General features: G+C 38.6%; 3 protein-coding genes and 1 non-coding gene across 5 annotated transcripts; 2 read left to right on the top strand and 2 right to left on the bottom strand.

Moving 5' to 3' along the window:
* Positions 1 to 1,741: 1,741 nt before the first annotated feature.
* On the bottom strand, positions 1,742 to 20,203 carry LOC106926369 (cadherin-related family member 1a). The gene is made up of 17 exons (XM_088000868.1): positions 19,707 to 20,203; positions 18,626 to 18,721; positions 17,879 to 18,024; positions 17,743 to 17,793; positions 17,073 to 17,162; positions 16,911 to 16,997; positions 15,521 to 15,637; positions 11,204 to 11,347; positions 11,041 to 11,119; positions 10,841 to 10,941; positions 9,992 to 10,195; positions 9,591 to 9,743; positions 8,635 to 8,799; positions 6,767 to 6,834; positions 5,433 to 5,661; positions 4,951 to 5,205; positions 1,742 to 3,355 (listed from the first exon to the last, which is right to left on the bottom strand). The coding sequence occupies exons 1-17, from the start codon at positions 19,765 to 19,767 to the stop codon at positions 2,813 to 2,815; spliced, it is 2,589 nt and encodes an 862-aa protein (XP_087856994.1). The 5' UTR covers positions 19,768 to 20,203; the 3' UTR covers positions 1,742 to 2,812.
* Positions 13,856 to 13,928, top strand: trnav-uac (transfer RNA valine (anticodon UAC)). The gene has a single exon. It is a non-coding gene; the product is annotated as a tRNA-Val (tRNA).
* A 2,686-nt stretch (positions 20,204 to 22,889) lies between the features above and the next one.
* ghitm (growth hormone inducible transmembrane protein) lies at positions 22,890 to 28,321 on the bottom strand. Its single transcript, XM_015001244.2, has 9 exons — positions 28,227 to 28,321; positions 27,028 to 27,189; positions 26,301 to 26,403; positions 26,090 to 26,201; positions 25,846 to 25,987; positions 25,630 to 25,738; positions 24,368 to 24,556; positions 23,630 to 23,801; positions 22,890 to 23,517 (listed from the first exon to the last, which is right to left on the bottom strand). The coding sequence occupies exons 2-9, from the start codon at positions 27,157 to 27,159 to the stop codon at positions 23,430 to 23,432; spliced, it is 1,047 nt and encodes a 348-aa protein (XP_014856730.1). The 5' UTR covers positions 27,160 to 27,189; positions 28,227 to 28,321; the 3' UTR covers positions 22,890 to 23,429.
* Positions 28,322 to 29,396: 1,075 nt separating this feature from the next.
* On the top strand, positions 29,397 to 46,146 carry LOC106926377 (carbohydrate sulfotransferase 3). 2 transcript variants are annotated; one of them, XM_015001255.2, is made up of 3 exons: positions 29,397 to 29,676; positions 42,084 to 42,310; positions 42,881 to 46,146. In XM_015001255.2, exons 2-3 carry the CDS (start codon positions 42,231 to 42,233, stop codon positions 44,094 to 44,096), a joined length of 1,296 nt encoding a protein of 431 aa, XP_014856741.2. In that variant the 5' UTR covers positions 29,397 to 29,676; positions 42,084 to 42,230; the 3' UTR covers positions 44,097 to 46,146. The 2 variants fall into 2 exon arrangements, with proteins under 2 accessions (XP_014856741.2, XP_087872711.1); XM_088016585.1 differs by lacking the exon at positions 29,397 to 29,676 and having other exon boundaries at positions 41,043 to 42,310.
* Positions 46,147 to 123,402: the final 77,256 nt, after the last annotated feature.

Below are 123,402 nucleotides of genomic sequence, written 5' to 3'. Positions count from 1 at the left end.
ACTCAGAGGATTTGTTATGTAAGCAGTATTTTCATGAATTTATACATACGCCAGTAAGCAGATTAAATGAATTTCCATCCGAATCCCAGTCAGGAAGATATGATATTTCTATTTAACAGCATCTCTTGAGTGCACCGAATTTAATTAAGACAAAATATCTGGCTTTTAATCTAAAATAAGGAGCATCTAGAAACATTTTGAAATACTTATGAATTTATGTCTTGAAGGTGGGTTGTTCATCATTCCAAGCCGGAAAAAGAACAATTGAAATGTATAGTTGACAGATAAAATAAACAAAATAATCTAAGAATCCAGGGGATGATGAGAGTGAGCAAGCAAGAGGGCTGGTGTATGAAGGTTTTAATTCTTTCATTTTCCCTTTTAGGATTCTGAGACTCCAGCAAAAATTAAATGTTATAAAAATAGGAGTCTGCAGTGACAAAGAGTCTATATTACTGGAAATGTTGGGGAGTGTTTTGTATTATACATCTCTGGTTGAAATCTGTAAAAACATTATAGAATGTTAAGTAAAAAGAGTAAATAAATAAATCTCAGCTGAACAATACACACACACGCACACACACAGTCATGTTTTCATCACTTGTGGGGACTTCACATTGACTTCCCTTAATTTCTACAGCCTAACCCTTACCATAATCCTAACCATCATATCCCTTACCTTAACCTTTACCCTAAATCTACCCATCACAGACCTAACCACTTACCCAAAAATAACAATTTCCCTCATGGGGACCAAGAAAATCTCCCCACAAGCAGCAATGGTCCCCATAACCCCACATTATATCCTTATAGGTTCCTGTAAGGATATAAAAACCTGGTACATGCACACGCACACACGCGCGCACACACCCACACCCACACACACACACGTTTGTTTTGCTATCTTTGTGGGGACTTTCCATTGACTTCCATTCATTTCTAAAGCCTAAACCTTACCTTTACCCTTTTCCTAACCCTAACCATCACATACCTAACCCTAACCCTAACCCTAACCAAAACTCAATTCATACCTTAGCCCTAACTCTGACCCCTGACCCATAAACAGGGTTTCCCCTTGTGGGGATCAGGCTCCGATCCCCACAAGGAGCAATTGGTCCCCACAACGTAGGATATGTCAGGAAAATCGTCCCCGCAAGGTATTGCAAACAAACGCACACACACACCCCCACACACACACCCACCCACCCCCACACACACACACACACACACACACATCAGATTTGACCATTCACCTACAGAATGTGGTCTTAAATTATTGTTTCACTTGCTTGATAGAAGAAAAGAATGAAGAACCCCTAAAGCCTAAAATTGAATTACTATTTTTTTTTATCACACCTATAGTGACCATAAGGTATTAAAGGATTTATACCCTGCTGGCCAAGAAGGTGATCCAGAGGGGAAGAAGTAGATGATGGGAAGATCCACCTGGAGGTGCCAGAGGCTTAACAAAATGGCAGATTCCTCTCAGGTGCACCTAATGTCCATTTAAGATTCAATCACATGTGATCAAACTTGATGCGGTAATGATAGTGTCCACTTTTTTCATTTAAGATTTTTGGGGATATTATAACACCTCTTTAAAGTAAAACTTCAGGCTCAGTATTCTGCTTTTTAAATAGGTTTCAATCATTTACAGTCTTTCATTTTATGAACATTAATATAACTTAATATCACAGAGCAGTCAGCCAGCCTCTACACAAGAACACAACATGGATCAAAATATGTTCAAATATTTATTTAAAATCAAGACAGTACAAAGACAATATAAATTTTTTCAACGGACCAGGCAAGTTAAATTCATATTTATTGTATATAGTTTATCTCAACTTATTTGAAATAAGTATAAGTTAAGAACTACTCAGATACAAGTTATGGTTACAGCAATGATATTTCCTTTGCCTACATTGAAAGGCATTTGAGAATGAGATGGAAAGTATCCATGCACAGCTTCTACATGTTTGACAAAGACGCTCCAGATAAACATTTATTTAAATAAAAATCTCTCAGCAATGCGACATCAGCTTGGAAATTTCAAGCATGACTAGCTCTCATCAACAATTCCCCACTAATAGAGTTAGATTTCTTGTAGTCATATAGTTAAAAATAATACAGTGCTGTACACTTAAAACGGATGCATGTTCATTTATATAAAAGCATTTTCTTTCCTAGAATTACTTAGGCAGGCTCATGTTACTACAGTGGCACATTGTCTTCATACAAAGGAGCAACTTCTCGGCTTTTGAAGCGGCTGATGTAACACAGTAAAAATATCAACACACAGGTCCTTCAGCACTTCATTGTAAAACGTTGCCATGTGGTTATAGCTGCATGCTCCACTGAGCGAAAACACACCTTTCAGTAATGGGAATTTACGGGGTAAAACGTTTTTTTTTTTGTCCTGAAAACACTGCACATTTGTGAGCATTACACTTTTCGGGATGTTATGCAACTGATGTACAGACACTAAATCTTAGTAATCCTCTCCCAGGACAATTTACAGTAGTGCTTCTTACTGTTAAGATCACATAATCCTCCTCAAGATGTCAGTGTGGTGAATTATCTGCGACTGCACCACTGACTCTCCACACTTCTCTAAGTCTAATACAGTGGAGAATGAAGTGCAGCCTACTTCTTTGATGTCTGTTAAGACTTAAACATATGACAAGAAAAAAAAAAATCCAAAGTTAGATCCTTCTACCAATCATCATGATGGCTGCATGTAAGATAAGAGCACAGAGCCATTGACAAATGGACTGAGCGACCCTTAAACCAGATGTATTTGCAGTTCTGTTTAATAATACCCTTGGTTATTCTCATTAATCTTCTGCTCCAGCTTCATTTTAAGTTCAGACACCAACGCAGAACTGATGTTTCCCTCTTTGCGGCGGCCAGGCTTTGCCTTCTTTGAACCTTTGTAGGCCAGTGCACCAGATATGGTTGGGACCGCCCGGGGCCGCTCAATAGCCCGAGAGCTAGAGGGAGGCGGAGGGGGCAGACAAGGAGCAATAGGAGGTGAAGGCTTCAGCCTGGGGCTGCTGGTTTCCTGCGGTGGGTTGCTTTCTGGGTCACTGATCAGAAACTTCTCTGCTGGGCTGGACAGCTTGATGACAGGAATCTTGAATTTCCACGTCTGCTGGTCCCTGGGTCGCTTCTTAATGATGCGTCGGACTGGCATGATTCTGTTTGACTTTGAGTTGCGCATGTACATGACCGTGGAGATCATCACAGTCACTCCTACCAGTACGAGAATGATAAAAGTGACAATGCCTAAAGCTCTCAGAGGATTGTCCCTACTTTTCATTAAAAATGCTGCCATAGGCCCCTTGAGAGGAGTCTGTAAAAGAGCACAAATACAATCAAGTTGAACCTGAATCAAAGGTTTGGTAAAGCATTCTTACAGGGCAAGCATGAAGGATGAATGCTGCAAAGCACTGACAGAGGAGGCCCAGGCAACATGTCTACCAGTCAAGCAAACAGTTTCCCACTCGCTCTCATTTTCATTCTGCTCTAATAAATACAACTGCTGACACAAAACCTAAAACTATTGTTACTAGATGTTGGGAATACGTCTGGCAGTGCGCTGCAATGGGGATTTTCTCTGACTGTTTGGGAGTTGCAAGAACAATTTCTTTTGACCAGAAATGTGGTGCTTATGTCAGAAATTAGACACAGAGCACTTGTTGGCACTCCTGGTAAAGATGTATAACAAACGTAATGAAAAATTTAATTATTCTTGAAGCTGCATAATCTCCCACTGAAAATTTTACAAAAACGCAACATTTAAATTGAGCACAGTTACACTTGGAAGACTGTGACAGCCCTAAAATATACAGTTTCTGTTTTGATTTTGCACGTTTTGGATCATGATCCATTTGGAAAAACCCAATGATGACCCAGTTATATGGGTCCTCAAAAGAACGAGGCCACACCATATATGCAACCCAGGAAAAGAAAAAGTCTGTTGAGGCCTCAATAATTCTGTCAAAACAAATTTAAAGATTTTAACATGATTTTTTTCTCTCTCTCAACTGATTAAATTATCTTAAATTGTAAATTTGATTTTTTGTGAAATTTGCAGTATGAAATTATACAACTGTGGTAAAAGGTGATATTGTTTTGAGACTTCATCTTTACCAGGGGTGCACACCTTTAAAATAAATTTATTTTAAAAATCACTTAGTCAAGTCATGCTCTATTGAGATCATAGTTTTTTTTTAAATATATATTTTGTAATAATATATTTTTCAGTTTTTTGTTATAAATATACCAAATATAAAAACACGTAAAAAAAAAAGAAAAGCATTTTCAAATTGTTACAGTACTCTTTCACAGACAACAACCAGCTAACCAATGCTTGGAGCTGGGCTTCGAAGTACCGGCTGAGTCTCACTTCATTCTGCGGATCACTTTGATATAGTTACTCTCGGGGTTGATTCTGGACTTTTTCACTGCGTTACAGTACAGGATTGTGGAAATGCAGATGGTCAGTAAAATGAGCGATGTGATAATGCTGGAACAAATTCCAAAAACCGTCAGCGGACGCTTGCTAAGGCCCATGAAGTATGAAACCATTCGACCTTTGATCTGGAAAAAGCACGACCACAACACAGAAACAAGAGCCAAGAACATGATGAACGGCGACAAAGTGAATGTACTGTGAAAACATGGTGGGTTAGGAAAACACAAATTTGTGTTTAATGGCTATGAACTTTAACAAATATATCATTTTTATATTTTACACAAACAAGCAAGACAAAAAGAAAAACTCAGGTTGCAAAAAGGATGGAGCTTGTGGAGATGAAGATAAAACAAAGTAGCATTAGCATGGTAAGGATGCTCTCTGCTTCATGCTAAACTGCCTCCAGCTACAGCTCAGGCATGCAAAATGAGGAAGAGGAAGGATGCTGTGAGTTAGAACAAAAGCCTTACCGCCTCTGTGATATCGATGTTGACCACAGCTGTGGTGCTAAAGGATGGGGATCCCCGGTCCCTGGCCTGGACCACCAGAGACCACTTGCAATCCTTTTGTTTGGTGATATTGTGCACAATCTCCATAGTCTTGATGAAAGGCTTCAGCTGGATCTCCCCTGTGTTTGCATTGATGTCAAACGCGTTGTCGGGATCGGCTGTCATGATGGAGTACTCGATGACGTTGTTAGGAGACTCTGCGTCCTCGTCCATGGCCTGCATGAAGGAAGAGTTGCGGTGAACATGTTAGTTTTAAGGTCTTCCCACAGAGTCTCAGTTCAGTTTAGTCCACGCCTTGGAACCCTTGAAATACCGGAACATTTTAGGGCACTATTGCAAAAAAATATTTAGACAAATGAACATAGAAGTAAGTAAATTCAGCTTTCTTCCACAACCGACTCATAGAGTTTACGTTTGTATATAATGATTTGAAAAAAACGTACCTGAACTTTGACAGGTGTCCCAATGATCATGGTCTTCTCTTGAAATTCCTCATCAAACTCGGGAGGATGGTCGTTCATGTCAAGGACGCTGACAAAGACTTCAGCGATGCTGTACTTGCCTTCTGAATCTTCCGCCTTAACGTAGAAGTTGTATTTTGACCTCATCTCTGCGTCCAGACTGGTCCAGGGTTGTGTGATGATAAGGCCTGTTGATGGGTGGATGGCAAATCTGCAGACAAGACAAGATCAGCTACTGCATGAGTCATCGTCAGAGGTGTTTTATTGTGTGTCACCATCTTAAACCACTGGATAGAACTTGGAACACCTTGCAAGGTATCTTTAACATTTTGACAAACAGCCACCACCATGTTTTTTTTCAAGCTTATACAGTATATCTACTAATAAATAACGCAGATGTGGACTGTATTTAGTAATTAGATAACTTCTAAAATCATTGGTGTTGAAAAATCTCTGACTTTGGCTTTAAATTTTAAGTTTCCAATGTTTTTATGGTTATATTGATATCGCCCCATGAAAAGAGTGTACCATTTGGTTTTACAGTATGTATGATAACATAAACCAGGTGATAGTCTGTCACTGACAGATTTAAAACCGTTAATTACTCTGTACTCGTTTTATTGATTTTCATAAAAAGAGAATGAAAAAGATGTGAAACTGTATGAGTCTTGGCTTTATTCTAGTTGCTGCCCCCTCATCAGGATTTTTTGTTTTTAACCAAAATTATTTTCCTTGAATACAAACTGTGCTTAAAATAATAATACAAAATCACATAAATATTTAATTTTAACAAATGTAAATTTGATTTTTTATTTTATTTAGTTGAGCTCTCTGCCATTTTATCTGGTTGACTTTTCTACATTTTCTTCTCAGTGAAAATTCACGAGTTGCTTTGAAACTGATAACTTTCGCACAATTAATGTTGATGTCTGCAGACCAGCATAAATTCTCACTTTTGCTGTGCTGCGCGTTGCCTGGCTTTTCAAAGCTACCGTTTTCTGTAGCTCCAGCTGTCACATCGCATGTTAATTGGCTCTGCCTACGTGAGATGGGGCCAGGATGGCTATTTTTAACCCTCCGATCCAATTAGAAGATTAGCATCTTGCAGCCATTTTGGAGTAAGCTGTTTGAACAGTACAGTAAAGAGAGGCTTCCCCGGTTTAGTCTTTGACAAAACGTTGAATTCAAACATTCAGTATTGCTGTTGTCGAGCTTACCAAAATCTCCTTACTTTAATCTTTTGTGGAAGTGAGGAAATTTTATATCTGATCGGTGATGTAATAATAAACTGGCAGGAGTGAAAGGTTTTAACTTACAAATCTGATCCTGATCCATAAATCGTGTATTTGACTTCACCCCAGGAACCAGAGTCTGGATCATTCGCCTGGAAGAAAAACAAAATAGTACAGCGTGTTAATCTGTTATGCTTTGTAAAAGTTGTTTATCCAGTAATGTGCATGTTATATTGTCACATTTGATCACCATGTCATGATATATGCTGTGATTTGGAATTCATCGTGGTCTTTTTAAACATTTCATATGACTTTCACTTATAAAACAGACATTTTGTTCTAGGTTTTTACTTTGTTTCTTAATTTTTTTTTTTTAACTGCTGAACACAGTTAGGAAGTAAACGAATGTGCAGTGCTGTGAAAAGGTATTTGTTCTGATTTTACCTTTTCGCACTTAAATGTTTCAGATCATCAAACAAATTATATTATCAGACAATGACAACATGAGTAAATAACAATAATAAAAACAACAACAGTAAATTATGTTTTCATTTATTAAAGGGAAAAGTTACCCAAGCCAACCTGGTGATGACTGAAAAATAAATTGACAAAGATGCATATATCATCTTGACAAAAAGAAACAAAGTATAAAAAACAGCTGGGATGCAAATACTCAATGAGTTCTGGTTATAAAATCTTAGAACTGCTTGGGAGAAGGATCTGCGGTAATGCTCCCCCTTTGTGTAACTAGAATGCAGCAGTCTGTCACTGAAATAAATATCCATTTAAGCAACAGTTTTATGCATGGAGCGGGAGACACTGTCCAACAGTGATGCTAATTTAGCCACAGTTCTTGTGTTTTCCACTAACTGCACTCGGGGAAGGGGACATCCTAGGACAGAGCTGGCCTTCCTGATGAGCTTATCAAACTGTTTACTCTCAACCGTGGATAAGCTGCTGCTTCAACAAACTACACCGCAGGAGACGGTCGGAGCCGCCAGAGTTAAAAGGGGGTGTTCAGGAGCTTCTGCTCTCCAGAAGACTTCTGTTTCCTCAGCAGGTAGAGTTTGCTCTGACCCTTCCTGTAAAGTCCAATTTATTGTTCAGGTGAACCACCAGGTGCTTTTAAGTGCCCACTATCTCAATGTCAATGTCCAGCTTTTAGCCATTCAGAGGTGGTATGTTTTGGATCATGGTCACAAACTGCTGGTCAAACATGCTTCTGCAGAATTTATTGCCTTTCTTATTGCTGGATATTAAACACTGATGTTAAGTAATTTTAACCCCTTCATGCATAGTGGTCACTACAGTGGACAGCTATCTAAAAGTCATTTTCTTGTGCTTTTTGTGGATTTTTATGTTATAAATGCACACAGACCACTGAAGTGGAGACTAATACATCATAAAATACACTATCAACTACTGGCCATCAGCTGCAAATGCAAGAAATAATTTTTTGTTAAATCCAATATGGCCGACAGACAAAAAAAACTATGCCAGGCGACCCGGTCCCTCCTTCGACTGTAGACGACTCTAACAGGTAAAAAAAAAAAAAAAGTGACATCAGATAACCCCTAAAGAACAATACCACTGATGCATTTTTCAAATAACAATTTTGTATGTGGAGAAAATTACAATTGATCACCTAAAAAAAAAATAAAAAAAATAAAAAAAAATAAAGATTTTTCTCCCTGCCTATTTTGTATGCCTTAAGAAAAAATTTGGAAACAAAATCCTGACACAAAGGATCATAATTCATGCATGAAAAGGTTAAGTATTTTTTGATGATGTGAAAAATTTAAGTAAGGGTAAAAAACTATTTTCCACATTATGCAGAATATCAAAAATTTATTTCGATAATAATAAATTTTGTATATTTATTACGCAAAAATGTATGCAAGTTTGTGTGCATAAGTGTGACCAGAGCAGAGCTTAACCAACAATGGACTCACTGTGACAGACAGGACACTGGAGCCGCCGGGGGAGTTCTCAGGCACTCTGGCGATGTAGTACTCGGACGTGAAAACGGGGACGTTGTCATTTGAGTCCAGCAGGTTGATCACTATGTCGGCTGTCGCACTGAAACGCTCAGGAGTGTCAATCTCTACCGCCAGCAGCTGGGGAGAGAAACGGACAGAGCGACGGGTCAGTTTATTTTACGGTTCAATTGTTTACAAGAGGAGAGAATTTAAATTAGCTCTGAGTCGTATACACTTTATATCCTGGGGGTTTTACACATTTCTCATGAAACATTTGGTAACGGAGGAATATATATATAAAAAGAGGACTAAATTTTTGTTTTGAATTGCTTCTAAAATGTTTGATGTGAGACTTGCTACTGATTTAAAAAAAATATTTGGAGATGAATTTGTTGCTTGAAAAACTATTAAAATAAGAGTCACATTCAACCCAGTTTACATAATCTCACACTGAAACATGATTCTTTGGGGAATCGTGACTCATAATTCGCCCATTTCTTTCAGCCTTTGACCCCTGCACGTTTTATTAGAATTAAAAACATTCAGAAGGATGTGACAGGAAGTGAAGAAAAATGTTAAAAACTGAAGCACAGTGGCATCTTTTGGTCACTGAATCTTCTATCTAGTTAAACTTTTTCTGTCATGCTTCCATAATAACAAAAATATTATGGAAAAGTGTTTCATGGCAGTGTCTTAAAAACATTAGGAAAGTCTGGACTACAAAAAAGGCTTTTCAAAAAGGTAAGGCTTCTTTAAACCAGAATTAACCTGGTCCAAAATAGTTTTTGCTTTGTTATTCTTTTGCACGCACAAAGCATTATATAACTCATCGAAACTAGTTTAAAACATAAAACATAGTCTTTGTCAGCACAAGTACAGTTTCTATGACACTCCTACTAAAATTCAATTGCACACTGACCAGAGTTTACCTTAAAAGATAGGGTTGGTCCCTTTTCAAAGTCTATACCAGATGCGTCCTCCACAATGATGGTCACCTGCGCTTCATTCAGGACCGTCTGGGGAACAACTCGTAGAACTCTACTGGGTCCCACCAGTCTCAGTTTAAACTTAGCGTTTGCCCCCTGAAACGGTCAGAAATGTCTAGTGAATATAGATGTTTTAGAAATAACACCCATATAAAAGGGTAATTATGACGCCAGATGGAGAGAATAAACATAACGGTTGACAGATTTCCTGAATATCTTTTGTTGCGTAATCAGATGTACTTGAAATGTTGGATAGATATTTACGTAATGCTGAAAGATGGAAAAAAAAAACATCTATATTTAGGAATATAGCTCAGTTGATGAAATGTTGGGGGTGAACTCACCTGGTCAGAGTCGTTCACTGTGATCTTGAAGCCTCTGAGGATCTCTCCAGCAGGAGGATGCTCATACATGGTGACCTCAAACTTGCTCTGGGGTCCATTTTCTCCATAAAACGTGGGAGGATGGTTATTAAGATCCACCACCCGCACAGTCACTGTGGTGACGTCGTAGTCCAACAGCTGGTTGTTGGATCCGACCTCAGATGCCTGGAGATCAACATGTGTGAGAGATTCACTATATTTACAGTGTGTTGCAAAATGTTTTCGTATTTTTGTCATATTTCAATTAAAGTCCCTTATGCCTTTTTTGAGATTTTGTGTGAGAGGAAAGCAAAAGGTAATATAATTTTGTATTTGTGGACTGGAAGGAAAATGAAACTCAATTTCAATCACATAGATGGATAGATTTTCTTTAGGCGTATCAGAGTAAATGGTGCTGGATTCAGATGTTTTCTGATTTATATATTCTTTTTTTTTTTCAAAATGTTGAAAACCATGTGGCTCCACTTGGCAACTGTGGACTACTTTGTGTTGGTCACTCAGACTGAAATCCGGTAAAAACATATTGAAGTCTGTTGTTGCATGTTGGAAAATGTGAAAAGAAATTTAAGGTGTAAGGAGACATTGACACCACACTTTTCAGATTTTTCGTCAGAAGAAAATTGTACCCATCTGTTATTTTACTTCTACGTCTTTTAATCACATAAAATCAAGTCTGTGATTTACAAAATGAGGAAAAAGTGAAATTTAGTTTATTTCATTTTTGTTCACTTCTGGTTACTTTTGCAAGGCTGAAAGGTGGCTACACCCGAAAAAAGTGATTGTGAGAGGAATAGAAAAAAAGGAAGTCACCTTCACTTTTATTTCATAGAGTTCATTTTTCAGCAGAGATGGAGGAGTTGTTAGAGAAATGCATCCACTGGTGCTGTTTATCTCAAAAACACCATCACTTCCTGGAAAACGGGGATGAAAACATGTCAGATCAAGTAACGTGGTATTATTAACAACAAGAAGCTCAACAGGAGATATTTTTTGTGGATTTTCATCCTTACCATTCACAATGGAATAATGGATAGGGTTGGGATTGCCTTGATCCCCGTCTTTAGCAGACACTGTGTATATTTCAGACCCCTGAAATGACAAAAAAAATGTAATGGGTGAAGAAAGAAACAATATTGTAAAATTTATGTTGCATGTGGAGGGCAAAGGTCTTACAGGAACCGAGACTTCGTAGATGTACCCAAAGTATGGGGTTCCCACAAAGGATGGGGGCATGTCTTGGGCATCAAGGACATTGATTGTTACAGTAGCCGTGGAGGTCAGCACCTGGTGCTTCCCTTTGTACTTCCCACCTCCATCCTGTGAAAACAAAGGCACTTCGCTGCACTCAAATTATTCTGTTTAATACAAAACAAAAATACACAAAAAAAGGCTTAACTCTCAGTGGACATCATTTTCAAAGTGAGGTCATTCAGAGAGAACTGGCACTACTGCTGACAAGTTACTGACTGCTGTCATGACTATAAAGTTACGACAGGAGGTACTAAAAAAAAACTTTTTTGGCAAGACACAGTGCAAAAAATGTCAAAAAAAGCTTTTAAAATATTCCTTCAGTAGGTTATAAGAAACACAAAATGACTTTCATGCTTCTAAACCACATGTCAAACTCAAGGCCCGCGGGCCACATGTGGCCCGCCATGTCATTTTATGTGGCCCCCGCAGCATTTTATAGGCCGACATTGACTTACAATAGGTTTTGAGCACGAATTGACTACAAACTACATCTCCCACAATGCATTCCGATTGTTACCAGCTAACATTACGGCTTCTCGCCACTAGAGAGCAGCAGAGTCACCTCAAGCTGCTTATTGATTTTCCCAGCGAATAAAACTGAGACATCAACAAGCTAACATCAAAACGTCCAAGAAAAGAAAAATCGATTTACAAGTAAGACTGTGAATGAAGATGTGTGAGTTGGTGTCAGGGCGGCAGGTCGCGCTAGATGTTATCTTGACCGACAACATAAAACAAAATCGGTCCTGTACTATTTTTATCCGTGAAATTACAATCATATTAACATCGGCTATTTAGTCGCATTTTATGCGGTTTAGTTAATATTCACCGTGAATCCATATCCCATCACAAATTAAGCAGATAAATGCATCTACATTTTTCTCGTAGTGACTAAAACCGCCCCAATAACTTTTAATAGATTAAATTAAGCGACTTCACTTAAATTAGCATCACTTCACCTGCTGGGGTCTGAACGCACTTCCTCCTGGTTCCCATCTGCAGAAAAATCTGCGCTAATTCATCAGTCAGTTGGATCTACCTGATCCAAACAGATCAACTGAACTCTGTGAGTGTTTTACCCTGTGCGATCCGGTGTGCGCTTTTACCAGGATTATTTATTTATTTATTTATTTATTTATTTATTTATTTATTTATTTATTTAGCGTGGCTTCGCTTCTCCGAAACGGACAGATGTTACGTCTGCAGCTCCTCCAGACCGCCGCTCTCCTGGGTAACGTGAACCCAGAAGGCTCCATGTGTTAAATCCGCTGGATGAGTTACTTCCAGCGGTTTCTAATTCTACGCAGCAGCGGAGCCTCGTCCGCAGTGCTTGAGCAGCGCTCTGCGCATGTTACAGTCTAATTAACTTTTGCATAATTTATTTCCTCCAGATAAACTACCGGCTCCTCAAATGGATTAACACAACGTTGCATTCTCTTTAGTTTCCTCTGGTCTGTAATGGAGACTTGAATTTAACACGCCATTTCAACCAAAGGTTTGTAATGCGCTTCCTAACCATTTTTTACTTGTAAGTATTGATTTTATTTTTTAGCCAAGCCTCTGTCTCTGCTAATGACATCTTCAATACATTTTTTGATCCCAGGCTTAGTTTATGGACTGAACAGACAGAAACAGTTACCATTATACATTTTGAACTGTTGATTTTATTTTTGAACCATTTTTTTATTGTAAAATGTTAATTTTATTTTTGAACCATTTTTTTTATTGTAAAATGTTAATTTTATTTTTGAACCATTTTTTAATTGTAAAGTGTTGATGTTATTTTTGAACCATTTTTAATTGTAAAGTGTTGATTTTATTTTTGAACATTTTTTAATTTTGGAAGTGTTGATTTTATTTTTGAACCATTTTTTTTAATTGTAAAGTATTGATGTTATTTTTGAAACCTTAATTATTTAAGTGTTGATTTTATTTTTGAACCCTTATTTATTTTGAAGTGTTGATTGTCTGAAAGACCTTACACATGAGTTGCCCCTCGTGGGGTTTGAACTGATGACCTCAGCATTACCAGCATGGTGCTCTAACCTGCTGAGCTAACTCACCTACCTTACAAACTGTTGAGTTTCCATGGATTTAAGAAGAACTTACATGATCTTACCACAATGGAGATTTGATAAAAGTGCTTATATTCCAATGTTTTTCAAAACAACATACATAATATTTTATTTTCCAGAGATTTTGTATTTTGAAGTGTTGATATTATTTTTGAACCATTTTTAATTTTCAAGTGATTGTATTTCAGAGATTTTTTTTTATTTAATGTCTTGATTTTATTTTTGAACCATTTTTTATTTGTAAGTATTGATTTTATTTTTTAGCCATTTAACCAATTCTCTGTAGAACCATTTGTCTCTGCTAATGACATCTTTAATACATTTTTTGATCCCAGGCTTAGTTTATAGACTGCAATGTCAAATTAGGCACAGGTATAAGTCTGACAGTTTGTGCTCTCTGAGAGGATCTGTAAGTATTTGACATTGTTCCATGCCCATCGTTGACATTAGTCTCTAAAAAAATGTGGATCATCTACCAGGAACACTCCAAAGAGCATAAGTTTCTGTAGTGTAGTGGTTATCATGTTTGCTTTACATGCAAAAGGTCTCTGGTTCGAAACCAGACAGAAACAGAGTTTGCATGTTCTCTTCATCACAGGTGTTTACTAAAGGTCAACAAGGGCTCTGTGGTGTCATGGTCTGTACTCAGAATCCAGGCATCTGAGTGCAAACCTCAGTTGAAATTTTCATGCATTGCATCTCACATCATCAACTTTAGAACCTCAAACTGAAACAGAGCACAGAAGTTCAGTTCCTGTAGTGTAGTGGTTATCATGTTGGCTTTACATGCAAAAGGTCTCTGGTTCAAAACCAGACAGAAACAGTTTTTGTAGGTTATGCATCTCTTGGGGTGCAGTGAGACAAGAGCCTTCCTCTTTTGTGATGGTTCATTTTCCAATCGACTTCAATGTAGGCTTCTTTGAAATCGAAGCTACTCTACTTCAATTACCAATTGGCAGTTCTAAGGCGTAATGCACATGTGTCAAACTCAAGGCCCGCTGGCCACATGTAGCCCCCCAGCATTTTATAGGCCAATGATTGACTTAAAATAGATTTTGAGCATGAATTCACTACAAACTACATTTCAACCAAAGGTTTGTAATGTGCTTCCTAACCAGACGCTCCAAAGCGTCCGGTCCATAACTCTTCAACACGCTGTCAGCTCCAGGTCAGAAAGACGCATTTAGTTCAGAGACCATGAGATGATATTCAGAAAGAATGTTTTAAATTAATTGATTTCAGTTGCCTCTGAGACTAAATCTTTGCATAAAGTCTATAATGTCTGCCCATGTGACTTGTTTTTATTATTTGTTTGCTTACCTTTAAACACTGATTTAAATATTGTAATTTTTAAACTGAGTAGTAATTTTTACATCCATGGAAACTCAAATGTAATATTTAAAACTTCAATACATAAAATCAGTTATTTAACAATATGAGGTGTTTAATTTATTTTTAACATTGTATTTTATACATTTATGCTAGAGGTGCCCAAGTCTAGTTTTCCAGAGCTACCATCTGCAGCTTTAGATGCATTCCTTCTCTAACACACCTGGACCATTGACTCATTATGAGCCTCTACAGAACTGAATGAGGGAAGTCAACCTTTTGTCTGAGGTGTTTTAACAGGGGTGCACTCCTGATTTGTACTGTCAATGTGGCCCGTTGAGGAGGGGCCAATATGCTGAAGTGGCCCTCTGTGAAATTGAGTTCGACACCCCTGATCTAAACTAACTTATTTCACCTAGTGGTTTCATCAGAATCATTTCGAATGGGTAAAAACTCATAAATATATATGGGTATAAATATTATCCTGCTGTATTTTATTTTTTTTTATTAATGTTTATCAATCAGACCTTTATAACACATCGAGTATTCATGACCTGTCATATACACAAAAACCTCACATCAGGAATAAAAATAGACGTCTATAGAAGCTGTCACAGTATTCTTGAAAGTGACAGAATTGTTGGCAGGAACAACTCTCATCACTTTCCAAAGCAGCTAATTAAAGCTTAGCAGCTTTAACACTGATTTAGTCATCAAGACTTTGCTTAGGTATTGCAGTATAATGCACTTCAAAAAAGACATGACTTAAATGTGCAATGTTTCTATTACTAATGACTTTCTAATGACTGCTGGTTCAGTGAAAACAGCTGCTCACCTTTGCGACCACGGTGACAAAATGTGTTGGTGTGGTCTCGTAGTCCAAAGTCTCGCCAGGCTTCACTCTGAGGATCCCGCTGTGTCCATCTATAGTGAACTTGGCAAATGGGGAACTCTAAAGATTTAAGAAATCAAACCGTTACTGGGACAGAAACAACGAGAAGCAGTCAAGCTAAGGCTGACGCATCATTTGCTCCCAGCAGTTTCAGCCATGGACAGTTTGATTTGACATTTAACACATGAATTATAGCAAACACAGCACTGCCGGTATTTGGGCCTACACCATATCTGAGCTCCCATTAAGCTCTCAGTGCTTTGCTGAAATGTAATTGAAATTTAATCCACTAAAGTAACGCTATTTCCAGACTGCTCTCTTTGGTATCAGATTAATCTTTCTCTTTGTCGCTGTCCCATCGCTCGGTTCCTCCGATCCACATGGCAGCACAGCTAACATGATGACAGCTTGACCCCTCTTCCTAACCCTGAATGTTGGACCAGCTGCTAGCGTCACCGTATGCGAAAAGACGATGCGTGCTGTTAAACTAAGTAAAAAAACAACAACAACAACAAAACAATAACAAACATAAAACTAAAATGTAAAATAAAAACATAAAAACAAAAACGTTATAATGTACTCCAAACAAGGTTTTGGAAACAGAGATGTCAGGACAACTTTAACTGTTTGAGAATTTGGAGGTCGAAAGCCACGAAGAGCTCAGTTGTCGTCGATCAACATTAAATTCAGCTGGATTCCTAAGATGAGGTGCTGAGAGAGGTGTGACGAGGTTGTCTTCTTGGGTTACTTCCTGCTGCAGTTTAAATATGAGAGCTTTTTCTAATTGATATGGGAGTGAAGATAATAGATTCAATGCTTTTAAAATAAAAAGGCTTGAAATCCTTTGGGAAACATTTGTTTGTACTTTACAAACAGCAATCACTGTTTTCGCTATAGAAAGTACTCCTGGCTCAGTTCCTCTGTGTGTAGCTGTGTTTCAGGACAGAGTCAAGCCTTCCATTTAGTTTGTGTACTTTTTGTCTTTCCATCCATAAATGTACTTCTGGGTCAGTTCTCCTATATGCAGTTATTCCTCTTTTCTAATGAAGCTCCTGACAAGAGCAAGTGTTGCTACTATTTGTTTTTCCTACTCATACAAAACATTTCTGGCTTAGTGATTCTGTATTATTTGTGTCTCTTAGCCTCCCAACACACAACTGGTCAATTCAATCGGCTGCTCATGCAGAGGCAGGTTTTTCAAGCGGTTCTCTCCGTTAAAACAGAGTGGTGTCTTCCCACTATTGCCATGTGCTTGATCAAGACGAGGGAGTTACATATAGAACCAAAGTAAAAACATAAATACAATTGAACAAACAGCATTCTGAAAATTTACCTGTAGATAATATGAAACGCTGCCTCCTGAACCCAAGTCCTTGTCTATAGCATGGACTCTGTAGATGCTGCTTCCCGGAGCAGTGTCCTGGTAAAGAGACTCAACTTTATTGTCAGGTTTCAGACACAACAGTACAAACTGTGTATTAATTTAGCACGTTACCTCTGGAACATCAGTGATAAAAGGCAGACTTTGAAATTCTGGCGGCTCATCGTTGGCGTCTGTCACAAACACTCTCACAGTCTCAACAACCTGTGGGCAATAAAAATAACAAATGCTTGTCTGTGACTAAAAAGAACTTTATCTCTTATTGTAAGTCTGAAAATCATTAAAAGAAAAATACTTTTATGTTTTCAAACTTCAGTCGTTGCAGATAGGATTCAGTTATGTATTATTTTCTAATCAGATTGGTTTCAATTTACATAAACAGCCAAAGTTATAGAGGGATAAACTTCAGAAAGCAAGAAAAACATAATTTAACCTTGCAGGGTTAAACTATTAGGCCAAATAGTCACAATCCAAACTACAACTATACTGGAGGGAAATTAAGTTGCTGACAGTCACTCACTTTGCATCAGAATTACACAAAAATATGAAGGAGTGAGCATAAATAAATAAAAGCATTCAGAAAATTAGTTTAAAAATTATGTTCTCCAATTAGATTTAAGAGGAAACAACACGTTACATAAATAAAACTCTCTGTTTTCTATTTTAAGTCGCCAATATTGTGCATAATATAAGAACACATGTACCTCTTCTAATTAATGCACGACATGTAAGTTGTTCAGCAACAATAATAATCGAGCCAACAAAATCTACACAGCAAACTTACTTTGTTGCGTCCATCTGTTATGCTGACAATCACTGAGATTTCATCTTGTTTCTGGAGAAAGAAGAGGATTACTGTGAAGTTCAGGTGAAAGATTCCAGCTTGCTTTAAAATCTAACGTGTTCATCAGCAGGCTCACCTCTCTGTCCAGCTCCTGAATTAGAGTCACGTTTCCTGACTTAGGCTCCACCCTGAAATATTCAGTGGAGCCTTTTTCAAATGTGAGGCCGTATCGTACAGGATCCCCCTCTGGATCTGTCCCGTTCAGGATGTATATCTGTGTTCCTGTCAACCACCAAACGCGGGTGCAAATTTAAGGCTACATGCAGGAAAAGCATGACTTGAAGTTCATAGTTAGTTTATGAGTAGTTAAGTCAGATCAGCTACTGGATGAATAATTTTTATTTAGCTGCTTTCTGTTCCAATTAGCCCTGTCCCTGCAGAAGGAATAAATTCCCACAGCTTGATGCTACCACTGCCATGTTTCATGGCAGGGATGCATGTACATCTTGTATGTAGGCCAAAGATTTCAATACAAGCGCTTGCCAGATGCATTTTTTTGCATTTTTATTTGCAGGATTGAAAATTGTGGCTTAGCTTCCTCAGCTCCATAATTATGCATTACTTTGTATTGGGGGTATGAATACTTTTGCAAGGCACTGTGTTGTTTTCTTCCTGCGATGCTTCGACATGCGTCACAATCCTAAAGGCATTATAACTGTGATAAGCCGCAGCGTCGGTACATATTCGAGAAATTTCAGGCTTAACAACCAAACAATGTGCAATGAATTGTTTTTCTCTGCCACACGTCATTATAAAATGTGTCACAAATTATTCAGATCTTAACATAAAAAGGTGGAAACATTCAAAAACACAGTGGACGTACCAACAGGTGTATCCTCAGAGATGCTGAACAAGGCCATGTTCCCACTTATGCTGCTAGGACCGTTGTCATAGAAATATGGAGCATAGTCTGATTGCCCTGCATGACAAGACAGATAAATGAGATGAATAAAATCGTCTGAGAAGGAAAAAATAAGCAAAGAAAGGCATTCCATGCACTCCACAAGTAAGATAAATAACACAAATCATATAGATGTTATTCAAGATTATGTTCAAAACATCGATGAGTATTCTATATGAATAACTGCTATGTGTGTACGGACTAAGAACAGCTGCAGTCATTCGCTAAAAACAGCAGAAATCCTAGACAAGAGTGGGAATAATGGAGTCATATCCTGTGTGTGTTATGCTCTCTGTATAAATATACAGCTCTGGAAAAAAAATTAAGACACGACGAAATGATCAGTTTCTCTGATTTTACTTTTTATAGGTGTATATTTGATTAAAATGGACATAGTTCTTTTATTCTATGAACTACTGACAACATGTCTCTGAAATTCCAAGCAAATATTTTGTATTCATTTGCACAAAATGAGAAATGGTCACAACAACCAAAAACATGCAGTGCTTTCAGATCTCAAATAATGCAGAGAAAACACGTTCATGTTCATTTAGAAACAACAATACTAATGTTTTAACTCAGGGAAAGTTCAGAAATCAATACTTGGTGGAATAACCATCAGGTTTTCATTGGGGTGCTCTTCATAGTGAGCTCTTCATTTTTCCCAGAGCTGAATATATATCCATATATATAAAGTTTTATTGGAGAGCCTATGTGCCAGAATCATAGTGCAACAGAATCAAAGAGCATTTTACCAGAATCAACATAAGAAATAATTTATCCATGCACAAATTCAAGTTTAATTGTTGAAATTCAAATGTATATATCAAAATACGGTGAAGTAAATAACACACAAGCAGCCTGAACAGTTTACTGTAAGATGGACATGCCCTCTTTGTGCTAGAGGATTAAGCAGATAAGAGCAAGACAAGAAGTCTTAACCACACACACACACACACACACACACGCACACACGCAAGCAAAAGAAAAACAACAGTCTCACCCAAACTGTAGTGAAGTAGCAGGAGGAACATGAACGCATGCGTTTTCTTGTATTTCTTCATCCTGGCGCGGAGCTAAGGCTTGGCTGGCTCATGTGGAAGGCTTGGTGGAGGGAAAGCGAGCGGTGAGTGTCGTGCCCTTCTGGAGATGTCTCAGCAGGCTCAGAGAGGAGAGGCTGGGGCAGATTCTCAGGCACTAATCCAGTGACGCATCCCTTCTCTTTACAGGCATCTTCTGCCTCGCTGCTTGTGCTCCAACCTACCCGGGGAGGCAACAGATGCAGAGCTGGGAGTTGGGGTTTCACACGTTGCGGTGTGAAAATTACACTTCTGCACACACGTGACAATCTGTACATGGGCTGCCTGCATCAGTGATTACTGCTAACTCAGTTTCTAGGGTGCTGTTCAGTTTTGCGACAGGGAGTCGCATCATCAGGTGCACTGGGTTTCACGTGTTGCGAGCCAGAGCCAAGAAACTCAAGTGACCTGTGTGTTTACTGAGGTTAAACATGTCACATTTATGCTTTTTGTCTTGCCACACCATACCACTCTCATGAATGAAGGACTCCAATAACAACAGAAAAACTAACCACAGGGCCGTCTGATAAAAACAGGACTAAAAAACAAACATATATATTCATTCAAGTTAATTTTATTTCATAACTTTATAAGTAATGACATCTCTAAAGTAGTGACTGTACATTTCCACATCTACAGCAAAAGTTAAAAGTAGAAGAAGCTGAAAGTGTGACAAATAAGACTGTGAAAATCCATGTTTCTTTACACAGTTAAGACGGTGTTGCATTTTGCTGTCTGATTTTTTTTTGTTATTTTTTATCTTGAATGGCACTTGTGTTTTATAGACAATAAGTCAAATGCATTTGTGTAAATGACCCAATTTCCATTTGTTCAATTAACAATGAAAAAAAAGTGGAATTGCTCAGTCATAATCTTAAGACATACTAAGAAAAAAAAAAATTGTTGCATGCTGAAAATGATGCTTTTCATTATGCATGGTTGATGACAGTTGTTAAACGTCACACTTTTTATTTTTGAACACTGTTTTTCACCTTGGCCGGAAAGGAGAGAGAGAGAGAGACAGACAAAGAGAGAGAGAGAGAGAGAGACAGAGAGAGCTTTTGCACCTTGTCTGAAAGAAGGTGTCGAGCGAGTGAACAGTTGTGTGACGTCTCAGAGAAGTGTGTGAACTGCACTGACTCATGCTGAGGTGCAGAGTGTGTACCTCCTGCATTCACAGCTATAAAAATAGTCTCCAGCTGAATATTAGTCAGTAAGTAGAGAAAGCAGAAGAGGTGGAGAAACACGGTGAGGATAATAGGAAATATATCAGAAAAAAAAATACCCATTTTCTTTGAGAGTCCATGCATGCACCATCGCAGGAGATTATTACATGTTACACAGTTTTGTTAAATCTTTGTTTCATGCAAGAAACCATTAAACTCTTGATCCAAAAGTATTTAACATTTAGATTTTTCTTGATCAAATACAAGATCATTTAAGGCCTGGTGTTTCAAAGAGGAACGCACATTAAAGAGTTCAGTTTCGCGCAAGTCAACAAGAACGTAAGATGTGAAAAAGTAACTTAGTAAGACGAATCATTCCTCCTTCTCAGAACCTTCAAGAATCAAGTCTGCCTAAATGTTCCCGTTAAAGTTCATCAGTCCACTGCTTGTACGACATTCAACACCTTTGTTCTGTTTTTCAAAATAAAATTTGTTTGCACAAATGAACAAATATGTGTGTAATAAATCACTTTGTCAGTGCTGTGGGGAATTATCAGTGTACTTTAGCGACTTATCTAAATATGTAAACAAGAAAATGTCTTGGCTTTGCTCTGTTTTTTAAACTTGCTTTACTTCAAATAGACACACAATAATCCTGAAGCCTCTAAGCTGTAAAAAAAAACAAAAAAAACAACAACCTTGGAACCACACCAAACATTATTCATCAATTTAAAAATTGACTGGCAGATGGACGCTTCCATCCCAGTTGATGTCACATCACCTCACACCAAAAGCCTGCTCCAATCTCATCCATCACGCCCCTCTTCATCCCTCCCATTAGGGTCGTTTTCCTGCCTGGTATTTGTACCAAATCGTTCACATGATCTGAGCAGGTTTAAAGCAAAGAGCTTGGCAGCTGCTCGCTCCACGTGCCCGCGCCTCTTCCCAACACCTGTATATTTACAGATGTTAGCATCTGCTGCAAGTGCCCTGGTTTGATGGTTTAATTTTAGAGGAGCAGCCAGATGGTGGACAAGAGGATTACTAGGCTAAGCCTGCTTCACACCGACTTGTTTATGGGGGAAACGGGCTACAGGGTGGACCCCTGATGGTCCATCAGTCTGGCACAAACAAGCGAAGAGCGTGGATGACAAAACGGTAAAACCAGCAAGTATTTATCTGTCAGATTACTCAGCAGGAGGTTAAAGAAGGAAGCCGCAGGAGATCAGAGATTTATTGTTTGGAAACCGGAAGTTAGCAGGTTGCTGGATGTCATCAGTGGCTTCAGACTTTAAAAATGTCCTACAACACTTTTAAGAACGTGAACACGTTACTGTAAATGCATCTCTTTCCAAACAGGGATTTTTAGAATGACTGCAAGAAGAAAGTCAACTGTGTTTTTAAAATATAAAGTACAAAAACCCTTTTAACTTTCAGAATTTTGCAGGTAAATTGTGTATAAATTGATATGTTCTCATTTATTTGTATTACTTTAATTAGTAGGAAATGGAAAATTGATCAACATTTGATGTGTATTCATGACTTTGATGATAGCATTTGATAAAATGTAATGTTTATTGGTTGCTCACAATTGGTGACTATGATGTCTTAACGATGAAGCAGTTTACTTTACAGTAAAGCAAACTGTTAAAATGTGACCAATTTCATTGTGTGATCTCGATTAAATAACTCATTGAGATTGAAATGTCGCTTTAGCAGAAAAGAAATGCAAGTGTTCACATGACTGAAATGTTAATTATAATAATACATTTTTATCATTCTATTACTATTTAATTAGATCAAGTAGAATCTGGTAGAATAAGGCAAGAGAACAAGGGTAATGTGCCCTGGATATGCAAAATGTTAACTTATAAATTATAAATATGAAATAAAATCACCCCAGAAAGAAAAGAATCAGACAGAAACATCTCACAGAAGAGCTACTTTAAACTGTTTTAATTGGTGTTGAAGTAGTTTTGTGTTATTTATAAACATATGAACTAATGTCACGTATTCACCATGAAACTGAAGTGACATAACAGTGAATGCTTAATCAGAAGCATACGCCGTTGTTCTAATGTGGAACAGCTTTGGTCGACATGCAATACTTCTGCTTAAGTCTGTCAGCAAAAATAAATAGAAAACAAAGTATAATACAAAAACAGCTCCTCTATGTTAGACTGAGTGGTTTACCAGATCCCTGCACTCACAGAATAAACAATCCTTCAACATTCAATTAAGAGCTCCATCTCAGGGTGTAATCAAAACACATAAATTTGTCTTCTTGATTTGTAGTATCAACATGCAGCTCAGAATCTCATCCCCTTCTTCAACATTTTTCCAGAGCCTTTGTTATCATCTACCAGCCACATAAGATTTGTATTTAAAGGATAACACTTGTATGCTGACTTGAAACTTTGTTTAGTTCTGTGGAGGAAAAAAAAAAAAAAAAAAAAAAAAAAGTAGAACTCCAGTGGATGTCTACTTCCGTTTGCCGCCACCGCCGCTGGCCAGAATCATCACCAGCCTCATGAAAATGTTGAGCGTGTCCATGTAGATCCCCATACACCTGTGGGGTTAATCCACTCATGAGATGCACATACAACACATTACAAACTGAAATTGCAGAAAAATTAAACAAAACAAAAACAAAACAAAAAAACAAAACAGAAATTACTCACGCATTTATGGGGTCATATTTCTGTGCGGCATACAGTGGGTGTGTCTCCGCTCTCTTAATGACCTTCTGTGTGTCGTAGAGGAGGAACATGCTGAAGAGAACGAGGCCTCCGTAGACAGCGACAGAATACAGGCCTGCTCCAATCGCTGAGGTGGGTGGCAGAAACATCGACCCTGAAAATTAAAAAGAAAAAAAAAAAAAAACACCCGTAAGGGTCGCTTTGCTTTGAACAAGCAGGAGAATCAGGTGCAAGGGTAACCCCAGAAATGAGACTTTTATGAAAGAATGTTTTGATTTTGTCACGACTCATGTGATGGAAGCAGGAGCTCTTGTTAGATCAAACCAAAATTTAACATTCTTGAACAATCAAAGTGCTGTGTGGTGGAAAACTAACATTGGACATAATCCTCAAAACACCATCCCTACAGTCACTCATGGTAGGAGTGGCAGTGTGAAGCTGCAGGAACTGTTTTAATATGTATAGCAACATTTCATTTGAAACTGTATTTTTAATTAGATATCACTTTTTTTTTTCTTTGGGCACATCACTGCTAAATGTTAATGTGTTTGTTTTTCAGTATTATAAGAAGGATCATTAAAGCTACTAGAATTTAAAAAAAAAGGCTAACAAGACTAATCACTACATCACTTTATGTATTGCATAATGAATAGCCTTCAGCCAACTTGTAGTTACCATTCTACTCATTATTACTGAGTGAGACATTTTAACTGTACTAACCAAGAGAGGAGGCGAAAACCACTCCAAAGCCGACAGCAAGCGGACCTCCCATGTTGAGGAACTTCTCACTTGGAGCGCACATAGCCACAGTGGACAGACCTCCCACGATGCCTGCAGTGTACCAGGCAGCCCTCATCATCAGAGGCCCACCCAGCAGAGTTAGCGGAGCGATGACAGCACCCATCACACCTTTTCAACAAATACAGCAACCAAATAAACATTACAAACAGCAGAAACAAAACAAATTCTCATAAAAAAAAAGGTAACTTGGATGTGTCTACCTCAGCAGAGTCTGACTAATTAACCAGCTAAGAGTGGTTTGTTATACGCTTTTAACAAAAAGTGGTTTTCATTTGTGCAGAACAGGACAAAGTGATAATATTCAGCTTAAATACTGGCTAGCATTATATGCTATAATTCTACTTAGAAACATGGTAAGAATAAAAAATATAAGGTAACTGCAACAAATAATATGTTAAGTTTTTACTTCCTGTTTTTTTTTTTCAAATAAAGTAGTACAATGAAACCATAGTACTTTTATTCAAAGTGATTAGAGCTATTAGAACTATTATTTTACCAGCTTATACCTACAACAAACTAAACTTCAAAAGTTTAAAAAAAATCACATTTATTGATTTTCCCTTTCCTTTACTGCCCTCTGGTGCTTAAATAAAGTAACTGCATACCAGAAATTACAACGCATGTGAAAAATCTTGTTTTTCACCAACTTTACTGCTTTTTTCCCCCCCATCGATGGCAATTTTTATTGAGCATAGGTTGCTAGGAAGAATGTTAAAATGAAATAGAAATAAATGCAAAGTTGTTTATCGCGAAAGAAAATATACTTTGTCACAAAAAAAAAAAAGAATATTTGCACCTTGTTTTAAGTCTGCCACAAAAATTGCATACCACCAACATTTTAAAGACAAGGCAGCTAATATTTTAACTCATTCTGAGGGAATTTGAAAATCAGACTACTCCTGTTCAAATAAAACATCAAAACAGACTTAAATTGTGTGGGAAGCACCAGGATTGGACTGCAGGTATTCCCTTAAATGCCTATAGGCTCCCTGGGATGTGTGGAAAAACAACTGTCCAGATTTAAAAAGGTTAGAGCTACCTTGAGTCCTGTGGCCTCTTGTTTGTATTTATGGGTAGGTGTCTAATAACACCAAAGCAATGAAGTTTGTGAAAGTCATTCTGTCATTTCTAAAACTTTTAGTCACAACTTTAAAAAAAACATGTTTTGTCTGCAAGCAAACCTGCATGCAGCATCCAAGCCAGATGCTTGGGCATCGGGCTGTGCTCATAGGAGATGGATCGAACCAGCATCCCCGCTCCAATCATTGCTGCAAAAGTTGCACCGATTGCCTGGTAAATAAAGAACAGGCATTGCATTCAACAAGAAATAACAACTGATACCCAAATTAATTTAATATCCAAACAAAAAGGCTTCAAAGCGCAGCTACAAAACTCACCATCCAGGACCCCCTCATCATCAGACCCATCAGCGCCGGGTTCCTGCTAACAGCTACAGCCGACAGGGCCGTCAGCCCAATGCTGCCTGCAAAGTACATGTAGGTGGAGTGGATTCTGTCCTTCACATGCTGAGGCCAGATCCTAGACGAAGTGGAAAACGAGCCTTAGAAAGTACTGAACAGAACTGAAAATGTGCGATGCAATAAAGTGCAGCGTCTACTCGTAAGCATCCTCGTCACTCACATTGATTTCTCAATGGCGCCGATTTCATTGGACATGCCAAGACCGTAATAGCAAAGTGCTCCCAGGCCCACCACTGCACCTCCGGCAAGAACCATTCTTCCCATGCTGTCAACTGGCAAACAACACAAAAGACGATTTCATGTATAGTTTGTCAAAGCCACAATATCGTGTTGATTAGTAATACTTATGTATATTTGTGTAAAGCAATCACTTTTGATGGCTGTGTCGGTTGCTGGTTCAAAAGCTGCTTCCTTCAGCTGCTCCCTGCTGGTTTTTGCTCGGCGGAATCCAAATCTGGCCTTTGAGGCATAACCCTTTGGATGGAGGAAGAAATTTGACAAAAACTTGTAAATGCTGTTTTCTAACTGAAGTTTCAGGATCAATTTTCAGCTCACATGTAAATCAATACAAGTCAACAGCAAAACATTCCATTTTATCATCTATGAAATCTATTAACCCAATTTTAACCAGTACACATAATCAATGTGTCATAGTCAATAAACTGCACTCAAACATATTGAGTGTCAAAAGAAGTCAAAGAATATCCAAAGATTTAATCACTTAGATCTAACTTACTGTACTTGCTGTACCTATAAAGGTAATAAAGCTTATGTGTGAAGTTTATAGGGCTTTCAAATCCTTTAATATTTTGAGAAAGCTCACCATGACGACAGACTGAGAATGTTTACTACGCATTAGGCTATTGAGTATATTTAAATTGGTCAATTAATGATGAATATTAAACACCAATATTGCAATGATGCTATATTTTCAATACACCGTGCAACCCTACGTAAGATGCACAAAAAATCACAAAGTCAACTGGGAACAGTGTTGTGCCACCTTATGCTTCCTTCAAATCGATAAAACTGAACATAGAGGAACATTAGAGAGATTATGGATGTTTGCTAACCAAGAGTTCAGAACCTATACGGTACCTGCTGCGGCCTGAGGAGGGGTGGGCAGGCCTTCAGGGTGGGCGCTCTCAGGGCCGAGGAGCCCTGTGACAGCACAGGACGGAGCCCGACTAGCGGGAGACTCCTCAGGCATGTCAGCCTCGCCACCAACATGTCTGCAATTTCCTTCTACTCTGTAGTGACCTGAAACAAACACACACACACACACACACACACACACACACACACACACACACACACACACACACACACACACACACAGACATGTACACAAGTGTCATAAATATTTATTTATACTTTATATGTATTTGATTAATTTAGCAATATTAATAAAGCTTTTATTCTTATCTAGCTTTTTCATCTATTTTGCAATGTCTTACATAAAATTTAAATTTTAAATGACTATTGCTTACTATTTATGTTTTGCATTTTTTTTTGGAAACTTATAGTTTCTATATTTAGGATGTTTTTTTTTCCTATAATTGCTTAAATATAATAAAAAATAATAATTACATTTCTACCTTTGTACAACACTTTATGTTACAGATAACCAGATGAAAAGTGCTCTACATATAAGATGCAATCATGACATGTTTGGTGTCAATCCCCAACAAAGGCCTGCTTGTTGTGTTTAAGAACCATTTGCTTTAAAATATAACTCACAACAACAACAACAAAACATATTTAAGGCCTTGCAGTAAGTTATTATTATTTATCAAAATGTTTTATGTTACAACCATTTTTAAAAATAAAGACACGAAAAGCTGCTTTCCGATGATAAATTGTTAACAAAATGAGAATTTAAAAGCTTGGTACATTTTGCAGGGCCAAAGACAAAAGCTAACGTATCTAATCAGTTGATTTGTGGTATATTTAAGCACTTGAAAACACAAAACATTAGAATAGTAAGTTACTTAGAAAGAGTCCAAGGAAGGGAAACGTTTTCTCGAACCCTAAATTGATATAACTGTCACAGCAACATACCTATATAAGGGTATTGCCCGTTAAATAAAAAAACGAAACAAGAAATGCAGAACCAGTAATTTAATTCAGTGAGGTAGCTAACGTTACGTAGCAATGTTTAACTGCGTAGAGGATGCCTGAAACATTTCTGAGATTAACCTGACTTGCAATGATGAAACTAAATAAGTCACTTAGCAAACAGAGGAAGATATTTTGCAAAGACAAAAATTCTTAAACATAAACTGAAGGCTTCTTACCGAGAGAAACAGAAAAACGTCCGAGTTTCACCTTCCTCGTTAGAAATGCGCGAGTCTCTGACGTAACTATTTTGCAACGAGCTGATAGACCTTCCGGAAGATTCTGGATTCTACGTCATCACCGAGCGACGGAATATCAATTGTAGTTCCGAATTGTTAAGCATTTTAATCGTAGGATTATGATATAAAGAAGCATGTAATCACACTAAAACGCTTTAAAAGCACCCAGTCTATATATATATTTACATATATATATATATATATATATATATATATATATATATATATATATATATATATATATATATATATATATATATATATATATATATATATATATATATATATATATATATATATATATATATATATATATATATATATATATGATGTAAAATGTAAATGTAAAATAGTTTATATAATCCAAAGGAACGGAAATCAGATTGTTGCATCATGTAGTCCTGTTTGGTAATATAATTTATATGAAGTACTCAGTGGTTAGTAAGAAATTTTACTCAAGTAGCTGTAACACTGCTACAGCAAATTTTTACTCAAGTAAAAATAAAAAAAGTAGTCATTAAAGAAATTACTCAAGAATGAGTAAAAAGTATCAAAAACTGATCAGCTACTGATCAGAACATCTGATTTACTTAAAAATTCTGTCAACAGATTATGTGCAGATTCGGGTATTTTTTAAGACCAACATGAAAAAATAATATAAATAATTGACATAGTAGAAAAGGGTAAACTACTTCAAGTGGCGGTAAATTGTATTCACTGTATCTTCATAATTTACAAATGTCACAAAAGGCTCAGCAGATAGAAGAACATTAGAACAACAATTGCTGTGTTGTCATATACCCCATAAAGCTCTCAATAGGCAACTAATAAAGCAATATAATGCAGGGTAAACATTTCTCCACTAGATGGAGCCATTCTTCTTTAGCTGAGACAAAAAGATAACCGCTAAACCCTGAATTTTTAATTCCAAAACTACATGTTAAACACGTTATAAGCCACAAACCTACACTTTTTTTTCTCTAGATACTGATAAGAATGTGCGTGTAAAGTTTATTTGACGAGTAATCAATTTGTGAGTTCAATGTATGGGATCGTTGGTGGCGCGCCTCCTGCTTGAAGCTCCGCTCCTCTGTAGCCAAAGTTGATTCAGTGCGAATCAGTGAGTTGCAACTGCTGGAGTTCTCATTCACTTTCAGAGGATGCTCTCCCCACCATCCTGATCAACATGGTTTTATTGAACTCCCGTGATTTGCTTAGCGGAACTCCACCAAACTCTTCTTCGTTTCGAATGGATCGTTTTCTGTCGCAGAATTAAAAGCGCATTTTGAAAGCAATGGAATCAGTTTCCCTGCCGAGCCGCACTTTGAGAAGAGGCTGAACAAGTGGAATGAAAGCGGGACGCCTTCCGACATCATAGCTCATCATAATGGTTGGTTCTTAACAAGTTTGAGTTTGACTTTACTGACAGCAACCTGCTGAAGAACAGGAACAAGTTCAAAGTTTACAATATATCTCAAACAGTAAAGTTACTCCAAATAAGACACTTGTGACTTTGCTCATGCGACTTTTATTAAGGCGACATAGTTTAATTTGTCCTCATGACTTAGGGGGAGGATTCACTCAGATTTATTTATCTTGAGCTTGTTTCTCCTGTAGACTTTAGTTTTCTAAATAGTAATGTTGTTTATGCTTCTATAAATCAGTGCATGCAAGTGCTTTAAGTTTGCTGCGCAGTTTCTGCAACTTTTTCTCATCAAAAACCACACGGTTTAATACACTCATGAAACTGTGGGTGGCATTTGTATTCAACTTTGTTTGCCACTGGATGAAACACTTTTAACACTTGGCTCTAGAAATAAAATTAGGCAAAAACGAAAACCTACTGACACACGAACCCTTTATTAAGCTTACGCAAGTTATGCACGACATCTTTATTCGGAGAAGCTGCCAATAGGTCTAGAAGCTACAGAGATCCACAGAGCAGGTGGAAGAAGATGTTGTAATACTATTTGCCATGCTCTCCATAGAGATGACCTGTATTTTTTTTTTAATGGACAGGGAAGCTGCTCTGAGTTTGTGGAAAGATGGTTGAGCTATAGAGCAATCCCAAAATAAAATCTGCAAAGACAGGGAAATCCTTCCAGCAAGACAGCGACCCCACACACTCAACCAAATCAGCGACAGAAAAGTTTGAATATATCTTAGTCAATTTCAAACAGCTATCCCTAACTGAGAATCTGTGGACATGAAACAAGAACAAGAGTGTTTTCACATTCCCTTTATCCAGTCTGATGTCCAATCTTTTGAAAGCCATATGCAAATATTGTGCCAATCGTTTTAGTTTTGCCAATGCCTTTACCTGTTATCGGTTTTATTTAACAGCTTGGCTCTCCAGTTTTATTTATGTGGGGAAGGATTACATAAAATATGCCCTGTGCATATACAGAGAACTGGTGGTTTATATTGGTGGCTACTGAGCACAAAAATTTAAACATTGTTAATACCAAAAGCTATGGAATATACTCAATATTCATCAAGATACTTAAATGTGGCAAAAAAATAATAACCTTTTTCTAATAGCAGTTTTAAGCTGTAACTTTTCTAATTTTCTATATCAGCTAGCTGTACCACATCTCTAACATTAGCTTACACATAAACATGAATAACATGTTCTCTCATCAATAATAATAATAATAATAAAATAATAATAATAATAATAAAATCTGTTATTAAATTAAGCTACTACGACTTTCCGCCACCAGAAAGTGGAGTTGTGAGTGATGACAATTTGTGTTCCAATACTGAAATTGGAACACAAATTGTTTGTATAGAAAACAGTGAAACTGACAAAACATGTGCATCCAAACAACAACATAAACCCATGTGAAATCCTGATGTTTTAAAGGCTAAAATGTAAAACGATGCATGAAAACACAATAAGAAATTATTTCAGGAGATAATACTCCCCCACATCAAATTTATTTAACATAAATATTTCAAAAGCAATACATAATGAAGCTAATGTGTATTGGAGAGTAAATCTATTGCTCCCATTCACTGTTCACTATATATTCACCTGGTACAGCAGACTCAGTAGACAGTTTAGTGTTTAGTCAAAACATGTTTATTCTTCATTCACTGAAGCAAACAGAGCAACGTAGAATATTCAGAAATCTTACTCAAGTAAGAGAAGCGTTATTTCAAAATATATAGAAAAAACATTAGAAGTATATTTTTTCCCAATAAGCGACTCATTTTTCAATGTTGTTTCAGAATTTAACATGTGAGAAGAAAGTGTAAATAAAAGATCATCCCTATTTATCCTTCAACTCATATGTCCTTTAGTCTTATCTTATCTTAAACAAAATAAAACAATAGCGCATGAAACTATATGTCAGTTTTCATGCATTTGGTGGAGAAGAGAAAAATTCAGACTTTTCTGTATTTGACTTCCAAATCACCAATCAGAAACAATCATGAAAAACATGCTAAAGATTTTTTTATTTTTTTTTTTACATTCTTTGTAAATAGGCCCTATTTGCATGCAAAGCCAAATTCCATAGTTGTAGTACAGTCACATGCAAAACAGGCTTGGGTGACTGCTGCTTAATTTGTCTCCACATAAGATTTACATTAAATAAGAGGCAGCTATTAAAGGCATTTTGTAACAAGATGATAAATGGTGCACAAGCGATTTTGTTATGAGCAGATGATCAAACGTGTCATATGCCTCAGTGGCTTGTGAATATTCACGAATGTCAGCTCAAGTGTCCCCCCCTTTTACACAGCAGATGCAATAAGCTGAGATAATTGGTGTACATCTAATTTACTATATAAATGACAAAACATCTGACTACTTATTTACTTGATGAATTGTGGATGTGAAATATCTTTTTCTTCCTGAAATTATATTATGTGGATAAAAATGCACATTTAGCTCTGCAGAAAGCTGTCAAAAAAGCTTGTAGGGTTTGTCAATAACTGTCTCCTTTGGGTCTTTTTGGTCTGTTACTTAGCTCAGGTGCTGCCATTTAGCACACGAGTGGCCGAGATAAAACTGGAAATTCTCTCAGGTGTAATGCAACTTTGCTCCTGCAGACTGTCGTTTCTCAGTCGAGGCCGATTGCGCACGAGTTACGACATCCGAGATCTAAGCCACTGATGGTGTGACGTGTAAATGACCAAGCAGTTTGTGTTCTGCTGCCTCACCCCAAAAGCAGGGTTCAGAGTCACTCCCGTGTAAAGACCCCTTTGTGGTCGTGGCATGCGGCAGAGTGGTGCAAGACGGCGCAGACTTTTCCTTCCGATGAAAGCGCGTCTCATTGCACGGCTCACCTTTTTTCATTACATACTGTTCCACGTCAACAGTGCTTTCTCTCTGTCTCTACTGGAGCTGCAAAACTTCCTGTTCCCACTCGGAGAATTTCACAGGCACCGTCCAACCATCCCCTGTGTTTAGACTGCAGTCATTTGGACCTGCTTCTGTGCTCGCAACTGGCCGGGGCAGAGGTCGCAGCGGGATGTGAGAAGTGAAACGCTGCTTCTGCTAATACAAGAACCTGAAGGCACTCAGAGTTCAACGCAATTCAGAAAAGAGACTGGAAACGCTTACGTGAAAATGTAGGAGGTGGTTTCAAGTTGCATTGTTTATTAGCAGCAGCAGTTTGCTGGTGCGTCTCAAATTTGCCTCCGTGTTCAGGCTGTTTCGTTAACTGTTTGTGTTGTAGTTGATACACGAAAGCAAGGAAGGTAGGCAAGCATCTGCATCACCGTTGCCATTTTTCAGGGCTGAATGCCTTATTATAAATCTTTAGTGGCCCCCGAATAATTCAAATTTGAACAAAATATTGAGACAAATAAACAGCAACATGCCTGGAAGACCTATTGAAAAACAGCCAAATGTCTTTCAAAATTAAAATGGGCAATAGTTATAGATCATTTTCTTTTACTGAAGAATCCTTAAACTGCATGATCTTCAAGAGAAATATAGTTGCGTTCAAGTGCATATAGCTTTTTCACCTCTTTTGGGGCATTCTGATTTATTATAATTATAAGTTATATGTTTTTTGAGAATTAATAATAAAAAAAAAATCCATAGAAATACAAAGGTAAAAATGACAAATCATGGTACAGATAAAGAGATATCATTTTGTGGACGAAATAAAAATAACTCAATAGAACATACACTGCATGTCACACTGAGCACACACACAGTGAAAAATGGTCAAGGCAGTGTTATGCTTTGGGGCGTCTTTTCTTTCACTGAGACTGGGAAGATGGCAGAGCTGCATAAAGGATTATCCTGAAAGAAAACTTTTTTGTGTTTTTAAAGGCTGCAAATTTTGACAATTTTTTTACATTGGAAAAAAACAAAAACTAAAGCAAAACAAAACTGTATGTTCAGATAAGCTGCCTCAGTATGGCTTCATGTCCCTGTGTGGTGGCCATTTATGTAATGTTTGAAACTTATAATTTCTACTAATTTAGTCTTTCACTTTGGGAAGTTTAGAATTTATTTAAGTTAAGTTTAGATCCACAATCTGTAGATAATTTGTATATTTGAATTGATTATGTTAATTGGTTAGACCCTCCCATTAATTTAAGTAATTAAAACACACCGGGTCCGGGGTGGATGGATGGTTTTGGCAAATGTTTGGTGTGTGAATGGGAGGTTTTGTAAATGATTTTTTGACCACTTTTACCTTCATTTTTGACTAAGTTGTAGGACATTTTTTGGTAATTATTTTGTCGCTATTTTTACAAGAAATAAAGAATATATTTTTTCAAACAAATTAAGTTGGAAGTGCGTTCTAATCAGAAACCACCTGTCAACACCCACGGCCTTTGTTGGAGTATTGTTTTTTGGAAACTAGAAGGCCGCGACATTTAAGTCAAAAAATCATTTTTTTGGACCATCTTTGGAACGTTTGGATATTAGAAAAGACTTGGAAAAGCTTGGAAGATTGGATGATCGCACTTGGGCGACTGAAACTTCATGGAATGGACTTGGAGAAGACGCACAAAGTTCGTGAGTAAATGCGATACTTTGTTGAAGAAAGTAGAGACGCTGAGGTGCAAATTGAAAAGTTTGTTTTGGACAATTATCTTTTGGATTTAGAGAAACGAAATTTGTGTTGAAAATGGATGAACAAGATGAAGGATTTCAAAAGGAAAAGGAACTCTTTAATTTAATTAAAAGGCGCAGAGCCAAACTCGGCGTTCTGACAAGAAAAAGAAATGACATTCATGCTTTAATTGATGCTGGAGAATCAAAACCCTCCATAGATGAGCATATGAAAACTTTTAATAATTATTTAGCAGAATTTATGGACTTGCAATCTTCAGTTCAAAGACTTCTGAACGATGATGAAAAGGAAACCGATCACGGCGATTGGTATGAACCAAAGTTGATCAGTTTTAAAGAGTTCTTGGATGAGATCGAAGTTTGGATGAATGGCGATCCTGATGCACAGAAGAGCGAAGTATGTTCAGCGTTTGATGTTGAATCAAAGGCGGCATCTCATGACCGTGACGTTGAGCCGGATGACAGCGTCTCACAGACTGCGCAACAAACGATCAGCAAAAACTTTGAAAGGCTATCTGGGTCCGCAGCTAAACCAGCCAGCAAGACGGCCAGCACGGCGCCCAGTATAATGAGTAAAGCCTCTAGTGCTCGGAGTTCGAGTTCCCGTGCGGCTTCAATGGCGCTGATGGAAGCCGAGGTGGAAAGAGCAGCTCTGAAAGCGGAGGCGGATGCGCTGCAAGAAAAACATGCGCTCGAGCTGGAAGAACTCCAGTTAAAAGCAAGAAAAGAAGCATTGGCTTTGAGAACCAAGCTGGTGAAGGCGGATGCAAAGATGAAAATCTACAACTCTGCGCAAGAACAGAAAAGTTCCAGCGCTGACGTCGCAAGCCAGGAAACATCAGGTTCCACAGCATCTACTGAGTTCATACCCGCTGCTACAGCTCAAAAGGCTCCAAGAACACAGAAGCGATCGGCAACTCTTGCACCTTTGCCAATGCCCCACGAGACATCTATTAATGAAACATTAGTGAAACCGGAAGGGGAAAGCCCAAGACAAATGTCTCAGGTTGATGTTCATAGTAGTGCTTTAACAGAGATCATGAAGAAGCAGAATGAAATCACTGAGATGCTTGTAAAACAGCAAAGACTGTCATTCCTGCCATCTGTAGAAATCCCTGTTTTTAGTGGCGATCCTTTGCATTTTAGATCCTTTCTTAAGGCTTTTGAGCAAGGAATAGAAACTAAGACAGACAACATGCAGGACAGGCTTTATTACTTGGAACAGTTTACCTCAGGTCAGCCAAAAACTTTAGTGAGAAGTTGTATGCACATGAGTCCAGAAACTGCTTATGTAGAAGCCAAAAAACAGCTTGAGTGGAACTTTGGTAACAGAGCAAAAATAACATCTGCATTTATAGACAAAGCTCTGAATTGGTCAGTTTTAAAGTCTGATGATGCCACTACTTTAAGAGCTTATACATTATTTCTAAGAAGTTGTTTCAACACAATGGATGAAGCTGGGTTTATTGATGAGCTTGAAAACTCTACCAATATGAGAATTCTTGTTTCAAAGTTGCCTTTTAGACTTCGTGACAAATGGCGACTTATTGTGGTTGACATAGCAGAAAAATACGATCGTAGAGCAAAGTTTAAAGATCTTCTTGATTTTTTGGAAAAACAAACAAAAGCTGCATTAGATCCTGTTTTTGGAGAAAGTCAAAATGCAAAAGAAAAGATGGCTTTAAAACCATCAAAGGTTCCTTTTAAAACCAAAAGCAGCAGTTTTGCCACTTCTGTTGCTGTAATTTCTAAACAAAGCAATGACAAACAGGTCCAGTTTAGTCATAAAAATGTAAAGATGACTACAACTCTATGCTTGTTCTGTCATGGAAGTCATTGCATGGAAAAGTGTGACTCCTTTAAGAGGAAAACCAACAAAGAAAAGGTGACATTCATTAAAAGTAAAGGTATATGCTTTGGCTGCTTACAGAAGGGGCATATGAGTAAAAACTGTCCACAGCGTTTAACATGCCTCACCTGTAATAAAAGTCACCCTACGGTTCTGCATATTGCACCAGCAGAGCAGCAGCATCAAACAGTTAAGACTGAGAATGAAGAGTCACCAGTCTCAAGTGCTCTTGTATCTTTGAATGTTGGTAGCTACACTGGGGCCGGGTCTAATGAATGTGCTCTGTCAGTTGTCCCAGTAAAAGTAAAGTTGGAAAAGGGGACAAAGATCGTAGAGACTTATGCCTTTCTAGATCCAGGCAGCTCTGCAACATTTTGTACAGAGGCTTTGATGATGCAGTTAAATGCGTCTGGAAAGAGAGTGGAAATCATACTAAAAACCATGGGTCAGGAAAAGCCTGTAAGTAGCTATAGACTATCTGGTTTGGAAGTAGCTGCTTTAAAAGAAAATGAGTACTTGAAGTTGCCTGATGTATATACTCAACAATCCATTCCTGTCACTAAAGAAAATATCCCTAAAAAGGAAGACTTAAGAAAATGGTCTTATCTAAAAGGTGTTGAGTTGACACCAATAGATGCTGGCATTGGGCTGCTCATTGGTGTAAACGCTCCTAAAGCATTGGAACCTTGGAAAATAGTTAACAGTGAAGGTAGTGGGCCTTATGCTGTGCTAACACGTCTTGGTTGGGTTGTTAATGGTCCGCTCAGTCAGGGTAGTGAAGAAAATGGACATGTTGCTGGTTCTATCCAGGTGAACCGTGTGTCTATAAGTAGTTTGGAAGAAATGCTGGTCAGTCAGTATAACCAGGATTTTGTAGAGCACCAGTTCAATGAGCATGCTGAAATGTCTGTAGAAGACAAACAGTTCATGGACATTATGTCAAAGTCAGCGGTGCTTAAAGACGGTCACTATTACCTGAAGTTACCCTTTCGTAATCCTGAAGTAAAAATGCCCAACAACAAACAGGTGGCCCAGCAGAGGGCGCAATGTCTGTTAAAACGATTTCAGAAGGATAAGCAATTTTTCGAAGAGTACAAAGAATTTATGCATAACATCAGTGTGGAAGAACATTCAGAAATCATTCCACAAGATCAAGTGGAACATGAGGAAGGAAAGGTGTGGTATGTACCTCATCATGGGGTCTACCACCCCCGCAAGAAAACACTGCGGGTTGTCTATGATTGTGCGGCAACGTTTGCTGGAACATCACTGAACAAAGAGCTGTTGCAGGGACCAGATTTGACTAGCACCTTATTAGGTGTGCTCATTCGTTTTCGGCAAGGTCCAATAGCACTTATGACAGACATTAAAGGGATGTTCCACCAAGTCAGAGTTGCTGAAGAACATGTAAATTACCTACGTTTTCTCTGGTGGCCCAACGGTGACATCACAAAAGAGCTTGTTGAGCATAGAATGTTGGTCCATATTTTTGGTGCAGTCTCTTCCCCTAGTTGTGCCACATATGCACTTTTAAAGACTGCTGATGACAACGAACATCTGTACCCAGAAGAGATTATTAATACAATCAGACACAGTTTTTATGTAGATGACTGTCTCAGGTCTGTCCAGACTGTTGAGCAGGCCATTTCTCTTTATCAACAGCTCACTGAGGTGTGTGCCAAGGGGGGATTTAAGCTCAATAAATGGGTGTGTAGTGAGCGCTCTGTCCTCTCTCAGATCCTGGAGGAAAATAGAGCAACAGGTGTAAAGATGCTAGATCTTAGCCGGGACCAGCTTCCCACTGAAAGAACCCTGGGGGTGCAATGGGATGTTGAACAGGATGTTTTCACCTTTAGCATTGTAAACAAACACCAGCCACTAACAAGGCGTGGTATTCTGTCCATTGTCAGCTCTATTTACGACCCTTTGGGTTTCTTAGCTCCAGTTATTCTCCCTGCTAAACAGATTCTTCAACATTTATGTAAACTGAAGTTTGGCTGGGATGAGAAAATTCCACCAGAAAAGGCACAAATTTGGAAAGAATGGGTCGAAGATTTAGTTCTTCTTGACAACTTTAGTGTCAGACGATGCATCACACCCAAAGAATTTGGAGAGATAAAAAGTGCACAGCTGCATCATTTTTGTGATGCCAGTGAAACTGGGTTTGGTGCTGTGTCTTATCTTAGGGTATCTAATGACAAACAGGAAGTGTGTGTTTCCTTTGTTATTGGCAAAGCAAGGGTAGCACCATTAAAACAAGTCACCATACCACGACTTGAACTTGCTGCTGCAGTTTTAGCTGTGCGTCTGGACAAAATGCTGTCAGTTCAACTTGAACTCAACCTGAGCGACTCAGTTTTCTGGTGTGACAGCACAACCGTCCTGCAGTACATTGCAAACACAACAACACGGTTTAAAACATATGTAGCTAATAGAGTGTCCATCATTCGTGATCTTACAAAGGTTACTCAATGGAGATACATTAGCTCAAAGTTAAATCCTGCTGATGCAGCCTCTCGAGGCATGAAGATTAGCCCTTTTTTAAAGTCTTCCACCTGGATCAGTGGACCAGAATTTCTCGTAAAACCTGAGATTCAATGGCCAACAGTGATCAAAGAAAGACCTGTCCATTTGGAACCTGATCCAGAGGTTAAAGATCAGATCCTGACATGCGTAGCTTTGTTGGAAAAGGTGTGTCCCACTACTAAGCTGCTAATGTACTTTTCCAGTTGGACAAAACTAAAAAGAAGTGTAGCATGGATCCTGAAACTAAAAGAAAAGATGCAAACAAAGAAGTTGCTAACTAGACACTGTGGAAATAAAATGTATAATGATCAGGACAACAAAATGGATGTTCAGCTTACAACTGATGATCTCTTCAAGGCCGAGGAAGCCATAGTGAGCTTTGTGCAAAGAAAACATTTTGGTGATGAAATGGCTGCCCTGAGCTCTGGTGCAGTGAAGAAGTCAAGTCATCTGTACAAGCTTGATCCTGTTGTTACCGATGGTGTGTTGAGAGTGGGTGGCAGACTGAGCAAAGCAGCATTACCAGAAGAAACAAAACATCCTGCAATATTGCCTAAAGAAAGCCATGTTTCAAAGCTCATTCTTCAACATATCCATGAAAAGGTTGGACACAGAGGAAGAAATCACATGCTTTCTACTCTTCGACGACAGTACTGGATCCCTCATGCTAATTCAGCAGCTAGAAAGATAATCAGAGACTGTATGATGTGTCAAAGACAACGACGAAAGCCAGGTGAGCAAAAAATGTCAGATCTTCCTACTGACAGACTCTTAACTGATCTTCCACCATTTACTTATGTTGGTGTTGATTACTTTGGACCAATAGCAGTGAAGAGAGGGAGAACTATTGTTAAAAGATATGGAGTTCTCTTCACATGTCTAACATGTCGTGCAGTTCACCTGGAGGTGGCACATTCTCTTGACAGATTCCTGCATAAACGCCATCAGGAGATTCATCTGCCGCAGAGGACAAGTAAAGGAAATGAGGTCGGACAACGGAACCAACTTTGTCAGCTCAAATCGTGAGTTAAAGCAAGCCGTGTTGGAGCTAGAACAAAGCAAAATCCAAAAATGCTTAGCACAAGATGGCATAAAGTGGTCTTTCAACCCTCCTTATTCAAGAAAGAGGACCTGTACATTCGGAGACGTTGGAGGCAAGCCCAGTACATTGTGGACCTGTTCTGGAAACGGTGGGTGAAAGAATATCTTCCTTTGTTGCAAGAGCGACGGAAATGGAACAAGACTCACAGAAACTTTGCCATTGATGATGTGGTGCTTGTTGTCGACGAGGCTGCACCGAGAAATTCTTGGCCTATTGGACGCATCACAGAAACCATGGCAGATGCAAGTGGATTAGTTCGACGTGTTCGAGTCAAGACAAGAACAAATGAGCTGGAGAAGCCTATCAACAAGATATGTCTCCTGCTGGAGGCTGTATAGAGACAACAATAAATGTTTGTCTCCAACTGAGCTAAGTTCTGGAACCTCTGGCTCTACATTTACACTGATGCTCATTTACTGACATGCTGAACATCACATTCTGCTACATACACCTTTTTATACATACACAGACCATGCACATGGACAAGACTAACTTGGAAGTCATGGAACACATTGACTGTTTTGCTTTTTCATTTTTTCTAAAACAAATGGATAAAAAAAAAAAAAAAAAAAAAAAAAACATTGTGGACTACTGCATAAATTGATGTTTAAGTGAATTTTGTCATTGATACAGAAACATTGAAGAGCTAAAAATCTGCTAATGTTAATATTGATCTTGTATTTGGTAATGGCCTCGTATGCAGATATTATAATTCTTGTACATGAATTAGGGGCCGGGATGTGGTGGCCATTTATGTAATGTTTGAAACTTATAATTTCTACTAATTTAGTCTTTCACTTTGGGAAGTTTAGAATTTATTTAAGTTAAGTTTAGATCCACAATCTGTAGATAATTTGTATATTTGAATTGATTATGTTAATTGGTTAGACCCTCCCATTAATTTAAGTAATTAAAACACACCGGGTCCGGGGTGGATGGATGGTTTTGGCAAATGTTTGGTGTGTGAATGGGAGGTTTTGTAAATGATTTTTTGACCACTTTTACCTTCATTTTTGACTAAGTTGTAGGACATTTTTTGGTAATTATTTTGTCGCTATTTTTACAAGAAATAAAGAATATATTTTTTCAAACAAATTAAGTTGGAAGTGCGTTCTAATCAGAAACCACCTGTCAACACCCACGGCCTTTGTTGGAGTATTGTTTTTTGGAAACTAGAAGGCCGCGACACCCTGTTTGTCAGGATTACACTAAACTCTTAAGATTAGTCAGGGATCTAAGACGCGCTGCAATTATCTTTGAGGTAAACCAGTATCATTCTTTCAAAAATGAGCAGTATGTTAGCAAATAGCTGCTATTAAATCCGCCCTTTTCTTCATTTAACTACCAAGCACCTCCAGTCTAACGACTTATAAAAGTCTCCAGCGGCCTCCAGGTGTAGAGCTCTACAGTTTATGGTGCTGTGACAACCAGGCCTCCGCTTTCAGTTTCAGCACAGCACAGTTTTAGTTCTCAGCATCTGGACCTGTGCAGTCTACACAGCTTAGTTGCTCAATGTCATTCAATGAGGACCACTGTTCACAATGTATTCTCCCAGTGTTATCAAAAACGAGAAGCTGTAGCTTTGGACTTCAGGCTGCTCTGCTGCCTACGTCTGCGGGTGGTAGACAGTATCACTTAAAGACCCGACAACCCATGAGTTTTTTTGGCACGCAGCTTCGTAGAAGTGGGATAACAGTTTAATTGGAAAGATTGTGCTTGATTGCAGCCTGTCACTCATATTTTACTCTGCACTCGGTTGTTTGTCTGCTCAGTTTTTTAAAAGAACTTCTAGGCATGACAGACTCATAAATACAGTGTCTCTATGTGCCCCAGCCCTCAGTCTGGCATGGTGGGTGGGCATGTTTCTAAAATGCACTGGTGCACTTAAAGATAACAAGGACTTCCTCATAACAAAGACTGGCTTATATCTGAGACTAACAATGTTTTTTTTTTTTTTTTTTTTACTTTTTACCTTATTATATGAAATATATGTGTTTTAGTAAATGCCTAAAACTCTCTTCTTTTGCAAAGGAGAGATACATGGCTGTGCACACTTATAAAAATTAGGGAAGCAAGAGTCTTTGGAACGTAAAAAGGCTTTGTGTAACGGTTCTTGTGACTCAGCATCACACTGCATTTTTGTGTCCACGCGATAGCATCAACTTCCCCCTACTAAATAAACATATCTAAAACACAGAGGCGTTTTTCACAACTGCCTGTCTTCAAATGTGCAGCATGTGATGCTGAGAGATTGATGTTGATTTCATTTTACAGGATGGGACATTGGCTACATTTGGGAACACAAATAACTGGAAGGCTCCTTAAGAAGGTGGCTGATGACCTGAAAGACTGGCAGAACCCATTTGGAAGCAGAGTGTAAAAAAAAAGCAAAAAAACATCTAGACACAGCCGCGTCCGAGAATGAGAATCAAATACACAATACCCATTGTCTTCTTTGTGGCACTTGTTGTCATTGAGAAGGAAAACAGGATCATCTCGAGGTGAGTCCAATGTTCTCGTTTTGTCTCTTTGCCAATTTGTGCTCGCATCTCGTCCCATCCTACTTCCATTTCATGTCTGCAAACTAAATATTTTGTGTCATTGTGCTTGAAAGCTTTCATAATTACAAAGGCAAATGTTTATAGAAATGCTAAAATCTCATGTCTACTTTAATTCCAGGAAACAATTGATGATATCATGATATTTCTGGAGAATAAAAGTTTAGCCCCATGATCAACATATGGGCCAGTTGACTTTCATGAGATATTAGAGATTAGGGCCTCTGATCAAACAAAAATAACTTTGAGAGACCTCCTTGTAGCAGACATTAATTATTAGAGTCAGGTTTATGACTCCAATAGTTAATATCCACTATAAGGAAGAGATAATCAGTAAGAGAGAATGAGAAAGCTTTATGAAATTACCTTAAAAATTGATTAATGGTAAATATGAAATGCCAACAGGTACGCCTCAGCAAAGGTTATAGCAAATTAGATCTTTAAAACTCCATCACTGCAACTCCACTGCAAACTGTCTTTAAATTTTAAAACTATGCTTTTTCATGTTTTTAGGGTGTCAGATAAGCTCAACCTGAAGCAGACCCCCCAAACTCCTCTACAGCCTGGTGCTTTCTCCCACTTAGCACTGAAGCACAATGTCTCCTTCCCCGCACTCAGCAAAGACTTCAAGGTGATGAAGCGGCGCCTAGAGAACTACAGCGAACACCAGGAGGTACCAAGAAAAGGAAGGAAACATGTTCTCCTGTTGGCCACCACCAGGACTGGATCCTCGTTTGTAGGCGAGTTTTTCAACCAGCAAGGTGACAACATGTTTTACCTATTCGAGCCTCTGTGGCATGTGGAGAAGATGTTGACGTTGGACACTGGAGGTACCAACGCCACTGCATCGGCCAAGGCGTACCGTGACGTTCTCCAGCAGCTTTTTCTGTGCGACTTCTCCCTGCTGGAAAGCTTCATCGACCCGCTCCCTGTGAACCACATAACCACTAACCTCTTTCGCCGGGAGTCCAGCAGCTTTCTGTGTGAGGAGTCCGTCTGCAGCCCTGTTGTCAAAGGTGTTTTTGAGCGGTACCGCTGCAAGACGAGACGCTGTGGGCCCCTGAACCTGACCATGGCATCAGAGTCCTGCCTGAAGAAGGATCACAAGGTCATCAAGTCTGTAAGGGTTCGGCAGCTTGAAAATCTCCGTCCACTTACTGAGGATCCGCGTCTTGACATCAGATTCATCCAGCTGGTTCGGGATCCCCGGGCTGTGCTGGCCTCGCGAATGGTTGCGTTTGCTGCCAAGTATAAGAGCTGGAAGGAGTGGGCCCTGGGTGGGGACGGGCCCCTCAATGAGGATGAGGTGAAGAAGCTCAAAGGCAACTGCGACAATATCCGGATGTCTGCGGAAGTCGGCCTCAGGCAACCCCCGTGGCTGCGTGGTCGGTACATGTTGGTGCGATATGAGGACATTGCTCGTTTTCCCATGAGGAAGGCAACAGAGATGTTCCGATTTTCTGGAATTCCTCTCACTCCACAAGTGAAAGCCTGGATCCTGAAGAACACCCAGGTTTCTAAGGAGACCAGCGGGGTTTATTCTACCCAGAAGAAATCCTCTGAACAAGTAGAGAAATGGAGGTTCAGTCTGCCATTCAAGATAGCCCAGGTTGTGCAGAGAGCTTGTGGGCCAACACTGAAGCTGTTTGGGTACAAATTTGTGAGCAGTGAAAAGATGCTAACAGACAAATCTATAAGTCTTATTGAAGATAAAGTCTTTAGGGTTTAAAATAAAAAAAATATCACAATAGCAGAACAAATAGAGGAAAAAGGACAGTTATTATTTTTTTTACTTTATTTTCTTGAAGTGAGGTTCAATGGAGTTATTATCAGTGATAGTTTCCTTACCTGTAGTAGACTAATGTCATATTAGTAAGTTTGCAGGAAGAGGGATGGGGTAGAGTCATTCAGACAGATCACATTTTAGATCATTTTAACAATATAAAAACTGAAAATGTTTAGATATGTGAATGGGTTAACCATCCCATCTGTGGTCATTGTGCTTCAGAGATTTGTGTTTATTCTAAGTCTTTTATATAATGTATAAGGCTGGAATTATTGTCTTGTTACTGCATTTCTTTTTGTCAACCTTAGTTCCTTTTTTTAAAAAAAAACCTACTCTGACTCATTTGTGCTGTTTCTCTTCCTATTTTCATTATCTCTGTTTCTAAGGTTTCCTTTTTTTTGTGCCAAATTCTAACTTGGTAAATTAAATTATTTTCATTTTTGGTTATGTCCTGCATTTGTCCAGTTTTCTGTTTTTTTTTTTTTTTTTTTTGCATGTTAGCTTCTTTCAAGTGTCCCTCTGTTGTATTATCTCTCAGATTTCTCTCTCAGCTTTTTCCACAGCATATGTCACCAGTCGTCCCATTATTGTACCAATAAGCACTCTGACCTGCAGATGTTCGTCTCCGTTCCCTCCTCTCATTGCAAACGTTGGCAGTTGTTTGTGCTTCTGGTTTCATTTCCGCCTACATTGAGGTTCTGTTCGCACTTTTCCTTGACATTATTCACGGTCAGGAGACTGCTTTTAAAGTTGTAAAGTGTAGATGGTTGATGGTTAATATAAAAGCATCAGATCATAAAAATTAGTAACCCTGGTTAGCAATTAGCTTTCCAATGCTCATGTAGTTCATATAATTTTCTGTTTATTGATGCTGCATATAATTTATGGCAATATGACATCATTACAAGTAAGGGAACTTTGTTCTAGATTTATTTTTATACTTAATTTTTATATTTTTTATTTTGTTTTTATCTAATAACTTTGCAGAACCTCACTTCAAAATTTTTTGAAATATTCCTTTAAAACCTGTTTGCATTGATTATATTTATTGTGATCAGTCCTCGTAAAACAGATGATCTGTTTTCATACCTTTTGTACAATTTAACATAGTTTGAGGTCATTATTTATCCGAACTTTAAACCTCAATAAAATACAGTTTAGCTCTTTTTGCACTCACAACTACTGCAACCCCATTGTCTGTTTTTTGTTCTGAAAGACCAAAATTTTATAGCTGTGGCTTTGTGAACAACAATGAGCAGTTTAACTAAAAAACTTCCAGGGACCTCCACTCATTGTTTTTTGTGAAGTTTTTTTTTTTTTCTGCAGGAACAAGAATTATGATTGCACCAAAGACACACAAAAATGAAATTGTGTTGTATTGCATTGTCTTGCCATGCAATAGTTTATCTTTTGACTTTGGGAAGTAATCTCTCATGAAAATGTGTCTATTTGTTTCTCTGTCTATTCTGTCTGAATCTGCTAATTTTGCACCTTTGCAGAAGTTACTATTTTACAAATCTGTATTTTGACTTTGTTGAGGAAACATTTTGTCACCTCCCTAAAATAATGGCTCATGTCTTTTTTTATTTTTATTTTTTGCCAAATGTAATTTTGGCAAAAACAAAAAATCTCCCCCTTTTTATTGCTAAAAGATGATTTAGGGAAAGACTCACTTTTGGCAAAAAAAAAGAAGAAATTAATTAATTAATTAAATTAAAAATTACTTAAGCCGTAAGTTTAGAAAGGTGACAATATTTTGCCATATGCTGTTCAAAATGTTTGCTAAAGATCACCTGAAGCAGATGTCGCTACTCTACTGTAAGCTAACATTCCAACTGCAGCTGGTTTGCAGGATTGTGCAAGGTTTCTCGACAGGTCTCTGTTGACACAGCTCTTTTGGCAGGTGTTGATAAGAGGGCACAATACCCTGATCTCTATTTATGTGCTGATGCTTGCCTTTTGTCTTTTGCAATAAATCGACTTTTAAATTAAATGCAAATGGTTATTTCTTGTAAATGGGGGGAAAAAAGAGAGAAGGAAAACAAAGAAAAAACCATAACGAACAAAAAAAAAAAAAAAAAAACTGCAAACAGATCCGGAAACAGTCTCCAGTCCTGACCACAGTAAACTGGATGTGTTTCAAACTGGAGATTGTCTCCCAGACTTGCAGCTCCTGCCAACACATAGTAGTATTTAGTGAGAAAAGCTGAGATTTCAGCTTGTTGCATCAGTAATTGATGGACGATTGACTGAGAAAAGCACACATTACCACAGAAGCCCTGCTTTATCAACTAAAGTCTTAATCTGTTTTATAGCACTAAATTAATTCATGATTGTTGGTTGTAAAACAGAACTACCAGCTGGATGGTGTGAACCACTAAACAATGTTTTTAAATTATTTTCAGACTGTGATAAACTAACAAGTGGTGACGATTTGACTGAGATGGATTATTAAACGATATGTTCATAAAGCCTCATCTTTTCAGCAAGCTGCTGTATGTCACTGAATAAGAAAATCATCAGAAAAGTTTAAAAAACATTCATATATTTTTAGCATTGATTGTGTATTTTTTATGATTATGGGGGAAAGCTTACATTCTGTTTTTCAGATATTTTCATAATTACATGAAACTAACAAAAAGGGGTTTTTAATGCAAAGTCAGCCAACTGTAAATTAGATCTCCACACTGCACAGAATAGGTACTGAATACTTGATCAGGGAATCTTTTACATAAATTACTCCATCAGTGTGGAGAAAGCCTGGCATGCTTTCACACTGGACATCAGGAATGGGTTAAAACAAGGACAGAGTTATCCTGAATACAGCCGTCTGTGGTTGTTCTTAAAGCTCCGACTTCAGCTGCAATTTACACCTCATGAAATTCCCTTAAATTCTTCAAAGAACTTCACTTCACAATTTTTTGAGGGTGCAGTTGAAGGTGCACCTTTTTCTACTACTCATTTTTCCTTTCACTCAACCTGAATTGCAGGCTCTTTAGCAATGGCCTCCATTTGGAGGACGTCATTGACTCTCTGGCAAACAGCTCTCAAGTTAGGACTTTTCCCTATGATTGAATTGGTCACAACATTTCTGTATTATTATTAATTTGATGCATTTCTGGGAATCTGAATCTTGGGTTGTCATGTGAAAACTTGTTTGTTTGTCGTCTTTCTCTGGATGGGTTTTTATTGAAATAAAATTTTGTTGCGCTCCTATCTGATAACAATAAAGGCATTTGGATTCTGATATAAACTACAATCATCAAAAATAGCAGAAATAAATGCTTGGAATAAATTGATCTGTGTGTAAGGAATTCATAAATATTAGTTTTACTTTTTGTTATTGAAATGCAGAAATAATTAATTTTTTGATGATCATCATCTGGTCAAAAAAATTATCCAAACACAAATTGTTTGGATAATTTTTTTATCCAAACAAATTACCATAAGGTTTGGCACTAAAAATGTCTGTGCTGTGATGGTGGGTGGCAAAGGTAAAATTATAACCGAAATAGCAAAAGTAAAACAAAAAAGCCAGTGAAAGGCCTGTTTATTGCACCAAATTATTACAATAAATGAGCTGTGAGGAAAGATGTGAACTGTGAAAACTCCCCTCCCTCCTGTCTTTTTTTAGTTTTTGTTCCATGTGTTGCTTTAAAATCTGCTGCCAGTCTAGGTGTGGATGTGTTCTCTGTTGTTTTACTTTACAAATTGAGCCAATAATTTTCTGTTTTTAGTCTGTTTGTCTTGGCATTAGCCACAGAGAAACCACTAAACGCTGCCATCATCTGTACGCATTTATGCATGTTTGGACTTGTAATATGTCCCCTTGTGGACGCCCGCCAAAGTCGGAGGAATTCCTCACCGTGTGACGCCTCCTCCAGTGGATGCTTTGAGGCTCATTCACTGCAAACGGGAGTCGGTTGAGTACGTTTTTAATCAAAAGATTCAAGAGCAAACTACAAGAATCAAGCTACAATCAAATCAGTACGTTTACCTCAGCTAAAACAATGGATTTAAATCATTCTCCCTTTTAATCCTTTACAAAAGCTTTACAAATGTTTGAGCTTTCAGCACCAAACTAGTGGAATAGCTGCAGCGGCAGCTGCCCTCACTGCCAGTGTGTTTACCACTGTAGGCCCGGCTATTTAAATCTCCCAACCCAGTAATTACCCCATCCTTACATATAGTGTGGTCTAAGCCATTTCAGTCCACCTGACCCCACCCGCATACACAACTGCAGCATTTATGCAGTCTTTCTCTAACTCCGATCCAGTTTTTTCTCCTTTTACACCAAAAATGATTTATTTGATTTAACGTCTATCCATTCATTCGCTGCCGAGCTTTATAGCTTGACAGCAATTTCACTCAGAATTACAAATCACTGTCTTGGTCTCAGTGGTTGTGCTATTTTTGAGGAGAAAAAAAAAAAAGTGATCCCGGGTCTTCAGAATCAAGAAAGAAATTGTTGCGAGAAGAGGCTCAGCATTCATAAACTCCACTGCTGTGACTTAATGTGGGATGTGTTGAGGGTGGAGTCGCTGCTTGGTTGGAGCAAATATAGAATAACCACTTTCCGCTGAATTAAAGCCTTCTCAGCCCCCCTCCTCAGCCATCAAATGAGGGCATTTAGGTAAACCACACCCTCCTGCCTTTTTATACGGCTCTCTGCCACATCAACCGTGAGCAGTTTGAAATATGCAAAGCAGCCCAATCTGTGACAAACAGAGAAAACTGAGGTGATTCCAACGCGTCTCAGAGATGCACATAAAACTTGCGCCGCTGCTAAAGATAATGATGGCTGAAGAGAGGAGATAAATCTAAATACACGGCAAATGATCACATACTGAGGAATGCAATTCATAAAGCTCAAGTTGTTGCATGCGATAATGAGTGACTGCGCGAGACGCGGGAAGAGAAATTTACACTCCAGACTCAGCAATAAACTGAGATAAGCAGAGAAAAACTGAGCAGTTCAGTCACCTAAAAGTGGTGTTTTGTTTTATGTAACTCTTCCACGGGAGTATTTTAGCCAAACATAACCTCTGTTCAGACAGTTGGCCAATTATTTGATTTAGTTATCTGAATGACACAATTCTTTTTTTGCCGTCATGCTCTCTACAAGACAAATAAACACAACCTTGTGTTTTAGGAGGCTACGAACAGCTGATGTACCAGACATAAAAAGATGAACTTCTCAATTTTCTTCTATGCAGTGCCTGTCACGATTCTTGGGTGTTTGGCTTGTGGCGCTTACGATGGGTTATTTAGGTTTCAGAGTTCATGTTAGGTCTGTTTTCACAGCTTGTTCTTGTGTTCCTGCTGAATAGTTTCTCTAGGATATTCCTTAGGTTATGTTATTGTCTTTCTGTTTTATTTCAGCCAGTTTTATTACATGTTCCCTTCATTCCTTGCTCGTCAAGTTTGTTTATGCCTAGTTTCATAGTTTATTCTTGAGCCTGGATTGTTTTTATTTTTTCCCCCCTGACCTTACTCCTGTTATGTTCTTTCAAAGTTAGTGTGTCTTGGTTTTGTTTTTACTCTTTGTTCGTTTCTCCGCTGTCTGGGAGGTTTTGCTATGTTTCATTTCTTTTTCCAAATTTGCATTCATTTTCTTAGATTCCTCTCAGGCCGGTTTCACCTTTAGATTCCTATTTTGTCTCAGTTCTGCTCCTGTGTCTCTCCAATTAAACCCAACAAATCCACACGTGGAACCCCATCTCAGATATCAGTTGCCTGTTTCTCCAGCTATTTAAGTTCCTGGCTGGATTCTCTGTTTTGTTTTGTTCTGTTTAATCCCATGGTTGTGCCACGCCTAATCAAGTTTTTGCCTTTTTATAATAAATCATCACCATGTCACACTTCAGCAGTCCTTTGCACACTGACTCGGCAAGAAATCCCGTGACGTTGCATTCACGTCCATTAAACGTTTTCATGTATTGCATTGCCACACCCACAAACTTTCGTACAGTTTATTGGAATCTTATGTGATATACCATCAAAATAAAAAACAAAAATAATACACATGAAAATCGAAAACGTGCACTTGCCTTTTTGTTCATTCTCTTTGCATCAATAGCTTTCGCTCTAACGACAGCTTTGTAGACGTCTCTACAAGCTTTGCACGTCTAGAGACGGAAACTTTGACCTGTTCTCATTTGCAAAATAGTTCAAGCTCACTTCGATTGGATGGCAAGCAACTGTCAACAGCTTTTTTCAACTCTTGCCACAGATTTAGATTATTTTATCTATCCCATTGTTGCTCTGAGTTCATGCTTTGTATTGTTGTCATGTTGGAATGTGAACCTCCATTTGTTATTTTTATACAGAATCCAAGATTACTCTGTATTTAACTCCATCTATCTTCTAATAGCCTCTGACCAGCTTCGAGGTTCATGCATTTTCTCACAATGATGCATCCACCAACATGTGGGAGACACTAACACCTAACCTGTGCGTCTGTGGAGCTCTCAGAGTCGCCATTGGCTGCTTCAAGATAAATGCCTTCCCTGCCTGGGAACAGTTGTGTTTTGACAGGTTTTTAAGTTCTATAATTTTCTTCCCCTATTCAGATGATGGGTTGAAAATGTTTGGATGTTGATTTATAACCTAACGCTGCGTTGAGATTAAAACCTTTCAACAAATTTCCCCCTAACCTGCATGTTGTGTTTTTTCTGTCAACATGACGATATTTGTTCATTCGCTAATGAAAACTTTGAGGCCTTCAAAGAACAGCTCAGTTTAAATTACACACTAGTGGATTTCACTATTAAGGCAGCTTCTGAATGCAGCTGGTTACACTGGATTTAATCCAGGAGGTTGTAGGGGGCAAATGTATGCTACACTTTTCTATTTATGTATATATTTTTAAAATAGGTTAACAAATGAAGGGATATGAATACCTTTGCAAGGCATTACATGAGCAAAACCTAAGAGCAAAAACATTTCAACACATTTTTCATCTCTATCTATATGCTTTCTCATCATCCAGAGAGAAGTTTGCTGTTGTTTCCTTATTCTGGGCAACAGAAAACTTTCAAAATCCCAATTAAGCAAGCTTTGAAATTAACTTATGGGCAGTTTTTTTTAACTGCTCATCTGTTAAATAGCAATTTAAAATGTCAAAGTAATATGCCACATGGCATCATCTGAAGCTGCTCTTTTTTTGGTGGACTTCATTGTGGTTAACCACAGCTTAGTGACTTAGGACAAAACGGAAATGGATGCCTATTTTCTTGGCGTTTAAACTCAACAAAATGTAGGAAGGTGTGGGCAGAGGCTCGAACTGTCTGACCATTATAGCCACTAAAATGTAAAAATGACACAAAATGACAATAATTGCAACCAACTGTGGTAGCAAGAAATGCAAAAAATAAGCTAAGAGAATGTTCTCTTTCTGATTTGCTGGTCAGAAATATTCTCATTAAACATATTTTGGAAATGCCACATCTTGGGTAAAAATGTGACTCTAAGTAAACTCAGTAAAATCCAGTTTGTAGTTATATTTCAGTACTGTGCATTTGTATTGCAATAAGGCTTTATGTGGCGAGGCTTTGTTTGATGATGACCTCTGGACAGTAAATCCTTTCAAAGGGCTAAATATCACCACATTTTGGAGTTTGAAAGAAAATATATGTTTTTGGAGCATATTAAAATGTCCTTTGACTTAAAAAGGAGCCGTGCACGCCTCTCCAGAAACATTATTTTTGCAACGTATGAATGATGACATTGCATTTAAAACAGCAGAGTGTGACTGTTAATTGGGTTGTTTTCTGAATGGAAAAAAGAAGAATGTGTCGAATGGATGCGTGGTGGTAACACAGAAAAGTACGAGACGGGCACTCTTAGTTTCCACCAGACTTGTTTTGCAGGAAAAGTATGTGAGAGTCATGAAAGTATAAACCAACTTTTTGTCCTAAAATTAGGAAACTGTTAGGAAACTATTAGAATTTTATCTTCCAGAGAAGGAACAAATCCAGGCTGAGTGCTGAAGGCACAACCCATTTCAAGCCACGGTGATGAAAGCCACGTTCAGTGGAATCAGTAGCTGCACAGTTGGGTGACAGGTATGAAAGTCTGCGTCCATTTTTTGTTATAAAGGATGTGCTGATGTCCACGGAAAACTTAGAACAGGTGTAAAGTTTTAACCACGAAAAATGAGTGCAGATTGATATTTTCTTCTCTGTATCTGAGCTAAATGAATGAGGACGTCTGAATGCAACTACCAACCAACTGTAATATTTTGGCTCCCATCTAAAAACAATGTGGGACATTTGCTTTAAGCGGCTTCTAAGGTCTAAATAAAATGCTTTTCTGAGAAAACTGGTGACAGGTGGACCTCTAGAGTTTAATAGGACTACTTTTTTTGCCAGCTATGTTTAATTTGGGAATTTAATTTCCCTGTTTGTTTTCAACCATTGCAAGGTTGTGTAATATCAAAGAACAAAGCATCAAAGGAGAAATTTAAGTACTGAGGTTCATGCACATTAGAGTGACAACACCAGTCAGAATCAAAACAGATGTCAGGGTGTGCAACAGACTGATTTCAAATTCCTGGGTAGGGTATATTTCTGTTAGGAGGTCATGCTACTGCACTCAGACTACATTTTCTCTGATTTCCCATTCCTCGCTGGACAAAGTCTGACATAAAAAGACTTTTTTCTCCCCTTTGAGGTACAGTATGTCCTTCAAGGTGTTCCTCAATATACATAAACTTTGGGGATTTACTGTCCAAATATGATAAAGTATTTGACTTATTTGCATAACTTTTAAAACTGTTTTCACAAGCTTTCCCCAGAACAGGCTTATCATTTCTTGACCTCAGCATGTATACAAAAAGCTGCCAAGTCGAGAAAGTACATGCTGAGAAAACATATGCTGAAAGATTTGACTCTAAATTTAGACCAACAATCAAGGTAAAAAAAAAAAAAAGTATTTTCCATCTTGATAAAGCTGGTCAGAAAATGGCATTGTCGATGGGGTAGAGGGGGTTGGCAAAGTAAATCACCGGGGTTAGGTCAGTAGGGTGTGCAAAGACAACAAGATGGCTTTTTGTATTCTTGTAGCTCCTTTTGTTTCCACATCTTTTGGAAAATTTCCCAGGGGATGAACTCGATCCTGCTTTAATATGGAGGCATACATTACAGGGCACTGCATTTAAACTCAGTAAGAACCAACACAACCTGAATATATTCTTCATAGTTTAGATTCAGATACAGATTTAGATATTGAGCAACAAACACAGTAGAGCCTTTCTGCATTTTGAAGCAAAGTTCTCGGGGAAGCCCCTTCACCTTCCCCCCTTCCCCCCACAAAACTTCAGTCTTTTCTTTCATGAATACCTCCTTTTGTGTCAGAACCACTGAGCAAGAGTGAAAAGCCCTTCAGAAATAAATTTAGGGCTACTGAATGGGTCTCTCCATTTGTCCCACTCCACTGGCTTTGCTCCAAACACAGTGTAAGAGTCTTTCCTCTGCCAACACTTGTCACAGTAAAACATGCATTACAGTCTGGGCCTCTGAAGGAGCAGGAGTTTAAGGAGTGGCTAATGAGAAACATCATGCATCAGCACAGAACTTCCTTATTTCCCATAAGATTATCAATTATAGATTAATCTCCAGCCTTAACGGCTTAATGACAGGCGTTTTCCTTGATGACACGTGAGAAATAACCTTGTGACTCTGCAGTGCGACTGCCAGAGACCAGTGACATCAGTAAAGATGGTGAAAAATGTTTGTAGGACAAACCAGAGTGACTAATGAATGTTGATATCAGTCATTCTGGACAAATCTCCATATTCTATATCACTATACAGCCAATTCCACCAAAAAAACCCATCAAAAATATTGTTTTATTGTTAAACTGATTCTTTTACACACATAACATTTCTGTTATATCATTATTGTTTCATGGGTTGCATGCTGGATCAGCTGGTAGCAATGTTTTGTTTACATCTCTGAGCAGTTTGTATTCAAGGGATATAACTGACAAAAAACAAATGTAGATTTTTGATTTTTGCATTGATAAAACTGTCTGCTTAATCAGTCACCGATCGCTTCCTGTTTCAATAGAGTATAAATATGAAGTGACCGAACCTTTGAGCCATCAGCCACTCAACTTGAGCATTCAAGTCTATCTTGCCACCTCGCGTTGTCATATCCTGGGGGGTTTTGGGTAGTTTTAGTTTGCCTGCGTTTGCATTTTTTTTACTTTTCTCACCTGTGATCAGCTTTAGCTTCTGTTCTTTTGATTAATCTTGTCTTTGTAGTTGTTTACTATTTAGGTTAGATCTGATGTTCATTCTTTGTGTTATGTTAGTTGTTCTTTGCTACAGTTCGATGTACATTTTCCCAGCTCCCCTGTTAGTGTTTGCTCCTCGTTGCTCCTTTGTGCCGTCTCCCTCTTCCTCAGCCTGCCTTCTGCTCTTTCCTCACAGCTGCATCCTGTTTGTAATTAATCAGATGTTGCTGTTATCAAGCTCCCAGTATTCAAGCTGCTAGGGAATCTTTGTCACCATGGTTCAGGCGACAAAGATTCACCTGAATCATGGACTCTGTCTCAGATCTCAGTAGCTAACTGTCTATCTTAATCATATAAATGTGTCAATAAATATCTGACTGAAAACAAAGCTATCTGATTGTAGTCAGAGATGGAAGACCTTAACATACATGAGTCTAAACCTCTGCCTTCATAATAAACAAACAGTTTTTAAACTCAACACCATTAAAAAAATAATAAAAAATCCATCCTGACAAACTAAAAATAGGTATGTAAAATAAAAAACTTCTTTGTTTTCTTTCCTCTTTGTCTTTTGTTGTGTTTATCTCTACCACCACTAAATATACCTTGAGTGAAACTGCCAGGATAGTCAAGTCCTCATTCTTCACAGTGGTCACTCCTTCTGATTCCAGCAGTTAGACTGAAACATTTTTATACCTCTTTGGACGTGCCATTCCTCGGACACAAAGCGGCTCTATTTTCAGCACACAGGGCTGTGGTCTTCTGCAGTTTGTGGACTCAGATAAAGTGTGGTTGAAATTCCCTGTTGAGAAAGAAAATGTTGGGAAAAGAGGCCAATCTTTCAGTTGGGCTAACATTTACCTTCTTTCATTGCAAGATTCTTATCAAAAGATTGAGGTCCAGCCTGAAGAAAGAACTCAACAAAACCCGGCTTCTTTGTCAGCATCCTAAGAACCTCCTCTGTCTTTTCTATGAGTAATTCAAGCTGGCTTGTAGTGACACTACAAGCCAGCTGCAACTAACACAGAGGAAAAGGGTTTAATTCTGGAAACAAGGTGGAGTTGTACAAAACACTGTGCGTAATCGGTGTTTCAGAGTGGCATAACTAATTTCAGTGGCAAAATGTAGAAAAGTTCAAAAGGTATAAATGCTTCCAAGGCATTGTGTAGATCAATAGTTCTACTTGGGTCACAAATAAGTAAGCATGGGGTCTTGAGGTTGTCTTTAGAAAATAGCCCATATTCCAAAAATAATAAGTGCATGCATCCCATAAACAGTGTAATAGAAAAAAAATATGCTGCTTATTTTGCAAGTGTACCACTTTTTAACTGTTATCAGAAAAAAAATGCTTGACTGCTGAATAAAGAGTTGGGATTTCATACTTCTTGCATTTTTATGTTGTGGGGCAGAAGGGAACTGCTGGAGTTGATGTGGGTTTTAACATTTTTGCTTGGCCAGATCACAAAGTCAGTGGTTTTTCTTGTTTTTTTTGTTGTTTTTTTTTTTTTTTACAAGCAAAGTGTTGTTCAAAGGTGTCACTTTAGGGTACAAATTGAGCTTTAAACCACTGAGAGGGTCTCTGTGAGCCATTTCTGTATCTGCATTTTAATACAGCAGACTGACACTCCACAGCGGTAAAATATTGCCACTTAACTTTCAATAGAAACATTGTGTGCAAGACATAAGATAACAGGAAGCAAAATGAGCTCACTCACTTTAGAGCTCCCCCCACCATGTTACGGCAAACTTGAAAACTAGCTAGACAGAGTAGATCACAGCAAAAACACTCAACACATCTGAAGACAAATATGCGGTGCAAACAGCAAACAAGATCAGTTTTCTCATATATAAAATATATTAACAGCATAACAATCACAACTTATTTCTCAGGTCTTCAAAAGGGAATGAGAAACAATAGTTTTACTTGGTTTAAGCATTCATTCCTTGTCACATCATCAGAACAGGATTAAAGAAAACTATGGAAATATGGAACGAGAAAATTCAATAACTTCTGTGTAATGAAAAAAAAAAGTTTGAATATTGTATATTTGGCTTAATGAAAACATTGGATTTTTTTTACAGATACTATGGCAACGGTTGTTTCTCTTTGCACGGTTGACGGCAGCGTGGCAAGTATTTGTGGTAGGATGTGGTTGGTGTGCATCATTTCCGAGAGAAAGGAGAGTAAAATCTTGACAGCAGAAGTATTTCTCTTTTAACAGATTAGGGATGTGTGAAAGTTACTCTTTTGAATAGAATTTTAGCAGTTTTAAGAGGAAACAAAACAATTTAAACCATGGTTGGGTGAACCTTTTCATAAGCCTTGAGGAAAGATTCATAGCATTTGGTTTTTTTTGTGTGACAGATCAGTACCGCATTTTGCATAATTGTGAAGAGGAAGAAAAACGATTTTTATGTTTTGTAAAAATAAGAATTTGCTTGACACAACTTTATATGCAGCCTTATTAATTCTAATACCCCTTAATAAAATCCAGACTCACTGCCTTCAAAAGTGCCGTGATTAGTAAAAAACAGTCCACCTCTGAGGGATATAATATTGGTAATGGTTAAGCAGAGACATCATTGAATGCAGAACCTGTCAAGATAGCAAAGGTACCTCAGGAGGAGATGCAGCAATCCACAGCTCAGGTGAAAAAAATCTGTCAACAGGACATCTATTAGTCATGCACTCCAAAATCTGGCCTTCGAGGTTGAAAGAGAACCACACAAAGTGAGATTTGCAGTTTGCCATAAATCATGTAAGGGACACTCAACAGGTGGAAGAAAGGCATCTACTTATAAGATGAAAATTGAACTTGGGAAATACCATGTATGGAGAAAATGCTACATTAACCTGAAAACATCACCTGTACATAAAAAACAAAACAAAAAACATGGTAGTGACAGCACCATGCTGTGGGGATGCTTTTCTTCAGCTTGAAAGAGTTGCTGAAATGGATGGTTTTGAATACAGGACAATTCTGGAGGAAAACCTCTTAGAGGCAACAAAGGATGTAAAACCAGAGCAAACATTCAGCTTCCAGCAGATCATCAAACATACGGCCAGAGTTACAGTAAAACGATCTGAAATGGAGTAAGACTCAGTCAAATCAAATGCTAAACCTAACTGTTTTCATTAGCTGTTGTATTATATTAAGATAGAATAGAGAGACAATGTGCTGCATCAGAGAAAGAAGAGTGTCAGTGATTTAGTAGGTTAGCATTTCTTTAAGAATTCGGATTTCAGATAGACTGGATTGGTAAAGTGAAGACAGATGGAAAGGTTAATTCACCACCCCCGATTGTTGGTTTCAGAGCCTACCAGCATCATTCAAAATACAACAATTATATCTGATCATTTTAGTACATTTTCCCTGAAATGAGCACCATATTTGGGGATTTGGTACAGCTGATATGCGTTTTTGACTGGTTTATTAAAATAAAAATGAATAAAAAAGATTCTGCAGGAAGCAATGTGACATCATGGCAGGTTTGTTATTGTCATGTTTCTGGCCCGTCTGCCTGCTATGTTTGTCCCCGCAGTTCCCACCTCTCATCAAGCTCATCTGGTTCACCTGCATGCTGAGTGCAATCAGGCTCATGTTTCCCACCTGTGCACAGCAGTTATATTCAGCTCTCAGGCAGGCAGACGGTGCCAGATTTTTGAAAGCCTTAGAGTGAGTAGATATCCAGCATTTCTTCCTGACCTGACCCCGTTCTGAACACTTTTCTGCCCCTCGGATTTGCCTGCCTTGCCTAGCCCACGTCGGATTCTCCACTGGCTTCTGTTTTCTGGACACGACCCTGTTTCTGTCCTCTGACCTCTGTCTCCTGCCTCGCCCTTTGGATTTTGTCTGCTAGAAGTTGCCTGAACGTGCTGGACCCTTTTTCTGTACCCTGACCACCGCTCTCTGCCTGACCCTCAGACTAGTTTTACTCTGTCCTGCCTGCTCCTAGCCCCGTCCCTCCCTGGAGCTGCCACTGGTTGCCAGCCTTTGAGCTACCTGGACCACTCATCCTCCACAAACGCTAAGGTTAGTGGTTCTTTTCTGTTCAGCTTTGGCCTCTCCCCCAAGAATACAACCCTCTAACCTTCCTCTCTGTCCTCAGAGGTCCCTGTTCCTTTGCTGGTGGCTGCCTGTCCCTTACCCCGAACTTCAATAAAGAACTTATTATTTTGTACTTTGTGTCTGACTGAAATTTCGGGTCCTCAGTTCTGATCTTTACAGAAAAATCTGGCCAAAAATGGACCCTTCGTCAGCACAAGAGTGGCGCAGCAATGTTGAAAGTGCGATCAGTCGACTTAATACTGGCATGAATGAGATCATTACCACGCTTCGTAACATGTCTTCTCCCCCTGACCAGGCACAATCACAGACACCTAACCAACCAGCCCCTGCAGTTCAGCCTGCTGTGGTCAAGGAGCCTCGTCTGACCCCTCCCGAGCTGTTCAAAGGGGACCCAGACCAGTGCCGTGCTTTCCTCACTCAGTGTGAGATCCACTTTGAGTTGCAGCCCTCCTCTTTCCCTACTGAACGTTCTAAGGTGGCATTTGTGATCTCACTTCTGTCCGGTAAGGCCAAACAGTGGGGCACAGCAGAATGGCAGAATGAATCGGATTCTTGTTTGACCTATTCTGCGTTCTCTAAGGAACTGATCAGGGTTTTTGATCCCATCTTACCTGAGAGAGAGGCAGCTAGGGGGCTACTATCCGTAAAACAGGGTGGTAGGAGTGTAGCTGCTTATATTATTGATTTTCACCTGTTATCTGCAGACAGTAGGTGGAATCAGGAGGCATTAATGGATGTGTTCATGCAAGGCCTTAATGAAAATATCAAGGATGAGTTGGCCACCCGAGATTATCCTAAGTCCCTCAAGGATCTTGAAGATTTGGCGACTAGGATAGATCTGCGTCTCACTGAAAGGAGAAGGGAGAGACATCACAAGGAGGCCTCATCGGCCCCATTTGGCCACTCAGACCCTTGGTCCAAAGCCACAAGCTGCTCTTCCCCCCCAGTGGTGGCACCAGATCCTGAGCCGATGCAGTTGGGGAGAACAAGGATCTCCCTGGAGGAACGGTCTCGTAGAAGGCAGTTTAATTTATGTTTTTACTGTGGAGGCAAGGGTCATATGGCGGCCAAGTGTCCATTAAAAGGGCAGGCTCAGTAGAGGTTAGGGGAGTTCTACTGAGCCATAGCTTGTTGTCCATCTCCTCACCGTGTTCTTTCTCTGCTAACCTTTTGGTCTCCTCCATTCCCCACCAGGTATCAGTTTTCATTGACTCCGGAGCTGATACAGAGTTCATGGATGAATCTTTTGCCAGGGGCCTCAACATCAAACTCCTCCACACTTCATCGGTCCATAACGTTCTAGCTTTGGATGGACATCACATTAGCCGGTCCCACCTCATCACGGAAAAGGTCAGTCTGACGCTCGGTGGCAATCATCAGGAGGAGATCACTTTTGTGATTATCGACTCACCACAGTTGCCCATTGTTTTGGGGGCCTCATGGCTTAACAAGCATAATCCTCATATTGACTGGCAGGCCAAGGAGATATTGGGCTGGTCAAGGTCCTGCTCTGCCACCTGTTTGCTCTCTGCTTGCATCCCTTCCTTTCCAGACAACGCCATTGAGGAGACTTACCCAGATCTGTCCAAGGTGCCACCTGAGTATCATGATCTGAAGGAGGTGTTCAATAAGTCCCGAGCAACAGCCCTTCCCCCTCATAGGCCCTACGATTGTGCCATTGACCTTCTTCCAGGTACGTCACCCCCCAAGGGGCGTTTATATCCACTGTCTGCCCCCGAGAACCAAGCAATGAGGAAATATGTTGATGATTCTCTCAAGGCGGGAATCATTCGCCCATCCTCGTCTCCTGCTGGTGCTGGATTTTTTTTCGTAGGCAAGAAGGATGGGTCTTTAAGGCCCTGTATAGATTACAGGGGTCTTAATGACATTACTGTTAAGAATCGGTATCCCCTTCCCCTCATGAATACTGCCTTTGACCAGATCCAAGGAGCCAAGTTTTTCACTAAATTAGACTTGCGCAACGCATACCATCTTGTTCGCATCAGGGAAGGGGACGAGTGGAAGACCGCGTTCAACACCCCCACTGGTCATTATGAATACCTGGTTATGCCCTTTGGGTTAACCAATGCACCAGCAGTCTTCCAGGCTCTGGTCAATGATGTCTTGAGGGACATGGTTGGGCACTTTGTATTTGTTTACCTTGATGACATTCTCATCTACTCTCAGGACCTGGATTCCCACAAGTACCATGTTCGGCAGGTTCTTCTCCGCCTCCTCCAGAATCATCTTTTTGTTAAGGCAGAGAAATGCGAGTTCCATACCACCACCACCTCTTTTCTTGGCTACATAATCTCCCCTAACAAGGTGATCATGGATCCCGCTAAGATTTCAGCAGTCTCTGAATGGCCCACACCCACAGACCGCAAACAGCTACAGAGATTTCTTGGATTTGCAAACTTTTACCGTCGTTTCATCCGTAGTTATAGCCAAGTAGCATCTCCTCTTCATGCCATCACCTCATCCAAGGTCCGGTTCTCCTGGAGCAAGCAGGCAGAGGAGGCTTTCTCTAGACTCAAGTCTCTGTTCACCTCCGCTCCAGTTCTCCGGTCCCCTGACCCTGCAAGACAGTTCATTGTAGAGGTTGACGCTTCTAGCACTGGGGTAGGTGCTGTCCTCAGTCAGAGAACCACTGATGGTCGTATTCATCCGTGTGCCTTCTTTTCCAGGACTCTATCCAGTGCTGAACGGAACTATGATGTGGGGGACAGGGAGCTTTTGGCTGTTAAGCTGGCCCTAGAGGAATGGAGGCATTGGCTGGAGGGGGCCAAGGAGCCATTTCTAGTATGGACAGACCACAAGAACCTGGAGTACTTGAAGGCAGCAAAACGACTCAACCCCAGACAAGCAAGGTGGGCTCTGTTTTTTGGACGGTTTAATTTTGCGCTCTCTTACAGACCTGGAACCAAGAACATAAAACCGGATGCCTTATCAAGGATTCATGAATCCTCTGAGGTGGGGGCTGCTGGTGCAGAGGAGTTTATTCTCCCAGACTCGGTGAGACTGACTGTGACCATGTTGGAACTGGAGGAGGAGGTCAGGGATGCCACCCGAGATCTCCGGGCCCCAGCCTCGTGCCCCCCTGACAGGCTGTTTGTCCCAGAACATCTGGTCCCCAAGGTACTCCGGTTCTGCCATAAATCCCGTCTGTTCTGTCATCCAGGCATTAGCAAGACCTTACAAATTGTTCAGTCCCAATTCTGGTGGGGCTCAATGACCAAGGATGTTAAGGAGTTTGTTACAGCCTGTCATCAGTGCTGTCAAGCAAAGTCCTCTCGTCGCCCACCCTCTGGGTTGCTACGGCCCCTTCCCATCCCATCACGCCCTTGGTCGCACATTGCCATGGACTTCGTCACAGGTTTGCCCAGTTCCGATGGTTTTGTTGTCTTGTTAACTATCATTGACAGATTCTCTAAGATGGTCCACCTGGCCCCCCTCAAGAGACTCCCCTCTGCTAAGGAGATGGGGGAGATCATGGCACGGGAGGTTTTCCGCCTCCACGGGCTCCCCACTGACATAGTCTCGGACAGAGGTCCCCAATTCGTCTCTCGGTTCTGGAAGGAGTTCTGCACCATGCTTGGGATATCCGTCAGTTTATCATCTGGGTTCCACCCCCAAACTGATGGGCAGACTGAGAGGGCTAACCAGGAGATTGAGACCAAGCTTCGTATCCTTTGTGACACTGATCCTACCAGGTGGGCACACAACCTACCATGGGTGGAGCATGCCTTGAATGCTCTCCCCTCTAGCTCCACTGGGCTTTCGCCCTTCTACATTGTTCATGGGTTCCAGCCACCGGTGTTCACTATTCAAGAGAGGGAGGCTAAGGTCCCCTCCGCTCACGCTGCAGCCATGAGGTGCCAACGGATCTGGAGGAGAGCTCGGAGGGCCATGACCAAGATGTCGGAGGTGCAATCCAGATCTGCTAATCGCCACAGAGTCCCAGCACCCACCTACCGTGTTGGCCAGAAAGTCTGGTTGTCTTCCAAGGATCTCCCCCTACGGGTGGAGAGTCAGAAATTGGCACCTCGTTTCATTGGTCCCTTCCCCATCTCCAAGGTTGTGAATCCTGTGGCGGTCCGCCTACAGCTGCCCCGTTCAATGAGGATTCACCCAACATTCCATGTGTCTCGGGTCAAGCCCTACACCTCACCTCGTCTTGAGCCTGCCTCCAGACCCCTCCCGCCCACTCGGTTCCTGGATGGGGACCCAATCTACACCGTACGGCGCATCCTCCGGTCCAAGAGAAGGGGACGTGGCGTCCATTACCTGGTCGATTGGGAGGGCTATGGACCGGAGGAGCGGACCTGGATTCCTGGTCGTTTTGTCATTGACAAGACTCTCCTGAGGGACTTTCACCGCCTCCATCCTGATCAGCCGAAGGGTCCGTCAGGAGCCGGACCTTAGGAGGGGGGTACTGTCATGTTTCTGGCCCGTCTGCCTGCTATGTTTGTCCCCGCAGTTCCCACCTCTCATCAAGCTCATCTGGTTCACCTGCATGCTGAGTGCAATCAGGCTCATGTTTCCCACCTGTGCACAGCAGTTATATTCAGCTCTCAGGCAGGCAGACGGTGCCAGATTTTTGAAAGCCTTAGAGTGAGTAGATATCCAGCATTTCTTCCTGACCTGACCCCGTTCTGAACACTTTTCTGCCCCTCGGATTTGCCTGCCTTGCCTAGCCCACGTCGGATTCTCCACTGGCTTCTGTTTTCTGGACACGACCCTGTTTCTGTCCTCTGACCTCTGTCTCCTGCCTCGCCCTTTGGATTTTGTCTGCTAGAAGTTGCCTGAACGTGCTGGACCCTTTTTCTGTACCCTGACCACCGCTCTCTGCCTGACCCTCAGACTAGTTTTACTCTGTCCTGCCTGCTCCTAGCCCCGTCCCTCCCTGGAGCTGCCACTGGTTGCCAGCCTTTGAGCTACCTGGACCACTCATCCTCCACAAACGCTAAGAAGGTTAGTGGTTCTTTTCTGTTCAGCTTTGGCCTCTCCCCCAAGAATACAACCCTCTAACCTTCCTCTCTGTCCTCAGAGGTCCCTGTTCCTTTGCTGGTGGCTGCCTGTCCCTTACCCCGAACTTCAATAAAGAACTTATTATTTTGTACTTTGTGTCTGACTGAAATTTCGGGTCCTCAGTTCTGATCATTACAGTTATGTAATGTTTTAATTCTACCATCAAAAGTTAAATGTCTGTATGTAAAATGGGAAAAGGAGCAATTGAGCAAATGACTAATAAATCTCGATGCGCTCAGTCTGACTCATGTAGTTAATCTCAGGCTAAAAGTAAGATGATGTCATAAGACAAAACCAATATAGCTGATGTCTATTTTCAACACCAAACTGAGTCTATTTCATATTGACCCATGATTATTTTATTTTCTTTTATCAGGATTTGTACATTTGTAAAGCCACATTTGTGGAGTTCAGTAGTAACAATTTACAGTACAAAGTAACTTGCATAATGTGGAACTAAACATAGGCTTCTCTTATAAAATATGTTTATCTTAAGACCAAATTTCATTCATATTATTTAAAGCGTGGTTTGGTTTGTAAGTTCTCAAAAATATGTATCTACAGTGTTTGACTGTAAATTTTTACATTAGCAGGAATATACTTCATAATGTGTTTTTTAAATTAACTTCAGCAAATCATAATTTTCCTTCTGTTAAAACCATAATTTGAAATGTTTGTGTGTGGGGTTGCCTACAGTTTCCTATCAATCAGCATTTCAATGTGTAAATATGTGCACATTTATGCGCTACGGATGGTCACTATGAGTAGAAGAACGCTACATAAAGCGAATCCTTTTACCATTTATATTTAATTGCTTCGTGGCAGAAAATGGAAAACATTAAAATCTATATGTGTCATTGTAGGCAATGCGGACTTACAGTAAAAAATTGTATTGTATTCATAAACCTACCAACTTTTTTTCTTTTTATGTATTTTTGTACAAATATTTTTTTACCTGTAATTTTAATTTGCTCCCAAATGTCAGCAAAGCACTTGTGAGACTGGCACAAACCGATGCGCTAAAACAAAACAAACACCGCCGACCGGTCCTCCACTTTTCACGTCTGTTCCTCACTGGCGATTCTCACAAATTCCCCATTTTCAAAGCGGCCTTACATAACGTAGCTCTGCCAAGTTGGTGACTTTAAAGACAGTGGACTTGGAGGAACCTGTGAGAGCACAGCCATCTCATAAAGGAGATAATTCATATGTTTGTATTTTGGCTCCTTTCAAACCAAACTGTAAACTCCCACTGCGAGCGTCAGAGCACATCTGTGGCTCACAAAAAAAATGAGTCAAAACTCTGGGTTTACGTGCAAACTTTAAATAAAATCCACCTCCAACCCTCCACTTTAGCTACCCCTGGCTTAACCAAATCAGTGATTTAGGAACAAAAATACAGAAAGCAACTCTATGGCAGAACAAACCCCAAGTATACAACACTGCACTGCGGGACTGGAAAACATGCTAACAGTTTACCAGATAGACCACCAAGGGAAACCAGTAAAAAAAAAAAAAAAAAGCTGCTGCTTTTTGTGGCATTTATACATAAATTGTGACTTTCTTTTGGAACTTTTTAAAGCACTTTGATCTTTTAAGTCCCATTTGACAAATATGAAAATATCCTTTAACTCCCAGCAGAGCAATTTGGCATTTGGCCCCCGCTTAGTTTTCCCCACAAGAAGCAAAGTGATTCATATTGCCACCACTCCCACTGACATTATCTGTCCATGTACGTTCTTAACTTCTTTCAGGGTCTCCACATGACATCATAATGATCTCCTTTTGGGCAAGTTTTGAGGTTAATTTACAGCCTTGCGCTCTTTGTAGTACATTTGTGTTGACAGACATATGAGAAATTATGAGACTCACCCTTTACTCTGTTTTAATTGTAGTTTTTTTGAAACTGAGTGGCAGGCATGGACCATTTCCTAAACTTTAATTCCCTCCTGCATTTTCAGATGTTGCTAAGTTTGCACAAATATCTCAGCTATCCCAACCAACAACTGATTTAAAAAAAAAAAGTCACACTCAGTACCATCTGTGTGGTTTTATTTTATGATTTTTCTTTTCCTGGTTGTCTATAGCATAGAAGTGTGAGGAATTACTTCCCCAGCAGCACTAATCCCCCGTTAATGGTCAGCAGAAGCAACAGACCCCAAGGGACTGAGAGCCAAGGATTTCAAAGAGAAATCCTTTTCCAGGTAAAAAAAAAAATGAAAACACGTATGGGAAATTAAATTTGCTCTGTGTTCAGTCATCTGAGATTCTTTAATGCTTAGGAGGAGTAAAAATAAAACAAACAGAAAATGTGAAAGAATTCAATACTGAACGTGGGATGATCATTACTGTCATTTCTTGCAGGACTAAATGACTGAAGCTGCCGGGAAGGTTTGTTTCTCTAAAAGAAACAAGCACAGCTCTCCCTGGTGGCCTACGGCTGAACCAACAGACCATAATTGAAGATTCTTCCAACTTAGATCAGAATTTCTCCTGCCTGCAATTTGGTGATTTTTTTTGCTTTGGATGGATGAGAGAAACTGAGGAGCAAATTCATCAAACCGTATGAGTGTGCTGCATGTATGCACACCTCAGTTTGCTCATCCTTCAATTTTTTAAACCTGAAATGAGCTCCGGCTCCGGGGGCAGTTTGCTCACATTTAAATGACACAATATGCATGCACGTAGAAAAATGTCTATTCATATTTATGCATTTTTGGGTAAATTATAGTTAAAACAAATGGCAGTTTTGTTTGAATTACGCAGCTTATTCTGAAAAAAATATGGCCTGCTAACAGCTGACAGGGAAGGTAGAATTGATCCTCTTTTCAAGTGAGATCTGTGGGATATTTAAAAATATATATTTTCAAGTCTAAATTGTTTTTTTTTTCCCAATACATAATGCAGACTATGAAATATTCCAGTTGACGTGAAGGTTAATAAACACAAGCAAAACATTAATTAACAAAAACAACTGATACACAAAATATGAGTCGATATACACATTTCCATCACAGTTTTATTATGAAATATTTATTGGTATTTTAAGCTATTATTTTGCTGTATGACTGTTTAAATGGTAGTCATTTATTTCAACAATAATTCAATGTTCTACATTTTGCCTCAAGTAGCGTATTCAGAAAAACATCTTTGGACTTCATGAAAAAAATTGCCCTGGAGATGACGCTCTCAGTTATTTTCGACGAGTATCTGATATGACAACAGCAGATTTTCAGAGGAAAGAACCTCAAATGGGTCAAATTGATCCCACAAATTGGACTTTGATGCCTCAGCATTTGTTTTGTGAAATCAGCTTGAAGAAATAAAGCTCACAAATAAGAAGCGGTTCTTCTTATTTTATGAATTTCACAAAATATGAAATAATTCTGGACAAATTCAAGGTCATATTTAAAGAAAGAGTGTTACATATAAAGCTCAAACAGTACTTTTAAAAAGCAACTCCTCAATTTCATAACATATCTGCATGATTCCAAGCTCTCTTACTGTTATTCATTTATTAATGTGCAAAGGTGAAGGATATGCTCCTGATTTTCTTCATGCTATAGCAATATTTCTCTCGGGATTGCCAACATTTTGATTGGTATTCTCCAGATTATTTGTTCTGCTCTTCCAATATTTATGCCCACCGTAATGGGTGACAGGTACTGCAAACATCCATTGGTCAAACCAAAAGAATGTTGAATCTTTAATCGCCCAACCCCTTTAGCTAATTCATAATTCAGGGAACCGGATTGCGGAGCATTCAACTTTTTCCTGACCACGCTCCGCTAAATGAAATGGTGTGGAAAGTGTGAGGTCATTAACCTGTTACTGGTATGTTCCCTCCTAATATTGGGGATAATGCATACCAGCCAAGTGTGACAAAAAAGAGGGAGAGCTCGCTCGCTCCCTGGTAGGTGCCGGCTCTTCGTTTCTGCAGGAAGCTTCACTTAGGACCATTAGGTTATGAAAAGTTAATATCTATTTTAATTAGGAGGAATATCCCTTTAAATCTGGAGGAAATTTCCACTCTCCTGCTTGGGAGCCTGTAGAGTAAGAGAGCAGGCTTCCTGCTATTCTGCAGATCTGCAAATCCAATTTAAATAATAACAATAATAATATATTTTTATTCTTTTTTCTCTCTCTCTCTTTTCATTTCCAAGTGTCCCGGGATTTTCCTTCTGTACATCAGGAAACTTTCAAATCAGTTAAATTAATTTCAGACAAAGATTACAGACTCAAATGGGAAATTAAATGCTTAAAAAAATAAAGTTTAAATTAAATGTTTTTTTTTTTTTAAATCATTTTAAAGTCTAATTAAAATGTTGATGAATTCCTATTCATTTTCACTGGAAATAGATAGTGCTTACTTCCAGGTGTTCTTCTACATCCACAAAATGGAGTAAAGAAAATGGATTTTACCTGTTTGTCTGGTTCTTAAAAGTTTAACAAATCGTGTAAAAACTACTCATAACAACAGTGCAGTGTGTGTGCGTGTCTTTCTCCTTCTGTTTTCTCAAATAACCGAGAGGGAAGAACAAAATAAACATGATTATCAGCTGATCATCAACATATTGCCACGTTTGGGAACAAGCCGGGTCTTTGTGCCATCCTGCTTGTAACAAAATGTCAAAAAAAAAAAAAATAAAAAAAAATAAAAATACAAGGAATTCTGAAGAAGTTATCAAAAGATAAAGTTTGTTTTCTTGAGGGATATGTATGCTTTTAAAACATTGTTTAAATTAAGTAATGTTGAAAATAATTTTTTTTTGTTCAGATCTGGTGATTCAGTATGGTTTTATGTTGTAAATTGAAACTAACCATTAAAGTATAATAACTACCAACTTTCAACAGATAATGCAACAAAACCATGATTTCTATAGTTATTGATGATTTTTTTTATTTTACATACATAAATAATTCATTTTTTCTGTACATGTTGCTGATCATGAATGACTTGATATATTTACAAGTCAGAATAGTAACTCTTTTTTTTGTTATTGCAGCCGTTTGTTTACGAGCCTTGCATTCATCTAAATAGACGTGATGTTTTCAGGACCCATCCTTTCACTGGATTCAAATGAGGCCAGAACTCCAGACACCTATTGATCCTTCAGCCTCCGCCGGATTTATTCCTCAGAGTCTATACAAATCTGCTTTTCCTGCGCATCCTCTTCTACCAGAAGGGTTAATGTATTATACAAAGTGTTCGGATTCAGGGATTAGATCCCCCCCCCCCTCTCCAATTCCATCAGTCAATTCCCGGTGCTCTCCGGGGCATTCATCATTTTGACAGTTGCAGATAAGGCAATTATTTTCCTCAAGCAACTACAAAATGTAGACAAGTGCTGCTGTGACAGTGTGTCTGTTTGAGAGGGGGGGGAACACAAATATTATTGCAGCAGTCGATGACAGCACATATCGCTTGCTGCAAAGTGAATATCCTCCGTAACACAAAGGGAAACGGATGTTTGAAGTGTCCCAATTTTACATTTCGCCGTTCCTTTTCGTTTGCATGTGTGAATACTAACTGAGCCGCACTTTGAGGAACGCAGTTAAGCTTTAACAGTTAATGCCATGCAGTTGTATTGATCTCAAGAACTGAAACAGAAAAACCTCAACTCTCCCCCCCCCCCCCCAAGTGTTGGTAGAATGGAGTAATTGAGTTTTGCTTTCCGATTTTTATTTCTGTGCCTGATTTGCTTCATTTCTGAACCTACTTTTTAGAGATATGTTTCTTGAGTCTTTGTTGAAGTCTGGTAAAAATCATTTAATGGACTCTCTCTTCAGCTTCTTCTCTCAGAGCCCCTGGGGGGCAGCAGAGGACCTTAGTTTTTACAGCTGGAGCTGCTTACCGCTGACTTACACCACTGTCACTTTACTGCAAGACTCAAGTCAGGGAGCGTTTCAGGCTGCTGGTAAATCTTTCCCGGTGACACAGTAAAGTTTCTCTAACAAACAAACAGGCACAGACTTCAGAGGAGCTCGAACAGAGTTCAAATGTGCACAGAAAAGCCAGAGCTGACAGAAAAATGTTTGTTTAGATCCAGGTTTGGTGGTAGGCTGTCTTCAGTGGAAGGCAGAAAAAGTTTTGGTATCAGTTATTTGCTCTGAAATCACAAAGGGATTACCTGTGATGTAGAGTTAATAAAGAAGAGGAAAAAAAATGAATTATTAAAAAGATGCACGTCTGTCCTTCATCGTCTCAAAACTGTGTAGCGAGGGAGAGGATTTTGGAGAAATGTCCATTTAAATATTAGCAGAAGATCAATAAAGAAAAATAGTTGATATGCTCAGGAAACTGGATAGCATCTATGATTAATAGTTCAACCATTTACCAATGTATTGCTTTGCATCATGTCATTTAAAAAGCGTACTAACATGCTCACTAAATACAGTTAAATTGCCAAATGTCTGTGAAACAATCAAGAAAAATAATATATGTATTCTTTTTTTTCTCTTTTCCTGTGGCTGTAGTTATGTTATCTTGCGAGGTTAGACTTGTTGAAAATAACCAGACTTTCCCATTCAAAATGTTTGCATCTTATGATCTTTTTTTTGTATTTTACAACCTTTATCGCAAAAAATTTTACTTTTGAGGAAAAATGGAACTCATGATTAAACTGTGTTATTTTACCAATCAACTCATTCCACTGGATAACAATGTTTTTATTTTTTTTATTTTGCTTCACAAAAGTCATTTTTTAATTTGTCTTTCAGAAATGAGGTGGTGTGTTTGTTTTAAGAAGTTTGTGAACTACAAATATGCAGAACAAAAGTCTGTCACAAAATCTAGTCAATAATTTTGTAACAAGCACACATTTCCGTTTAAAAATGACAAAAAGCAAAATAAAGGATTTTGTTCTCTGCTTTCATTTGGAAAGCAGAGAACAAAGCTTGACTTCCTGAATCTAAACAACTGCATGACAACAAATAATTACAAACACAGAGTGACATCGATGCATTTAATTTTGTCCTATCAAATTGTCGTCGTTTCCAAGTGTGGGTCAACACTAGTATGCGAGAATAGGCTTGTGTAAAGTGAGCCATTTTTTTTTATATAATAATCTATATAATCTATCCAAATATCCAGCACTCTAACATCCAGGTTTAAGTTTCTGTAAACTCAGTTTGCATTAGGTTGAAAGGTCTAAATCAAAAACAGAGATTTCTGTAGTGTGAAATGCTCATGCTGAAATCTGTTGTGTGCAAAACAAACAAAACTGAAATGTTTTTTTTTTTTTTTTAACAGAAATCCTTTGCGTAAATTCAGGTGCTTTTAAGAGTCGCTTCCTGGCCTGCAACCCGTCCTGATTTAGTCTGCTTGTTCCTGGGACAAGCAGGCTTTGGCCGCTTCCTAAAGGTTTAAACAACTCAGCAAAAAGATTCACTCCTCACTCTCAAATACCTTTTTAAACTTATTCTGAGCGTGTCTGCCAGATTTCGAGACACATTCTGGCTGAACTTCAGTGTGAAGAGAGCAGCGAGACGAGAAGAGGAGGAGGATGACGTAAGGCCGAGCTCAGATCTGTCATCGGATCAAAGAGGGGAACTTGTTCTCCCATCGCTGTCAGCACGTTTTAATGACCAAGGTGTGCCTCCCTAAAAAGAAAACTTTCCCATCCAGAGTGTCTGATATAGACTCAAGGCCTAATCATTAACTTGCATGTAATTTGTGTGGAGAAAAACACTGAGAGCTGACATTATGCAGACATATTTTGGCCAAAGCTGCTCATCTTTGACACCAAGAATAAAACAAAAACCTAATTTATGGTCAAATTTGATTGGTCTAAAGCAACTCTGCTAGCTCATTTCTCGTTACTGCAGAGCGTTGCAGAAAATGAGAATAAACAAAAGTTAAACTGTGAGGAACGAGCGTCAGAAAAAGGCGACGATTTCTGATCGTCAAACATCTTTAAAAACGTTTGACTGCTTTTAAGCTGTTGCTGCTCCCTGTCATCCAAAAGACAGTAAATACATCTTCATTCTGCAAGTAAGTCAAGTGCACAGCACTTGTAAGAATGCACAAGGAGAAATTAAAGCATGACAGGAAAGAAGCTAAACATGTTTCTTCTTCAAACAGTACAAACAGTGATTAGAAGACCTACAAAGGCTTCATGTGACTGAGCTGAGCTACTGCCACAATAAATCACACACGGAAAGAAGGCCAAGGCCTTTATGGGGAGTGCCTCCCATATATTGACTTCACATCATAGCAGTCCTCGTCTTGTAGGCCGCATTATAAATCCTGTTTCTAAAAGATATACGATATGTTTGAAGTGGAAGAGTTGCCTCTACTTTCCTGACTAAATTGTATCAGAATTAAAAAAGAACAAGAAAAAAAAAAAACAAAAAAAACAAAACTTGCAACTAACCAAGCAGTTTGTCCGTAATCCTCGCAACACTTGAAAAATAACTTACCTCTTATTTTGTTTGAGTGTCGTTCCTTCCTGTGTGTGTCTGACAGGATGTGAGATGCGTTTAATGAATTAGGCAGCTTGTGCAGACTTCTGTAGGGTTGAAGAAGTGGTTTCAAAGACACAAAGAGAGAGAGAGAGAGAGGAAAGAAGAGAGAAAAGGGATCAGTTAACAGATGAGAAGCGGAGAATTCAAGCTGAACCAGGGATCGTCCCCCTTAAAACTGTCCCCCCCAAAAACAAGTTCCCCTCCCAGACAAAGCTCTGATCTTTCAGTTAAAAACAAGTCAGGACTCTCAAAATGTATTTATTTTTTTTAAGCTGGAGACAATAATTTAGGTTCATATTCTCTACAAACGAAGGAAACTAATTCAATATAGTTTTTTATTTTTTTTATTTTTATGAAGATCATCTTAGCTGAGCTTTTAGAAATTAAATAAAAGTTAAATCAACAAAAAACAATTATGACACATATTTCCCATGGAGTAATAAAACAGCATGAGAAAGACGCTTTCTGTAGAGAGATTTACTGTTACAGAAACATAAAGAAAAACGTGTGTATAGACAATGCAAGAAAATATCTATAAAAATCTGCAGATTTTTGAAGCAAACTTTAATTTTGGCTCCAACTTTCATTAATAAATCCTTACAAAGTGGCACATGAGTTGGGTAGTGTTGTTTTAAATTCGAATATACTTAGATCCTTAAAAAGATCAGATCGTTTATACAGTTTGAAACAACAGAAGTGTTAAAGGGTCAAGTTCTTTCCAATTTTTCAGTGAAATTATTTGCATGGATCACTTTTAACACAGCCAAAAGTAACACATGGTGCAGCACAAAATGTGGGAAAGAAAAAAGAAATACATTAAAAAAGAATGTGAACTGATTTAGCAAAACACAAAGATGTAACAACCAAAATGTGTTTATTATAAATGAAAAAACCAAAAAAAAAGGCTACCGCAGGTGTGAGGAAACACCAGTGGTCAATATAAACAACAAAAAAAAACTTATTTTTAAAGATAAAATCTATAATTGTGTAAAAAAAAAATATAGATCCAGCACATTAAGATCAAAATAAAAATGCTATAGAACAAAATGGACAGACAAAGAAGTAAAGTAAAAAATATGGATGAAAATAAGACAGGATAAGTAAAATAAAAGTATGAGTCAGGTCGATACTGTGTGCTTTTACTTTTCTTTTAAAAACCCATCAGCCGCCCCGGTCTTCAGAGAAGATGTTCTAAAGGTAAGGCCATAATAATTTAATGAAACCTCACCATGAGCTTTAGGTTTTAGTTTAGGTACCAATAAAAGACCCTCCTCAGAAGACCTGATGGGTCCCAAGTGCTTGTAAAGTAAGGATGTCAGGATAACAGGTTGAGTTAAAAGTGTTAATTGTTAAAAAAAAAAAAAACAATAAAAAAGCACCTTGAACTGGTTTCTAAAATGCACAGGTGTGCAGAAAGTTTTAAGTCGATCTAATGTGGACTTGCTTTCTGGGCCTCGTCAGCGTTCTTGCAGCTAACTTTTATAGCAACTGTAAAGAAACTGTGTTCTTCTCAGAATGATCAAGCAGAGCACTGCAGCAATTAATCTGATGCGTTTTTTTAAAGCCACGGATGACCTTTAGATTTACTGGAGAACATTCACTCTGGAAATATTCTACAGTTGAATTAAGCTATTTTTTTTATGTTATGCTATGTAAAAATTTTTTTTTTGATTTTGATTAAATATAACACACAAGTTAAATTAGATCTCACGGCCATTATCCAAACCAGTTGTGGGAGTTTGTCTCTTTGGGAGTAAAGAGCAAAATTTCAGTTTGGTCTTGACTAACATGAAGCAAAAATTTCTGCCATCTGTGAATAATACCTGAAATCCAATAGTGAAACGCAACCAACTGGTATTTGGTCAATGGTCAATGATGAGACACGAAAGAAAGCAATTATGAAAATGAATTTAATGGAATCCAAAGACTTGATGACACCACCCAGTGGCAGCTTATAAACATGTGGCAATGTGGGACCCAGAAATCAACCTATAAATAATAAAACACTGGCCACACTTTCGCTTATATCTGACTTTTGTCTCAATGGGATCATAAAGTGTCCAGCATTGCCTTATTATGTATGTAACACTGACATATTCACAATTTTGTCTCAAAATAATCCAGACTGCTACTTATCTTTGGCATTATTTTGGAAAAAAAAAAATCCTTCCTCCCAGCAGCTGTTAGACCATCACTATTCCTAACAAAATCAATAAGCGTTTACGTCCCTGCCAGCATTTACACAGTTTTTCTCATTTCAAATAACATTTCTGTTTTTATTTGCACCACTATGTTGTTTGAACAGATTTGTCACTTATTGTAATTTTTTTTTTCTTAATGGATTTAAGTACACCATCTTTAATAACTGCACAGTGCTTTAGTTGTAATTTTGCATTACTGTGAAATGTTATTCTTAATTCTGTATTTATATATTGTCTGTGACTTTGCTGCTGCAGCGGCATCCCTCCCACCCCCCATCTGCTTTTATTCTACTCTACTATTCCAAACCTCATGCAAGCCATTCATATCATACATGTGTGCTAGTGCTACAGCACTGATGCTAACAGTTCCAAAAAATGCATAAAATGATCCATTGCATCACATGGAACACTGCGAAAATGCTGTGTCAGCTTAACTCGCCTGAGAATGCTGAATGCTTGAAAGTGAAACTGGCAGCTTGTTGCACTTCATGAATAGTGTGACAAACCTTTTCTGACCACTTTAAGGCCAGATGGTCAGTTGATCCTTAAATGTTTAGAGGAAAAACCCTTGATCCTAATTTACAGACACTGTTCTGAAGAAGAGTACATTAAAAATGACATACATATTTCAAAGACATGACAGGACTTTGTGTCAAACAAAATGCATTTCATTTCCTTATGCCAACACCTGCGTAGGGTGAGATAGTGCTGTTTCTGTGCTATGATTGGATCTTAAACCTGACTGATGTAGCTCATCAGTTTCCAATATTCAAGTGGTGATTTATCTAATTAAAAACTAAGTTTTTGGGGACAAAAATAATAAACATTGGATTCATCAACGTTACTTCTCAAAATATTAGAAGACCCATCCGAAAAGTTTTTGTTTCACCATGACTGTTGAAGTAAGAGCTTTCCCATTGATATATTTATTAAAAAGAAAACAATCCTGCAGGTTCCTGGTTATTCTTTAAGTCCTCACAGCTCAACTCTGTGTTTCATTTGTCAGACAGAAACACGCTGGCAATTAATGCCTCTAAATTGTCTTTGCATAAGGGAACATATTTACATTTCCATTGCATGAATGGCGCAGAAACTATTATTGTGTCTAGAGTGACTTATTGCAAGTTTACAGCCAGCGATTTGGAACACAAACACACCCATCCAGACAGAGCCACACACTCACACATCAATACACACAGGCACACATACATATATAAATAAATACACACACACACACACACACACACACACACACACACCCCCACACACACACACACACACACATGCATCCTTCAGAACCATTGATTCTGTTTTGAATAGTGTATTTTCTCCTCAGTCTAGATAGTCTTGCCACTGCCCGTGCCGTTAGTGCGCCAGGCATTTTCAAACTCTTTACATCCATTACATTCCACTAGGTAAATACCTAATGCTGGAAACATTTGTCAATGTATGCGCCTGGCTGAACAGAATAGATTATTGAGGTGGGGGGGCTGAGCAAAACACACTGCATTTCCAAGCAGCAGCATGCCTGTGACATATTAAAAACTTTACACCAGAGTCTGAGGAGGTTTTTTTTTCTCTTTTTTCTTGCCCCTGCAACAAAGTTTGAATTTTTTCAGGATAAAGCTTATAAACAAAGAGAGATGTTCACTGGGATAAGCAGGGATGACACCATTTTCACAGCATCAACATGTCATTCCAACATCTTTATTTCCTTTGACTTTAAATGTGAGCGAATGTAAACAATATCACTTAACATTCTATAATAAATATGTTAAAGTAAAACTCCTTAAGAGAGGTTTCAGGCATTCAATATCATAGTTTATCACAAGAATATGCCCGATATTCATTTTCTGTATAATGAATATATGTTGTGTGCAATTGCTTTAAGTGAGGATTTTATTGTGCATTGCTTTTTGTGTCTGTATGATGATAGATGTCATTATCTGTTGATTTAGAACCACTGCAGCATCTGTTTAAGCTCTAAATGAGAGAGACTGAAAAGGGTAGACTTCAGAAGATTGCCTTATTCTCATTATTTTCAGATGTTCACTATCATTTTTGGTAATTGGAAGCTAAACAAATATGCAAATATGGTTATTTAAGGCAGTGTAACTGCTTAATGTTCTAAAACAACATGTTTCCTCTACTGTCTGGTAAAACTCTGGCAGAAATTTTCTCTTTAATTTTGAATTAATTTACTTCTTTCAGCAAGTCTAAAAATTAGCTGTAATGTTATCAAGTTTTTGTTGTCAAAAAAATACAGAAGGTACTGGATAATTATTACCAATACATTACAGTTAGTTTAACTATAAACAGTGAATCTTGGGTCATTATTATTTACTTCCTTCATAATGATAATGAATATGAATTGCATATGCTTTTAATCCTTAATTTTTTCATATAATTTCTCAAATTGCCATTTTCTTGGATACATTTTTCTACTAAAGTACATTAGTTGCCTTAAACTATATCTACATTTTAAAATACTTGTCAGAAAAAATGGTTTCCAATGAAAGTGAGGTTGGCAAAAAAAAAAAAAAAAAAGAAGTGAATTAATCCTTGAACAAGAAATAATTATCAAACAATTCAAAGTGTTTATTGGGTGCTTTTAAAAAAAACATTTTTTTAAATCATATTCAGTATGTTAGGCTGTTGTAGTCTTGTAATCATAACAAAAAAAAAAACATGAGACTTAAATAGCATTTATCACTTTTACCATTTTTAAACTGTTCCATTTTTTTTTTTAATTACATGCATTTGGCATTCATCTGCGTGAATTTTTCCAAAGATATTTACTTGACACTGACAGTTTTTATGGCAAATACTACCTTTGCTAAAGGGTACCCGGAGAAAACCCACACATGCACAGGGAGAACATGCAAAAAGACCGGGGCCGGGAATCAAACCCAGAGCCTTCTTGCTGCAAGGCAACAGCTCTACCAACTGCGCCACTGTGCAGCCTGGAGCTAAACATTTGAAGCTTATTCCATGTGAAAACCAAGTTTATCAGGATTTCAAGCAGGAAAATTCCTGTTGAGTTTTGAAACCCTAATACTTATCAGTTGTAATGGAGAAACAAATGGAACACTAATATCAGCCATAAATATGGATAGAAATCTTAAGTATGTCTAAAATACTGAGCATGAGAGAAGACACTGTCAGCTTAAAGTTTCCAGCAGTTGTTCCAAAAATTATATCATTAGTGCTGTCCGTGAAAGCAATGACATGAGTAAAACCTCGTCTCTTCTTTGGTATTCCAAGTATCTCTCTCCGAAGTGTGTTTGTTGTGGAATATTAAAGAATATTGTATTCTTTAAACCATGCTTTACAAATTTTCTGGACTTTGTCATCTTGTTCTCCGTACTGCCAAATCCATAACAAATTATTATTTTTTCTCTTGCCCTTTGATGAAATAAACAAAGGCTCAGAAATAATAAAAAAAAAGTCATCTTTTCATCCCTCTTGTGTAGCCTTCAGAAGACACCGCTTCAGTCGGAGCGTGGCTCATCTTTGAGAGTTGTAAAACATATTTCCATAGATTTGTTTCAGGTCATTTACATTTTTTTCCCCAACACAACATACTTCTCTGCCCTTCAGTCTTTGATCCTCACTAATTAACAGAGAATAGGAATCTTGTGGCGGGACCGTCTTCAGAAAACATACACAATAAAGAAGTTGTGGCTAAGACCAGACAGGGTGATATCGGGTCCCTTATTTGGGAGGCATTTCCATTCATTCCTTCAATATTCCATTCCTGGTTCTGCTTCAGGGGTTTGTCTTTTGTGGAGCGCTGAATGGGAAAGCGAGGGAGCGTCTCCAGCTTCCGTTAATTAGAGCTTTATGCAAGCTTCCGCTTCTTGAAGAGTCAAAGTTTAAGCAGTGGGAGAAAAAGAAAAACAAACCCTCTGTTGTTGCTTCAAACTCTCTTGTCCACTGCGACTTCAAAGACGCTAAAAGGTAGAGCTGATTGTTGGGTTTGCGTGGCAGGTTGAAATCCTGAAAAGGAGAAATTTTCTATTTTCTTTTTACGGAGTAAGGCAGGTTCAGAAGCCCCCATTTTCAACCAAGATTCTTTGGACATTCTGAAATGATTTTCTAGAGACGTCTCCCCCCGTAGAGACGGACTGAGCCTAAACGGAATGGAATGTTCAGCCCTGACCGACTTACTGGTCGGAAATTCAAAAATCCGATTTCCTTTCTGGTTAGTGAATGCAACAAAGTACTGACAGTTTGCTGAATAACACCACTCTTTGGTGTGGAGTTTGTTACCGCAGGAGGAAGAGAGAGACTTCCAGCAGACAACAGGAAGGCTGATTACAGAAGATGAAAGGTGCTCGGTTTTATCATTTTGAGTGTTAAGCCTCTAACTGTCATGGAACCAACAGGATTGGGAAATGTTGGCTTTTTGGAAATCTCATAGTTAAGCTAAGGTTCTCCATACTCTAGAAATATACAGACATCACATTTGAAGTTATAGACACTAACCTTGCTAATCACCAACATAAGATGCTAAAGACATAGTTAAATCATTTTTTGCAGTGACTCCTTTTACAGATATGCATTAGCTAAACCATTAGCTAAACCTATGGTTCTTGTTAATCTATAAAAATATATTTTTAAATGCTGTTTTTATATCTTTACATGCTATAGTTTTTAAGGAGAGACTGGAATCAATAAACGGGAATCGGCAGGTTAAAGCTTTCCAAAATAAAAATCAGTGCATCTGAATAGTCCTATATTTCAAGTGGAGCTCAAGGAGATGGCTCATTCAAGGAAATATTAGATGATTTTGCAGGAACACATGCAGGTTGTACACATGAAATGACCAACTGTTTGTGCAAGCTTAAATGAAGCACGAGAAAAAAAAAGAGAAGAAAAAGAAGTCCTGGGGTTTGTTATGACATGTTGCTATGGGTGTTCTTTTAAACCTTTAGATTTCCCTTTGCCTCATTAGTTAACACACTTTCTTAGTTTTGAACAATACCTTAGCTTGAGGTCTCCCAGCAGAAATCCCCCCGCTCCGTCGATACTTCCAGGGCCTGCAGCAGAGTTTCAGAGAGAAGGCCTGTCCCCCCCCAACCCCGTCCTAACAGCTTTAATACTTGTAATTATCTCTTGCTGGGGGAGGCTGGAAATTGGATTAGGGTGGTGAGTCTCAGCTGAATGAATTACCTCCATCTCCCCACTTGGTGGGCCACACGCTGATAAACTGCGGAAAAACGGATTTGGATTCAGCCTTAGCATTCATGGCTTCCTTGTGGAAAAATGAAATTTTCCAACAGAAGGGGCCAGCGTGCCAGCAGTATCTGTCCACAGCATGTTTCATCTGCTCCTGCTCTTCTGGAAATGCAATTACCTGCGTTATCGGGGCCTAAATGGTGACAGTTTGGCAGGGGAGCTGTTACACCTGCCAAAGGCATCCTTCCACGCTGTTTTTTGTTGCATTCAGTTTTCTTTCAGTGTGAAATTAGTTCTCCTCATTTCCACCTGTCAGAAGTAAGACAATTTCTGGATTTGCTTACAGGTAGAATACGACAGCTTGAGATTGAAGATGGAGGTACATATACCTAATTTTATTATCAAATTAGATTTTTATCCCCAATTTCCTCAAGATTTTGCTCTTGTCAGAAGAAACCAAAACTCTTCTGACCACCACAGTGATGTATGGTGGTGGCAGCACCATGCTGTAGAAATGCATTTTATCAGCAGACACAGTGAAGCCACTTGTAGTTAATGGGATGATGGATGGAAAGAACTACATGAAGAACAGCGGCTCTAAAACGCCTGACAGTGAGGTTTAGATGCTTCTACGTGGTACTTTAGGTCATCCACAGCGTCTATTTTTCTCTCTTTTCCTCTCCAAGTTGCAAATTTCCCATAAATGTGGAACTTTTTGTTCAGGACATTGTGTTCGTATTCTCTGTAGAAAAAGTTTGATGTTCTGAAAGCTAAAATTAGATGGAAAAAAAAGTGTTTCTTTGATTTTACAAAGACAAAAAAATTCTAATATTATAGTAATTGTCATAGCACTTAATAAGATGTCTTTATCTTCCAACTTTCATGCAGGTTTTATTTTTATTTAAGGAAAAAATATGCCAAATGCCATAAAGATTTTCCAAGGGATTCATACGTATTTATACAAATGTTTGGTGAAAAAAAAAATTGAGAAAAGTGAAATGTTTTTAGGGGAAAATTTTAGGCTGAAAGAAGTGAAAACAAATTAGAGAAAAACAAATCAATCAAGCGGCAACACTGTTTTGTTTCTGTACTGTCAGGATGTCTTTCACATGAATCACTGAACATAAATCAAAGATTGATACTAAATTATTTACCGACATCAACTCAACAACATGTGTCGTTTCTCTCAGAGGAGAAAAAAGGTGGCGGCCTGCCACTGTGCACCTCTGATACGACACAGTGAGTAATTAAACTTCAGGAATTTATTGTATTTTCTCCGACAACAACAACAAAAAAAAAAAGACAAAAAGACATTTCCCAAACTTTTCATGTCTCCGGGTATATTTCCCAGTCAAATCCCTTAAAATGATCAGAAAGCATGAAACACTTCCCCAACATTTTCAGTCCAAATGAAGCCAAAATTACCTCAGACTGAGCTGAACCAAACACATGAAGCTCTGAGAAGTTAAAGACTTTCACTTGAGCTGGAATGAGGCCAACTTTGTTTTCCCGTTGTTCATTAGGCGGAGGTTTAATTTCGGTTTCATATTTAATTTCCCGCTGTGTCATTGTGAGGAAGTCAGATCAAACGGAGGACAAACTGGCCCTACAAAAGCAGCACTCTCAAACAGAAACCCCCCCTTGTCGTTTCCACTTCCCATTCTTTTAACCCCCTACCGAGGACAATCCTGGAAGGTAGATAAAAAGAACAACAAAAGATAATTAAATCTAAAAAAGGAGGAGAAAATCTTTGTTTTCTCACTCAAACAGTTGGGGATAGATTTTAGCACAGTACGAGTTGGGCTAATGTATGCGATAGCCCGATGGGAGTCCTTCAACTTTTACATTCTGTCTCAGACACGCATGTGTAAGCGCAATATTACGCTTCCCTGTAATTGTAATATATTCCTATTTTTACCTCCGTACCTCGTTTGGAAACACAAATAAAGCAATACAGATTTTTTTTTTTTTAAATCAGCAAAAGCCAAATTTACAAAAAAAAAAAAAAAAAAAAAAAAAAATCTACAATTATCAATTTACACGTGGAGTGAAGTCTGCATTCATGTGCATTGTTGTCCCAACTCAGGTCAGTCCCATCAGTGACAAATTTAAAAGTATAATACAGTAATGCTTCACATAGACCGGGCTATTTAGGCGGGAATTTAATATTCATTGCTTTTGCAGCTTGGTTGGCTTTTAGGTGCTATCACCCTCATCCACCCTCCTCCCAGCCCCACCCACTCCCAGCTCCGCCGCCATTTACACCACTACATCCAGCAAACAGGGGCAAACGGCAGTGGCTGGGACAGACATCTGAACGCACATCTAGCCGTCTCTTTGACCCACCCTCCGTCAGTCATCCCCCCCCTATTCTCTGAGCAGGGCTGCCTCTCTCTGTCCCCCATCACTCTCCCTGTCCTTGTTTTTGATCTTCAAACGCTGGTAGGGATAATGACTACAAATCAGGGATGAAGGTGAGTGATCACAATGTGGCCCACCCATCCCAGCTGGCCTTTTTACTCCCCTCGTATGATGCATCTTCCTGACTCTTTCTGAGAACTCGCTGAACTGTACCGTAAGGATTTCGTGTGTGGTTCACGGGAGGCAGAATGTGGCAGGACACATCTTGTGTGGAAGGCCTCCAAAAATAGGCATGAGCACACTGTTTCGACCTGATTTAATTTTGTGCTTGAATGTTGGCTCACGCAAGTTTTATAACAACTTTACTGATATTTTGGGAATGTGAGTAATGCTGTTTTTTTTTGTTTTTTTTTCGTAACGCACAAACATCATAAAGTTAGTCAGTTTTTTTTTTAGCACAAAATAGCGCATTCAGCTAGTGATTTTCAATGATGACCTATTCAAAAAAAGGACAGGTTTTAAAAATGTTTAATACAAACAGCTCTTTGTGCAAAACCCATTCAGATGTTTCCATCTGTCAGGTTTTTTTTAATACATAGATTTCGGTTTGTAAAAAAAAAAAAAAAAATCATAAATACATGACAATAAATGTCTAAATTTCCAACTGCAATAAAAAAAAAGAGAAAAACGTTTCATGAATGGCATTTAATTTAAAAAATTTAGAATTTTTGGAGTTACTAATCAGAAGTTGGTAATTCCTCACCTTGAGGATTGGTGTGTTGCATGTGTTAGATGTTTCTGTGAACGAACACAATTTAATATGTATTAATAGATCAATAGTAGGCTGCCTGTTGAAGCTGGCGACAACACTGAGGAGATAAATCAATTATCTGAATCAGGTGCTGGAACAGGAATATGTCTAAATTGCACATAAACAACAAACTTCCAAATAACAACACCCCATCTTTGTTGGAAAAACTTCCTGTTCTAATGACAACGTTCATGCGACTTTAAGATCTCCTTTCTGTTTGGCCATCAAATCAAAAAGTGTCCTCCTACCAGGAGTCATATCCTTTCACATCATAAGTTTCTAATGGGCAGTTTAGATGATTCATGCCAATCAAACATCTGTTCTCTGTTCCCTTTGTCAAGAGGAGCACCTGTTGACCTCCGAATGACCTCTGCTGGTAAGCATTGTGGTGGGAGAAAGCTATACTATAGTTTCCTGTTTCAGACTGGAGATTGGGAAAAGAAAAAAAAAAAACATGAAGAGGTTTTATGACTACTGTTTACCTTAGTGGAGAACTGCCTCTTCTCACCCTCCCCCTTTTTTGTTCTTAATGTGCTGCCGAAAAAAATGTTTCACTAGGGAGCAGGAGGTGAAATTTTTCTCATCCAAATGGATGGCAATTTCCCACCATTTAGCACCTGAAGGTAATTAGCTTGAAGAGATTGCGGAGTGAGAAACACGTTCATGGAACATTAACTCTCGTACATTCTCCAGTTGCAGAGAATTAATAGGAAAGATTAAAGTTTAAAGAGAGCAAATGCCATTACCACACAAACCACCTCTCTGTGCCACCATCTTGGGCTAACTTTTCCCTCTCTTTATAATAAGTCTGCATTTCACAATGGCACTGGAGTCTGGTGTACAATAGCAGGTAATAAATGGTGGAAATGAGACAGTTCTTTAGGGTTGCTCCATGGTTCTGTATGAGATAATGGGGAGCCTCAATAGCCTGCAGCATTATTTTTCTCCTTAACAGCTTTCTGCTTGCTTCCACTACTCTGATGCAGTATGCTAATAACCATTTCAAACACCCTTGTGCTCATGAGAATGCTAAGCAAATGCAGACTTCAATCTAATGAAGAATTTAACACCTTCAATTGTATAGGCCCCACTTATCTAGCCTTTAAATATCATTTTACACTCACTTTACTAGGTACACCTTTGCTAGTAACAATTTGGACCCCCCAACTGCCTTCAGAACTGCCGTTCTTCTTTGTAGCATACATTTAACAAAGTTGTGGAGACATTCCTCTGAGATGCTGGTCTATATTAACATTATAGCATCACACAGTTGCTACAGACCTGATCAGTTTCATTGGGGAGCAGGAAGTGCCATGGATCTCAGATCCATATTTTAAATTTTCTGTTCCCTCTCATCCCAAAACTGCCCTCCAGCATTGAGATCTTGTGACTGTAGAAGCCTCGTCATTTTTATATCCATGGTTCTTAACCAAAAAAAACAAACAAAAAAAAAAAACATAGACTGCTCCCTCTTGGTTAGGTGTATCAAATGCAGGAGTTAAAATGTCATGTCTTGTAGATGAGTGAGGGTGGGATGGAATCATAGATGGATCGATGGATTGGGGTATCATCTTCTGTAACGGAGGCACTGTTTATGTCTGTTGTCATGAAGAAAGAGCAGAACCAAAAGGCAATCCTCTTGGCTTACTGGAGAGCTATGGTCCAACCTTCACCTACAGCTGTGGGACATGGATTATGACAGAAAGAAAGAGATCCAACATGCAAGTGGGTGAAATGAGTTTTCATTGTAGGTGGCAGGGTTCCCTCGTAGAGAAAGAGTGAATCTCAGTCCCTTGGGAGAGGGTTGGCATGGTGTCACTGCACTTTAGCATTGAGGAGTTTCCTCATGAGATCTTCTGGGTACGTCCTGCTAGAAGGAGACTCTAGGGCAGAATCAAAACTTACTGATTTACTTAAACGTTCTCACTAAAACCAGGAAGATAGAGCAAATAACACCAGTTTTAAAGTCCCTACACTGGCTCCCTGTAGCTCAAAGAATAGACTTTAAAATACTGTTAGTTTATAAATCACTGAACGGTTTAGCACCACAATACCTTAAAGATCTGTTATTGCTGTACCAACCGTCTAGACCCCTCAGATCTTCTGGTTCTGGTCTGCTCTGCATCCCCAGAACCAGAACCAAACGAGGAGAAGCAGCATTCAGTTTATATGCACCACAAATTTGGAACAAACTTCCAGAAAACTGTAAAACAGCTGAAACACTGGGTGCCTTTAAATCTCAACTTAAAACCCACCTGTTTAGAATTGCTTATGGCTAAAATAGGGTTAGAGCCCCAGTTAGACGACATTTAACTGAAGTCCCAAAAGGGGTGCGGGTTTTAATGTTTTTATCTTTTTTAATCTTTTTCAAAATGTCTTTCTCTTTCTCACTGTTTATTCAATGTCACATGCTGCTTTTATTTTAATTATGTAAAGCACTTTGAAATGCCTTGCTGCTGAAATGTGCTATACAAATAAAATTTGATTGATCTGATTGATTGATTGCTAGGTATCATATCTGTGCTGGGGATATTATGGGATCCCCAGAATGATCTGGAGACCATCACTTGGGATTTTTGTTGTGGGATTTTTCCTAGAATTACCTCTCTGACACGCTTATAGAAAAGAAGAAGGATGGATAAATGGTACACGGTGGTCATAAAGGTTTGGCTAATAATACTCAGATTGACAAAGTTCTTAAATGGTCTTAAATGGCCCAGGAAAATAACACCATCTTCTTAACTGTAATTCAGAACAGGATGGATCCACGCCTTTGTGTTTTTAACCCCGAATTCTTACCCTATGGCAGATATTCATTGGCTAAGCCTTTGTGCAAACAGTTAATTTCCATTTCTGGTAAGCCTGTGGTTACTGAAGCCTCAGTTTCCTGTTCTTGGCCAGCAGGAGTGAGATCAGCTTCATGGTGTAAATGCCTAAATGCATCAATGTGCTACCATCCATACCAACAAGAAATTAAACATGTGTTCCTAATAAAGTGGCCAGTGAGTGTATGTGCAAAATGCAGAAAGAAATGCTCTGCTGTGTTTTAGAAGTACACTCATCTTGTAGCTTCTAAGCTTTCTGTGCTGAGGAACAGAGTATTCTAAAGTAGATCAAACCAATGCGATAAATCATACCTTTGTATTTAAAAACTGAAAGAAATTAAATTGAGACATGCTGGAATTTATTGCCCAGAAAATCCCATTCTACTATCTGATTTGAAAAGTCCAGTCCTCCAAGCTCTAGAAAATCTATTTTCCACATTTTAATACCCTGCATAACAGTCCTCATAATTCATTCGAGTGTGTTAAGCACAGTTTTATTAGATCTGAAACAAATTTTGGTGGGGGATCCTATAGGCCATTAACCATGGAGTAATTTTATCCTTGTTTCCTTAATGATGCCATAATGGCGAGTGAATTTCTTAACTAAAGACCAAAGAACATTTTGAAGGTCAGCTTCATCTACAGACTCCTTCATGCGCTTCTGTGAGAGATTGGAAAAGTCTTAGAATTTTGAAGAGTCATTAATAACGCTAAAGCTGAAGGCCTATTTGTGTTATAGCTTTCTACCTAGTAATGTAACAGTTTCTCCCTGTTCCTCTGCCCCTTTTCCTTGCTTCTCTCTGCTTTGCAGCGCCTCTCAAGCAGAAAGAATAGAGTGCTGATTGAGAGGGTGCAAATGGCAGCGCGGTGACAAACAGATCCCAGATGTGGGTGCCTCGATAATTTAAATTTTATGCCTTTGTTATCACTTTAATCATTTTCTTTATTCGTTTTGTCTCAGTGATCGGAGAAACAGTTGATAGGCCGAAATGTCCTGGGAACAATTTTTATTTGGTGTGTGGTGCAAAGTCTAATTAGAATTAGAATTTTGCTGAGCCTTGAAATGGCTGGTGCTTTATCCTGATCGCCTTAGATATTGTTCGAAGTCAGTCATTTGTCATAGCAGAGCATGCTGGGAAGGCTGTTGCTAATCAAGCCCCTATCTCCTTCACTCTTTTTCTGCTGCCATTGCACCTCTGTCCAAATAAATGCTGTTAGGTAAGGATGAATGCAGCCTTGGCTCTGACACTGAATGGTGTGGATGCCCCACAAAGCAGCATTTAAGACAAGTTAAACCAAAGTGGAACTTTAAAAGAAACTTAGAATTTTCATTTTTTTAAGGAACACCGACATTTTTTCTTTGCTCTTTGTAAGCTTATGATGTCTGGAAGTGTCTTAACTTATGAGCTTTTCACTGTGTTCGAGTGTTTTTACTTAATCTTCTTTTATTAAAGGCTTTGTGATTAGTTTATGTTCATATGTTTGAAATTCCATTTTCTGTACTTCGTTTTAGTTAATTCTTCTGTTCAGTTTCTTTGCCAATTCCTGTTTCTAATTGTCAGGTGCCTCATCCTTTAGTTTTCTGGTTATATGGCTTTGTTAAGATGTCTGAGTGTGAGACAGATATTTCTAAACCAGAACTAAACATGGAGAAGCAACATTCGGTTTCTATGCTCCACTAATCTGGAAAAGACCTCCAGAAAACTGCAAATTAACAAAAACACAGAGTTCCTTTAAATTAAGGTTACAAACTCACCTGTGCAAAATCTGCAAAACTGGTAGAGACATATTCCAAAGTACCAACAGCTGTAATTTTTTTGCAAAAATGGTTCTACAAAATATTAAAATAGACTTGCTGAATGCAAATGCACACCACCAATAAACTGCATTGCAATGTGTGCATTTATGAAAAAGTTCAAGCATTTTAAATCAAATACCAGAACTTTGGAAGTTTCACAAACGACATCTTTGGTACTGACTTGGACTCATCTCTAATGAATTATGAATTAAGTCAGACTCATTGTGAGTTATTTGAGTTTCTTGAACAATCCGTATCTGATAAAGAGGCCCAATATATCAAATACTGATTATCCTCGCAGTATCAGTGGGTGCAATATTGCAATAGCAAAGGAGTGCTTGTATACAATACATTGAATATATTTGTTTTAAGATTCATGCTATCAAAATTTGTCCAGTATGAATGCTAAAAGTCATGAAGAGACTTCAGTTCATTGTGAAACAGTGAAAAGAAAATGTGGATTATTTACTCTACTATCTACTAGTATCACCATTATATATATATGCTTACAATTTAAGAAGCTGCATTTCATATTCTTCTCAAAAAATGATTATTGTCAACTCTGAGAAAATATATGTAAACCAGTTTTATTGGGTACATTCAGAAATAAGTTACATTTAGTCGAAATGAATCGTAGATCCAGAGATGAAAGAGCTCCTTCTTTTATGTGAAAGGGAGAGGTGCGGAAAGTGTCAGCGATGGTATTTAAAGAATCTAGGAGTCTGTAGAACTGCCCGAGTCTTTTGTCCACCAGGTGAGCAGGGGTTCATTCAAGAAATTGAAGCTGACAAGCCTTAACATTTAGAAATGTAACAATAAATGGCTTTTATGCAGACATGTCCCGATGCGTTGGTGGCACACACCATCAGGAAGAAAGCCGTCGTTCACAGATGTCACACTCAGTGAATCTATCAGGGTAGGGGAGCCCTCACTAAAATAAGACCCCAAGAGGACTTCAGCCATCAATCAGACCCATCACATCACACCACTACCAGTATCTTAAATGTATATTATGCCCTTTATACTTGTGCGAGGTTTTTATGTTTTATTTTCTATTTCTGTTTCAGTTTTCTTTTTCATTTATAAACACTGTACAACCATTCTGTGACCCGTAAGTACATTCACAGACATCCAAAATCAGCTTTTTGTAAGTTCTTTAGGAATTGCCAGAAAGCCAGCGTCTCCCTGCGACTCCTCTTTTTTCAGATGCTAAGAAATTACCCTCAGTGGGGGAAAAAAAAAAAAAAAAAAAAAACAGCAAAATGTACCTTTAATAGCTCGAGACATTTTTCTTTTTCAGCAACAAGTTTAATTGGAAAGAAGTAGATTTGTCTTTGAATGGGCAGAAAAAGAAATAAATCGGTGTGACAAGATGATCGATTAGCTGTAACTCTACCTGACACAGAAATTAGGGTTTTTTAATGATGGGCTGCCTCTTCTTGGACATGAAATTCAAATGCTCTCCCAAAGTCTACCTTCAGCCATCACTTGTCTCCCTCGCTTGTACGCTCCAAACGCAGGCACTTTGTCTTTGTCACTGAAGAAAGGACATTGTTATTACCGACATGTCTTTGTATCAGCCAATTTCATTCCTTTACAAGTAACATCTCATTGAGTTTACCTATGCCGCTGGCTTATGTTTTATAACCTGCAGAAAAAGCTGGATGATTAGGATTACATTCTTACTTTATCTATCTTTTATTCTCTATCTAATTATTCTGCACTCATACGAAGGATTGTTTTAAATAAATGAAACTATACTGCTGACTGTATGAAATTATCTACAACCTTTCTATCTACGTATTTAATATATTTTGATACTAAAATAACCAACCATGAAGAGGCACTAATTTACAGTTCATAAAATGTGCATATTTCTCATTTACGACCAGAGCGAGGCATAACGTGGCACTTTTTTCAATCAAATTATAGGACAAAGAGCGTGATAAAGAGTCGGAGGACTTTTGAAGCTTAAAGGTAGCTTATGAGGCTCAGCAAGCAGGGGGGGTGGGATGTGGGGTCGGTGCTGGCTGAGAGGGTTAGGTGGTCGCAAGGTGTTCGCCTGTGAGAGTAGTGATGCAGCTCTCAACCGTCTGTCCACATGGCTGGAGGTATTGATCCAGTTATCATTGCTAGATCATCACTATATAGACTCAGGAGCACAGAGCACTGGGATGCCAACTGAGGCTCACTGACTGAGAGACTGCCTGGAGGAGAAAAGCTGCTGCGCTAAGGAACGAAGTGATATTAAAAAAAAAATAATAATAAAAAATTGCAGGGTTCACCACATGGCTGGTTCCAGCATTTTTAAAAGCTCTACAGAGTCTCTGAACGGGAATGCTTTTTCTTACCTAGCAGCCGCGTGAGCTTTAAATATTTGCTCAGATACAAAGTTATCAATCTGAAATGTTCAAGGGCTCAAGGTTGAAACATAAAAAAAGAAAAAGAAACGGTGTTGCTTTTTTTAAACATTCAGAAAAAAAAAATAGCTGTATCAAAGCAAAAACATCCTGGATGTGACGTGTAACCAACAGTAGTACGACAATAGATTCAGTCAGAGCAAGCTCCTACTGACGCCCTGTACTTCAAGACATAAGGAGTTTCTTCTGATTATCTGAATGGTGTAAAGTTGGGACTATCCAAACATTTAATGCTTTGTAGTTAATGTCTTGTGCCATAAGAAACAGCACTGCCTGTCATCCTGGCAGCAACCCTCTGGTCTGATTCTCCCAGTAGAATTGTATCTTCACACAACTGAACAGTGAAAATCGATGTAAGTTTATTTTCAGATATAGGATGGAGCTTTATTATTTGAAAGTAATCTCAGAACAGGGTCCCTGCTCCTCCGCAGTGAAAAACGTGGCTTTCCAGTCATCTGATTAGCATGACTTCTGGATGCCTCCCTTTGAAAATTTTCCCAGGATGCCCCAAGGAGAGCAAACCGTCTGCGCTGCCCCTGGCCTTGAAATGCCTGGACATTCCCTGGAATGAGCTGGAGAGAGGAAGTTCTGGGTTTCCCTTCTGGATTCACATGGAAGACAATGGATGGATGGAAGCCACAAGTGTTAACACTGATTTTGTTGAATGTAAAGCATTAATTTATTAGCATTTAAGTCCAAGTCGTGCACCTAAAAACAAATCCTATTTGCATTTTTACCATCTCCAAGCCTTCAGACAACACCAGCAAGATATAAAATGTTCAATGCTCTCTTAGACAGAACATGCAATAAGAATAGCAAATTGCCCGACGCCTTAAAGGTGAGGGCTTTCTGAGAGCAGAGGCTATAAAGCTCACCTCTCCTCACTACTAAACGTCCAATATTTCATTTGCTTGATCACCTTGCCTTAACAAAATCCCCTCATTACAGATTTATTGCAGCGTAGGTCACAGTGCAGTGGAGGTGCAGCATTCTCCAGATGTTTATGAATCCTAAGAGCTTTCTGCTTGCCCAACTTGCACAGTCTTTGTCTTATTTAGAAAGAAGAAAATGTGATATATGACAGGTGATAGTGCCCTCATTTGTTCTGTACATTGCCTCACGCACACACCCCACCACATGTCAGTGCCAGTCTCGGTCTACCAGCAACTGCCCTCCCCACACCCCTCCCCCCCGACCCGACCATGAGAATCAACCCCCACTCTCCCACAGCTCTCACTTCCACTCCACTACCTCCAACTCTCCAAAATGATTCTGTTGTCCCTGGCGTCCACCGCGAGGAGGTAGGCCCAGAGCTGTGGAGCACAGCCGCCACCACCGCCAGCATTGCCTCTGAAGGATAATGCTGTTTATTGCATTTGTCAGGTGTTTGCAGCAATACTTTGTAAGTCTATTGCCTACTTACTGCCTTGTACTTTAAGCTAGTGCCGATGTGCCTCAATTGTGCATTTCTGGTTGTGCTTTTTTTGGCAAATTGATTCATGACAAAAGGCTTGTAAATAGGAAACAGCTAAAAAAAATTGCCACATTATATTATTCTGTTTTCTATTTCTCTTATTTCAGCTGACAGTGCCTTGCAAAAGGAGTGTTTACCGTTTGAGTTTTGTTTGTTTTACATCCAATCAACTCAACTTGAAAATATTTGGTAATTTTTCCTAGACTCACATGAAGTAATGCTTATTTTTTTAAAGTTCAAGATAAATGATCGTTCTTCTTTGTTCAGTCACCTTGATTTGCGAGCGGCCGTCTTGACTAACTTTTTTATTAATTAGGTGTAATCTATTCCTGTTTGACTCCCAGAGTATCCTTGCATTTTGGTTTTCCATGCTGAGGAGTCGTTTACCCACAGCATGCTACTGCCACCATCATATTTCTTTGTGTGGACGGCGTGTCCATTATTTTTCCATCATTCATATCCTTTTGAATGTAAGGAAATAAGTTACATTTTTGTTTCATCTGACCAAAAACGCACCTTCCACATGCTTGATGTTTTCCCCACACATATTGAAATTGTGGCCTTCAGGTTTTCTTTTAACAACTTACCAAAATATCTTAATTTTTAATAAAGACCAATAATTACAAATTATGGTGACTTCTGATTCATTTTCGCTGAGTTTTCTTTCATTCATGCAATATGATTCAGACTTTTATTTGTCAAAAGACTTGGAAAAGCATTTAAAATACATCTGCATTTCACAATTATGCACTTTTCTGTGTTAGTCCATCTAACAAATTCCCATCCAATAGATTTACATTTGTAGTTGTTATGTGAAAAAAGGTAGACAAGTTTAAGAGGTATTATTTCCCCCCTTATTTTATCAACCTGGTTGTTCTTTACTGGACCAACTATTGTTAAAATAAGTGATTCCATTCAGTGTTTTCTTTTATAAAGTCACAGTAGCCTGGTATGTGAGTGCCACTGTAACATTATTGATGAGATCATTATTATGTATAGGATCCCTCAGTGAATAATAACCCATTATCTTTCATTTTTCCTGTTTTTGTCAGTGGATGTTGGAAAGGTTAGGCAATTTATTTTAATGTTAATACTGTCAGGCACTTACAGAGCCATGTCTTTGTTCCCAATGCATTTTCCACATGGGGCCATGATTGGTTTTAAACTAGACTACATCTTTGAACAAGCTATTCCAACAAATCTCAGTGCAATTCCTTTTCTTTTCATTCAGTTAACTTCAGGTCACATTAACGCAAAAATACAGAAGCCCTAATGGTAAAGCTTATTCAAAATAATCCTGATCTGACCCACAATAAAAACAGAACCACAACAGAGTGCAGCTGAGATCTTCATTTTAAATCCTGCAGTGATACAAAACATAAGGCAGCTTGATAGTGATATAAATATACTTCCACCCATAGACAAAGGGAAGGGAGAGAAAAAAATGCTCTGAACGCTTCAGTGCATTTAAATTTATACAAACTCTCCTTCTGACAGTGATGAATGTTACACTGTATTCTACAATATGTTTAATGCATAGGCCTGTTAAGTTTTCTATTCCTGTGCTGCGGCGTGGAGTCACCTCCTCTGCAGTTTACGAGATACCAGATAATAAAACCAGAGTCAAAACAAGAGTACATCAGTCAATATCCGCATGGATGTTTTCATCATGTACCTCGTGTATTCGATTCCGACGGTAGATTCGTAAGATACAACGTTAGCATGAACTGTAGGAATAAATCTGCAGTTTTAATTTCTCTAGCATTTCGTGATTTATTTTCCTTCAAATGTACTTTTGCACAAAGAAATCCTCTGTTTAAGCACAGCTAACACTTTAAAGGGAAAACTGAGTTTAGGAACTGAATTTACTTTAATTACACACACTTCCCATATTTCAACTACTAGTATCATTGGAAAGCAATAGGAATAGATTGTTACCTCAGTGCCACAGTAAAACCTGTAGAGGATTTGCTTACCTTAACTTCTAGATGATTAAAATACTGCCAACATAAAGAAATCACATAAAGAAGATGGAAGCTTAATAGGTTAAAAAAAGAGCACCTTTTCTGTACTTCATTGGGTCTAGATGTTTGTCTCTCTCTCACACACACACACACACACACACACACACACACACACACACACACACACACACACACACACACACGCACACACACACACACACACACACACACTTTTTTGCAGCCTGAATGAACCATGGACATTTCTTGATATGTTGTAGAAACTATATATATATTTATTTAAATACATTCCATTCTACTCTTTTGAGGGTTGTCCATTCTAAGTTTACTGTAAACACCTTACTGATAGTGGAAAAAAAGATAACTTTGTCTTCCTCACTCAGTAGCAACCTTGACACTGAAGAGTGTTTTTGTCAACATGAACTGGTGTCGCTTTGATAAAAAAAGATCCGTCCATCTGTTTGTCTTTTGCTCATCCAAAATTGATGTAAGCATCAAGTATCCTGCATGGTTTTATTACACTTTACTGAATCAATTGATTAACTTCCCATGGTTATTTTACACATCGTTCACTCTTTTTGTGCTTTTTTTAAATCCATATGAGATTATTTTTGTTGTGATTTTTTTTAATATCACTATTGTACAACACGTTGCTTAATTTATAAAGTGTAGTAGCACCTTTAAGGCAGTCATGTCTAAATACAGGAACGAGAGAAAGTCATGTGTTCAAACAACACATAATGAAGGGTTACATCTTTAGCAGAATAGATTCCATGTCTAAATATAAAACACTTCTCCTGAAACAAACACTCTCTCCACAGAGACAATGTCTCAGACAACCTGTTACTATAATAGAGCATGACAGAGGTCAATTAATTAGATCCTGGGTGATAAACCGGATAAATAGGAGAGCCATGAGCTGCATCTCTGGAAGTTAACAGGCTAGGTTTATGACCTTGATACTGATCCAATATAACTCCACACTGGTAGTGTAAATACAATTAGATATGGATGTGTAATTAAGTAAAACCTTTACAAGTGTTTTCATTTGGGTGTCTTGAAGTGAGCGGTAATATACTGAAAAGTTTAGCGATTGCAAACTTGAAGGTGACAGCAATAAGTGATGTTTTACAAGATTACACAGATGTAATTAATACTGGTATGAAGTAGGGAGGACATTATGGATGCAAGAATTGTACAGTGACCTCTTAATGATCAGCGGGAAATACGAGTGACAAACAAAAGGTTTCTTTCTGTAGTTTCTTTTAACACAAGGGCACTGCTGTAAATTGCACCCCAGTAAACAGCTTTTAAAATGGTACACTGTGGATACAGAGGTTCTTGGAGGTGCAATGTAATTTAAACACGGCAAACTGAGTGCAAAGGTAGGATGTGCTGCAGCTCCAGGTTTCATACAGGCAACCGTAAGAAGCAATTGTAGAATCTTGTTTAATGAGAGGGCTAAGCTAACAGGAGATCAAGAGTTAAATAAAATATTAAATATATATAAATATATACTTTCTTTTTCTTTTTGCAAATCTGCTTTTATCCTATACATGTTTGTGCTGTACTGTCACCACTTACACAAGCAGGGACTGCAGCTCTAACTATATCTCAAACATGCAGTCCTTGAAATGAATATATTAGTTTTATTAAATGAACATAAAGTCTGTAACTCAACCAGTCTCACGGGTTATCAGAAAATTAGATCAACTTTAGCCTAATACTAAAATTAGGTAATTCAGTTGACGATGATTCACTAAAATATTGTTTGGTTTTTAAACTGCACTAAGAAAGAAGAGTGGTGGGTCAAAGGGGCGTCCAAGAGCAGAGCTGACCTTCCTGATGAACTTATCTAACCACTTCCTCTCATCTCTAGATAAACTGTTGATTCAACAGGGAGCATCATAGAACATATATGAGGCCACCACAGAGTCAGAACGTTAAAATTAATAATAAGCTAGACAATAATTTCATAAGATACCCACCGGAAAAAAATAAATAAAATATTAGTTATCCTGTAAACTGTATATGACAAATTCTTAAAGCACTTCACAATAGATATAGAAAAATATTGCTGTCAAATTCAACCAACACTTTAAGATATGTGAACTATTCGGCAAATAATTGGCAATTCGAACAAAACTCCAAAGAAACGTGAAAATGACTGAAATGCTGCTGTTTTTTTAATATGAAGTATATTTATAATATGAATATATTTTTGAAACATATATCTGGACAAGGCAGGCAACTTGAGCACCTGCGGAAAATCAACACAGTTTTTATGATGGTTGCATGAGTACTAGTCTAACAGTGATGCCAAAACATCATGTTAAAGCAACAAACCAGAGCAGGGTTATATTCTTCTTTAGTTTTATGAGCCGTACACAGAGGCAGGGTGATCTAAAGGCAGCTGTACCCTTCAGACAAGAGTAAAGACTGTAATATGTAAACAAAGCTGCTCAAAGCTGCACAGATTTACAGTCCTCCCTCACTATCAGTGAGCACAAGTCTCGCTTCTGGCTCAAATGCCTGCACCACCTCAGTGACGAGCTCTGATACATTTTACTCCTCACCAACCTTTATGGCAAGCTGGCAACTTCTGACTCAAAGGGATTTCGCTGCAAATTATGCCGAATTTTTTTTTTTTTTTTTACCACACACAAACACTGATCTCCCCCCACCCTACTTAACAACAAAATTGCTTCTGTTGTCAGAGATGAAGCATATCCGCAGACTCTGGATATGCCATCTGTATCTTCACCCCTCCTTGAGATTAAGTAAGGTGGGGTAACCAAGGCGCGAAAGGTTTTTAACATCTGCGCTGGGCTGCTGTAAGTGATACTGAGGAGTTATAATTAAAGGTTCCGACTGAGGGAACAGTGTTTAATATGGAGCACCCCTCTGCTATCCATCTAAAGTAATGGGGTGCAGTGCAAGCACCCGACTGCCACTCCCCAGGCCCCATCTCACTGTCTCATCTTTACCCCACCTCTGATGGATGGGACAACCGGGGGCCAACTCCAAAACGACTTCGACAAATAGCGTACCAAGGATCTCTCTCTCTCTCTCTCTCTCTCACTCCCTCTCTCTGTCTCTTGCTTTTGGCTTTTCTCATTTAGCGGGCGTTGTGCTGCTCGTACAGCGGTGTATCCGGTAACCGGAAGGATGACTGATTCCAGATTGGGCCTAATTGAGAGAGTGTTGATGAGGATGATCTAAAGCAGTCCAAGTGACAAATATCAAAGGAGCTGACTCTCAGCAGATTGACCTTTTCGTACGGCGGTGAAAGAAAAATAAACTTGGTACGGCGAGATAAATCAAGCGCAGATCATTTCATTAACAAGAAGACCGCTTTATAGGTTAGACAGCGCTTGGAGACGAAGTCCGTGATAAACCACGAGCTCCTTACATCAGCGTAATGTTCTCCATACACACCTGCAAACAGTTTCAATAAGGTGATTATTGACATTTTAAGAGATGTAGAGGGGGTAGGATTTTACTTGGGTGCATAAAATATATCTGATTTCCTGAATGATACTTTCCTCTCTTTATGCTGTGAAAATGAGCTTCAACTGCTTTAAAGTGCACCGATCATTTTTCATTTATGTGCCTGGAAATCACTGGTGACAGGTAAATTCTGACAGTAAAGAAAATCTACCCTCAGCCATTAGAGTTAACATTATGTTTCTTTGGCAATCCCTCATCATTTTTTGGGCCTCATTGACTATTTTTCTTTATAAGATATTAAGCATTCAAACCTCATTTACATCCTTATTTTTCAATTTGCTGCCGCAGTAGTTTAATTTATTCCATATAATTTCTTTTTCTGAAGGGGACATTAATCATTGCCTGTTCCTTTTAGTGCCTCTGGGATTTTTTTTCCCCTTCAAATCAATAAAATAAGGGGTCTTCCTTTGCTGAATATGATAAAATATTTTGCCAAGGGATATCAGCGTTCCAGCCAGCCGTGCTTCCTCCTTTTTGTTTTATTCATTCTCAGCTTCCCGGGCTTGTTTCTTTATCTGTTGCCCTAATACTTGTACATATACAGTACAGTGGTAGGCTAAACGAAAATAAAAGGGGGTGAAAGTGCAGCCACTCGTTTTATCATTCCCAGTCAGCGGCCTTCCCCTTGATCATCTTCATAAGACACTACGTAGTTTTTTTCCCCCCTCTCTTTTCATTTTTAATAGCTCATGTGAAATAGTCAAGTGTGAAGAAGGGGGAGGTTGTTATAGAAATTTAACTATCCTTTACAAATTGATTCACACTTCACCAGCGCACAAGGTCCAGTAGGTAAATTACCAGGAGGACACAATCTTAATTCTACGCCATCATGGCATTACTGCTCTGTCCGGAGATGATCCCAGCATGAATGGAAGTAGATACTTAAATAAAGGACTGGATCCTGTGATGACTCGCTTGCTTTCAGAAAAGACGGCAGAATCGATGTCACATCATAATAAATAGTCTTGTTTACTGTTAGACGTGATTTATGACTAATCCGACAACATGTTTAACCTTCAGTAAAAAAGGCACAGGGATCATAAAAAACCTTTTTTAGTGTGTACAGCCAAATGAACACTGGGGCCTTTCTTTAAATGGACGCACCCCCTCACAGTCAAAGTGCTCATTACTATGGAGCGTTAATCTATATTAAATTACTATAAAAATGGTCGTCCAAAAGAGTTCAAGTCAGCGTTTTCCAAACATCCAGTCCTAATGACATCATTCTTCTGCTGTCATTAAGGATATTAAAAATTCATTAAGAAGAAAAGTACTGCTGAGTGGTAACAAATCAGTGAGCATTTCCCCTTCAGAGTAAAGAGCACACCAAACTTTGAGGTATATTTTTAGGAGACATCATGTGGCTACATTTTAATGCCATCAAAAGGCCCAGTAAATGGACCACAATTCATTTGTTAAGGCATAAACAAAACTTGACATTATTGAACAACAACATAATTTGCTTCTCGAAGGAGAGAGTACTTCATAGAACAACACTACACTTCTTCATACCTGAAAAATGCAGTGGATCTTAAAAGTGTAGAGATCTGTGTCAGATTTCCAGGCTTATAATCATGAGCCTGGTGTAAAACCTTTTACTCCTTTAGCTGTTATCCTGTACAATTCAACTGCAAATCAAACAAATCTGTAACACAATAATCAGAATCCAACACCAAAAACCTGACTGCATACTGATGCTAACTTCACTAACAAAAATGGCTCTGCCCATTTCTAAACCATCATCAACCTCATGCATGAAATTTGTTTATTAAGTTGACATGGTTATTATGCAATCTAGCCACTAGAGGGCAGTTCTGAGTAAGCTTCCTGATCCAAAGGACAATTGCGTACATCGTGAAGGTCGAGAAAATCTTGATAATGTACATTCCCGGAAGAAGACATGTTAAATATATTATGACTTGTGGGTGGAGAAATTCAGCCATTTTTGTCATCATCAACTTCTTTGCTCCTTTCAGTGGCCATAGCTATTCTGCGGCCCACCAGTTACCACCAGTATTGCAGTTTGTTACATTTGGATATGCATCTGCAAGCTCCCTGATGATAGACTAAAATACGTAAGAGATGGACCCATAAGACAGACAAAAATCTCCATATGTGACTGTATATTTAATGTGGAGCACTGATGGGCCTTTAGACCAATACGTCAATTAAATATTTAATGTAATCTAGTTTTCTTAGGTGCACATCCTGGCATTAAATATAGCGATTTTGATTATGTGTCAACTAAAAGCTCAGTTGACGCATATGGACATTTGGAAATTTGCATCGTAAATCCATGCTTGGCACAGATCATCAAAACTATCTTATAGTAAGGGGAAGGGATCGAAAATTTCCACTCTACGTAAACAGCATGGCCCATTGAAAACAATACCACAAAACCATGTTAAATTTTAGACCTTTGAAAGTATGGAATCACTTAAGTAAAACTGGCGTCTTTTGGCCACATCAACAAAACAATAGCTAGTGGTAATGTTATGGTCTGGGTTTGCTTTCTTCAGATGGAAATGAGGCTTCGACCCAAGTCTTTCACATATAGAGCACTAAAGAGAAAGGAGAACTTATTTTTTCACCATCACAGAACTTAGTCTGACAGAATATCTGCATAGTTACAGAACTCTGTAAACTTCTGAGAGCCAGAATAAGCACCAAGGTTCCAAAATATTTAAACTTTTAATTCATCTCAATCTCAAATGGCATTTCATTAAATTGACAAATTCTTGCTTTCCCCCCCCCCCTGCAAAACAAGCATTTAAAAAAGGTGTGCAAGGATTACTCACATTCTGTTTGGTAGTGTTTTATAAGCTAATACCTGCCCATAATGTGTTTGTACTTTACATCTAGCAGTACTTAACATTTGCACTCCATTTTGTCGGTCAGGGCCCAGTGAGTATGTACAACAATTTCATTTATGCTATAGGGTTCTCTCAGCATTTTAATGGTCTCAACCGAATACACATCTCGTTGGATACGTACTGTATACACAGTACGCTGAATTTTATCGATGTAAGCCTGTGTTCAGTGCCACCACGGCCCATTGCTCTATCAAGTTTTCTATCAAGACGCTGAGGCTTCTGTGCCTGCAGCAGCCTGTCCGATTCAGCCGAGTAAAACAAGTGAAGTCTTCGACCCCTTTCAGTGTCTCCTGCACACATTACAGCTGAAATGCTTTTAGCTTGTACACTGGCATCTCTTCAAAGTCTCATTAAGTAACAAATCACACTGTTGGATTGCATTAGAGTTTTTCTTTTTATTGCTAATAAAATAAGATGTTAAACAGACACTAAGAAATACTGTCGCATTTTTTCATGCCAGACTATCAATACCAAACGTAATTTTCTGTCATGTATGACATCTAAATATCTTTACTTGTGTATCGTGCCTATTATTCTTTGCATCCACACTCTTTGGCAACCCAGGTAAGAAAATGCTCGAAAAATACAATCGTTCTTTTTAAGTTTATTTAATTGAGAACAGCACAGTAAATAATGTTGCATCATAAAAGCAAAGCATCTGTTTTTTTTTATAAAGAAAATGAACTTTCAACAATGTAACAGGTTTTTTTTGTTCTATTTATACTTTACTTAAAGTTTTTTGTCCCACTTTGTGATATTATTTACTTCATAATTCATCACCTTTAAGTTTGACCACTAAATATTTTAGATTCTCCACTAGAAAGGCACAACTGTAATCCAGACTCCTAAAAAAACGTGACTTTTCAGTTAGTCACTATAACACCGAAGCAGATGCCACAGCATTGTCAGCAGCTAACGTCACCCAGTCATGAATATTCTCACAGTGTTCACAAACTGTTTGCATCTTGTTAATCAATCTGTCTATTTCTTACCAGGTCACTGAAATGCGAAGCTAAAAAATAACGAAGCTAAAAAAAAAGAAGAGGGGAAAAGAAGATCCACTTCCTTTCTTGCTTCCAAATAAGAATTTCAAATACGGATCAAAACTAATATTAAATCATAATCCCCTAACATGGCTTGGACTAATGTGTGCATATAAGTGTGTATGTTTTGCTTGTTATAAGATTAGATCTATCATTTGATTTGTCCATGTAACTCTATTGAAACTGAAGACAGATAAACAGATAACGGATGAATGGTTTATTCTGTTGTAAACAAGCCCTTGGATTCACTTGGTGTCATGCTTCTTCTCCCACAGACAGCTAAAAGAAGAACTAGGGAGGGATATTTTAATCTAGCTGCTGTTACTTCATAGTTGTGCTCCGTCTATCTTACGACCACAACTATGAAGCTGAAAAATTCATGTTGTTTGGAGCTCTGTTCCTGAAAAACCCAGTCGGCTGTTTTGTGGTTGTTTTCATGGTTCAAACAAACCAGCAGGATGTGTGTGCTGCACGTGACTGGTGATGGACATTAGACAGCACGTTCCAGAGACGAAGCAGAGACAGGTGTTTCAGCAGTGAGACTGAACAATCAGGCTGTGTTGGATTCTCCATTTCATTGAATAAAGTGATACATGTCATTTCGGTCTCAAAATGTTTATCTGTGTTTGAATTTCTTTTATTTTATGAATATTTTCTACCTTGAAAAAAATATATCTGTGCCAACAACTTTAGCACAACTTGCTAGTTTGAAGAAATGGCTAATTACATAAAATCTGGTGGATATTTTATGTAAAAACAAAAAAAAAACAATAACTGAAAAAACAACATAGTGTACTGGCTTGCTAAAAAAAGCACTGTTTTTCAGTTTTAAAAGTCTGAGAGGAAATGAGTGCACAATAGTCAATAGTCACAGTTCAGTATTTGTGGATTCACCCATTTGAAGTATTTTTCTGTGAAACCTAACTCTAAATTATTAATTGCAGATTGTTTTCTAAAATACATATTAAAAAAGTGTCTAATCTACTTGACATGCTATTGACAGGCATTTGCAAAGCAACCAATCCAAGAGCGACCTCCACTCTCCTTGGTGCTGATTGGCTGTGAAGCTATTAATTCATATTAAGGTACATGGTGTTTGAACTATTAAAATAAACAGTTCTAATTATCTTTGGAGGGGTCTCAAGTATTTGCTGATTTTAGCCTCTGTGTCCCCTACGCCCCTTTTTAGTGTTGCATCTTTTTTGTTTTTCAAACTGGGGACATTGAACAAGTTACAGAGTGAAGTCAAAGAATTACAAACATTTTTAAAATTGGCACAGAAAAAGAGAATCTCACAAAACAGTTACTTCCTGCCCCGCCTACCCAGACTAACTCATCAACAACAGTTTGTGTTTTAAGAAATCAAACAGAGGGGTAATGACTAAGTGTGATGGCCGCAGCCTGCCTCGCACAGTGGGAGAGACATGGACATTGGAAAAGGATGTGGCTGAGAATGAGCGCCATAAAGCTGATGAGATCTTAGCAGGGTGATCCGACTTCAGTGTGAATTAGAGTTAAGGAGACCCTCCTGCTGGGCCCATACTTAGGACAATCTCCCTCACTATTAGACATTCATTGTTAATATGACATTTCCTGTGATCCTGGCTAATAGCAATCGCAGAAGGTGGGGTCTTTATGACAGTTACAGGAAAAACATGCCGCTATTTTGCCTTTTGCTTAATGCTCATCTCTCAGGAATTGCACAGTGGCATGGCAGGCAATGACACAGTCTCTTTTAATTCTCTTTCTGGTCTGTTTACACTCAGAAAAGGAGTTTAGAAATCAAGACGGCTGGGGACTCTTTAGGAGACACATTCAGCCACATCTACCCTAGAGCTGCTAATGTTTCAAAGCCATTATATTCTGATTGGAAATCTAATAAACAAATCATCTATGGTGGTAGGAAACAACTGCAGACATCAGGGGGCCGGAGAGTCACATTTTGTTTTACATCTGAAAGAACTGCATTTACACTTGGTGATCACCTTTACATCTGCTTTCCTAATCAGGGTATTGGTTTTGGATTTCTTCTAGTTTTTTCCCCATTTATTTTGCTTTACAAATTCAAAGGAATCCCATTATCTGTTTTTGCTTTGGTCCCATTACTCACACAGAACAATCTGCAATTAAAGTGGGTCTGGTTGCACCATTGATCATAATTTTCAGAACAGCTTTTATGTTTATGAGAAATCCCTCCAAAGAGCAGCCTGCTTCTCACAATTATGCATTTCAGTCTGAATTGAACTCACGAGGAAGTTGGGTTGTGAACAACAACGAACTGGAATGGGCGATCTCCTTAACTGTCTATTGTCAGTAGTGGGACAAACAACATAGCAGAGCTGAAAATCCATCAGAGCTGACAGGTCCATTACACACCAACATCAAACTGCTTTTGGTTGTCCGAACCATTTTGTCCACTATGTCCCTCTTGAAGTATTACAAACAACCTGAAATATTGCAGGTATTTTTTTTTTCCTGTGTGAATGGAGCACTTTTATTTTCTGATCTTTTGTGTTACCCGATTGAGTTCATCGAAAAGCAGGGAATTCATTTTTCATTTTGCAAAATGCATGTCCATACACCATCTCTAAAGTATTGATTTATAAATATATATTTTCCAGGTCTAGATTAGTATGGAAAGAGGAAGAGAAACTTTGAAGTTTCTAGAATTTACTCTTCATTCTTTTGCTCAAATGATAAAAACCTGAATCTTCAGACTCTGGACACTTGGATCTCAGAACCTCTTAGAAGATTTTAAATTGTATGTTATTTAGGTGCCAAATACCAAAACTTGTACTTATTTTTTTAACAAACAGAAACATGTTTCAAACATCAGTATTTAGCATAGTGTAATTTAGTGAAGTAATAATTGTTTGGATTTCAAACAGATGAGCTAAAGTGGTCAAGATGCCCTTTACCTTGGAAGCCATTGTGCTGATGCATTATTTTTAAAACACACAATATATCCCAAATAAATGTTCAGAAAGTTGTAGGAAAAAAAAACAAAAAACAAAACCTACTGAGAAATGTTTGAAATGTAAGTCTGGAAATATATATATTTTTTTTGTAAATGTACAGAAACCATCTAATGAGTGACATTAGCTACCCTCCATCACAATTACTGTAAAGTCTAAGTGCTAAATTTGAAATTACAATGAGGAATACCCAGGACGTTCATTATAAATGTTTGCTATTGTCGCAAAAGGAAAAAAAAAAAACACACTAAATCAGCTCCCACAGGACGGCCTGCTCCACCAGGTCTCACACTGCTCTGCCGTATCCTTTGATGCGTCTGGCTATAAATTCTGAGTGCTGCTCATCTGTTCATTGTGAAACAGTCTGCTTAAATACAGGATTGGACATTTAAATGATTTCACTAGTGACAGGCCTGCTGTGACAGAATAACAGATTCTGCTGAACAAATAGGCCGTGGAGGCTGCCGGGGTCCCTGGAGTCAGCGTCGAGCCCCGAGGCTCTGTTTTGTTAAGGACTTGTTTCAGTATGGCAGCACTTCTGGAAACATATTGGTCTTGTTACATTGAAGGAAATGCTAATTCTCACCGACTGTGTCTGGATTGTGGGTCTTTGTGTGCACGCTTGCTGTCACGCGGCTTTGCACATGGGCAAAGGGAGGAGCTAAATAAATAGATTTTTTTTAAACAATGAAATCACATCAAACCACCAATACAGAAGCATTATTTTATGCTTAAAACTGAACAAAACCCAGTGATAAAATGGTGTATGCCACCATAGAGGTATTAAGATTTTTGTCTCTCACACTAGATTAATATAAAGCGGCATACGCCACATTCATTCATCCCCTTCATGCTGGCCTTGGATTAAAATGATGCCTTATTTTAGGAGAGTGGCTGTACTTTGACAGGTTGCGTAGGTGTAGGTGGGAGTCCCTGAAGGTATTAATAAGTTTATGGCAGGATGATGAGGAGTAGGTCAGCTAGAATGTGCTTAAAAAAGTCAACCCAAGCTCTTTCTGAACTTACCTTTCTTTGTGTGGGGAATTGGACAAAAGCCATAGTTCCCTCTGGTCTGTCAAAGCTATTCTATAATCAACCAACCGTAGCCCTTCCTTTAAAGAATAGGAAGACATTATTCAACTTCCTCCTTCTGATCTTGGGGCCACAACAAACCATGTAAGCCATGGCTGACTGGTTAAAGCCAAAAAAAGAAAAAAAAGAAAGGAGGAACACAATGTCCTCCTGTCAGCAACCCCAGACACAGGGGCCTATGAGCCAGGCACCACGTGACCCCTGGACCACCACTTCAGCCACGGTGGCCACACCGCTGAGCGCTGCCACACAAAAAGAGGCCTTGAACCAAAAATGTTTCCGCTCTAACTTAAGGTCAAATGTGAAAAAGAGGGAGTCTTGTTATTTCAAACTGGAACCACAAGTGAAGGATATTTCTTAATCAAAGCCACTGCCACATATTTAGGAGCCTACTGAATGAAATAACTAGAGTAAATGTCATCCACGCACCAAGTAATTGGCTTTCAGCTGTTCTGCCTGCCAGTTGTCATTTAGGAAGGAATTTGTACAGCAAAAAGGCTTGAAGAGGTGAGATGAAGAGCTTATTTTGTGTGGATAATTGGCAAACCGAAGCTACCACAACACTTACAGCGTGAGCTCATTTCCACAACTGAGTGAAACTTAAGAGACTTAAAGCTCACCCACAACATTTACTGGCTAGATGGTCTCACTTTGCCAACAGAATACTTTAATTTAAAAAGGAGGCAGCGCTCCAACCTTGAGATTCTCGAGGGAATTGGCTTACTTAACAAAATGCAATGGATGGACATTTTTTATAGTAAACTATGCTGTATAAAAATGAACATAAATGAAAACTAAATGTATTTAAAAATTATCCAACTATGTTAATTTGTACAAAAAAAAAATGAATCGAATGTTTTACCTCATTAAGTTTGAATATGCCTTGAGTCGATGCTGAGGTTCAGATCACTAACTTTATCATCCCAAATATTGGTTACATTTTATGTTCCCTAAAAATTACACACTTGTTTCTCATGAGTAAATAAAGTACAGCTGTGATTATGATGTAAAATATAATAATTTCTCTAATTTTACGTATTTATTATAATGCTGGATTTTTCAAAGTGATATATTTAAACATAATATTGTATACTACTGCTGACTGTGTGATGTGTTTATAATATTTTTATGTTTTATATGATGTAAATACTTTGAACTGCTTGGACACTTTTACAGATGAATGAAAACTAAGCTTTTCAATAGAGAACGTTCAATCCAAGCTTTCCAAATGGAATAAAACACAACTGTTAATTAGACCACACTTCAACAAAATGCCACCTCGTACTGTAGAAGCTCAATTGAAGCATTTTCCAAAACTGTTATTATCCACTAAGCAACATTGATTTTATAAATGTACTGCCAATGATCATGAAGTGAGGCACTGAATGTTAAATAGGTAGAGAGCCCCGTGGCAGTGGCCCCCTGTTACCACTTAGTCCTATTTGGCTGGCCTCACTCACACTCATAATTAAGGCCCCCTACTGTGAATATAAATGGCCCCTCAATCAATAGTGATAGAGAGAAATAAAGAGAGTGAGACATGAAGACCACAGGCATATCTCAGGGGCAAACATGATAGCATTATGAAAGGAGCAGCTTGAAAGCGGCTTTTACTCTGACAAGGGAGCTAACGTTGTAATTGTCCCTCGGGAGACCACGAGCTCTTGTTATTAGAAAACAATTTCTCCCTCTAGGCCACTTCTTCTCCAGCCGGAGGGCACAGACTCTGCCTCCCCCCCTCCTGGATCGTGTAATCCAGCAACAGAGTCTTGCGCAGTAAATAGATAACAGACACATTTTGTGTTGAAAAGTCTGGTTGAGGCGACGTCGTCTTCGTAGCTTCATTTTAGCCGTCCTGTGCAAAGTATGCATCATTTCAAATAGTCACCTCAGTCCCTGCTTCATTTCAAAGGTTTATGTCCTGGAATGAATCTCCTTTGTCAAATCCATTGATCCTTGCAAATCTGGTGCAGTATTGCTGTTTGTTTAATAAATTGACCTGTAATGTAGATTAACTTAAGGAGGGGGAAGAATGGGGGTTAAAATAAGGAGAGAAAAAAAAATACCCATTAACATTTTGCCTTGTGAGTTTGTGTGGTTAATTTAAAACATTTAAGGCTGGAAATGAGCTTCTCCATCAAATGTCCCACTTCCATTTACATTTCTTGCATACAAGTCAATTTGTGGCTGCCCCACACCATAAATCATTGCCACCGGAGTGCTGTGTCTGTACCTCTAGACATTACCCTGGCGCGTGGTACTTAAAAAAAGCAATTTAGAACTCCATTTACTCAAAAACACTGTGCTTTCAGCAGACTCACACTCACACCAGCAAAATGAAGATTAAACAGCAATGCCTAAAAGAGTTTTATAGTAGATGAATGTCTTGCAATTGTTTCTTTTCTTCTTTTGGGTGATGCACCGTGCATAAAAAGGTTGAATTACCGGATGTTTTCTTAATACTACATGGACATCCCTTTCTTGAAGGCATTTTTTTAAATAAAAAAAAAACTATGGTCCCACTCTTCACCTTGAAAAACTGGCAGCAAGAAAAAGAGAAATAAATCCACAGGTCTGCTTACTCTGCTTCCATTTACCATCAATAATGGGCTGATGAAAGAGATGCTATCTGACCAACCAGAAAGCAGTGGTCAGTAAAATAGGTACAATATTGTGTCACGTATCGGGAAATAATTGATGACCCCCTTCACAGGGATCTCAAACGGGGCATTGGGAAATCATTTTCAATCTATGGCTTAGCAGATGAAACAAATGCTCCTGGCTTGCTTTGTCAATTCTCACTCCTTAGGGTCAAACAAACAGCTTTTCCAGGGCCGACTCAAATTCTGCTGTGCAGGCAGCCAAGCTGAAAATGTCCCTTGTCCTCCACAAAATGATACGACAGATCATTGTGTATATACCAACAGTTTATTTGCCATTGAAGAAGTTATGATGAGAGAGGCCTTCATATTAATTGACCGAGTGACCCTTGCATTCCCACAGCCAGCAGCTGCGGTCATGGTCCGTGTCCATGCCCCCCTGCTCTCATTAATGCCATGGCTAACTCTTTATTAAGACAGAGAAGGAGGAGAGAGAGAGAGAGAGCGAGAGAGAAAATTGTATCAAATGTATCAAGAAACAAATTCAATTACAATTAATACATTTACAAATAAGCACTTACACCCGAAAGGAGACATCACTAATTAATTCCATTGACCAGATTATTGCAAATTGTATTTATTATGCCTATTTTCTGAGTGCTCCATCTCTTTAACACAGCTGGAAGTTCACCTAAAGTGTCAAATCATATAGATACCTTCTACCTTCTGATGAAGGATCTAAGTCCATGACGGCTAAATACTGCTAAGATGCAGATCAGTCATGGAGTACAAGGTCCTTCTTTGGAAAGGGCTGCAGGAAATACAATTTACACAAAACATGTTTATTTATATAATAATACAGTGTTTGATACAATAATACCAAATATTACAAATATTTTTAAATAAAACTAGTAAAAATGTTTGCATTAGTTGTGATACTTATAGGTGTTTAAGTATATTATATGGTGTTTTATGTTGAAAGTATTTCTTTTCAACATGTTGTTTTATATCATTTTGGTTTGGAAAAACCGAATAATTATGTTTTGTTTTTTTTCTGTATCAATTTTGATACAGAAAAAAAATAGACCCTGGTGGAAAAAAAAGAAAACATTTAGTTGACAGGATCTGATAAGAAATTTTAAAAAATGTTAATACGTATTTATGTTACAATTGATAATGCAAAAGGCATAAATATGAATAGAACTTGTTGATTATAGTAAATACATGACAAAGGATTGATCAGTCAATTAAATATGATACCAAAAATGGACCAAGCCAGGTGATTTCATGTTTTGTCACAAGCATCCGACACATAATTCAATTTATTAAAATGTTGCACAATTTCTAATTAAAATATTTCAGAGTCCTCTACTTCTTTGACAACGTCAAGATTTGATTTATCTATCAAGTATATTGCTAAATATAGTTTACACATCTCTTACAAGATCATTTTTAAATCTGTTTTGGTTACGATGCAGTTACAAGGAGACAAAGAGCTTATTAAAAATAAATGTGCTAGAAAATGTTGAAAATGTAAAATTTTCTATTTCTTACACCACTAAAGGTTCAATCTTGATGTGTTGTAAGCTAAACATCAAAACCGTTAACAGCAATTTAATATAACAAAACCAATTGAAACTTGATTTTAAGGTCTAAGAGTCTGAGGGTTAGCTAGAAAAGCTGCTAAAATGTGACTCAGGTTGGTGAGGCCAGTCAGTGCTTTAATGCTCTATTCAGCACGTCTGTGTCAACTCAGCAACTTCTTAACTGATTAGTTTAGCCTCGGTGCTACCAGGTGCCAGACAATGGAAACTACGGAGGAAATATTCACACAGCCCGAGCAGTGCCGCATTGCTGTGCCAATACAACTAATGAAACAATAAATTAAAATGTTTTACAATTATTTCTCAACGGAAGTGGCTGTAATTATTTGTTTACACTCTGTGTCTAAACATCCTAATTAAAAATATGATGTTTTTAATTAATTAAAATTGCAGCGGTCTCTGACACACTGCTGCAGCTTGTGTTTAAATAGCTGTCAGTGTGAAAATTTGTGACTGCTTTAATTGACTGACAAACTGAATTTCTTTTAAAAAACAAAAAGGGTGTTTAAATTTGTGAGACAGGGACAGAGTAATTAAATAAAGGCTTTAACACACAAGCATGAAATATATTCATATATTCTACCTGAAACAGCAACACACACACACACACACACAAATCTGACTGATCATAATGCGATGCAGAGAACTCCTTCATTGTTCGTCTAGAGCTTGGCTTGAAGTTAGCTGAGGGGAGGAAATCGACTGGCTTCGCACATGGGAGGCTCACATCGTGCACACTTGCTGTGTCCACAGGCCTCCTGCCCGCCTCTGTGAAACCAACAGTTTATCCTCGACCAGCAGGGCCCGGAGCACGCTCCGGAGGGGGGTCGCATTCTACAGCATTACCAAGACAATGGGGCCATATGGGGAGCAGAAGGAGCTCCTGCTTGCCTTTTCAGCACGCAACAAACAGCGCAGCGTATTATGTGTGGCAGCGGTCACTTTGAGGTTACTGTTTTTAGCATAACAACTGATGAGTGAGGGGGAAAGTCATTTTATTCCAATTTAGGGCTATTATTGGGACAACGGAAGGGGGTTAGATTTATGAGTTTTGCACAATGCGTCCCTCGGTCAACATGCTCACAATCGCCTGGGGGGATGATAATGACACTTCCTCATGTTCATCAAATCAGCATCACGGAAAACTGACTACTCAGAGGATTTCTGTATGTTGCCCTGATCACATAGGATCTTATTATTCTGTTCTTTGAGCTCCTTTAAATGCACATTTGGTACTGGATGTTGAAACAGGAAATCGCATAAATAAATAAATAAAAAACACCCCAAAAAAACACAAGCATACGACAAGTTCTGATGCTGACAAATCCAACAGGCACAAATGACAAAGTAAGCAGCTGTGACGTCACATGCAGGAAGCTGCAAAATGATGCAATTATAAATGTCTGAACATCTTGCATGTTGATTGGAGCATCACAGAGCTTGTGCCGGTAGACTGCGGATCCAATCCTTGTCTAGTGTATGGCATCTTCACACACAGCCAGCAGAGCAGAGAAGATCATATGGTGAAGTGTTGCTTGATCTGCGACAAGTGCGTCAATGCCAAGAGACTTTTTCATCCCCCCCCCTTTTTCTTGGAGGATGCGTTAAACGTCTCAGTCGTTTGCTTTTTTTCCCCTAGATTTTGCAAAAGCAGTAATAAATTCAGATGGATATATTTAGCCATAAAAGAAGATATTTTGGTTTTTGAACATAAGCTACAAAAATTTGCACTTTAAATTATTACTGGTACTCTCCAGTATGGTGTCAATAATTATTGGCCTATCAGCATGTAATGAATTGACTATACTCATGATCTGGCTCATAATGACTTTAGGACACCAAAGGGTCCTCTAAAGAAGATGAGAGCCTATTGATCCACAAGATAAATGCTCTTTAGGATGTTAATAGACTAATTTGCTTTAATGATTTCTCCTAGCACTTCCACAGTCAAGGACAGGATAATATACACTTAAAAAGGCATTCCGAGCAGAAGTGCGGCAACTGGACGCTTCCTGCATGAAAATGTGGGGCATTGGAGTCGCACGTTCGAAATTGATGATCAACCTCGCCATTAGTTTGTCTTTATTTGCTTCCTTTCGAGGTAATTATCATGGATTAATGTCGTTCTGAGATGCCTCGCAAAATAACATTAGCGGTATCTGTTTCCAGAATAACCTGCTCTGGTCTAATAAGCAGAATAATAACGCTTCCAGCTTTTTCTTTGATGCAGAACCAAGGTGTACGCCAAGCACATGGTCCGTGGGATGGATGGTTGATGCTTCATTTAAATAATTAATTGTCAGCTATCACACATCACCATTAAATTCGCAAGCGATACAGTGCCATGCAAAAGCAATAACAAAACTGGAACAACAAATTTCAACGAGTTGTATTGGGATGTTGTGTGAGGACGTCGTTCCCAGTTGTGAAGAAAAGTTACAGACAGAAATCTGTGGTGGCGATTTGTATGAAGTCCACTTTACTCTGATGTCACTAAATATAATTCACTGCAACTAATTGGCTTCATGCATCACCTAATTAACAGTATCGTATGCATCATTTGAAAATTAAAAGAGTATGACCCAGACGCCAACCTACCAAGTATGATTGTCAGCCTAATCTAACAGTCGAGGGCGAGAGCCTTAACTTTGGAGGAGCTGCATCAATCCACGGCTCAGGTGTGGGAATGTGTTGACAGGATAAATATCTGCCGAATCCCGCAAGAAACCTGGCCTCCATTGAAGAGTGGCAAGTTTATCATGAATTGCAGATAGAAAGCCAACAGAATGCTGCTCTTCAGTTGTGACAAGATTTGTAGAGAACAAAACAAGCATCAGAAAGCAGGTGCTCTGGTCAGAGGAATCTAAAATTAAACTTTTACACCTATATTCAAAATACTATGTGTCACAAAGAATGAATATACTGCACACCATGCACACAAACACTGTGGTGGCAGCTTCATGCTGAGGACTTAGAGCAAAAGTGGTTAGAGATAAATACTTAGCAATTCTGGTAGAAAATATTTTAGAGACTGAAAATGATGCAAGGCAGTGGTAGTAATAACCTACTATATTTAGCTTTAGATGGTCCCATTTTGAAATCTCATTGTGACTTTTTGCTAATCTGACTGAGATTCAGCTTTTCTGCATAGAGAAATTGGAAAAAAAGCATAAGTCACATACAAAGCTAGAAGTGACATACTTGAAATGATTAAAGTGCAAGGTAGTTTAAATATCAGGAGCTGAATATAAATGCAGATTTTCAGATTTTCCATTTTTTTCTACTTCACAATCATATTCCACTTTCTATTTTATCGCAAAAATTCAAATATACGTTTAATTTTGTGGTTGTAACCTGATGAGATCTAAAAAAAAAAAAAAAAAAAAAATGGGGGTGTAAATACTTTTCCTAGTTGCTGAATCATTGTTAATCATTTGCATTTTGTCATAAATGCTGTTTCTTATGCGCGACTTGACTTCTGCAAATCTTTGAGTAACTTCTGGGGATTGTAGTCCACCACCGGAGCACAATTATGCTCAGACAAAGGCAGTGTAGTCTGACACATCCGAGACAAGATGAGCTATTGCTGTACCAGTTTTAGGCACAAATGACATTGACTTCTGGGAGATGGAACTCTTTAACATGCTCTGCACCAACTGAGTCACATCTGCCGTTGACAAACAGCTAAGGAGTAACCTGAGTCTATGTTCTCTTTACTGGCAATTTTTACATTTTATCATTGAAGTCAATGAGCCAATCTGCAATTTACGCCACAGAGAGCGGGATGAGTGTATTCAGAACCCGGTCACACACCCAATCTCCTACTAAAGAGCAGCGATAATGTAATAATGCCTCACTGATGTGCCAGGCAGTAATGGTGCTGAACATCTCCCATTCATCCAACACTACCTGATCATTGCTTTAACGGAATAATACATTACTGCTGGAAATAGCTGTAAACGTCCAACTTTATCTTGGGAATGTGCTCTCCTTTTTACCTCGGGAAACGTTCGTGTCCCTCGGTAATAAAAGGCAGAGCTATCAGGATGAAATGAAAAAGAGATTGAAACCCTTCTGTCTCTGTCAGAAAGCGTGCGGATACACACACAGTATGGCCTTCCTTGTATTTTGTAGCCTACAGGCTGTTTGTATTATTATGATAGTAGTGTATTATGATCCTATGCTTTCTGCAGGAATAAAACCAAACATTTAAGTCAGCTGCTTTTTTTTTCTCCTATGACTGTAAAATAGGTTTGATTGAACATTATTTCTCGCTGTTTCTTAGTCCTGTCAATTCCTCCTTTCTTGACAAATTACAGTCAATAATAGCCATCCTAGAAGTGCTTAAATGGGCCAGGGCACACCAATGTTATGGCTGTTCATCCTATTTAAATTGCTTCCTACCTTATGTAATTACAGAAACAAGGTTTAAGAGAAGGTGGTTGGAACACAGAGGTGAAGGCAGGGATGCATACAGCATTAAGCTTTGAATATAGCCACATAAATGGCCAAGTGGAGAAAAGAGAGCTTTATTATAATTGAGAAAAGATAAAGAAAGAAGGAGGTGACATCTGCCATTAACCTTATATCAGGCCATTTTGTAAATCAATGTCACTCACATTTAATAACAAGTGTAATCACAGGAATTATGCTAATTTAATTTGATGCCTCCTGCATTATGCAAATTCCAGCCAAATATAATGAATCCTGACACCTGACCAGTGTGGTGTACAGCATGGGTGTTTCTTGTTATCGCAGAGTCACTGCTGACAGCATTTACAGGGAAACATCAAACTACATAAGAAGACCTTTGGTCGTGCTATTTTTTCTCTCCTTCATTTACCTTCTAAAGGAATGGTATTCCAGATTTTCATGTTTTATGTAAAATTCCATGCAGTTTTCCAGAGTTCTTGGACCTTTACATTAATTTTCAAAAACATTAGAGTGAATTTCTGACAATATTTCTACAGTGAACTGGCTCCACATATGGACCCTGGAAAAACCAGAGACAGGAAGAAAGGGACAAAGAACAAAGGAATGATAAAAGGGAGCAAAGGAGGTAAAGGACAAGAAAAGAAAAACATAAGGAAAGAAGGTAGACTTAAGGAAGGAAAGGAAGAACACAAGTTAGAAGACAAGAAAAGAGACAAAAAAGTTCCTTCAGACACAATGAAAGAAGGACAGAAGGAGGAAAGGAAGTTAGGTAGGACATAAATGAAAGGAAAGAAATAACCAAGGAAGGAACCGAGGAGTAACAAAACACAGAAGGAATGAAGGAAGGACACAAGGAAGATTTAAGGAAAGTGAAATCGAGTAGGAACAAACTGTTGAATTAAAAGTACATTTTCATGATCTTAATTTACTTTTTCAAAACATGTCTAGACCTGAAAAAGACTAAACTCCAAGTCCAGATTTTTCCAGACTGGGTAAGAACCCTGGCAGTCAGACTGGTCAGACTTCATATCAAAGTCACACTGGGTGTTATTAAAAGGTCTTTGTGTAAATTTGTTCAGCAATTCAGAAAATGCCTCTGTAATGGACTTGGCTACGCTGAAATACCCGAATGAATGAAAAAAAAAGAGAAAAAACTAAACAAACACATGTCTGCCACAGAAGCAATTTTCTTTGTGCTGTATTAGTGACCAACATGTCTGCATGACCCACAGACTCTGACAACAACCCCACAGACACACCACTATAAGTGGTTCATAATAACAAGGGGTGGAGAGGTGGGGGACTCCGCGCTTCAGACGCACTCAGCTGGTTCACTGCAACCGAATGTTACAGAGTAAAACAGCATGTCATGCTGCCATTTGACACGGTGAAATAAGATTAGATGAGATCCATTTCAGAGTGCGGGAAGTGCAGTGGCAGGCCACGTTCTGCCGTGCAATCTGCAGCGGAAAAACATGGAGCAGGAGGAGGCACGAAAAGTGACAAGAAAATCACTTTAGGTCGATTCTGTTACATAGTGTATTGGATGTTTATTCTCCTATCAGATAAAATAGACATCCTTTAAATATGATTGTTTAGTGGGTAAAGATACAGTGTGAAATGCAAAATTATTCATTCATTTTGAACTTTTTCGCACAATAACCACAAAATTTAGTGTGTTTATTGAGGATTTAATTTGACAAAGTAGTGTATAATTGTGGATATGTGGGGAAAGCATGTTGTATGTTTGCATTCACCACACTTTTTCTGCACAAAATGTTGACAACCACATATTATTCTCTTCTTCAGAGCTTTTGAGTTATTTTTATTGGTCTGGAGCAGAAAAGGCAGTAAAGATTGTGGTTTTAATCTGAAAGAGTTGAAGTAATATTTTACCAAGACAGCACTTGGAAGAAGAAAGCCCAAATGTATCAAAAATGATCATCTATTTAGAAAGTAGAAAAATAAATAGAGGGAATGCAAAATCAATGTTATGTATTCTGCATGGAAAGACAAAACATAACTAAAAACTAGTCAGATCTATTAAAATATCAACATAAATCAATCATTTCTTATTCTCTTCATTGCATCCACTTTCAGACTGTTTCTGTTGGTAAGAATCTATATGCATGAAATGAGGAGTGTTACTAAGGAGTCCTATGGTGTGCTACCATTCCAGGATGTAAAATGAGCTTCGATCTGTCCCAGAGGTAGCCCATCAAGAGGTGGGAAGGTTAGTTGGTCGTCACACCCATCTAAACTCTGGTCTGTGAAAGACTGCCAGAATCAATGCTAATTATGCTGCCATCTGCGAGGTGCCTGTGCTAGCTTGACACCTGTTCACTTCCAAGTGACATGAAGAAACTTCAATCAGGCTACCAAACAAGATGCTAACACTGATAAGGAGGGAAATGATTGGTAAATGTATTGGCAGCAATTATTGTTGGTGCATAGCCAAGTGAAAAGAGACGCGTGACACTTGATTCTCATTCTCTCCTATCGGAACGGAGCGTTAGCTTGTCTTCTGTCTTCTTGCTATGTCTTAGCTGCAGATGCAAATGCCTAATAGATCCATCCACGCTCACTCTAAAGTATGTTTGCAATTTATATCCCTAGGCTGTTGGAAAACCGTCCCTTTGCATATAATTTATCATGCAAAGACAATCCGTCACAAGACTTGATTAATATTTTCAGGGGAATCTTTTAAACTTTAGAGGCTCATCTAGCCAGCCGCATTAGGCAGACAGCTCGCAAGAGGAAACCAATAAACTAGGTTTTGCTGTTTGCTCACTGAGACCTGGGGCTTGTCAATTCTTCGCCCCTTGAAAGAGATCTGCCGTTAAGGTGACATGAGAAACAAATGAGGCCAATTTCTCCTCCAATGTCCCATCTGATATGTCAATAAATGCCCTGCAGTTGCAGGATGCTCCAAGATAGATTTTTCCTCACAGCTAAGCAATCAGTGGAATACATTTAACTTTTCTCTCATAGGTGATCGGCTCGGGTAAAACCAATGCACTAGTGTTAACTAGCAACTGAGGGTTTGATTTGTAAAATATCTGGAGTATTTTCTCCCCTTTATTGAACACAGCAAAGTGATACATCGGAACTATCTTTTCTTAGTTGAATACAAAACTGTGGGGTGGACCAAGAGACCAGTCAACAGGACAATGGATATGATTTCAACAGTAAGCCTTATCTTATGTCTCATTTAAATTGTATTTTCATAATACAAAAGTAGGTATAAACCAATCAAGATTTTGGATCAGTTATCAATCTCTAAAACTGAATTTATACATTGAACTTTGATTTTTATTTTAGTTAATCCACATTTCCAGTCTCTTGGCAGATCACGACAAGAAAAAAAGCTCAAGACAAATTACGAGCTGAGGAAGAATATATAAAAGAACCCGGTCTGTTTGACAAACTGGAAAAAATGCCAATACACAGTATAAAGACATATACATAAAGAAAGTTATAGTAAAATTTGTTTTTAGTGTTTTTTCTTTTCCATGTTATGGAAATGTTTAAATTTCATTTGAACTTCAATTTATTTGATTTGGATTTTATGTGATGAACTAATGCAATAGTAGTCAATAATTGTAAACAATATGTGGCTTTAAAAAGATTTTACAAAGCAAAAAATCCTGAAAGAGTGACCTGAATTTATACTCAGCTCCTGACAGAGGCAAACAGCCAACCCACCAAATGCTGGGCAAACTACTGCTGCTGCTGCCAGAAAATGGATACATGTCGTACCTGATATTATAACCGCCACAATATCTACCAATATCATCGCCGCTGGAAGATTTTTTTCATATTGTGCAGCCTAGATTGTATTACCACAACCAAGTAAAATGTGATAGGGGGCATAAGGAGATACAACATGTGGATGGTTCAGGTCTTTATCTAGAGGAGAGTTCATGTAAGGTTAAAATGTGTTTTCAATCTTAAAATGCTATTTGGAAACATGTCCAGAAAAGCCTGGGAGTAGTTTATTTTAAAGAACCAAAAGCCTTGAACTAAGCGCAAGAGATTTAAAAACAATTCTGAAAAGCTTTATGTTCAAGCATTATTATGGTTAGAAGAAAAAACAAAGAATAATATGGCAAGCAGCAACAGAGTTTAGGAAAATATCTGGCTAGAAGGAGAAAAATATGTAAACTAAAATATGTTTGTCAGCTGTTGTGATAGCAACCGAAGAAATGAGAACCAGAAATGAAAGTAGATCCAGATTAGAAACAACACACTACAGATTCACGTGTGTTTGTGATCCTTATATGCAGAATTATAGCTTCATCTGCCGAGCTGCGGCATCAATAGGCATTCATTACGCATGCAGCTCATAAAGTCAAATGTTTTTCAATAAATATCATGGGAACAAGGCCCGAGATACTCCACGTTCAGAGACTTACAATAGCAGCATATGTTGAGGTGGATTGAGTCCTCAGGCTCCAATCTGGCTCTCAACCGTCCAACTTAAAAGATAAATCATGTGGGCTATTTTTCCATTATGTTAATCAAAACACTTGCCATATGCATTACTATTATTAGTTTGGTAGCAGCCGACATCCTGTTTTCAATGTGAAATTGTGAGGCTGAGCCTTAATTGATAAACACAGTTTTAGGATAGTGAAAGATAATTCAACAGCTGGCCCTTTTTATATCTCTTGTTAACACGTTATATATGTTTTATAGGGTGTCAATTGATTTTGTTTTATGTTGCAAGTTTATGAGGATGCTACAATGTGTAGTGAAAAACATAATTGACAAATAAGGTGATGCAATTGTATTTTTTTTTTTTTTTGTAATAACAGCACAACATTCATTCCAGTCTATTTTCTGGGACCATTTATGCGTTGTCGTTACCAGTGACAGATGTGGTTTACGTGACTTTTAAGCAAAAACAAACAGGACAAGGTCTACGGTTCTGGCACTTAAAAGGAGTTTCAGAATGTGCGCTGACACATCTGAGCTGCGCTAATTGATAGCGAGACGCACGTGGAGCTTTAGACGGCATCTTAAATTCCAAGGTTGCACTTACAGCCTCGCTGGACGTCCTTGACTGGAGCCAGACGCAGATCTAAAGAGCGCTGTTGGCCCCAACAATGTCATTGTTATGGCCTTTGTCATCTCAATTAGCAGGCTGGTGCTAAAACACAGAGCTCCAAATGGTGGCATCAGTGTTAACCCGGGACGCAACACAGTGCCCATAAAATCAGGCACTTATGCCGAGTGCTGACCACACTGTTTGTCTCTCATTACCTTCAGGCAGCAAAACGGGGCCCAGAGGTAACTCTAATGACCCTCTGTTTCACAAAGATTCTGCACAACACTCTGCTGCTGGGGGATGGAAGTATGAAATGAAGTGTCTGCTTTATTTTTCTGCACACAAGCCGAGCTTGTGAATTAAGTGTTTACCACAAGTATGAATGGTACTTTGTTCAAATAAATCTGAAAAAAATGATCTGTTTCAAACCTAAATCATGTCTAAAAATTATAAGAAAAACAGGAAATAAAGTCATTCAAGGACAGATGGACAAGTTTACCTGTCCATCTGTCCTGAATGGACAGAGCATTAATTCAAAGTTAATGTTTAGTTTAGCTTATCAAAGTTTAGTTTATCAAGTTTATCTTGGTACAGCACACAGTGAGGAGGAAGCTAAGAGAGAACTACACTGCTCAAAAAAATAAAGGGAACACTCAAATAACACATCCTAGATCTGAATGAAGGAAATATTCTCATTGAATACTTTGTTCTGTACAAAGTTGAATGTGCTGACAACAAAATCACACAAAAATCATCAATGGAAATCAAATTTATTAACCAATGGAGGCCTGGATTTGGAGCCACACACAAAATTAAAGTGAAATGTTCCTTTATTTTTTTGAGCAGTTGTGCACAACTTTCAAGGGCTCTTCTGACAGAAAGTCATTTTGTCATTAAATATGTGCGTTCAAGTCATGCCAAAGAGTGGATGATTAAATTAGGCCCATTTTAAGGTCAATGTATTTCTTAATCAGTCGTCCTTTCCGACGATTGTTGGGACAAGGACTCCTCCAACTCTTCTGTAATTGATCCTCTTAACTGTTTCCACCGTCTGCCCTCATACACTTGTGGTTTATCGTTTCCTGCACTTTCAGCCCAGGCAGAGCACATAATGCTGTGCATGTTTAACAGTCATTTCCATAAGTAAGTGCAATTTCTGTACAGTTTGTTCCTGTGTAATGGAGTGAAATCTTGTTTGTATTCCCCCTTTATTTCACAAGGAAACCCACTCAAGCAGCTAGGAGGGAATTAAAGCAGCTAAAAATTAAAAAGCGGCACTATCTTTAACTGAATGTCACACTATTAGGAAATAAAATCAATTATTTGCATACTAAGTAGTTCTGTTTTTGTTATTTCATATTTTGCTTTTTTTCCCCCATTCTCCTCATTGTTAACATCTGAGTCTATAAGTGACCTTAACAAGAAAAAATGCAAATGACATGCGAAAGAAAATGGCTAACATTTATTTATCCTCGCTGTTCTCTTGTCTTGTTGGTGTCATTAGAACAGTTCGCTGCGTCCCATTCTCTCCCATTATCTCTGCTATCAACGCAGCACAGCAAGATTCCAGCAGGGCTATAAATACTTCCCCTGGACCACATACGGCTAGCACATCATCTCCCAGACACAGCTTAATGATGGAAAAAAAAAAAATCTAATGTGTTTTTGCTCTCTTTCTTCAACACATTCTCACAACACCATGAAAAAAAGTCAGCCGGCTTGCAGAAGTTACACATACATTTAGCTATAAAAGAGGAAAGAAAGGAAGAAAGAGAGAGAGAGGAAAAGGAAAAATGCATCTGCTCCTAAGTGTCGGCGACGTCTAAGAAGGTGTGAGAGGAATGATAGATGTCTGTCTTGATCATCCAGCAGCGCAGGTTTTTGTCGATTGCATCAGGGTCACTGACTAGCTCGGCAAAGCCATTAGAGCGAGAATGCAAAAAGGACACTTTATCTGAATTCATTATAAATGGATCTATATCTTATGTTTAGGGCCAAGGACACGATTTGTATCACAATGCAAATATCTATCATTAAATGTTGACAGTTCATTTTTCCCTGGCAAAGAAAGAAAAATGTTTTCCGTGCAGCTCTCTTTCTGTGCTGTTCCTTTTCTGATGAAGGGCCACCGAGTAGTTGAAGCAGATTTGTTGTTTAAATTGAATGGTTTGTCATAATTTCATTGTTGGTGGGGGCGGAGGGGCTACCCGGTTTAATGATTTGCATGTATTGTAACATTACAGGTAAATAGTATGATAGATAGTTCATGTATAACTAGTAAACAGAAAATCAACAATATGTATTTCTGTTCGGGTTTTCTATTAGAGGGTGAAACAACAGAGTAAACTTTTTCAAACCAACAGCAAGTCTGCACAAATTTCATGTCGTCAACATCAAATTTCTAAGGTTTATAAACTGGGCGGAAGAGCCGCAAAGTTTTCTTTAAGTATTTTCTCGGTATGGAATATGAAGAATATTTGGATGCCCAGTCTTTATTGGGAGCACACTCACCTAGAAATTATATGGAAATGAGCAACGACTTCAAATATTAGGGGAAAAGGAATGGCTAGTTTAAACCAGTTGTTTTTCTGCATTAAACCAATATCTGCATAAAGGAAGATAACAATGGCACCAATGGTACAAAGTTTTATACTCATAAAGCTGCATACTCGGTTAGTAAGCTTCCATCCTCCATCCTAGTGTAATATTAAAAAAATGAAATTTATCACTATAGACATATAACTACATAATGACCCTTTTTATCTATAAAAAGAAGGAACACAAATGACTAAGAATTCTAGACATCTGGGGAGTTGCGTAATAATAATAATAAAAAAACTTATATATAACCTAAAGTTTTATCACTGTCCAAACTCTCCTTAAAACAAACTCGCACATCCTAATTTTCCACAGCGGTGCTCAATGCATGGGGTTGAGTCGCTGTGCAAATGGCTGGGCATGTCAGTCAAAGAGCAAAAAGAGCATCCCATTGTGCTTCTATCTAAATAATGGCTATAAAGCGTACCTAACGGTGTCCTCTGAAACGTGCTCAGGTGGAAAGAACTAGACAAACAAGAGACAGCCACTGCAGTGCTGCATGACACAGAGGACAAAGTGAGGGCCTCATTTCCTCCTCCTAATCAGTGTTTACATCCATCCCACTGCTTGTGGTGGTGACTGGGGATAGTGTGTTCCCATCAGCAGTAGTAACCTAGCAGGACTGCAGTCTTGGCTAATTCTGATGAAAGCAGACATGCTCCATCCATCTCTTTCTTCCTACGTTTTTTTTTTTTATTTTTTATTTCCCTTATGTCCCCCTTATCTCACCTCCCTCTTTGAATCTCTTTAATGTAGGTCGAGAAAATTACAACTAATTAGGGATGTAAATGGTGCCTTCTAACTCACTAACACTCTAAATTGTCTCTTACCTCAGCAGAAAAAAATGTGTCATAGGAGTCAATGTCAACTTTTACTGGTTTATGGGGTTATTAGCATTTTCGCATGCATCAGTTCTGGGGGTGTGTAGCGCCTACAGAGCCGAGGCATAAGCTGCGTTGCAGGAAATAAGTAGAGCTCTTTTAACCCTGCAATGCAAGATCAAGTTTTTGAGCAAATATATGCTATAAAAGGCACAAAGAGGCACAGCAGGCAAAGTCTACATACAACCTCATGAGCCTTAAAGCTTTCAGATTCCCCTTATACATATCTCGGTTAAGGGGTTTTGTTTGAGTTGCAGAAAGTGTAATTTCATTAATTTTGAGGTTATGTTCTCGCTGTATATTTCAGAGTCAGAAAATCTACAAATGTTCAGAGCATAAAGATTAAATAAATTGATCTATCCATTTGTGTTTTAAAGCAGACATATGATTTTAAAACTCAAAACAAGCCACTTGAGATTCGACAAGACCCATTTGAGCCACTCTAAAATGGTAATAGCCGGCAGTGCTGGACTTAGCATTATTATTATTTCCAATAGTTCCTGTCCATAGTTATTCACTTAATAAAATGTGGTTGTTTGCTTACCAGCTTTTCATAGCTGGTTATTTTTTGGGTGGAAATGTTGCATGAGCTCATCCGGCTTTCTGCCTCTTGTGTATTTTTTGTCCTAAATAGATAAACTAAAACAGACAAAGTTGAGTGGAATCATGTGTCTGGCCACAAGGCCGAAGCATGACCATAATGATTGAACGTATGAATGCAGCTCAATGGAAACAGCAGGAGATCAGAGCTTGCATTCTGGCTGAGCACGTTAAATATATTTGTCACCATTCTAATGGTTAAGACCGAGATCCGAGTTCTGGCCGACAGAGGGGGCATAAGTGGACCTTATGTACCAACCTGTAGAGTTTTGGAGGAACCTGAAAATCAGGGATGAGAATAATTAGACCTATGCAAAGTGTTTTAGTTTCCAATAAGCATAATTTCTACATCAAACACCATTTAAGCTTATCTCAAATGTACGATCAACATGTAACAACTCCTGAATTCTGAAAAAATAAATAAAGGAATGAATAAAATACTCTGAGGCTCATAGATTGTGCTCGGCTGGTTATTGACTGACCGCCCAGGGTGGGGACCTCATCATTCTCTCAGCTGTTCCTACGTTTCATGCAGCTCAATCCATTTACATTTAAGCACAGCGCAGCTCGGCCTAATTAGTTCCACGGCTCCATTATTCTACATTGTGGTCAATTCATTCATCACCTTGGATTTTAGTTAAAAGCCCATTTTTTCTGAACTTAACACTGCTACCTGGCTTTTACCGTTTGCTTCTTTAAGATTAGATATGTTTGAGTTAACTAATGAAAAGAGTGACATCAGAGCAGTTACTTGTAACTTTTAGATACTAAATGACATGATTTGTATTTTTCACATACATGCAAACATGCAAAAAAGATAAGGGAAAGGAGTGTAATCATTTGAAGCACAGGAAGGGATAGTAATGATCCCTGCACTGAGTGACTTGGCTCACCCACTGGCATACTGGCTTGCATGGTCCATTGGCTGCAAACTTGCTGAGGTCTAATTCTTATATTACAGCTCAAAAATGGCAGGCAACCAGGAGACTAATTAATTCTCAGACGTGATTAGACACAATCATGTTTGAGTTGCCATCCAAGTACTTCCCGAGTTATTAGTACGTAAGGAAAGTTTGTGAAAACCTCTGCTGGTGTTGAGACAACAATAGATCGGAGATGTGTGGGCTGTG

This window comes from Poecilia mexicana, unplaced genomic scaffold (assembly GCF_051168715.1).
Source record: "Poecilia mexicana isolate PSO_F unplaced genomic scaffold, ASM5116871v1 scaffold_19, whole genome shotgun sequence".
Taxonomy (NCBI): Eukaryota; Metazoa; Chordata; class Actinopteri; order Cyprinodontiformes; family Poeciliidae; genus Poecilia; species Poecilia mexicana.
This window is presented reverse-complemented; position numbering and strand designations above follow the sequence as displayed.

Bases quoted from the DNA above. Each gene is read 5' to 3' on its own strand.
- ghitm (XM_015001244.2), bottom strand. From the start codon at position 27,159: ATGTTGGTGGCGAGGCTGACATGCCTGAGGAGTCTCCCGCTAGTCGGG. The intron at 26,404-27,027 runs GTACCGTATAGG...CTCCATCCAAAG, and splicing joins CCCTCCTCAGGCCGCAGCAG to GGTTATGCCTCAAAGGCCAG. The intron at 25,988-26,089 runs GTGAGTGACGAG...CACTTCGTCTAG, and splicing joins GGCGCCATTGAGAAATCAAT to GATCTGGCCTCAGCATGTGA.
- LOC106926369 (XM_088000868.1), bottom strand. From the start codon at position 19,767: ATGAAGAAATACAAGAAAACGCATGCGTTCATGTTCCTCCTGCTACTT. The intron at 17,163-17,742 runs GTAAGTTTGCTG...TATTGCCCACAG, and splicing joins TAACAGATGGACGCAACAAA to GTTGTTGAGACTGTGAGAGT. The intron at 11,348-15,520 runs GTGAGCAGCTGT...TTGTTTTCACAG, and splicing joins TTGTCACCGTGGTCGCAAAG to GATGGAGGTGGGAAGTACAA.
- LOC106926377 (XM_015001255.2), top strand. From the start codon at position 42,231: ATGAGAATCAAATACACAATACCCATTGTCTTCTTTGTGGCACTTGTT. The intron at 42,311-42,880 runs GTGAGTCCAATG...TCATGTTTTTAG, and splicing joins GAAAACAGGATCATCTCGAG to GGTGTCAGATAAGCTCAACC.